The sequence below is a fragment of the Enhydra lutris genome, unplaced genomic scaffold (assembly GCF_002288905.1).
Source record: "Enhydra lutris kenyoni isolate GAN:26980312 unplaced genomic scaffold, ASM228890v2 scaffoldscaffold12, whole genome shotgun sequence".
NCBI classification, from domain to species: domain Eukaryota; kingdom Metazoa; phylum Chordata; class Mammalia; order Carnivora; family Mustelidae; genus Enhydra; species Enhydra lutris.
In genome coordinates, this window is record NW_019154096.1 from 38,055,172 (window position 1) to 38,196,882 (window position 141,711).

General features: G+C 49.2%; 3 protein-coding genes across 3 annotated transcripts in view; all 3 read left to right on the top strand.

The window, feature by feature from the left end:
• Positions 1-19,874: 19,874 nt before the first annotated feature.
• Positions 19,875-30,578, top strand: LOC111145410 (opsin 4). Its single transcript, XM_022500288.1, has 11 exons — positions 19,875-20,003; positions 20,481-20,495; positions 21,431-21,561; positions 23,024-23,157; positions 23,485-23,688; positions 24,312-24,483; positions 24,925-25,089; positions 26,059-26,166; positions 27,085-27,265; positions 28,425-28,568; positions 30,540-30,578. Exons 1-11 carry the CDS (start codon positions 19,875-19,877, stop codon positions 30,576-30,578), a joined length of 1,422 nt encoding a protein of 473 aa, XP_022355996.1.
• A 2,781-nt stretch (positions 30,579-33,359) lies between these two features.
• On the top strand, positions 33,360-90,585 carry LOC111144949 (LIM domain binding 3). Its single transcript, XM_022499569.1, has 14 exons — positions 33,360-33,433; positions 33,526-33,641; positions 42,350-42,501; positions 43,038-43,113; positions 44,413-44,777; positions 49,599-49,802; positions 54,492-54,661; positions 55,096-55,132; positions 70,353-70,495; positions 76,669-77,065; positions 78,212-78,392; positions 78,987-79,107; positions 84,321-84,436; positions 90,292-90,585. Exons 2-14 carry the CDS (start codon positions 33,549-33,551, stop codon positions 90,379-90,381), a joined length of 2,145 nt encoding a protein of 714 aa, XP_022355277.1. The 5' UTR covers positions 33,360-33,433; positions 33,526-33,548; the 3' UTR covers positions 90,382-90,585.
• Positions 90,586-109,198: 18,613 nt separating this feature from the next.
• The window catches only part of LOC111144836 (bone morphogenetic protein receptor type 1A), a 140,434-nt gene continuing 107,921 nt past the window's right edge, over positions 109,199-141,711 (top strand). Inside the window, exon 1 of the mRNA XM_022499358.1 lies at positions 109,199-109,263. The gene's annotated coding sequence lies outside the window, so the exon portion shown is untranslated. The remainder of the gene's footprint in view (positions 109,264-141,711) is intronic.

Genomic DNA, 141,711 nt, shown 5'->3' on the forward strand with positions numbered 1-141,711 from the left:
GATTTCACGACCCTGAGATCACAACCTGAGCTGAAACCAAGAGTCGGATGCTCAACTGACTGTCCCATCCAGGTACCTCCAAAAAGATACTCTTGCATAATTTTTTGGTTGGTTTGATTTTGCTATTTTGTTATGGTTAATTTTTTCAAGATTTTATTTTTAAGTAATCTCTACACTCCCAGCATGGGGCTTGTGAACCCACAACACTGAGATCAAGAGTCACAGGCTCCACTGACTGAGCCAGCCAGGTGCCCCATGGCCGATTTTTTTAAACCATTAAATCTTTCCTCTAAGATTTGCTCTGAGATTTTTTTGAAAGTGACATCTCTTTTTAAAATGGGTCAAAATCACCTACTTAGATGTTTAACATTATTTATTGAATAATCTATCCTCTTTCCAGAGTTTAAAAGTGTTGCCCTGTCACATCTATAGGACTAGATGTGTGGGGTCTATTTCTGGTCTCTGTTCTGGTTTCTGTTCCATTGATCTTTTTATCCCTGTGCTAGTCTCATAGTATTTTATTACAGTAATTTTCTGTATATATTTTATTTATATCTGACAAGACCAGGACTTTTCCTGTTTTTTTTTTCCCCCAAAATTTCTGTTTTGATGTATTTCTTCCTGCGGATGACATTTTACAGTCAATCCCTTGGGTTATAAAAACTACATTTGAGTTTGTTTCTGCTGAAGTGGTTTAGGTAGCAAAGCCTCTCCAGTGGGGCTGTTACTGTTCTAAGGCACCTGCTCACCTTGCTTACCTGCGGGGGGGGGGGGGGGGCAGGCTCCAAGGGCCTGGGGTCTCTGAGCTTGGACAAACACGTGGGTCTGGCTAGAGTGGGATCTTGGCAGTGCCTGAGGTTGCCATGAGGCCATTAGTGACCTTCCCTAAGGACTGCTCTCCAGCTGCAGCCAGGAGGGTCTGGAGATGGATGGGAGCGGGACTCCTGCATCCTTGTGCACACACAGGGTGTCCTCTCAATGCCCTGGCCACTGCTCCTCGTTAGCACTGCACCTGGGTGGTCACCTTCTGCTCCCGGGGGGCCGAAGTCTGGGTGGCAGTGGCACTGGGCACTGGTATCACCGTAAGTGTAGATACATGGAAGGATGAAACAATTAATTAGAGAACCCAGAAGTGCACTGCAGCACCTATGAGAATACAATATATAACTCAGATGGTAGTTCATTGTAGCGGGAACAGAAAGGTGTATTTAATAAGTAGGACTGGCGCAATGCCTAGCTATCTGAATGGAAATGAACAAGCGCCATCCACATTTGCTCCTGGAACAACTTTAGTTCCAGTTCCGTGGACTACATGGGAGGAATGGCTGAGCCAGCCAGGTGGGATACCACTGCTGTCCAGGTTGGCTTGCTCAGTGGCCTGCCAGGCCCTCTGCTTCTCACTGAGGTTGCAGCAGTGACTCGATAGGCATGACCCTCCCCCGGAGGGCCTCCCCTGTGTGGGCAGGGAGGGGCAGCACAATAAGGTAAGGTCTATAATGGAGGCTTGTGTAACATATATAGAGAGGGAGGGACAGAGTTGCCTGTCAAGGGATATGTGATCTGATTTTGTTTTCGTGGGTTTTTTTTGTTTGTTTATTAGAGATGGGAGAGGAGCAGAGGGAGAGAAGCAAACAGGCTCCATGCCAAGTGCAGAGCCTGATGCAGGGCTCAATCTCATGACCCTGAGATCATGACCTGAGTCAAAACCAAGAGTCAGAAGCTTAACTGACTGCTTCTGCTTAAGTCAGAAGCTTACCATTGCTGAGGCTGGGTAAGGGTGAGTCCATCTCAGGGGCTCCTGAGGCTGCTTCCCAGTGACTGTCTGACTGGCATCCAGCCCCAAAGCAGACCTATCAGAACCACCTGGGAGGGGCCTGGAGGGATCCTGGGGGGGATCCAAGGGAGGGCCTGGCCAGGCAGTGGGGGTCGGGGCAGAGCTGACTGCCCGCCCGGTTCTGCCTCTGTCACCTGCAGTTCCCTCATTAATGGGAGCCAGAAGGTCCAAGAGAGGGCACCCTGTCCTCCAGCCAGACTTGCCTACCCTGACTTGGTGCCTGACTTGGAGCTGGTTCTGTAACCTGCCCGGGGAGGGATCCATGTGTGTGGCCTGCTCGGATGAGGTGGGAAGAAGGCCATCCCGGGAGCTCCAGACTGGTCTGACCACGTGCTTGTTTTCATCAGTGGACAGAATTTCTATGTGCCTCTGTGTTCAATGATAGGAGCCGGCAGAGTTCACTTTAGCCCCACTTCCTCCAGGAAGGACATCCTGGTCTCTTCATGTGGGTCACCCTACTCTGTAGGTCTCTGGCTGGTATGGCCCACAGCTGTTTGGGGTGTATTAGCCTTATCTCCTCAGTTCAACTTTTGCTGTCAGCCCCGGAAGTGGGCTCAGTTGGTGGTCTGCAGGGGTGGACGGGAGTCAGGGACAGATTCTAGGCTGTTTCCATAGAATTTGGATATAGAGTATGGTGGGGAGTATGAGGAACACAGCTAGTGATCAGGACTAGGAAGCATGGGGAAAGGTGGGGGGCACACAGTAGCTGTCCCAGGAAACAGGTCTGTCTTTGTGTCAATGCACAGGGGCCAGTGGGGTGGGTGTCCCCAGGAGGAGCCAGGCACTGTCAGCTGAGTGGTTCCCAGAGAGCCCCAGTCTGACAAATACAACAGCTCTGGCCTCTGACCCTCCTAGTTTGGGTCACCAGAAACTGAGTCAGAAAGCCTGGTATTCCTGTCCTCTGGAAGAATGCTTTCCTATGTCAGGGTCTTATTACCCAGACCAGGTGCCCCACCGGTTTTCTCATCACAGCACACAGAAGATCTGCTGATCACTGGAGGACACACTGAGGTGAAAGTGATGAGACTTTGTAGGGAGCCCAAGGGGACAGCTGAGGGTCTCAGGCCATACCTCCTTCCAGAGGGCAGAGGAACTTGAGCTTCCCGTAGCCCACTTTGGGAATCTCAGGGCTAATGGTGCAGGCAGAGAGTCCCCTTCACTCCCACGACCCCCTCACCTGGCCTCCTGTTGGGCATGTGATACGTAGCTAGCTTTCTCTCTGTAGAGCATAGTCACACCCTCTCCATTTGCCAAGGAGACCCCAGGTCACCGGGAGGAGTGATGGGAGCTCCCCAAGACTTTAACCACACTACCACGGACAAGTCCAGGCTTATGTATGGTGGCGGAGGGGGAGCATTCATACAACTGGGTGGTGAAGTCCTATCTGTTTATTTTTCAGGTGCAATGTTATTTCTGTTACATTCTATTTGGTTCTTTGAGAACATCTCAATGTCTCTCCAGTATATTACCTTTGCCATATAATACACACAGCAGAGAGGTTCCTGACCAGTCCCCAGGTGGGGTAGGGCTTGTAGCAGAAAAAAACTAAAATGTCAAATTGTATTAAACATCCTCTACTTGTCGGTGGAGATGGTCATGATTTTCCTCCTTTGAACAATCAATATGTCTGTTCTATTAATCAATTTCTTAATATTGTATCTATCTATGTAGTTCAGAGAGAAACCACACTTTATCATGGTATATTAGTTTTTGATGTGCTGTTAGATTCAATTTGGTTTCTTGCTTTGCTATTTGTAAGTGCCACGAGGACTTAGTTTTCTTATATTTTGCTGAGTCTTGGCTTAGAAAGAATGCAGGAGGTCCTGGTGTTTATAGGGAATTATAAACCTAACTGGCTACTAAAATAAGGAAGGACAGACAAAACCACAGCCTCCACAGACCCCCTCTCTTAACAGTGGTAACCACTGTGCTTGACTTCCCCAGATTTGCCCTCCCAACTCCCCAAGGATTCATCTAAGCCAGTGCTGTCCAGCAGAACTTTCTTCGATGAAGCAAATGATCTATCTTATGTGTTTTCCCTTACATTAGCCACGAGCCACATGTGGCAACTGAACAAAATGTGACTGGTGCAACTGAAGGAATGAACTTTTCATTTAATTTCTATTTTAATTTCAGTAGCTCTATGTGGTCTTGAGGCTACCATAGTAGACAGTGCAGATCTAAGCCGATTATGGTCCTCACACCATTTTCCTCACTAGCAGTTGGCTTAGGAATGGGCAGTTTATCTTATCTTAAGGGAAGACTAGGTAGGACCACCCTAATATGAGAAAATTCCTTGGGGGTGTCATTTCTGAAAACGACCCTTGCATCCCTTAGGCTTGGATCACACACCAGTAAATGAGGCCATTTTAGTCTAAGCTGAAAATGATGCCCAACGCAGAAGAAGGCACAGTGAGGAAAACCACACAAAAGTGGAGCGAGGGTCCTGGTGGACAGGGCCTGTAGCTTCTGGTTCTGTTTGTCCTTCCCTGTGTAACAAACTACCGCAGAGCCTAGAAGTTTCAACCAACAACCACTTTCTTCTGTCTCACAGTTCTGTAGGTCAGGAATCAGGGCAGGGCTCTGCGGCAAGATGTTTGCGCCAGACACAAACTGAGGTCACTCAGGGTTACCTGGCTGGCAGATGGCAAGGTCCAAGGTTGTGTCCCTCATGTGCCTGGCACCTAGCCAGGATGGCCGGAAGTCCGAGCACTGCTGGGCTACGAACCGAAGCTGACTGATGCGGCTTTTCCAGTGAGGCAGCCCCAGGCATCAGGCTTCCTGTAAGGCAACTGGAGCTCCCCACACACAGTGTTCTAAGACACAGGAAGTGGAAGCTTCCAGCCTCTTAAGGCCTGGGCACAGTCTGGTGAGCAGGACGCCCTCCATATTCTACTGGTTAAAGCAGTCACAGAGCCTGCCCAGATTCAAGGGGCAGGGACACATCTCACCTCTCAAGGGGAGGAGTGTCAAAGAATTGGAGGCCATCTTGAATCCACCACACCAGCAATGCCTACTGTGGACACCCCTTTGAGTCAGGGCAGCCGGAACCATGTCAGTCACATTCTCAACCTGAATATATCTCTTCTCCAAAATGTCCATCTTGCCCTCTGGGCCATTGGGAGGATCTGGGTAGTGTGCTCCAACTCCTTAAGGCTGCCCACCTCAGCTACTCACCACTCCCCTTCTGCCTCCCCATCCCCCACTCTGTGGTTTCAGACCCTCCCCAGACACTTCCCAGAACCTCCCCATGTGAACCAGGGGTTACAGAACCTGAGTGGGGATGGGGCCAGACACCCAACTCTGATGGAGGGTTATCTTTTTCTCCCACAGCAGCTGAGAAAGTCTTACGTTAGACCCAGTCCGTGTATCTCCCTGGATTTACTTGATCGTTTTCTGCCTGATATTGCAGGTGAGTCTTCTGGAGGACCACCTGGTACCACCACATCCTTGAGGCACGGGGAAGGTCTGGATCTTCATCAGAGGGAGTGTGCTGAGCTGGGTGCAGCCTTGTAAAGCAGGCCATGTCTGCCTAGTGCCCTCCCTGACCTCCTGGCCCTGTGGCATCCCTGCCCCCACATTCTTGCTACTTGTCTCTTCCTCCTGTCCTGGAGCTTGTCCCTACTGGGACACAAGCAACTGCAGACCCGCTGGGCACCTGTGCGTGCATTTTGGCCTGCAGAACTGTGGGCCACAAGACAGCGATGGCATGGGCCGCTGGCTTCAGTCCCCTGGCTGGCCTGCCCACAGGCGGCAGCTCGTGCCAAAGCATGCCACCACAGCCCTGGAATTCAGTTCTTCTGGTTCCTACTGGGGCTGCGAGGGGCACCAGACCTAAGAGCAGGGCTAGAGAGGCCCCAGGTGCAGGCACCCAGTAAACTCAGCAACTAGGAGATGGGAGTGTGTTTCCCCCTTCTTTTCTCTGAGGCCGACTCCTTGACGTCATGGTGGTTCATGCAGCTTTCTTTAGACGTCTTTCGAGCTGAATAATCACTGTGCCTGTTACAGTGCTATGCTCGGTTCAGTCAGCCCTCCCTTAGGTTCCCTCTGCTTTACTTGCCTCACTCCTGCTTCGCTGGGATTCACTCCTCAAAAAGTGTTAGCATCTAAGCTTTTGCCTCAGATTCTGCTTCCCAGGGAATGCAGGCTAAAACAAGGCTCATTCTTCACGCTTGGTGTCACAAACATCCTGTGACATCAGTTCTGATCAACCAAAGTCACTTAGCACCTCCTCCTGTCTGCTGGGTACCAGGAGAGACCTTGGGGACATGGTGGCCAACACAGCAGGCGTAGTCCTGACATCTAGAGCCCCTGAGGTAGGGGGGCGCCAAGGGAGATGAGGGGGACAAATATCCCACTGTATAGTAGAAAAAGAGAGAGTAGGAAGGGCCAATTCTAGAAAACTTAGGTCTTAATGTCTATTGGTGCTCAATTCTAAAACCTGTAAGCAGGGGAAAGGGAGGTGTGGTTAGAGTCATTAAATATTCTGTCTGCCAGATAATCTCCTTCCTGAAAGCCTGCAAGAGTGGGTGGGCTGCAGGGCTGCCCAGGTGAGTACCAGGGTCCCAGCAGTCATCTGAGAAGATGCTGGCCAAGGCTCTTGTGTCACCTTGTGGCCAGCTTGACCACACAGGCTGGAGGACAGGATGTTCTGTATGACTGGTGAGAGAATGACAGATTTGGAAGGTTTAAACTTCAAGGGGAGAAGACCCTCCCTATCCCCTCAGAGGGTGGACTGGAAGTTGGGAATCCACGTGTAATGACCTCTGACTTTCCTTCCCACTCCGGGATTTGGTGACTCACCAATCTCTAGTCTTTGGGAGAATTTCATTCTAGTTACTTCTTCAATGCAGCCGGCATTTTTGGTGCTCTGCCCAGGACCTATGGCCACCATTCCCCAGTCCTGTGGACCCACCCACCCCCTTCTAAGTGCTGGCATCTGAGAGTTCTTCACCCTGGAGGGAACTGGAAATGCTAGGGTGTTTAGGTACTTGTGGGGTAGCCCATAGCAAAGAATTGCTAGCTCAAGCCCCCTGTCTTGAGGTTGGATTAAATCCCAAGGGTAGCTTACACCCCAGAGTTCCCAGCAGCATCAGGTAGAGACTAGGACTTTGCCTGACATGGCACCTTTGGCTGCCTTTCCCATTCCCTACTCTGCTCACATTACTTTCAGGTCTGGCTGAGCCCTTCCCACCCTGACATTTCACTGTTCTTGAGTTTGAAGTCCCAGGAATTCCATGTGCATGGGCCCTCAAGAGCTGGTCAAGAGTGCCCCTGCTCCTGGGACTCTCTGTAGGTGGATGGGGGCAGGATCTAGTGGCTGGCATGATGACGTGAGGGCCTAGGGTACAGCAGCCACAGTCCTTCCTCTTGTGCAGTTGCAAGGGTATAGGAAGGAGGTTGCAGGGTATCCTTCCCTGGGCCTCACCTGGGTAAGCCCTACCCAAACAGAACACTGTTGTGTGGTTTCATTCAGAGCACAGGGTGGCTGAGGCCAGGCCCGAGACCAGGGCAGAGGGGAAGAATAGGAATGTAGGGGTAGGTGGTTCCTTAATGGACCTCCCAGAGAGCTCTTGCTGCTGTGGCCCTCACTGAGGCAAGCAAGTGCTCAGGTAAGTACCTCCATCCTTTTTGGGGTGCCTGAGGCCCAGCTCTGAGGATAGGCTTCTTCACTTCTGAAACTAGTTTCCTCTTCAAAGCCTAGCCCTGCCCCAGCTCTTGCAGACTCTGTCTTTGTGTCCTCTGTAGATACTGGACCCAGGAGGCCCAGGGGAGAGCCTCGTCCCAATTGTCGGGCTCAGAAGTGCCTGAGAACCCAGGCCCCCTGGATCCTAGTCTCTTCCAGGAGCACTAACCAGAGGCAGGAACAGCAAAATCTGTAATGGAGAGAAGTTCAGACCGGCTATCTACCATGAGATTGAAAATGACATAGTTAGGGTTCTCCAGGCCTTGATTCTTTCTCATGGGGACACATCAGTTTTATGTGACAAGTCTAAAGATCAGAAACCTGAACCTAAGGGCACTCCAGCCCAGGGCTGGGCTGCTGGGGAGATGGATTTAAAGTCCTATTATGCCTGTCAATTAGACCTGAGGTTGGCATGGAGGAAGGGCATATCTTAAAAACTTTTAGGTTTTTAGGCTCAGGGTTCTGTAAAATCAAATACTGTTGTTCCTTCAAGTCCCCACATTAAGTCGATTTGTTCTCATTTGTGCTTTTCTGTTCAGTGCAGTCCAGGCTGGAGCTGCACACAGGGGTGGCCATGCTGGGCATTGCACGGGGGAGGGGAAGCGTGGGATGGTGGGGGAGGCCAACCCTCAGAACAGAGGTCCAGATCCTTGACCAGGCCTGTACCCCAGAATCCTGCTATAAGAACTTTGGGAGAATAAGCCTCCAGAAGGACCACCCTGATGTACAAAGATGCTTCTGGAGAGACTTCCAAGTCATGGGTGGCAATAGTCATTTAAAATGTCTTCATAGATATTTTCTTCCCCAGTAACTAATGAAGTGAGCTAGAAAATACATAATAAAACCCCAGCCTTTTGAATAATTCATCAACCATCTTTAGAAGACAGGGCAGAGTACAGATGTCCTAGCACAAATGGGCAGTGCCTCAGTCCGGGCCTCCTGTGCCTCTTGCCAATTCCTGCTTCCACTTGTGCCCTCACAACCTACAGAGAAGGGGAAGAACATAAAACACCCAGCCTCGAAGGGCACCTCGGAGCAGAAAGCAAACCGGGACTTCTGATCAAGATAGCGGATGGAACACTGTATCTGGGTTGGCTGTCTGTCCAAAACTTCCATGAAAGTCACAGTAAGTGGACATTTGAAAGACAGAAACCCCCAAAGATGGGGAGAACAGCAGAGGAAGCCACAACTATCTGGAACCTAGACACAGGAAGATGAGTGGAAACTGACTCAGTAGCCCCGAGAAAACCAGGTCTTAAACCGGCAATGGGAACCACCATGAACCACCCATAATCACGTGATTACATGGTGGGAGCCACCAAAGGCTTTGCAGTGGGCAGAACCAGGTACCTGGGAAGAGGTGGGGGGAGGAAAGAGGCCTGCAGGAGGAGTGTTAGGAAGCCCTAGATGGTGTTAGGAGCCCTTGGCAACTTCCCCACTCTGCACAGCTGTCTCCCCATCACAGTGGAAGACTGTAGGGTCTCCCCTGGAGTGGGTGAGTGGGGGGATCTCTGCACTGGGGGATGGGCATCAGGCAAAAGTAATGGGCTTGGAGGTACTGAACCAAAACAGGCAGCTAAGTGAGTACTGAGATACCTCTCTCCCCAACCAGCCCTCTTCTCTACTCGAGTCCTCTCTGGGAAAACTAGCCAGATCTACCTCTGAGAAGTAGGGGTGAGGAGACTCACCCAGCCTCCAGCTTCTTGGAAGGAAAAACACCAGCATACCTTCCTGCAACCATGGTGGCTCTCTGGGGAAGGGGTGCAGGGGACAGCTCGGGTTCTTCTGAGGTGGCTTGGAGGGCTGTCAAGCAGCTCTGTGACATTTTTTTTCTAGATTGTGGGGGCCATTAAGCCTCTTGACTTCTGCTTTGGGGCTTTAACCCACAACAGGAAAAGTCTCTTTCTACATCCTTCTAAACAAGATTCAGCAGCATAAGCCTTTTGTTTACAAATATGGAGATAGCTAGCAGAAGAAATATTAAGGGATTGAAAATGGTTGCTTCCAGGAGGTGGAACTAGGGAGTAGAAGGGTTGGGACAAGGGACTATTTTTCACATAAACCTTTTGGTATGATTTCATTTCATTTCATTTCATTTCATTTCATTTCATTTCATTTCATTTATTTATTTTTAGTAGGCTCCATGCCTAGTACAGAGCCCAACACGGGGCCCAAACTCATGACCCTGAGATCAAGACCTGAGCTGAGATCAAGAGTCTGATGCTTAACTAACGGAGCCACCCAGGCACCCCATGATTTCATTTTTAAAGGATGTGCTGGTATCAATTAGATTGCACAAATAAAAACTACAAAACAGTCCCAGGAATTCCCTGGCCCTGGCCTGTCCTCAGGGATTTGTGAGGCAGGGAGAGCCCTCACTCTTCAAATCTGTCACACGGTTACTCACACAGCCACTATTGCAGACACAGAGCCCCAAGTGGGGACAAGTGGGGAGAAGTGGGGAGAGGTGGCTGGAGGAGCTGCTGTGAAGTCATAGGCTTCCCAGTCCTTGGGGGGGAAGCTGTGAAGTTTTCGCTTTCAGAACCAGGATTCTGAGAAGCTTTTAGATTATGAGGGAAAGGTAGAGTCCCTGGTGGCGACCACTGCCTCTCTGAGTGAGAAGAGCAGAGGGGTGGGCCAGGCTGGAGGGTCCATGTGCTGGGGTGTGAGTGTGGGCCTCCAGCCCCTCTGTGTCCACAGGCAGCAAAGGGAGCAGCTCCAGGCTCTGCCAGTCAGTCCTGCACCAGGGTCCTACTTCTTACTCTCCATATCATCTCCCTGCTCTGTCTGGCCCTCTCCCTAAGGCCTAGTAGCTTCCTGGACCTGCAGTGAAGGCTGCTTCTGGCTCTCCGGTGAGGCACTGCCCTGAGCACAGAGCACTGAGTCCAAGTCTGTCTCGGGGGCAACTGCCACACACTGGGTCCCCTCTCCTCTGGGTGGCAGAGGCCTCCTGCACACTCTGTCCCCATGGGGTGTTGGTCAGCTCTGCCGTCTCCAAGGAATCGAAGTTTATCTGCAGAAAGAGGCAGGCAGGACTTACGACCGGGCGTCAGGGTTCAGGGATTGGGATGGATGGTGGGGCCTCGAGACCAGGCAGCTCTTGCCAGATGCCGGCTGCCTCTGGGGACCTCGGCAAAGCTAAACAACCAGACCTGAAGGATCCAGGGGCTTGTCGGTGTCTCCCGGTGTCTCCCGGTTCCTAAAGACCTCCAGGCCACCTTTGTGAGGTACCCAAGGGAGGCCACCGACAGCCCCCTACAATCGTGGCCACAGCTTGATCTCGGAACACCTGCCTCAACTTCTACTCCAAGAGTCTTGCGCAGCCTCTAGGGTCCTTTCCAGGAGCGTTGCATGAAATAAAATACGCAGGATTACAAAGGAAACCGATCCCAGTGAAATATGACCACTAATATAGTAAATAAATGAATTTGTGATGGGGTTACATGCATGGTTCTTCATTAACAAGTCAACAAGATCTGGTGGCAGGTGTATGCAGGGTCTGTAATTCTGAAGTGGTGAAGACGAAAACCAATATTGTGCCATTGCACAACAGTCCTACCACCATAGAAAAGCAGCAGTGATTTCCACTAGTGACAGAATCACAGGCCATGTTACTGTGGGGTTTTGTCCATGTTCATAATAAAGGAAAATGTTAAATTTCGGCTAGAGATTCGTGTAAACAGTATCATTTTTTTCTCACCCAAGTTCAAGGATGCCCTGAAGTCTCCCTGCAGACCCCCGGCTAAGAACCCTGCCTCTCCCGCCTGGCTTCTGGAATTCACTGCTCTGCTCGTCACAGCCCTCATCACTGGTTCCTCTCGTGTGCCCCTCTGCCCCTGGGCACCAAGCACTGGACCCCTCATCACCAGCCCTTTCCCCTACTTTAGAGGGGCTCAGGCAGGTCTGGTTCGAGCCTGAATTTGGACCTTGGCGGGGTGGAGAAGGTGGAGGAGTCCACTCCTGGCACAGGCTGCAAACAGGCTGCAAAACCATAGCCCCGTACAGAGCAGACAGAGCTGGAGCTGAGGGGACTGGAGCTAATGGCGGGTGGGAGCACAGGGCCAGCTCTGAGTCCAGGTCTGTGTCTGGAAGGCATTAGCATAAAGATGGAGGTTGGGCACCTAAGACTTTGTGTTAGGCAGTGTTTTTTAAAAATCCCAGTGCCGGGGCCCCTGGGTGACTCAGTCAATTAAGCGTCAGCCTTCAGCTCAGGTCACGCTCCCAGGGTCCTGGGACTGAGCGGGGAGTCTGCTTCTCCCTCTCCCTTTGTGCCTCCCCTCCCCCTCCTACTCTCTCTCTCTCCCTCTCTCTCATATAAATGAATAAAATCTCTAAAAAGATAAAATAAAATAAAAGTCCCAGAGCCTAGCTCATACCTGAGGCCAACTGAATCAGAGTCTCTGGGAGGTGGGCTCCAGGTGACATAACTTTTTAAGCTCCCTGATGATTCCAGAGTGCCTTGGGAGCTGGATGTGAAGGCAAGGGACAGAGTGGTGTACAGGAAGAGAGAGGAAAGAGGCCCCAGAGGCTCACAGAGGTTCATCTGTGAGCTGACTAGGAGCTCTGTCCAGAGCCCCAACTGGCCCAAGTGGGGAAGGAAGGATGGGAGGGAAGACTGAAGAGCCCCAACAGAGGAGGGTGCCAGCCACCGCTAGTCCCTGACTTTGGCTGCCTGAAACTACCAGCAGCTCCTGGAGTTAGCCAGCCTTCTAAGGAGAGAAAATGAGCACCTTCTGTCCCAACCCACCCGCCCTGCAAAGAGCCAACCCCCATATTCCCTGCGGGTGGAAAAGCTGGGGCCTTGGACAGTGGGGCTGGCTGTTCGTGGGCAGGGAGCTCACACTCATACCAGGGGCTCGCTTCCCCTCTTTGGGAAAAGGGATGTGGTCCCCACACCTGCCTTGCTGCCTTCTGCGCATCTGCTCCCTGACCTCGAGGGCTTCAGGAGGGGCCCCTTCTGCCACAAAGTGGGCTGTGATCCTGGCAAGACCTGCCATAGCCATCTCAATCCCTCTGCAATCAGCTAAAAGGATTAGGGGCTCACATTGCTGAAGCCTGCTGTGTTCCAGATGCATGAGTCATTTCTCTTGTCAAATTAAACCATTGCCTCTAATGAAGTATCCTGGTCTCCATTCCATAGACAAGGAAGGAGACTCAGAGGGCAAGATGGAGTCACCCAAGGTCACCCAGCTCCACAGGGGGGCACAGTTCTGGCTGACCCCAATGTCCTTGTGGGGTGGGGTGAGCATTTGTGCTGTGCAAACCTCACAGCCCCGGGGTGAAGCCAGGACTTGCCCTCTCCTGCTTTGGCAGCCCTGCAAAGCTACCAGGTCCACAGTCAACATCAAAAGACAAAGCCAATTCAAGTTCAGGGTTTGCATTCAGAAGTCTTCCAGGTCTACTCCTTCAGTGCTCAGAAATCTGAGGGTTTATGGGGTACTTTATTCACTGAGAATGAACCCAGACACATGTCCCATGCTAGAACTGCCCTCTTTATGAAGTGCATCTCTGTGGTTCGTGTAGGTTTTCCATCCTGCCCCAACGTGTCCTCTGTGAGCTGTCAAAAATCACTCTGGGCTGTTAGAAATCAAAGCGGATGCTTTCCTCCCTTCCTCTCCCCCTCAGACACATGCTCCACTTGGTAAGGAAGAGCTCAGGAAGTGAAAACACAGTGAGGAAGAAAACTGTTTTTCCTGCTACTCCAGCATGTTACCCAAAGGTCAAAAAACAGTATAGAGGGGGGAGGGGGGTTGGGAGAGGCGGGGTGAGTTTATGGACATTGGGGAGGGTATGTGCTATGGTGAGTGCTGTGAAGTGTGTAAACCTGGCGATTCACAGACCTGTACCCCTGGGGATAAAAATATATTATATGTTTATAAAAAATAATATTAAAAAAAATTTAAAAAAACAAAAACAAAACCAGTATAGAGTCCCCATGTGGTTCACGCGGCTCTCTGCGAGCATCAGCTGGAGTGCTGCATGTGTCCCCAGGAAATGTCAAAGGCTCTAAGGAATCAGTCTTGTGGTTGAAATCCAGTAGCAAGTTCTTTCTTTCCACGGGCTGGGCCTGTCCAAGGGACATGACTCTCTGGGGTGTGCAATCAGTTTTTGAGTTAAAAGTTCTTGAGGCACCTGTGTGGCTGAGTCGGCTGAGTGCCCAACTCTTGATTTCGGCTCGGGTCATGTTCTCCGGGTCATGGGATCGAGCCAGGCCTGTATCAGGCTCTGAGCTCGAAACGGAGTCTGCTTGGGATTCTCTCTCTCTCTCCCTCTGCGTCTCCCACTGCTTGTGCGAGTGCTGTGTAAATAAATACACAAATAAATAAATAAAATCTTTTTTTAAAGGGTTCGGTTTTTTTGGCCTTACTCATATTTCCCTTGACTTTCTGTTTCCCTGTTCCTCTCTTGCACCTGTTAACTGGCCCTGACTCCCCTAGACAGATGCTTCCAGCTAAGGGGAGGAAAAAGCTGGTTTCTGGGGTTGGCAGGCACTGTGTGTGTGTGTGTGTGTGTGAGAGAGAGAGAGAGAGAGAGAGAGACTGTGTCATTCCCCTCCTGATAACACAGCAAGTGTGCCCACGGCAGCCACTCTAGCTGATGCTAACCCAGGGCAGGGCACACTGTAGTCACTTAATAAATGCATGGTCCTTGGATGGTATGAAGTTGGAGCCCCCAGACTGACATGACACACGTGGATCAGGAAGGATGGGGCTAGGAGACACTGAAGGCCCTGGGTCTGGACCCCAAGCCAGGAATGTAGGCGTCAGTAGGTAGCAAACCCAGGAGCCACCATAGGTGCTCCTGTGAGGATAGGAAAGGGCCCCGCAGTGCTGTGGAAACTCTATCCCACGGCTGTACCCCGGCGAGTCCCTCTCTTGGCTATCATAGGGTGCACAGAAGGCACCCCCCCCATTCTGGGGGAGTAGGTGTGGGAGGAGTGACAAAAATGTGGGCCACAGGGACCTAAAGACCCTTGGATGCCTCTGGGGACATTAGCAGGGCCACTGGGCTACTCAGCTGGCTCCCAAGAGTCAGGCCTACTTTGGTGGTGGGGCAGCAGTGGGGGAGGGGCGCGTCTGGATGGCATTCAGAGCAGGTAGATGGACAGAGCTATATCTGCTGCTCTGCGACCGAAGACAGCAGAAGAGCAAGATTTTCCAAATTTCCGAGTTTATGTCCCCCACCCCCACCCCATGCTGTAGGACGGTGGGCCCTATCCTGACAGGGTTTGCATGGAACCCAACAGGTTCCAGGAGAGGAGGCGCTAGGTGAGCGGCTGGCTGGGTGCCTGCGGGAATATGCTCACTAAGACATTTAATATTCCCCTGGTGACAGCTTCTGGGAGTTTCCCAGGAGTCTCTGGGTAACCAGATAGCCCTGACCAGCCTCAGGACGTGGAAAGTGATCTGAAGCCATGGAGAGGCTGGGAAGGGCGTGGGAGTGTCAGTACAGTGCTGCCTGCTAGGCTAGGTCACAGGGACCTGGCTCCCTGGACACTGGTGCTGTGGCCAGAAAGACAGAAACGCAGGGGCCATGGGCCTGCCCTCCTGGCTTTTCTAGCAGCTTTTTTTTTTTTTTTTTTTAATTTGTCAGAGAGCAAGCACAAGCAGAGGGAACAGCAGGCAGAGGGAGAAGCAGACTCCCTGATGAGCAAGGAGCCCGCCACAGGACTCGATCCCAGGACCCTGGGATCATGACCCGAGCTGAAGGCAGACTCCTGCCGACTGAGCCACCCAGGCGCCCCTCTATCAGCTTTTCTTATAAGAGCTTTCAGGACTTCCTTACGCTGGACGGCAATTCTGGGACTCAGAAGTAAGTAAAGTTGGATTCAGGGCCCTGTGGAGAGTGTCCATGCCCTTGGCCGATTCTAGCCCCCCAACCAGTGTGGGTTGTGTTGGCTGATGACCCACCAGTGAGATGTGCATACCCGCTGCCCGCTCTAACAGAACACGCCCTACCCCTGCCTCCCCAGCCCCTCAGCTGTGCAGACACCCAGAGCGGCTCTCAGGCTTCCTGCTTCTTATGTCCCCAGAACTCCCCTGAGGATGAGGGGCCTAGAGAGCTTTCCCCACCTGCAGTCATGCCAGTGAGGTGCCAGGAGCAGGCAACACAGAGATTAGGCGAGGGTTCTGGGTGCAGAGTGCACACTCAGATCTCCTGGCACTGTGCATGTGCATGCAGAGGGGGCGTGAGCGTGATGACCCATAGACTCCTAGGCCAGGTGGGACAGCAGGGTGCCCAGGCTGGTCCAGGGGAACCCAGAGGCTGGCCAGGCAGACAGATGCTACCACTACCTACCCACGGTTCAGGCCATCCCTCCACAAGCAGCCTCTGGGGAGGGGGGTCACAAGAAATCAAGGAGCTAGAGACCTGCGGGTGAACTGGGAGGGCTAATCTGCTGGCCGGGAGGTTGGGGCGGCACCTATTGGCCACTATTGGCATCACCTATTGGCATCTATTGGCCACAGTGGCAGGTTGGGGGCGGGGTGGAGGATGATAACCTGTGTGCACCATCGCCCTTCCCTACTCTGTTCTCTGTGCCAGGGAGCCACGTTGCTCAGCCCCTCTTACCTCTGGCTTCCAGGCAGCTTTGGCCATTGGGAGGGAAGAGCAGAAGACAGGAGGCCAGAGAGGAGAGGGTGGGAGCGCAGGCTCACGCTCTGCCCACCATGGAGTCCCTGGCGGCCGCCATGTCCCCCCCGAGGCTTCTACTCCCACCTGTGAGCAGCCTCTCTCTGTAGCAGGCTGCTGGACATCTCTAGCCCCCGGTATCCCAGGACCCCCCTTCCTCCTCTGTCCTTCCAGCCTCAGACTTGGCAGAGTGTCCTGCTCTTGCTAATCCCTCGGTTGCCTCAGTGTCCCCCTCAGGGCCACTTCTACCACCGGTTGCTTGGACAGCACTTCAAGAAGCAAGGACCCAGGAGATTTTTATTTTCCTGAAAGGACGTGCAGCCACTCCGCTGGGCAGTGGGTCACAGAGATGAAGCACATAGATCTATTTGTGACCCAGGGAAGGGAGAGGACACAATCAGATGACAATCACTATAAATGACACTATTAGTGAGTCCTCCACAGGATGGACAGGAGGTTGTGAACAGCTGGGTCCTCAGGACGGCTTCGTTGACAACTTGATGAGGTGGTGTTTGAGCTGAGACCTTGAGAAGGGGTGGAGGACAGTTTCAAGAGCAATTCATGAGCGGAAGCCGGGCGACAGAGGGACTGGGCGTCTCCTGCGTGCCGAGGGGAGGCCAGCTTGGCTGAAGCACCGTGAGGACACCTTGGAGAGTGAGCCCAGAAGCTCAGGGACCAAGCTAGCTCCTCCTCCCCAGCAAGAGGGTCTGCACCTGAACTCAATTCCCCGTGTGATCAGCTCCCCTTTCCCCAATGGCCTGAATCCAGCTCCCAAGAGGGTCTTTAGGGTGCTGGCAGCTGGCCTTCTCAGAAGCTTCCGGGCTTAGCAGGCAGCCACACCCAGACTGCCTGGCACCTGAGCTCAACCACTCCTTCTTGAAAACAGGGCTGTTCTGGAACATGCATCCAAAAGGGGCAGTAGCAGGGTGTGATGGCCGCCTGGCCCGTATGCACGTACACTGAGGCGGTGGGTGAGAGCAGGCCTCTTCTTGCTGATGCTGAAGGGTTTAGCTTCCCCAACAAAATCCATGGGCATTGTGTTATTTTCCTTTACCTCCTCTCCAATCTGGGCCTTTGTCTATGTCTCAGGAGCAATGGAAGCCGCCAAAGGGTTAAGTATGGGGTTATCTGACTCCATGTTTCCAAATGACTTTAGGGCTGCAGTGCGAAGAATAAGCTGTAAGGCGGGGGCAAGAGAAAAGGGGAAGACATGAAGAGAGAAGCCATGTACGGGGATGGCAACTTGTTATCAGCTCGGGGGACCGGGGGACACAGAGGTACCCAGAGCCAGAGGCTGGCCTTGAACATCCGCCTGCCCTCGGCTGCTGGACAGAGAGAGGAAGAGATGCCATCGGAGGGAGTGGGCACTAGCCAGGATGGGACCTGGGAGGGGTTGGAGGCCCCCCTCTCTGTTTGTCCCTGTGCTGATTCCTGGGCGGAGTGGGGCACCAGAGACTGTTGACAGGAAGGCCAGGATGGGCCTGGAGAGGCTGGGCCCCACTCTGAGCCAGGCCTGGAGAGAGATCTGACGGGCAAGGCAGAGCAGGGAGCCCAAGTGGGGCTCAGAGGTGGGAATGCAGCTGCATACCTGAGAGGTCTGAGGAGAGTGATGGAAGGTCAAGGGCTCCCCCACTTCAGACCCGTGACTTATAACCAGGATAGCTTGGGCAGCGGTGTGCCCACAGGGGACAGTTAAACACTGTGTCCTCAGAGGCTGGGGCTGCCCATGTAGCTCTCCTGACTCAGCCTGGACTGCAGGCTCCAAGCAGAGCAGAAGTTGGGCACAGAGGTGTGGAGCATGACGGTCGTGGCTGGGGCCTCCCCTGAAGGGTTGCAACACAGGATGAGGGGATGGAACATCTCAGTGTCACTTCCAAGGGGGCTGTATGTCAGCCACGGAGAAGGGCAATATAAAAGGATTCAATTCCCTGGGCCTTTGGGAGTTGCTCCGAGGCCTGTGTTGCCCTGGGCATGGCCCCTTCTCTTCTGTCCACCCAACAAACCTTTCTGAGAGCTCCTGGTCCTAGCTACTTCACTGCATTCTCTCCTAGCTTTCAGGTTGGAGAGGGAGAGAGGACATTGAATGGGACTTCATGTCAGCTCAGAGCTGCTCCCAGCGGCGGTCAGTAGGGAAAGCCTTATATTCAAAAGCCAGCAGCTGGTAAGTCCACACTGGGCATTACAAGAAGAAGCAAAGCCAGGGTCCAGCCTCACCCAGCACCCTAGGTGAGCCTCTGTGAGCTAAGACCTGAAATGGAAGGTGTCAGGGGTAAGTGCGTCTGAGCCATGAGTTAACGCCTGTTGGGAAGTGCAGCTTCTCTCTCTGAGTGTGGGTGCTCCCACCTGCTGGCCCCAATCTGGGGCTCAAGGGGAACTGGTTGTAAAGACCGGGAGCTGTCCTGGAGCAAGAGATGGTATGTGTCTCCACTCCAGGGTTCCACAAACCTCTGCACTGTGTCTCAGGACACGCTCCAAGGTAGAATGTTCTGGAAGCCGAGGGGACACCTGTGAAGACTGCTCAGCTGCCATTCCCTCCAGCTCTGGGACTCTTCACTTTGTTCCCACTGCCTCTTGCAAGACTGGGTGGAGGTGCAGGCCTGGCGACGCCTCCCCCTCTGACGTTCACTCATCTCAGCCAGGCCTGAGTTCCCAGGTCTCTACCAGCTTTGCACTTGGTGGTTTTTAAACATCTTTATACTTCAGGCCACCTGGGTGGCTCAGTTGGTTAAGCGTCTGCCTTCGGCTCAGGTCATGATTCCAGGGTCCTGGGATGGAGTCCAACATCAGGCTCCCTGCTCAGCGGGGCCTGCTTCTCCCTCTCCTCCCCTCTTACTATCTCTGTCTTATATAAATAATATCTTAAAAAGAAATAAAATCTTTATACTTCAATAAAAATTTTATTATCAAAAAACAACAAACAAAAAATGCCTTATGCCCCTGGGGCTAACAATACATTATATGTTAATTTAAAAATAAATAAATAAAAATGCCTTATGGTCTGATCTCACCCTGCTTGTGTGATATCACGACACAACCTCTTAGCTTCTTCATCTGTGCAATGGGTTACAGCCTTGGCTCATGGGGGTGGCTGTGATGATGGGGTGGACTCTTGTGGGCAGAACTGAGGGCCAGGCGCTCCATGGAAGGGGTGAAGCTGCCCTCCTGGACAGCCATGGGGTTTACTGAGGGCAGCAGCGGCTGTTTCTGATGAGCTCAGGGGAGAAAGAGAGCCTTGTCAGACGGGAGGACAAAGCCTTCTGCCCAGAGTCTGGAAGCCCAAGGACAACAGTCTCCCTTGAAATACACACATTCACACTGACACACACTCTCACACTCGTGCACACACACACACACGCACACACACACACACACTTTCACACATGGACACCGCCATCATCACACCTTCTATGGACAGACACCCAGGGACCTGTATCTGGGGGAGCTCGCAGTACTGAGCAACTGGGCATGTGCACTCCCAGCTCTGCTACTTAAAGGTGGGGACAGAGCCCGTGGCTGTGAGTCGCCATAGCTGTGACACTTGTTCCTTTGTGCTTCACTGGACACAGCAGTCATCAGCTTCAAGAGTAGCTCTGGGCTGGGTCCACGCAGGACGCGGGAACAGGCGGCTGCAGACCAGGCAGGGGTACAGAGGACAGAGGAAGGTTGGGAGGCTGGGCACAACTAATATCCTGACGGCTTGAGAAAGGACTACCCTGCCTCAGGATGAACCCTCCTTCAGGGCCCAGAGCCCAGGAGCCCAGCTGCGTGGCCACCCCAGCCTCACCCAGCGGGTGGGACGGCTCCCGGAGCAGCACCTCCAGCCTGGGCCAACCTCTGGCCATCAGTGCCACGGTAAGCCGGGGGCCAGCATGTGCGCACACAGAGCCTTCCCTCCACCCACCCAGGCCTCCCTGCTGGGAACACCCAGGGGCTTTGACAGGGAGAGAGAAAAGACCTGAGCTCCTCTGTGGGATCTTGGGCATGTTACTGGACTCCTCTGGGACTGTCCTCCACAGAGACGCCAATAGAGGAGAGTATGGGCAAAGTCCGTCCCTGTGGAGAGAGCATCTGAGGAACAGAAAGGCCAACTGTAAGGGACAAGGGGCTGGAATGGCCCAGACCTGCCCTTGGTTGCATGCATTCTTTTCTGAGGGTGGTTGGACACCCCACAGAGCCTTCCAGAGAGGAAGGCACACCAGAGGCGTCTGGATTGTCCGCCCAGAGTGACGTGGTGGGTAACTTCCTGTGCCTCCGTCCTTCTGGCCAGGGCCCCAGGGTCATACCCCATCGAAACCACTGGTAACTGGGGAGGAAGGAGGGTACCCTGAGGACCCTGGGATGTGGGCCTACATCCTGGATTGGACGGGAAGGCTCTGTAGCTATAGGAGACAAGACAGAGACTAAATTGCCCTCCTTTCCAGGAAAGGAGCTGGGGCAGAGGGTTCTTTAAAACCCTCTGTGCTGGAGTCGGCAGTGACCCTGGGGGAACCTAAGCTTTCTTTATTCTTTTTTACATTTATTTATTTATTTAAGATTTATTTATTTATTGGGGGGGAGGGGCGGACAGAGAGGGAAAGAGAATCTCAAGCAGATTCCCCCAATGAGCGTGAGCCCGACTCGGGGCTCAACCTCACGAACCTGAGATCATGATCTGAGCCAAAATCAACAGTCAGACGCTTAACCGACCTGCCAGCCAGGTGCCCCCAAGCTTTCTTTAAAGGGGAGTTCTTTTCCTCTGTCTCAAGCCAGGTAATAAGGTCAGCACTCCCCAGTTTTACTGTGGGGGAATACAATCTCTTCATTGAGGTTGGTGAGGGGGTGGGGCTCCAGGGGAAAGGGGCTCCGCCACTGTAGAGTCTACAGGGCCTGGAAGACCCTTGCTAACCACTTCGAGTGCTTCGGTCAGGGCCCCTACAGGGGAGAGGAAGCACCGAGGGATGGTTCTGCCTTCTCTGTGGAAAGGTAGACTCACTCCAGCCATGTCCCTCCTTGACAGACATGTGTCACTCTGTCTGTCCAGCCTCCAACAGGTGATCCTAGAAGCCTCATGCCTCTGTGCCATGGTTCAGGAGCTCTGGCTTGACTTCAGAGAGACCGGAGATTCTTCTCCGGTTCAGCCACTTCCTAGCAGTGTGGGCAAGTGGTGGTGCCATTCTGAGCCTCAGTTTCCCTACCGGCCCTCCTGGGAACCTTAACCCTTCCTTCTCAGGGTTATTCCAGATGAAAGGATAATGTGATGCTCTTGTTTGTCTGTCTCTCCACAGGCAGCCGAGGCTCAGGGTGCTGCCTGGGTCCCCTTCCCAACGGTGGATGTTCCAGATCATGCCCACTACACCCTGGGCACAGTGATCCTGCTGGTGGGGCTCACAGGGATGCTGGGCAATCTGATGGTCATCTATACCTTCTGCAGGTGCCTGATTGGCGAGACCAGGGCAAGGGCACTGAGGGCAGCCAGCCATGCAGAGACGGGGCAGGAATGCTGTCGCCAGCTCTGCAGGGCTCTGTTAAGCCTGGGTGGGGACGCCGCAGCCAAGCCTTCTGTGGTCTCAGGACAGGCCTCCATCTTCTAGCTTAGGGAAGGGTCAAAAAAATAGTCCAGGACACACCTTCTGTGTAGGACAAGTGTCTCTATGACTCACATGCCTCTGCCCATTCTGCCATGCTCTCAGCTCACCTCCATGCCACCTGCTCCAGTGGGCATCCTCTGCCTCGATAAGCAGCCCCACTGGAAACAGGGTCACGAGTCCTCAAGACCTTCAGCAAGAGCCCCTGGCGAGCACCCCAGCTTCTTTCCCCACCTGCTCCATTCTTGGGCTGAATGGCCGAGACAGGCAATTCCCTACTACCTATTAGCTGAACTGACTTTGGGCAAATCACTTACTCTCTGTGGGTCCATTTTTCTCTCTCTTTTTAAAATTTATTTATTTAAGAAAGAGAGAGAGAGAAAGAGAGCATGAGCGGGGGTCAGGGGCTGAGGGAGAAGCAAGCTCTCCGTTGAGCAAGGAGCCCAAGGCAGAGCTTGATCCCAGGACTCTGGGATTGTGACTTGAGCTAAGGTAGATGCTTAACCGACTGAGCCACCCAGGCGTCCCTGTGGGTGCATTTTTCTTATCTGCAAAATGGACTTGTGATTGATTTCAGGGAGTCAGTGTAGGATTACGCAAGTTCAGACTGTGCAGTGCCCATCAAATAAGTGTTTGAATCCTGGCCATGCCACCTACTGAGTCTTGTTACCTGGAGCAACCCACCTTGCGGGTGGGAAGCTCAGTATTCTCATCTGGAAAAGAGGGAGGGGTAGATGCAAAGATGGATGAGTACGGGAGAGGAGTTTATGAAAGCTCCTGGCCTGTGGGGCACACTTGTCCGTCCCTCTGCCCTGCACCAACCCTGAATATGAAGACTGCAGGGATTCTGGCAGAAGGGGAACCAGGAGGGGTCGCTGGGGACGAAAGAGGTGGAAGGAGCTCTTGGGAAGGCACATCTGAGCATGCAGGAGGAGGCACTTGGGAGAACTGGCTGGGAGAGGTTCAGTGGAATGAGGGGTGTGACCAAGGAGAGAGAGCCGGTCATGCAGAGTGGTTCCAGAGGGTGAGAGGAGGGAACAGACGAGTCCTAAAGCCAGCTTCGGCTGCACAGAACTGTAGGGACTGTATCGCTCTCCATATGAGGCAAGAGTTGCTGCCTAGGGGGGATTCTTAGATCACGCCGTCAGGCCCTAGAGCTGTCTGGCTGGTGGTTGCTGGGCAGCAGGACAAGTCGTGGCCTGTGGCTCGTTCCCGTGTGTGTGTGTGTGCGTGTGTGCACGTGTGCGTGCATAGTTCGGGGAAGCTCCCCAGCAGAAGCACCTCCTGACAGCTTCCAACCCTTTGCAGGACCAGAGGCCTCAGGACACCCTCCAACATGTTCATTATCAACCTTGCGGTCAGCGACTTTTTCATGTCCTTCACCCAGGCCCCCGTCTTCTTCGTCAGCAGCCTCCATAAGCGGTGGCTCTTTGGGGAGGCAGGTAGACCTTCAGGGTTCCCTTCTGCTAGAGGGAGGAGGCAGGTTGTGGCAAGGGATGCCCGCAGTGGAGGCTGGCCTCGGATGAGGAGGTCATTGGCTCTTCCTGGGCAGAGAGTGGGTGGCCACCCTTGACCCCGTGAGTGAGCAAGAGGCAAGACTCAGCCCCTGGGCCAGATGTGGCAAGTAGCCAGGGTGTAGAGGGGCTCAGGGTGGCTTTTCTGGAGAGCTGAAGGCAGGAGCTGAATATGTGCCATCCCCAGACCCTCCCTCCGCTGGGGTACCTCATGGGCTCCCGCCATGGCCTGAGGTCAGGGAGCTGTGCCCACAGGCTGCGAGTTCTATGCTTTCTGTGGGGCTGTCTTCGGCATCACCTCCATGATTACCCTGATGGCCATCGCTCTGGACCGCTACCTGGTGATCACGCACCCACTGGCCGCCATTGGGGTGGTGTCCAAGAGGCGGGCAACACTTGTCCTGGTGGGCGTCTGGCTCTATGCCCTGGCCTGGAGTCTGCCACCCTTCTTTGGCTGGAGTAAGTAGACTGGGGGAATTGGGAGAGAGGAGGATAAGCTGGGTGGGGCAAGTTTAAGGGGCAGGTAGATAGACTTGCATTCGTCAGCTGGCAAGAGGGGCCAAGGGAGTGCTTAAGCCTTGAGGCAGGTGGATACTCATTCAGGGGGCATGACTAGCAGCAGGGGAAACTGAGGTAGCTCCATCAGCAATCCGAGCATGACCCGGGCTCCCACCCCCAAATACCAGGGGAGACCACTGGTTCCTGGCTGGTGGGAAGTGACAGGGGCTTCTGATGCTGAGGCAGGCCTTGGTGTGTGTGCTTGAGCAGGTGGGAGGGTTAGCAGCCAGGCACCCACCTTTCTGTGGCAGGACCACAAACCTGACCCAAATCTGGAAGAGTAAGACTGAGGGCTACGGTCGGGTCTCTGTTCCAGCCTGGTAAAAATGGGCAGCAGTGGGCTCTGCTGGCTAGAACTGGCTGGGAAAGCTCCCTCAACACGCTCCAGCTTCCTCATGGCAGTGGGCAGGGCTGGAGTGGGGAGCAGTGTTCCGGGAGCCTGGACCCCACATCCAAAGCTTCTGCTGGATGAGGAGCCTGAAGCAGGCTGCCCGGAAGGCTGAGCATCGACTCCTGACTCCCAGGCGCCTACGTACCTGAGGGGCTGCTGACCTCCTGCTCCTGGGACTACATGAGCTTCACGCCGTCAGTCCGAGCCTACACCATGCTGCTCTTCTGCTTCGTGTTCTTCCTCCCCCTGCTGGTCATCATCTACTCCTACATCTTCATCTTCAGGGCCATCAGGGAGACAGGCCGGTAAGAGCTGGGCTCGGAGGAGGGGCTAGATGGGAGGGTGGCCACGCCCCTCAGCCAGGACGACCCGACCCTGTCGCCAGCCTCACGCTGCGCCCTCCCCTCCCCAGGAGATTCCCAGCTCCAGATGGGCAAAGACAAGCTGAGCCCATGTGCTTAAAGGGTGAGGTGCCCAGAGACCAGCACACCTAGAAAGTCTCAAGAGACAGGGGCTTCTGAGGAGGGGCCTTTAGGCTTAATCGGGAGGTCTGCGGGTAGGGAAAACCCCACAGGCGGAACCACAGGGAAGTGCTTTGGCTGGATGTAATGGAGAACTTTCTGAGAGTCAGGGCTCCCTGTGTTGGAGAGAATGGCCAGGTCCAGGGAACCTTCCCACAGCATCCATGACCGCGGCCTTCACTGCCACCAGAGTGGGGTCAGACTTGGACTTTGCGCCTGTGCTAGGGCTCTCCAGACTTTCAGGGCCTGTGAGGGCGGTGTCAGGTCCCCCCGACAACGGCAGCGGCTGCAGAGAGAGTGGAAAATGGCCAAGATTGAGCTGCTGGTCATCCTTCTCTTTGTGCTTTCCTGGGCCCCCTACTCCACTGTGGCCCTGACGGCCTTTGCTGGGTGAGCAGTGCCCAAGGGGCTGGGACAGGGGCTGGAGGGGGTGGGAGAATGGTAAGGGGACCCTGGGGTGGCCTGTCCCTCCCCAGCCCAAGCCCAAGCCCAAGCCCAAGCCCAAGCCGGCCATTTCCACACCCAAAGTCCTGCCTTACAGGCATTCATTCATTCTCTCTGCGGTTGTGGTAGTGGCAGCGAGATTCCCCGAGGGAGATGGCCCCGCCATGTCCTGGAGGCACTGGGACATACGCTGGGGGAGCTCTCAGCCATGGTGGGTTTGATCTGAGGGCCCTCAGGGGCTCCCAGGTCCTACCAGATCCCACGGGAACACAAGACTCTCCCTGAGATTCTGGTTCCCTCTTCACCTGGGCTGTGGGCACACGGCCTGGGGTGCCGCTCACCTCCTGCCTGCTAGTCCTTCGTGGCTAGTCTGGGGACTTGATGTCTGCAGCAGCGAGGACATAGGCCAGACTTCAGAAGCACTTTGAGACAGTGAGAGTTGTTCATCCTGGGAAGTGTCTGGGTCCAAGACCTGCTTGTGCAGGAAGGGCCTGGTCCCCAGTAAGACTGTCATGTGAAGTCCCTCCAAGAGAGCTGGGGAGCAGTGGGTCTCAGGGTTATGCGGGGTGGGGGAGGAGCTGGCCAGAGGCCCAGAGGTCCTCGGGGTGGGGAGGGCTTCCTGCCTGCAGCACAGGCTCCGGGCTATCATGGGACTGGGCAGAACCCCCCAGCCTGCCTTATCTTCCTCTAGCAACCCTCCCTTATCGGCTCCCCAGGTTTCCGCTCACCTCAGGTCAGAATTCTCCCTGCATTTCAGTCCCTCTCATGAGGCTGGCTTGGCCGTGCTAGTTTGGGCCAGGCTGGGTGTAGCCCACAGGGCCTGGCCCAGGGGAAGCAGGTTCCTGAGAGGGCAGGTGGGCTGTGGAGTCTCTGGGAAGGCCAGCTAGCAGGGGAACCATGGCTTCTCTGTCCTAGGTACGCCCATGTCCTGACGCCCTACATGAATACAGTGCCTGCTGTCATCGCCAAGGCCTCTGCCATCCACAACCCCATCATCTATGCCATCACCCACCCCAAGTACAGGTGCAGCCCTCCTCCAGGACCCAGCCCCAGGTCCGCAGGCCATGGAGGGCCTGAAGCCATGAATGGGAGCAGAGACTGGCCATCTTTTCTGTCTCTCCTATATGCACTGGGTGGGGGCCTCTAGCATCTGGGAGCAGCCAGTGACACTGGATGGGGTCTGGAGCTGGTGTGACCCCCTCTGCTGCTCCAGTTTCCCAGGGGGATCAGCTTGGAGGGACATCAGAGCCCCTTGGACAGTGTCCAGTTCTGCCTATGGGATTTGGGGAGCCAAGGCCAAAAGGCAGCTGGGATGGCCGATCTGCAGTGATACCCCCTACAGAGAGAAGCCCCCAGACAGCAGTGTCCTGGAGAGACCACAGTAGGGAGAGGTTCAAGGGCCCTGGTGGATCCCAGGCGTGGTTCTGGCCCAGAGTGCTCTCTGCTGATGGGATTCCCAGCACAGCCGGCCTCTCCTGCGAGGGGCCCTTCAGTGCCTCCTTCTGCCTGATGGGGTCAGTAACTTGCCACCATGCTGAGGCCAGGGGCAGGCTCAGAGGCTCCTTGGGGATTGTCCCTGGTCCTCACTGGGAGAGATGCAGCCTGGACCAGCCCCTTGAGAGCTGAAACCAAGCACCGTGCCGAACCTGCTACCCTCCTTGCCCATGGCCCCTGTGTCTGTCTGTCCCTCCTCAAGGCTATGAGCCTGTCAGTCTCTTTCAACCCAGCATCTCTCTGGCCTTCCTCATCACCTCTTGTGACTGCCAGTGTCTTTTTGTCCGTTCCCATCACTCCAGCATTTGTCCTCATAACCCCAGTGTCTGAACCACCCATTTCCCACATTCTGTCCACTCCCATTAGCCCCACAGCAGTCTGTCCATCCACCCCCATCTCCTGGTGTCTGTGTGTTCATCCCCCTAACCAGATGTGCTGTTCCTGCAGAATGGCCATTGCCCAGCACCTGCCCTGCCTGGGGGTGCTGCTCGGTGTGTCGGGCCAGCGCACTGGCCCCTTCGCCAGCTACCGCTCCACCCACCGCTCCACATTGAGCAGCCAGGCCTCAGACCTCAGCTGGATCTCCGGACAGAGGCGCCATGCATCCCTGGGCTCAGAGAGCGAGGTGGTAAGGATGCAGTGGTCTCCCGAGGCTGGCACCTTGCCCTCCTCTCCTCAACCAGGCCAGCCTCAGGCCTCTGAGACCCAAGGACCCTCAGGAAGCTGGGACGCTGGCAGGAAGAGCCCTCCATGACTGTCCCAGGGCCTTCCCTTGCCCCATCCCCTGTGACAGGCAGGGGCCCTGGGGCCAGAGAGGCAATGGGTTGGCCCAAGGTCACCCAGTAGCAGGGCTGGACTGACACATCTTCCAATGCCAGGCCATCTCTCTTCCATGCTGGCAGTATTCCAGAAGCTGAGAGCCATGAAAAGACAGGCATTTCTAGCCGTAGATGGGCCTCCTGAGACCCAGGCAGGAGCTAGCTCAGGGTCCTCTGTTCTTAGCCTTAAGCCCCCTCCTCCTGGGAGCCTTGAGGAGCCCACAGGATACAACAGAAGGAGTTCTGGCCCAGGAGTCTGAGGACCTGGAATCACGCCTCAGTTCTACCGGAGCCTCACTGTGTGACCTCAGGCAGGTCACTCACCTGCTCTGAGCCTCTGTGTTCTTCTCTAAAAGGGAAAACAGTTGTGTCTACATCCAAGACTGGCTAGAGTGCCCACGGGTGGGTGCTGACCCCACAGCTGGTGTTAGCCCTGGGAACTACCAGCCTGCCAGCCCCTCTTTGGGGCCCAGGGCTGGGATGCCCCCTAATGTCCCTAGGAGAGCTCTCTGTGCTGTGACCTCCTGTCCTCAGCCACACCTGAGCTCCTCCATCATTGTACTACAGGGCCCATGGTTGGCTTCGCCCAGAATATCCACTGACCTCTTCCCACTTCTTCCATCCCTGGAGAGCCTCGGTTGAGGGGCAAAGGGGGGAGATGTCAGAGGTCCCTTCCTTGACCACACATAGTGAATGATATCAAAGGAGTGAATGCTATCTGTCAACAAAGGTCTGGACCCTCGTAAAGATGGACCATCCCACATGCTTAAGAAGGCCCACACTCACACATCTGCCAAAGACACTCACAAATGGCAGGGATTTTGTGACCAGCAAGCCTCCAGGGCTGTGGACCTTCCTGTAGTGAACACCTATGCAGAGGATGGAGATAGTCTTTGCTGGGGATGAGGGCAGGAGCAGGGCTTAGGGAAGGTCCCCCTCCCTTCAGTGTAACTGTCCCACCTTTCCCAGGGCTGGATGGACACAGAGGCAGCAGCCATGTGGGAGGCTGCCCAGCAAGTGAACGCTCGCTTCTCCGGCAGTCAGGGCCTGGAGGACATGGAAACCAAGGCCCCTCTCAGGCCCGGGGAGCAGGAAGTGGAGACTTCTGGGAAGGTGATTGGGCCGGGCCCCTGCCAATTCATACAGGGGTGGGGACAATGGGCAAGTGGCCAAAAAAGGGGAGCTATTTTTGTGGGCAGGTCCAGCACCCTCTGGGAATCACTCCTTCCCCACCCAGATGTCCCCTTTCCTGTTTGGGGTGCCTGGAGATCTCTGGAACTCCACGATGTTCTAAGCAGGCCTGAGTGAGTCTGGACTGCACCTGAGAGTGTCTGTGGGATGGTGGGACCCTGACTTTGTACATCCATGGCCGGCAGCAGGGGCCTTGCGGTGCTGTGGGAAACGTGCAGCATGTGTAAGTGTGTACAGCCGGACAGAATGTGTGTGTACGGTGAAGTGTAACTTGTGCCTGTGTGTGACCATGTGCCCTGCACATGTTCTCTGTCACTGTGACACGGCAGGGCACAGAACCAAGTGTCTCAACAGGTCTGCTCTAAGCTGCCTGTGACAAAGGGTGGCTGGTGTGTACCTCTCTGCATGATTGGAGGCTGGACTTACCTGGTGGGGGGTGCTGTGAGCTGTGTATGTGCTCACAGTGAATGCCCTGAGATTAGGATGTCACCCAGAATACTTGTGGCTATTAAAAGAAGGCCAGCTGTCATCCCAAGTGCCTATGGAACGGAATGTCGATGGTGATTAGAGAAGGCCATATTCTGGAACGCTGGAAATGCCATGTGCACAGGCCCCGAGGCTACCCTTCCCCCTCCCCTCTCAGCAGACCGCTCCCCACCCAACCCCTCATTCACACCCGTACAACAACCCCCAGCTCCTGGGCTCTCTTGGGCTTCCCCCACGAGCCCAAGACCATCTCCTGCCTTACTTCCCCAAGGCTGTTACCTCGGCATCCCAGACAGGGGGGGACCTGGGCTTCTCCTTCCAACCGTGGAGCCCCTGCCTCTCCTGGGGAACACTGGCTCTGGCCTCAGGAAGGACTCACTCCCCAATCCTGAGCCTGGGCACTGTGCACGGCCACAGAGGCCAGGACAGAGATGGGAAGTGCCCCTCGGACTTGGGGGCGGTGTGTGATGAAAGACAGTGTGCCGTCCTGGAGGGAATACTGGGCTGGGCTGTGGCACAGGGTGGAGAGGGACGGCACATCAGCAGTCACCTAACACGTGTGATAAGCACTGCCATAACACAGGGTGCTGAAAGAAGAGGCAAATCCCCGAGAGCTCCCCAGGGAAGGTGGAGGTGAAGCAAGGATTGCCAGGCAGCGAGGGGGTCATGCCGAGTTGTCCAGGCAGAGGGGACGCCCTGTGTGAATGCAGCAGGGGGGGTCTGGGGGGTGGAGCTTGGGGTGTCTGGGAACACAATGTTGCTCTGTGACCAGGGAACAGCCAAAGGGACTCTGGGAGCTGGTGGTGGGGACAGAAGAGAAGAAAAGAAGGGCAGGAGGTGGTCAGAACTGTGGGAGGCCCAATCAGGTGTCTAGCCCTGAGCCTGGGGAGCAGGGAGCCCTCAGAGGGAGAACTGAGCTGGGGCCCTGTGGTGGCTTGGTCAGCCTCGCGGGGTGGTAGGGCTTCTCTGCAGTGGCTGGGGAAGCAGAGGTTGAAAGGGATGAGGTGGCAGGGAAAAGCCCAGAGGAAGCTGATGCTGTAGGATGGGCAAGAAATGGGGCGTTGAAGGCAGCAGAGAGAAAGGGAATGCTGAGGCCCCAGGAGGAGTGGAGGAAGTGGGGGCGAGGGGAGCTGAGTCCTGCCCGACTGCAGGAGTCAGAGAGCTTGGGAGACATCCCAGGGGGACGTCCTATCAGTGGCCTTAGGCATGGCCCTCCATCCTCCAGGCCATATGGCCTGTGGTCTCGGGGAAGGACCATCCCCCAGTCAGGACACCACCTGGCCCCTCTAGGCAACCTCCCTTCACCGCTCTTCACTGCTTAGTGACCCTATACGTGGTGGCTCATTGGGAGACTGCTCCCAGGGGGACGCTCTGTGGGCTAAACAGATGTGTGCTGTTTGCTTTCAGACCAAGGGGCTGCTCCCCAGCCCGAACCCCAGGATGTAGGGCGCCCATTGGCTCCCCTTTTCTTCTGGGACACATCCAGCCCCTTCACCTCCCCTTCATACACACAGACCCAGGATTACTCCCAGGAGCCTGCAGGCTTTGAAGTGGCCCTGTCACCTGTGCCGTGCTGGATTCACGGCCCCAACACCACCAAACTCCTGCCCTGCCAAGTGCTCTCATCTCAACAGCCTGTACCCCGGGCTCAGCCTGAAGTGCGGGAGCCCAGGCCCTCCTGCTTCCCGCAGTCGTCCGCCTCTCCTCAAATGCTGTGTGCTATGATTGTCCAGGCAATGACAATGGCGACAGCTCCGTGGGACACGCTGGCTAACTGTGAGCTGCCTCTGCATCCAGGCTGGGCCTTTCACTGACACGGGCAGGCCAGCTCGGCATCCCTGCAGCCCGCCTTGGAAGCCAAGCGCAGACCTTCCTGCACAGGAAGCCATCATTTGCCTGTTCTGCCACGCACCTGCTTCCAGAGTGCTCTGTCTGCCATGGCCCACACTCTTCTATAGGGACATGTCTGCGTGCACCACACACAGGCGTGTGCACTCTGTACCTGTGGTTTGTCTAAGTCCATCCCGGGGCCCTATGGCTCTGACAGTGTATAGGAAAATAAAAAGCAGAGAAGTTCTCCTCAGATAAGCATGGTCTTTACCTATGAGTGTGGTGATGGAGGAGAGACCCAGGGCCTGACCTCTGATGCCCACAGTGGCCTCTCTTTCTCCCCTCCCTCTGTCCCCCACCTGGCCTCTCTCACTCCTGAAGCCTCTATCTCAAACTTCGAAGGGCAGGGTGGAGGAGGGACAGACACTGGGCTTGCCCCTGTCCCCACTCCCCAGTAGGCTACTGTTATCAGGAAACACTTCATGCCCATCCTCTGGGGGGCCAGCTGCTTTCTGGCTGGCTTCTGGTCTCCAAGGGGAGGCAGATGGAAGGAGGCTGGCCTTTCCCTTTAAGAGCATCCTACACCCGCCTCCCCCATCCGAGAGGCAGCATCAGGCAGTGTGGGTGCCAGAGTCCAGAGAGAGAGCCTGCAGCTCCAGGTACTGCCTAGCCCGGGGCTTCCCCTCCCTCTGCGGGATCTGCTCCTCTCTCTCCTCACATTGACCATATTTGCTGTTGGGCCCTCTCCAGCTTGGCAGGACAGACCTTTCCCAGGAAAGGGGGTAAAACCGGAGGTTGGGAGGGATGGGATGGGGTGTAGGGGTGGGGCTGGGGCTAGTATAGAGGAGGGTGGGGTGCTGGCCATGAGTGGCCGGCTTTCTGGGCCAGGCCCGGGCAGCGGGGACAGACTGGGCTGTGTGATACACAGGAGAAGAGGCGGTAGAGTGGGTGAAAGTATACAGGTCCCTCCTTGACTTCTTTCTCTGGATTTCTGTGTGAACTTAGGCAAGTTACCAAACGCTCCTGTGATGGAGGGTTCCTACCGTGCATGCTGCATGGGCCAGACCCACGGTATTAGGTGGGGGTCCTGGCAGCTGGGAAATTACTCACACCCAGGCCTGCACTGAGTCCTCAGGGCCCAGCTTAGGCTAGAGCCTTCCCAGAGGACCAAAGAGCAGCTTCCGTGAGCCTCAGTTTCCCCAGACAGAGTCAGGATGGCCTGGAAGTATCTCCAGGCCGCATAGGGCCTGCAGTCTCTTCTGAGGAAGGACTTCTGGAGGTATCTCGCCCTAAGACCACACTGGCTGGAGTCCTGAGGGGCCTAGGCTCCCAGGCCCCCACCCAGAACACCCTGTCTCTGTGTTACAAGCTGAACACACCGCACGCACAACCCGTCCTTCTGCCTTCTGGCCCCATATCCCAGCAGCTGAGCAAATGGCATCTCCTCCCCTCCTCCCTGCCCCCTGCCATTCCAGTGCAAAGGGCATGGGGATCTGGCATGCAACATTGGCAGCTGGAGCTTTCCATGCTGCTGTCAAGTTTTCCAGGGCACAAATGAGCCAGGAGAGCCAGGAATAACCTCGAGGCCCCTAGAGGGTCTGGAGGGTGTGGGCCTGCCTCAGACCTCCTCTCAGACCCTAGGCCAGGACCCTGTGCCCTTCACTCCCATGCCTGGTCTGGGTATTGCGAGGTGTCTCAGCCACTGGGAACCCATTATCTGGCACGAGTCTAATAGGAATGAGCACCATTCAGGTGCTCCAGCGTAGCCTGGGTTCATTCCTGTGTGACCTTGGAGAAGTCACTTAACCTCTCTGAGCCCTGGTTGCAGCAGGCTGAGGTGGCAGCCTCTCAGGATCTGATGGGATAATGGCTTGAGGGACCTGATGCTGAGCTCGGGCATGCCCAGAGCTCCTGTTGTTATTAGGATTATTTTTACAGTTGGACAACCCTGGGCCAATTGCTAGTCTCCTGAGCAGAAGCTCTGTCAAGACCAGCAGGAGGCTCAGCTCCATCCCAGGCTTCCTTCTGAGTAAGCTACAATCTCAGGTCCTCACCAGGGAGCCCAGAGCAAGAAGACAGCAAATTGCAAAGCCCCTGCCCAGAGGAGCTCAGCCACAGTCTTCTGGGTGAAGGAGTGTGGGCTGAGCTGGGCAGAGAGAACACACATCTGGGCCCGAAAGGGCAGAGGGAGCAAGGAGAGGAGAGCAAGGAGGAGAGAGCATTATCGCTAATCTGGCCGGTCCCCCATCCTGTGCCCTGGGGGGTGCTGGGTGCTGGACAGCCCTCCCCGGGGGCAATATTAGCCGTGTGAGTCACAGTGGGAGGCTGCGGGCGGGCGGAGTGTAGGGTTACAGTCCATTTATGGGAGCAGCCGAGGGCAGATATCAGTGTCGATGGCATTCGTTCCCAGCTATTCTTAGGAGCCTCTCAGGAGCTCCACCAGCCTGGCCAGACAGCAAGGGACAGAGCAGGCAAGGCTGGGGGTTGGGGGTAGGGGTCCAGGTATAGGCCAGGGAGGTGGGTGCGTGAGGGCCCTCTCACCCCTCTCTTCTCTTGTTCACAGAGACTGCCGCTGTCAGCACCAGCATGTCTTACAGCGTGACCCTGACCGGGCCCGGGCCCTGGGGCTTCCGTCTCCAGGGAGGCAAGGACTTCAACATGCCTCTCACTATCTCCCGGGTGAGTGTGTGCTGCCCACACAGCCTGGTGCCCGCAGGGGCAGAACGCGCCCACAGGCAGGTGTGTGCATCCCTCCATCCCTGCGCTGTCCTGTCTGAGGCTCTTGGAAAGCAGAGCATGCCCCGTCCCCAGTCTGGGGGCTGGGACTGGCTCCAACTGGATGCTGCCAGCCACAGACCCCTGGTTTCAGCCACAGCTGTTGTCCGCCTGAGTTCACCGACCTGTTGTGAGTGTGAAACGTGGGCAAGTAGTGGGTGTCTTGAGCCAAGAAGGAAATGCCAAGTTTGCTGGGTAGGCAGGCTGGTGGACGGAGTATAGTTAATGCCTTCTTAAGCCCTTCCCCGGGGAGGGGGAACCCAGGGTGCCCCTAAGCCTGGAGCATCTCCATGGAAGTGGGCTGCTGCTTTGAGAAGAGGGCACTCCTAGCATGGAGAGTGCAGGTGACAGGCCGGCAGCTGGATAGATGGACAGACCGAGGACTTCAGCGGTCCTGCTGTTGGGGCTCAAGGCTGGGCTGGGCTGGTGACTGGGCTCCAGTATCCACTCCATCCCAGGTGCAAGGTAACAGCCTCGCCTCCATACCCCCTCCCCTTTCCTGGGCCTGCTGGGGATCTCCTGACAGCTTCCTCCCTCCCCTCACAGGGGCCCTACCCATTCGGCCATGGCCACAGCTGCTCTGACTGTCTGACATCTTCTTCCCCATGCTCACCTGGGGAAATGGCCCATATGTTCTGCAGGGTCTGTGATCAGGGAACGGCCTGCTGGCGATGTCCCAGATCCCTGGAGATTGTCTGAGTAACTCTACTGCCCAGCCAGACACACTCAAGTCCAGAGAGGCGATAAGCTAGATGCACTTGAGAGGAAGCTTTGTCTTAGCCACCACTGGGTCCCCCCCCACCCCTCCCCATGTCTAGAACATGGTAGGCACTCAGGTAACACTTGTCAAGGGACTCCCCAGCAAGTCTGGCAGAGCTAGGGTGAAGACCTCAGGGCTCAGGGCGGACTGTGAGGTGTGGGAGGAGCAAGATAAGCCGAGCCTGGTTTAGGGGGTCAGGCTGAGGCTGAGCTCCCCACACCGCTGGTGTGGGCACGAGGGGGCAGCCTGGGGCTCCAGGCAGTCACTGGTTGGGGGTTTGGGGGGATGGATGGCCCAGGGAGTCTGGACCCTGCCCACCTGGGGACAGGGAGGCAGTTTCTTCCTCAGGGCCGAAGAGATTTGCCATGGGCCTTGGGGGTAGGGGGCAGGAACATGGGGGTGGGCAAGGGGGCCCTCAGGTGGGTACAGGGAAGGCCTGGAGGTGCTTGGCAGAGAGGACAGGGAGCCAATGCCCCCATGGAGGGGCAGTTCCGGTCCTTGGGGGGAAACTGAGAAGGAGAAGCCCCCCTCAGGAGTGCCAGAGGAGTCTCATAACAGCTGTAGAGGACATGACCCCCCGGGGGGGGCGGGCACTGGCCTGGCTCGAGTCCAGGGAGAGGACCACGTTGATCTCACTGGAGGTCTGGCTCATCTAACCTGAGTCTCCACCCCTCCAGACTCACTGTCCCAGAGGCCCCGGTGTTAATGCTAGGAGGACACCCAGAGCCTTGCACGCCCTGCCTGATGACATGCTGCCATGTGGGCTCAAATGCGTGGACGTGGCCCCCTCCCTCCAGGACCCTACACAGCTCCCCACCTGCATGGTCGCAGGGCTATCCACCTTTACCGTCTTGGGTCCACAGGCCTCCCATGCCTGGGACTGAGCCCACATCTCCCCCCGTCCTTACAGTCCTCAAGGCCTCATGCTGGTGCTCCCTGCCCCAGTGGGTGGAAATTAGCCTCCTGGCTCAGGGGCACCCAGGATAGCCAATGACCTCACCCCGGATCTATGCACCACCTGGCCTTGGACAGCCCAGGGCTTATATTGCAGCACAGAGGCCTTAAGCTAGACAGCAGGAAGAATGTCCCCACCGCATGGAAAGGGTATATTGGGAGGTAATGGAACCAATGACTACGGGGGACCTTTATAAATAGAACCCCCAACTCCAGCAGGGCATCGGGGGCCAGGGATAATGGCCTCTTGGCTTCCTTCAGAGGCGTGCCCAAATCATCAAGGCAATGGAACGAGCTGGGTTGGGCGCTCGGTCCTCCCCAGGGTTCAGAACCTCTCCACAAACTCCTCTGCGGGGCCACTGATGCCCTGGGCTGGGGCATCCCCGGCTCGGGCCCAGGACACTCCCATGGGGGGCTGTGGTGTTTCCTGCTGGGGCTCTCAAGGCCCTTCTGCAGCAGGAACTTCTCCCTCCATGGGATGCTCTGGCATCCTGGCCTGAGCCTTTGGAACAGGCCAGTGGCGGCAAAAGGTGGTGGGGTGGGGGGTGGGGGTAATGAAGGCAGGGCCTGCTCACTCTCAGCAGGGCCGACACCCCTGGGCACCTGAGAGAGGTGGGGGGGGCGGCTCTGGGATTACCCTCTCACCTCAGTGTCAGCCAAGCTGAGGCTCAGATTTGCTCGGGAGCTCCGGTGACCTCAGTAACCCCTAACTCCCTGGCTTGCCCTCCACCCTTGGGCTGGGGATTAGCAGAAGAAGACTGAATGGAGCCTGTCCCTTGTCAGCTGGAGATGCAGGCTGCCATTCCTCCTGTAAGAAGGCTGCCCCCTCAGGCAGTGGTAGCTCCAGTCTCCACCCTACTCTGCCCCTGCCCCGCCCACCTGCCAGAATCAACCCTGGGCAGATAACAGCCACCCACGGCCTCCTTTCAGTGGGTCTCCGCGAGGACCCACAGAGAAGTGGGCTCAGGAGGGAAAGTGGGAGGGTGGAGGGGAAATGCCTTTATTTATCCGGGACAGGTGCGGCTGGGCCTGCAACATGAGCTCCCCTCCCACCGCCCCCCTCCCAGCCCTAGCCAATTCTCCAGGAAGTGGGGGAGGGATGGGAGCAGCCACGGCTCCAAAGGCAGGGCCTGCCCCTGTCCAAGCTAGGTCAAGAGGCTGGGGCCATGGTCTGGGGCCTTGTCCTTGGTGCATGCTGCAGCCCTTGACTTTATGGAAGAAGTGTGTGCTTTTGTCTGGCTCTGTTGCTCACAGTTGTGTTGCCTTTGGAGCCAAGTTGTCGGTTCTCCTGCTCAACCTGGTTGTCTCATCTGTGAAATGGGAGTGTGCATGGCTGAGTGCTTTCTAACAAGCACTGGGAAAGTGCTGTGGACCTGTTGTTCTGCTGAGGTGGTGGTGAGGATGGGGGAGCAGTGGGGCCTGAGCCCGGCCCCCGAGGTGGGGTGGGCTGGGCATGCGGGATGCCCCTCTCTCTGCTCCAAGGCCTCTGTCCCTTAAGGCCTTATTCGTCTGGCCTTGTAGGCTCTCCTGGAGCACCAGCCCAGAAGCTTTTGCTTCTTTGCTGGTTTTGGGTTTTTTTTGTTGTTCTAGTATTTGTCAGATCTCCTAGTTACGGTGGGGACGTAGAGGACAGAGGGTCCCCTGGGAGGGGGAGGGGGACAGGCCGAGACTATTCTGGGTTAACTGTGCCGGCCATTCCTGGAATTTTGAGGCCTTAGTGCTGTTTCTTGGGCAACGCCTAGCAGTGCTGACAGGCTGAGCTGTTTATAGCCACACTGAAGGTCAGGCAAGCCTCCGGAGGACTGCTGTGAGGCTGGCCGGGGCCTTCCCAGATGAGCGAATGGGGAAGATAACCGGACAGAGGCCCCCAGCTGGGGAATGCATTCTTGGAGGTTCCCAGGCCAGACATTAGCCCTGTCTGCTTCCCTCCCAGGTGCTCAGAGCTGTCCCTGACTCCATAGTTTACATCTGGGTTGACTCTCAGTGTTGTTCAATCTGCGGGTTTGGGCCAACATAGAATAACTTAGATCCACAATATCACATCATAGAAAATATTTTCACTGCCCTAAAAATCCTCTGGGCAAGGAGAGGCTCTTTGTGTATAGCCAAGACTCTGGCTTGTATATTAGCCAGGGTGGAACTGGGGAGTGGGGCCATGGGGAGACAGAAGTTTCCAGTGAAAGGATGAGGGATGGAGCAATGCCCCAGGGGAGGCCAGATGGGCAGGGAGGAGAGCATGGCGTGATGGTAATTTAATCACATCATGTTAAATGCACTTAGGGCTCCATGGGAAGTCTGCTGGGGTGGACAGTCTAGGTGGTTTGGGAGGAGATGCTGGAAGTTGCATAGTTCACCACATCTACCACCTACCCTTGCCCCCCAAGCCCCTGCCACACCTACGCTGGCAGCTCTAGAAGGGAAGGAAGGCAGGGACCTGTCTGGTTTGGAGCACCGAGAGTGAGGGCTGGGAGCCTTTGCAGAGCCCAACCACCCCCCTGCAACCAGGGAGCTGGGGAAATAGGATCCTATGTGCACCTGAGCCCTGACCAGTGCCTTGCTTCCATGGGACCCTGGTCAGGACTTCTGTCTCTTCCAGCTGATGCTTAGGCCCCTCTAGGGACCGACGCTGGCTTAGGACCGGTCAGTTGAGGCTGGCCCCTCACACCCTGCTTCCTTCCAGCCCCAGATCTTGTTTCCCAGTGGAGCCAGGGTACAGCTGCCCAGTCTCCTCCCCTATGGAGCCCTCCGGGGGCAGGGCTGGGGGCCAGCCCCTGTCTCTCCTCCACTGGGAACTTCCCTGAGGCTTTCTCAGCTCTGCATCTCCTTATGGGATAAACTATTTAAACATGTAATCCTCCCAGTGATCGTGTGCGAAAGGCATTGCTGCTAACTTTCCCAGAGAGTGTGGAGGCTGCCCTGTATCCTCAGGTCTGGCTTGGACCAAGTCTGTGCTCTTTGCTTTATTGCCTCCCTACAAGTCATCCAATATTATTGCCTCCCTACAAGTCACAGAGACCACGGCTGCTCCCTGGCACCTGCTGGCCTGGTGTCTCTTCTCACGGATCCAAAACCACAGCCCAACAAGGAGGAAGGGCTCTCATGAGCCTGGTGGCAGTTTTGGCCCCCAGGGACCTCAGGAGCTTTTGAGACCAGACCATGCTCCTGGAGCTCTGCCCACATCTGGGCTCTGAGTTGAGAGATGGCTGGTGGTCGGAGAAGAATGAAAAGTGAAGTGGGAATGAACTGTTGTTATGAAGAGGTTTTCAAATGCTCAAAAGAGGATATAAAGACTTCAAAGAAAAAAATCCTCCAAGTATTTAGTGGCTTTGGGTCCTCTGTGGGACAAGGAACACAGAGAGAGAAGCAGAGAGTCAGGCAAGAGACACATGGGTATACCACAACTGCACTGCACTCTTCCCGAGTCCTGGGCTTTGGGCAGGGGTCACCGGGTGGCCTCACCCTCCTGCAGGGCAGGCTGCTTCTGAGAAGAGGGTGGGGATCTGATGGCCCTTGGACCGAGCAGTGGGCAACCTCCTTAGGGTCCTTGGCTCCTCTTAGGAGACTTGGACAGAGCCAAAGAGCACCCTTCCAGAAGAGAATTACAGTAACCTCCACCCACCTCCACCCACCCCCAGTCTCAGAGGTCATGGGCCCTGCTCAGGGCAGCTAAAAGCCAGGCCAGCTGAGCCCTGATGAGCAGACACAGGTGTGGGGAGAGAGGCGCCAGGCAGGCAGGAGCTAGCTTGGCACTCTCCTGGGGGAGCTCGGTTGCTAACCAGGCCCTGGGGAGGCTGGGCACTTCCCAGGGAACCAGGATCACCCAATCTATACTGAGAATGAGGTAGAGCCAGGCAAGGGGGAGGCAGGAGACCCCATGGAAAGATACGGTGTTAGCCCACGCTTGAGAGAGACAGATGTCCCCAGGGCAGCTCCAAAGAGAGGGCATTCCCAATAGTCCTATACCTTGCCCTAGCTGATCTGGCCCCAGCAGCTCTTGGATGTCATTCTGGCATCCTTGCTCACACTGACATCCATGATCTTCTGGACACAGCTCCAGTCCTGGCTGGCAGGCCTCACCTCTGCAGGCAGAAGGCCTGCCCTTCTATCTGGGGTCTGTGGTTGCCATACCTGGGAGCTCATTATGCGGTCTGTAGATGGTGAGAAGCATCTGGGAGAGTCCTGGTATGGGGAAGCCCTGGTGTGGGGTGTTCTACTGTATGGGAGCCCTTGTGTGGGGGTGTCCTACTGTGGGGGAGCCCTGTGGGTGGTTCACGAGGACCGCAGAGGCATTGCACAATTCACCCTGAATGGAAGCATATTGGTATCCGCTATTTTCTCTGAAAAGCTTCCAAACTAAGACGGATTACCATACGGAGAGGCTAGACATGTGACACAGAAAGCTGAACCATGTGAAGGTAGAAGCTCAGTGGTGGGTGTGGGGATGCTCCCTGTAGAATTCTGTCTGCTTTCTCTATTTGAAGATATATATCAGAAAATGCTGGGGATAGCATAGGCCTGAATGTGAAACCAGAAGGAGTAGGGAAAGCCGGTTTTCTGCAGACAGGCCCAGCTCACAGCTCAGCTTGCCCTCAGGAGTTCCCTCTTGGCCCAGAAAGTGCTTTGTTTTTCTCTGGGTTTTTTGTTTTGTTGTTGTTGTTTTTTTTTACCCTTTTTTCAACCCTTAAAATAAAAGGAAACAACACTCCTGTCATTAGTAGAGGCTCCCTGAGGCCATGAATTTGGGGATAAGGGATGTGCATTTTGAGAAGGCCCAAGTAATTTTTTTTTTTAAGATTTTATTTATTTATTAGAGAGAGAGTGTGTGTGCTCATGAGCAGGAGGAGGGGAAGAAGGAGAGTGGGGAGCCCAACATGGGGCTTGATCCCAGAACCCTAAGATCATGACCTGAGCCGAAGGCAGATGCTCAACCAACTGAGCTACCCAGGCACCCCAGCCCAAGTAATTCTAAGATACCCCTGTTGGAGCCAGGAAAGTGGGCTGGACTTCGGTCTCCTGGCAATCTATCGGGTGGTTTCTCTACTGTCCCTGCCAGGTCTCTGTGGATTCATGGGTGAGGGGAAGCTACTCGGTGTTGGCAAAGCTAGCGCAGTCCCCAGGGCTAACAGGGCACTTCCTCCTCGAGGACTCGTCTCCTCTTGCTGCTGTCCCTGGGTTTGCACAGGCGGTTTGCGGCCTGGCCTGTAGAGCCCACCAGGGACTAGAGCCTGGTGACCACAGGTGGCCCTGGTTTGGTGGAAGATTCCTCATGAAGGGTGTGGTAGGAGGCTTCCATCCATGTCTGGGAGCCTAGGGCCTGGCAACCAGGATAGGGGACTTTCCCTAGGTCCTCTTTGGACTCCTTCTAGGATGGTCCCCCAGGCCAAGGCCAGAAAACAGCTTCTGCCAGCATTAGAAGCCAGCCTTGTCCCTGGGTTGTAGACAGGAAGGTGACTGAGATGTGCCCAGAGAAGCCAGGAAAGCTGGCTGGTGGGCATGTTGGGGAACAAAAGCCAAGGGACATCCTCTAGTTACAGCTTGGTGGGGGCTGGCTCCCAGAGCCTCCTCTTTCCTGTGATGTCACTGGGGCGAGCCCTGTACATCATTCTACATGATGTCACAAGGGGCCTTCCACATGTCATGGGGGTCAAGTCATTCTTTGTGTTATCTGTAGGGGGTAGAGTATGGTATTTCGTGTTGTGACATGGGGGTGTAAAGCCAGTCTCGGTGACATTCCATGAGGCATCTTTGGAACTGGAGCTTCCTCACATTCCATGTGATGTCCCGAGGGGCCAGCCATCAAGTTATTATAGGTGATATCATCTAGGTCCTCCAGAATTTTGCGTTTCAAGTGACATCTCTGGGCTGGTGGGGGGCATGCTATTACAGAGGGCCAGGCCTGTGGAATTTGGCATTGTGCATGATGTTTACTGAGAGTGGGTCTGAGCCATCCTGACATTGCATGTAATGTCCCTGGGCGTGTGGCCTTGACATGACAGGAGATATTCTTGACGTGTGGTATCTATAGCATTCTGTGTGATCACCCCGGGGATAGGGGGCCCCAGACTCTAACATTCTGTGATGTCATTAGTGTGCAGGATTTGGGATCTGGTCCCCACACCTGCATCTCCTCTTCTGGAAGTCTGAAGCCAGCCACATAGTGCTGAGCCTTGCCCCATGCCCCAGCGGACCTTGCTTCCACAGCTCTCTGCCTCCCTGCCATGATAGTCCTAGGTACTTGCCCTGGGGTGCTCCCCTGAGGGCTCATCTGTTCTGGCTACTAGCCTGGCAGAGTCTCTGTGGTGGTGCTGAGTCTTAACTTGTGCATATACCCTCCCTCCTGGAGCCCAGAAAGTGCCCCATGGGTTTTGGGGGTGCAGCCATTATAGTAGGCTAATTGGTGTAACAGACAGCCCCCAAGTCTCAATGGCCTAGCACAGCAGAAGCTTACTTCTCCCTCGTGCAACATCAGATGCAGTACTTCTTAATCCTCTCTCCTCCAAGCAGTGGGTCGAGGATTCAGGTCCTTCCGTTGGTGGCTCAGCTGTCCTCTTCTGGGTCCTCTGCATCCAGTCAGCTAAGAAGCAGAGAGAGTGCAGGATGGCAAGGATGGTGGCTAGGGGTAGGCCTGGAAGTGGCAGGTATTGCTTCCATCCACATTCCCCTAGCCAGGGCTGGGCTCTGGGTCACATTCAGATACAGAACGCTAGGCAGAGGGGCGATGGTGTGCCAGGAGAAGGCATCGGGCTTGGGGAGCAGCGGGTGCTGCTCATAGTGAATGAAAGAGGAAATGGCAGGCCTCTACTGGATAATCCCAGGTGACTCTTCCTCAGGAACGGCCCAACCTCAGGTCCACCCTTTGTATGCTCACTGCCGCCCCCCCCATCTGTCATTCTCTCAGATCACACCGGGGAGCAAGGCCGCCCAGTCCCAGCTCAGCCAGGGTGACCTCGTGGTGGCCATCGATGGAGTCAACACAGACACCATGACCCACCTGGAAGCTCAGAACAAGATCAAGTCTGCTAGCTACAACCTGAGTCTCACGCTGCAGAAGTAGGTGGGAGCTCTCCAGAGCAGGGGGTAGAGGGATGTGGGCATCAAGGGCCCAAGAGAAGGGGTCCGGCAGCAGTCATGTGGGCCCAGCCCGTGCCACAGGATCACACAGGAAAGTAAGAAGGGCCTCTGGACCAGGAGGAGGACAGGGCCAAGCCATCAAACACCTGACACATCTGTGCCTCACTTTATGGATAAGCCTTGGGGGGTCGGGGAGGTCACAGTGCTGCCAGTCAGTGCGAGGGGAGTTGGGCTGAAAGCCAGGGTCTTCCCTGCCTCCTCTTTGCCCCAGATAGCCTCCCAAGGACCTAACAGAGGCCCATGGGAGCAAAGTGTCCAAGGGCCATGACTTCCTCATCCTGGTCAGGCCCAGTGCCTTCCTGGAGTCACCCAGTCCATGGGGAGGACAGTGGACCTGAAGCTGTCACCCAATGACCCAGGTCTCTGATGCTCTCTATCTCCAGCCCTGCCCTGGCAGGACCTCCTGGTCTTAGTGGCAATTGTCTTCACTTGGACCCCTTTCTGGTTTCTTCCAGGTCAAAACGCCCCATCCCCATCTCCACAACAGCACCCCCGGTCCAGTCCCCTCTGCCGGTGATCCCCCACCAGAAGGTAGGTGCTGACTCCACTCTCAGCGGTGGTTCCTATGGGGTGGCCCCTGGTCTGCCTGCCTGGCCCTTGGTTGGCCCAAACCGGACAGAGTAGTAGGATTAGCCATCTCCTTGCCCCAGCTATGGCTGAGCGTGAGGGAGTGGGGGCAGGCCCCCAAGAAGAGGCGTTCCAGCCCCCATGCAGTACCAAGTGTGGGGTGTCTGCCTGGGTGCTGGTCCTGGGACCTCATGACTGGGCTGCTGGGAAACCAGCCTAGGCCGTGGTGTTTTTAGGAGAGGGATCTTCCTCCCAGCTAGGTGGGGACAAGGAGCCTGAGGGTACTGGGAGGGGGTCACTGGGGCATGAAAGCCAGAGACCCTGTTTGAGCAGCCAGCCCAGGCATGGAGGGAGGGGGCCTGCTGGTCCTCAGAGTTTATCCCTGACATAGGGTCTCTCCCTCCGTTTTCCACTGCCCCTCCCGACTGGATGTCCCAACAGCCCCCTCAGAGGTACTGATGGTAGTCAGGCAGCAAGCCCAAGGCAGGCATACCTCACCACCTTGCCTGCCACCCCCTCAGTGCTCCCTTGAAGCAGGTCAACCCTGTGTGCCAAAAGGACTTGACCTGAAGCATGGAAGGCCCACCCCACCCCTCCTGCAGGGCCCACTCCCTGCCTCCTGCATGACCTCATTCTGAAAGGAAGAGGCTGACAGGGGCTTGGGGTGGGTGACAGATGGGGGAAGGGAGCAGAGGGCTGCTTAGGAGAAGCTGCACAGGCAGACTGTGGGAACAAGCTGTCAGCCCCGCAGTGTCCCAGTTTTCCCTCTTGCATTTCTACTTTGCCTGACCACTGCCAGCTCAGGGTGGGGGGCCTCTGGCTGGCCATGTGGAGGCATCTCAGTATGGGGTTGGTAGAGCAGGAGGCCAGGCTGTGCCAACTAGGGGCTTCCACTCAGGGCAATGGGAAGCAGAGAGAGGATGGAGGGGGCTCTCCCCAACTCCCTGAGGCCCACGTCCCCTTTCCCGCAGCCCTGCAGGTGGGCTGGCTTGGCTTGGCTTTTTGTGTGGGGCTGGCACTTTGGTCAGGAGGATGTGGGCCTCAGGGACAGGGATGGGCACCTCCCTCCCTCTCCTCGACAAAACCTTTCTCTTGCAGGTGTCCGTTGTGTCCCCTCCCGAGCTCTGCGTGGTCGCAGCAGGGGGCAGGCTGCTGGGCGCTCACACTAACACCTGTGTTTCAGGTCCTTGCGGAAGCGCTGGGACCCGTATAGCCTCTAACCGCTCTCTTCTCTCTCCCCTGCATGGCGCTGCTCTGGGCCAGGACCCCGCTCGGGACACGAACGGCAGCCCAGCGGCACTCAGCCCCAACCCTGAGGCGAGGGCAAGTCTGGGCACCCTGGGCACCCCGGAGCTCAGGCACACGTTTAGCTCCTTCTCCCAGACCTCCGTCTTCTCCTCACACACGGAGGCCTCTGAGCCCGGCCCTCCGCGGGGCAGCCCAGGGGCCAAGACCAGCCTGGAGGGAGCCCTGGACTCACTCAGCCCGAAAGCCCCGCAGGGCTCAAGCCAGCCAAGGCAGTATAACAACCCCATTGGCCTGTACTCAGCAGAGACCCTGAGGGAGATGGCTCAGATGTATCAGATGAGCCTCCGAGGGAAGGCCTCAGGTGCTGGACTCCCAGGAGGGTAGGTAACAGGTGCGCCGCTCTCTGCTGGTGGTCTGGGGCCACCGGGGTCCTCAGTGCTCATGGAGGCTCGGCCAGGCAGTCAGAGCAAGGAGCTGGCCTCAGTCGGCCCACGCGGTGGCACAAGCCTGGAGCCATACAAGTAATGACCTGGCCGGTATTTTTGTAAGGAGCCAGACGCGTCATTATTTTCCACAAGCTGGGGTGACGCATTGGATCCTGCAGAGGGGGAAACTGAGGCTCAGAGGTTTAGTCAAGGTCCAGCCGTCCCGCTGCTAAGTGGCTAAGTGAGGTCTGAATGCAAGAGATACTGACTCCCAAAACATCCACACCAGCAACACCTTGCCACATCCACCACCCCACAAGATGAAGCCTGCTGCCTCAAGGAACCCTGGGACAAAGGTCCCTCCCCTGGAGGAGCCCTGAGGTAGAAGCAGGGAAGAAATAGAAAGGTAGGAGGGTAAGTTCTCTGGGGGCTGGGAGTGATCTGGGAAGACTGCCTGTAGGTGGGAGCGACTGAGCTGGGTGCAGAAAGATTCAGGAATGGGGTGAGTGTCATGGGCTTGTAGAACTGAGCCTAGATAGAATGAGGCAAGGAAGAACGGAGGACAAAGAGGGTGTGTAGGAGAACGGTAGCCTGCCCCCCCACAACCCGCTGAGCGCCAGCTGGTGGGACTCTGTGAGCACAGGAGCTAAAAGAACCTGCAACCAGGGTGCGCATCGTGGAGGGGCTGAGGGGAGGGAGCCCCCAAGCAGAGCACGTGCTAGCTTCTAAGCCCTTCCTGCTTGTATCTTATTCTAACTTCTCAGCTACAATCGGTATAATTATCTTCATGTGCTCTAGAGGTGGAGCAGGCTGAGTCAAGGCCATTATGGCCCAGTGGTTAGGGGTTCAGGGCTCTTCCTCTGTACCTGGGTGTGAGACTGTCCATATCTCAGGATTGCTGGCAGGATGGAAAGAGGACACACGTTGCACAGCCCTGAACTCCGTGCCAGCACACTTGCCTTGTGCTACCTGAAGTCACACAGTAGATGCTCCCAGGAGTTAGAATCAGAACCTGGGTCATTCTGGCCCCGCCCATGCCCTTCCCTTGCCCTTGCCACAGAAGGTACCTGTGCCCCACTGGTTCACTGCTCCCTTGCCGATCCCCAGCTTCCCCATATCCCTCAGCTCTTTCTGGGATCCTGGCTGAAGCTGGCCTTGAGCACTCCACAGCCTGAGCACCTGGACCCCAGCCTCCTCAGACCAAGGCATCAGAACCATAAACCCTGGGCTTTTTCCAGCAAGGAGCTTCTGCCAAAAAACTCAAGGAATGACAGAGCAGAAATGGCCTCCTTCCACCTTGGATGGGCTGGTAGCTCTTTCTGGTGCTCTCTGGAACTGGCCCCTGGCAGGGAAATCAGTCTCTGAGAGACAGGGACCTCCATGAAGCCCACCTACAGTGACAGTAATATGTCCCCTTGTGAGCCCTCAGTCTAGACTTGGGGCCAACTCACAGTCCATGTGCTTTATTTAACTTCAGTTCTCAGCAACTTCAGAGGTGAGCATCATCTCCCCCATTTCCTAGCTGAGAAGTAGAAGCTCAGAGTGAGTGATTTGCTCAAGGTCACACACAGCTAATAAGCACAGTGGCACACTGGGCTGGTACCTGGGTCAGCCTGACTCCTTCCTACATGGTGATAGGGACCTCACAACCTGGCCAGCAAAGTCAAGGGCCAGCCCCATCCCAGCTTCCCATGACTCCAGGGGTGCCTTCCCTCTGGTGCAGGGGCTTCTCAGAAGCCAACAAGTATTAATTTATTACTTGACACTCAGAGCAGCAGGGTCCAACAGCTTCTCTAAGGATAGACAGGCTAGTGGAAGGAGTACATCTCTCTGTTCATCCACAGTAAAGGCTGTGTTGTGGTCCCCAGGCGATGCTGGAAGCAGGGAGCCTCTGACCTGGGCTAGCCCAGGCAGCTTCTGATGGGCTGAGGCTACCAGCTTTGCTAAGTGCCTATGTGCTGGAAGGTGACAGGGCTGGTAACTGCTAATCCCCACATCCCATCCATTGCACACGTAAGTCATGACAAGGACTTTACACTCAGGATTCTGTTTAGTGTGCACAGCCTGTCTGCGCAGTGGCCGCCACCATCTCGATTTTGTGAATGAGGGACTGAGGCTGAGACTGGTGGGGAACTGCCCAGAGTCACAGCGCTAGGAAGATTCAGGGTAAGGATTTAAACTCTGTCCCACCTGGCTCCAAAAGGAAGTTCCTTCTCCTCCTCTCCAGGCAGCTTGCAATGTGAGTCTTTGGCAGCTTGTATCCTCTGGGGAGGACTGGCGAGAACAAACAGGGTGCGAGGTCCGCAGGCCAGAGCATGGCAGCAGTCCCTCTCCATCTGCTGCAAGCTGGCAGGGCAGGGCAGTACCCCTCAGGGCACTTGGTGCAGGGGCCTCTGGGTGGATCTTGACTGATTCTCCCTGAGACCTGGTGCTGGCTCCTCTCTGAGCTGTCTGCTGAGGGCCACTCAGCCTCCAAGTCTTCAGGTGGGAGCTAGGCATGGAGCAGGAGTCAATGCCAAAGACGGTGCCGGCTGCCCGGTGCTGGGACAGGGAAGGGCAGAGGCGGCACTCCCCCTCCCCACCCCACTGTCCTCTGTAGGGGACATTGGGCTGGTCAGGGCAAGAGCTGACCCTGCAGCTGTTTGCACTGGCCAGAAATGGAGAAGGGATGGAAGATCTTTCCTAATATAGCTCCACTTGGAGCTATTTGAGCCTAGAGGACAGAGGGAATTTTATCAGCTCCAAGACTGTAAGGCGTGCAGCTAGAGGGCCCCCTAGCTTTGGCCTGGTCAAGGGATGACCAGGGTCAGGCTAGTTGGGGCCCAGGATCTCTCAGCCAGAGCCCCGAGTGGTCCAGTCTGCGACGGGGGCAGGGATGCCACCTGTGCTCTTTTCCCTCAGGTTTCTGGCAAGGCCATTGGTGTTGCCCCGGTCTGCCCTGCAAGGGATTTGCATTTAAGGAAACCTAATGCAGGCAATGCCTCCCCCAAAGAGATGATGCTCCAGGAAGCTCGCTCTAGACAAAAGCGAGGGCAGGGTCCCTCTTGGGTCTGAGTTGGGTTGCCTTGGCTGGGCTCTTTCCTGCAATACCCCTTGGACCTTCTCCTGAGCCTCCGCCTTCCTCCATCCTGCTTCACTGACCGTCCACAGGGCCTTTAGGGACAGTCACAGGGGACTGCACCCCTGTGCCCCAGAGTAGAGTACATCTGGGAGACTGTGGGTAACCCGTCTGCACCCCCCAGCACCACTGCCAATTACACAAGGATAAGTCCAGGATGGCTGACTAGCTAGGAGGCTCCTACAGCCTGGGCTTGGCCCATAGCAGCTGCAGCTGGTCCTGTCTCCCTCTCCATCTTCCTGTCTTGGGGTCTCCAGCCAGGCAGTATGTGGCACCCATGAAGATGGACTAGAAAACCCTTATTCCTGGCAAAGCTTCAAGCACTGTGGACCTACTGAGAGGGAAACACCACTGTCAGCACCTTTGACCCAAACTCAGAGGCCGTGACCCTGATTTGGAGCCCTGCCCCTCTCCTCGGGACTCCTCCCCCAGCGCCTGTCAGAGCTGGAGCAGCCTCCATGAGGGCCAATCTGAGGATGGTCCCAGCGCTCAGAGCCCCTGGCAGGACCACACTCTGATAGCCCTGTCTTCTTTGCTCTTTCTCTCCTCCCCAGGTGGTAGCCAACTCTCCAGCCAAGTTAGTATCAAAGGAAAGCATGTGTGTGCGCTCGTGTGCACATCCCAGCATGCGTCCGAGTGTCTGTGGGTCTGGACAGCGTGCGCCTGCGTCAGCACGTGTACATGCGTGTGCATGTGTGAGTGGGCGTGCATTCATGTCCCGGAGCGAGCCTGCATGTGAGTGGAGCTGCAAGTATGGAGGAAAGGCACTGGGGAGGGGTGCCAGGGCTCTGTCTGATGTGCCCTTTCCCTTCGCCCTTTCCTGTGGTGGCTGCTTCAGACCAGCAGGCTGGCTCTGGGGGGAGGGGGGGACGGTGGTGGAGTGTGTGCCGCGCTCCTGCTGGGTTCCACATGAGCCTGAAGACATTTCTGTCCCTGCGGCGGTGTCGGGACCGCTCCAAAGGGCTGCGCTTGACCTTCTGGGCCCGAGGAGTGCACTCATCTGTTGGAGGGGAGCGCCCCGATGGGCAGAGACTGGTGGCCGCACAGCCAGCTGGACTTGAGGGGGACTGAGCAGCCCGGAGTCCTGCTCCGAGGAAGAAACACGTGCCCTGGATCATCTGGAGGAGCAGAGTCCTGGGCCACGGAGGGCATGGCCAGCAGGATGAGCCCCGTCGTGGAGGAACTTTGCTCAGAACCCCTATGTGTGCCCGGCGGGGCTGCTTTTTGCCTTTCGGTCATTCTGGACCCTGCTTGGGCTGCACTGCTTCTCACGTGTGGCCCAGCTCCTGTCCCCGACCCCCAACCCTCTTTGTCTCTGCTTCCTTGCTGGTGAGCTGAGAGAGCTTTCAATGCCTGGCGCCCCCTGCTGACCCTGAGATGTAGCTCAGGCTGAGCAGAGGCTTCCCAGGGTCTGGCATTGCCAGAGTGGGCAAGAGAAACCGGCCACGAAAGGCTCTGGGGAGGGTTCTAGGGTTTTCTCTACCAGATGCCGCTGTCCATAGTTCAGGGGACTTGGGGGACCTATCTGGGATCAGGCCTTGGGAGGTCTCTCCACCACCAGCCCTCGCCTTGACCCCCTGTGTAACACCACCTGTTGCCTTTTCTCCTTCCGCCTCCCTTCCTCTTCCTCCTCTGCTCTCCCTGCTGCCCTCCCCCAGCGCGGACTACCAGGAACGGTTCAACCCCAGCGCCCTGAAGGACTCTGCCCTGTCCACCCACAAGCCCATTGAGGTGAAGGGGCTGGGCGGCAAGGCCACCATCATCCATGCGCAGTACAACACACCCATCAGCATGTACTCCCAGGATGCCATTATGGACGCCATTGCTGGGCAGGCCCAGGCCCAGGGCAGTGACTTCAGTGGGTAAGCGCCTCCCCTCCTCCGCCGTTGCTCATCGGTCATCGCCTCCACCACTGGCTGGGCCTCCTCACCAGTAGAGGCCAACAGCACCAGGCTGCTTGGTGCCATCAGAGACTTTGGGCATCGAGACCAGCTTTCCTCCCTCACCTTGAGCGTCTAGGGCCATGGCTGTTGGAGGGGAACTTTTGCCAGGCCTTTCAGAATACCATATTCTCTCTTCAGAATCAGTCTCAGCTTTAGGAGAAGGGTGGAGAATCGACGAATATGGTGCTTGCTCCAAGCGCTTCTCACAGCTTCTGCATTTTCCCCCAGGCTCCGCAAGGGGATCAGTTTAGAAAGAAACATCCGGAATCCTGGGTCACATCTGGATAAACCAGTCTTCTCATAGACTAAGCCATTCTTTGGGGGAAGTTGTTGATTTCTTTAAATGATGAGAGCAATTCAAACGGATGATCAGGTTTCTTGTTTGGGAAGGGGCCTCTGGACAAATCATCCGAGGTATTGGTTGTAGTCAGCCCACGGCAGAGCCTAGGAAGCACCCAGGACTCAGGGAAGCCCAGTCTCAGGGCAATGAGATTTAAGGCATCCTTGGTTCTTAGAATTTGCCTGTTAGCAATGGTTGAGGAACTCGAGTGTTAAATAGGGAAAGAGTTGGCTGGGAATCATTTGTGGGAAAAAATGCTAATAGTGCAAACGGTAATAGGGACCTCATTCCCTCTTGCTTTCTCTGTCTCCCGTAGTCTCTCTGTATCTCTCTCTCCCTGTATGTGTCTCTCCGTCTCTGTCTCTATCTATCTTTCTGTCCTTCTCTCTCTCACACAAACACTCGTATTGTTTTCTACTTGAGAATATCATTGTTAACTTTCAGAATTGACTGGTTATCTCTTTGGGCAACATCTTATCCCCAAGTCAGGACCTTAAGCAACTCAAGGCAAGAAATCTTAAAACAATGGTTGTATTTTTTTTTTCCCCGAAGCTAGGAAAAACAGATGTTTGTAAGAGAGATAAAAGGGTTAAAAAGTCCCAGATAACCCTGATAGTGTTTGGCCTTTGCAGAACTCAGCCCTGGTGGCCCTGACGTTACCTGTAGTTACAAGGGGGAGGCTCCAGGGGACAAAGGATGGAAAGGTGTGCGGACTTCCCCTCTCCTCTTCCGCTCACAGTGCTTCCTTGGGCCACCAGGGGGCAGAGTTTGCTTGCCCTGGAGCCCTGAGTCTCAAACCCACCAGGTTCTGAGCTGTAGCTCTTTGCAGAACTCTGGAGAGTTTTATTTCTTTAATCCCACCATTCAAAGCAGAAAATATGACCACGTAAGTTTCAAAACACAACCATTTGCTCATGTGTACCCAGAAAAACAAGGCTGCCTGACTAAGCCAAAAAGCTAACAGGGATTTCCTGTTAACATTTGCCTGTGCGTCCTTGGTGTGCCCTTAAGAGCGGTAAGGTTACCAGAGGGAAGTTCAGTGGAAAATAATGGAAGAACTGCTCTTCACTAACTTTATATATTCTTTGTCTTTGGAAAAAGACTACTATCATTTGGTTTCACCACTATTTCTTTCTTTTTTTTTTTTTAACATGACACACCATTGACCTAACCTAGGCTTCTCAGAGTACCTCTCCCACCTTCCTGCTGTCTCCTCCCCTCCCCTCCCCTCCCCCTCCCTTCCCTGTGTGCCTGGGAAGCAACCTGCTTTCCCCTTCCTTCTAACTTCGCCCTGCTGGGCTGATGCTACCGTGGTACCAGGGGTAGGAGCCGCCCTGTGCCGTAAGGTGCTCCGTTTCTGCTGTTAATGTCCATGATTCCTTCCTCACTGACAGTTTTCTTTTTGTCTCTTTCTCTTCCTCCTTTATCCACCCCACTCCCCTAACTCATTTCTGACCCTAACCCCGCTCCCTTGTGTGTGCGCAACCCCTCTGCCTTCCGCTGATGGACACGCACTCACTGCTGGGCTTTCTTCTGCTTGGCAGGGCGTCGCCGCTGGCGTAAGTAGACTCCACACTGTCTGTTCCACGTCGTGGTCGTCTGTCTGGTTGAGGGATGGTGTGTGGGTTTGGTGGGATATGTCTGAGGACAGCGGTTCTGTCCATGTTCCTCCTCACACCCACCTCACAGCCAAACGACATGCTCAGGAGACTATACAGGCAAGTGCTTTTGGGCTTTGCCTCCAATAACGTGACTATGAACATGGAAATCAGAGCAGTGACATCACACTGCCTCCCCTGCACCCAAGGCTGGGAGTGGATCTCTGGGCTATGCTTTGCGGCAGCTCCTGTCTGCTCTGGGACAGCAGAGACCTGAATGTCAGAATCCATGCGGGGCCATTATTCAGGGAAGGGGTGATGAGGGGGCCTCTTGGAGGCCATTCCCTAGGATCCTCATGGATCTGAAGGAGCCAGCACCTGCCAGTATCATCCATGAGAGGCCAAAGATGAGTCAGATTTGAGGGCAGTGGACAGTGGGTAAGTGTCTAGAGGTGACCTTGATGTTGTGGTAACTGTGGCATGTATTTGGTGGCAAGAAGACCATTACTGGGAGTGGCTCCAGAGTCGCCTCAGACCCAGGGTCCCAGGACTATAGGGCCTGTTCCATCCTTTCTCTGTACATATTCTCCTGGAGTCCTGGAGTCTCAAAAGGAACAGGAATTCCTTCATCTGACTCCCAGGGGCTGTCGCGGCAACAACACAAATCCCTGGTCTTTGCACAGCACTGTGGAAAGTGGAGCTAGCAATGTGAATCCCAAGGGACTCACCCCTGGGAAATTTCTGAGCCCCTGGAACTGTGGAAGGAACAGGGGAGTGTCTCAAGGGCACATTCCAGGGAAATGGTAGCAAACACCTTCCATCCACTTTCTGGACCGAACAGCTATGTGTAGGCAGATTCAAGGGCAGGGCCTGGCCTTGGGTCTACACCTTCCCTCTTCCTTGGCGCAATCCACACTTCCTCCTTCCCTTCGAGCAGATCAGGGAGTCCTGCTTCTTCTTTCCTACGGTACCTCTCACTCAAAGGCAGCAGACCTGCCAATGCTCCTCCCTATGCCAGAAATGGCCTCTTGCATGAGACCCCGCTCTCTCCTCTGCTTTCTGGGAAGCCCCAGCCTCCCTGCTGCTGGACCCCGGAGGGATCTGCTGGTCTTCCCCATCTGATCTGAGGTGGACAGTAGCTGGAGCTCCCGGGGGACAGGGCAGACCCTTCAGGGAAGTAGGGGCAGCTCCATGCAGTCTTGGTCACCTTTTGTCACCTTTCTCTACCTCTGCTCTTAGAACCCACTCTGAGCCAGACACTGAGGACCAATCTTGAGGGACTCCCAGTCTTGGGAAAGTAGGCCAGTGCTTCCTTCCAGCTCCTTGCAGAGAGGCTAGAAGATGTGGGCACTGGGGAGGTCCCTCTCCCAGCCATCTGGCCCTTTGGAGGGCAGGTAGAGGTGGCCATAGCAGCAGGCAAGGGGAGACTTCACGGAGTGCCTGGGCTGGGCCATGTCTCCAGGTGTGGAGCATCTGGGGTGAGCAAGGCCCCAGTGGGCAGAAGCTGCCTCTCTCAGCCATTTTTGCTGAGGATAATTTGATGGAAAGGACTGTGGAGTGGGACCCAGGAAGCTTGGGCTCTGACCCAACAGGGCCCCTACATGCTGTCACCTGGAGCTAGCCTCTCTGGACCTCAGTTTCAGCATCTATAAGAAGAGAGGCCTGGGCCACTGGTCCATAGGCTGGGGAGTCAGGCCGTCACTGCTGTGAACTTGACTCAAGTCCACCCTAACTCCTTAGAGTGTGGGTTGGACAGTCAGGATCCTCCAGCTCTCACTAGCCAGGGTAAGTGGGCACCTGTAAGATGCCCTGCAGTCTGATTCAGGTTGGGAGGTCCTGGACGCAAGAGATTCTGGGGTCCCTTCTGGCTCTGACCTGGGATTCATTCATTTAAGTAAGTTTTGAGCACCTGCCATGTGCCTAAGGGAGTCTAAGGGAAGGTCACCAGTTCCTCCTCCGAAGGCCATGCTGCTCTGGAGCAGAGGACTAATGACCTTCCCTGCAGCTTTTCTCCCAGCTCCCCCAGGCCAGAACCCCCCTCCCCATCTACAGGCAACGCCAGCCCATCAGACTTGTTGCCCTGTTTCTCACGCCTCCTCCCCACCACGCCTGCCCGTGTTTGCTGAACGGGAGGCCCCCACTCTTATTCTGGGTCAGGCCTGGCACCGGTGGCTCCCTGTTTGGATCCAACCGTATACAGGGGCAAAGGACTGACCCTGAAGACGCCTCTGAGTCCCCCAAAAGGCCCGTTGTCACCCAGCCCCAAACTCAGGAATTGTTCAGAGAGGTTGAAATTATTTCAAGAGACCTATTCTGTTTCTTCTTCCCTTAAAAGAGATCCAGCCCTCCCCACTGGGGTACGGGGCAGCAGCTATGGGAGTGGGTTTTCAGGTCTGTGTGTGGAGTCAGCCCAGGCTGGGGTGTGGGCATGACTGGAGGGATCCGTGAGGAATTGCTGTGGCCTCTCTGAGCACTGAGGACCCAGGCCAAGCCCTTGTCGCAGGCTTTCGGATGGCAGTGGGTGGAGGGTACAGCGGGTTGAGAAAAGCAGGGACCACCAGCTGGTGTGTAGGGTGTAAGGGTGCGAGTGGATGGGCTGCAGGGCGAGTGCAGGAGGACAGGAGCAGGCCTCCAGCCTTGCCCTCACTCACGCTTCTCTCTGACCTGCAGGAGCCTTCCTATTAAAGACCTTGCCGTGGACAGCGCCTCCCCCGTGTACCAGGCCGTGATTAAGAACCAGAACAAGCCGGAAGACGAGGCTGAGGAGTGGGCCCGACGCTCCTCCAACCTGCAGTCTCGCTCTTTCCGCATCTTGGCCCAGATGACCGGGACAGAATACAGTAAGTGGGGCTGGGGGTGGGGGAGGGGGCGCTGGCAGGGGAGATGCAGAGGGGCCCATGGCAGCCAGGCTGTCAAACCCCTGCCCTTGAAGATGAGCTGGTCTTGTCAGATAACTAGTGGCCTGCTGACCGCTCTGGGCCCCTTGGGGCAGGCTGCTGAATGACATGGGTCCTCTGCCCAGGTCTCTAACTGCAGTGGGGGCAGCCACATGCCATGTGATGACCCAGAGCTGGGATAAGAGGACCTCAAAAGCCACACCTTGGACTACTCCCTCCCAATGGCACCATTTCCTCTGGTCTCCCCCTGCCCTCTGCCCAGCACACAGTCTTCCCCTGCCAAGGTTTACAGGCTGGGGGCAATCACTGTTCAGTCTTTGGTGGGGACTCCTATGTTTCCTGCGATTCCTCCTAATCCAACAATTTTCTACCCACAGTGCAAGACCCTGATGAAGAAGCTTTACGACGGTCAAGGTAAGTGCCCAGACTCAGGTTCTGTGGCCTTGTCCCTCCTAACTCAACCCCTCCCCAGGCAGCTCCCAGGTCACATGACTCATGGAAGGAACCTCTCAAGTTTATGTATTTGGAAGCTCCTGGCCCCTGCAGGGCTCCAGCAGACGCTGGCTTGGGGCCTTCGTCCCAGGTCACTGAGCTGGGTGCCTGGAGCGGAGTCTCAATCCCCTGGGCCCAGGCTGCAGGAATAAGGATTCTGGGCTCTCCTGGCTCTGTCCCTGGGCAGGGGGCAGGGCTGCTTTGGCCTTTGCTGGGCTGTTGAGAATGAGGGCATCTCTCCCTGTGAGGGCACTGGGCCAGCGGCCTTGCCTGTGCGCTCAGCTCAGGGTCCGTCCCCTGTGAGTCTGGAGGCTGGGCACAGGGAAGCAGGCATGTGGAGGGCTGTGCTGGGCACGGGTACCTCACCTTAGGATTCACCTGTCCATACCTACACTGAGGTATTAGTTCCATTGATTGCTCAAAGCACAGGGGCTGCTGCTAGGCTGAGTGTCTCAGGGTATGTTCCCCTGACTGTGGCAGGCCTGGGGCCATAGCCACTAACCTACCACCTGCATCCAGGTGCTCACGGGCCCGGGTATGAGGGGGGCACACTGCCCTGAAACCCACTGGAACCTGCTAGGATCTTCCGTGGTGAGGCCTGGGGGCCCGTATGATTGTGTTTACTTCCGGTGGCAAATGTGCGTGCTCTTCCTGGGAGAGTCTGCCTCGGGGCGCGTTCTGTGGCGGCCTCCCTGTAAGGCGCTGGGGCTCAGAGGGGCTCTGGTACATGGGTCCAGGCTTTCTGTACTCGGCTAACTGGCATGTAGTGATCCCAGGATTGCGTGGACAGTGGGGCTCTGGGGTCAGCTCTGAGTTGACGGGGCTTTTATTTTCCAACCTCTATTTATGCCAGTCCAAACTGCTCCCACTTTTTGGCTGGGGCATCCAAGGGAAAACGTGGTCCTCCCAGGCCTGCTTAAGATGGCCTGTAGTTCTAGTCACCGTTGTTAACCCTTTAGTGCCCACACGGTGTCTACATAAAGCCCCAATGGGAAGAAATGAGATTTCGCTCAGTAGAGAGTACCTAGCTACTTGAAGTGTGACCGAGCTGTCAGCCGTCCCCACTCCCAGGCTCCATGGCACTCTGTTGTTTTTTTCCACCTCCTCTTTGAAGTCACCCATATGGATGCTTTGATGAGGAGTGTAGTTCCCCAACAGAGGGGCTTACTGCCCACCAACAGCACCCCCCCCACCCCCAGCAAATAGCCTTCCGTCAGGAAGCCTGCAGCGTGTTTTCTCTCCCTCGTGTGAGACAGAGCCCTGCCCCCGGAGTGAGTACTTCTGAGGACGTTTCGTTCTCCTGGCCGGGCACTCTGAGCTTGCACCTCATTAATCAGACACGGTCTAGAAGGCAGAACCTCCGTCTCTCCTATTTCCCCGGGAATATGCAGGCTCTTGCAAAGTTCTTGAGTGAGAACACCAAAGCTCGAAAGAAGGGGTGTGTCCGGGCCTCACTGGTCATTCCCTCCTTTCAGAAGCATCTTCCGGGGCCTGTTCTGCCTAGGCCTAGAGATATGTGGGCAGATCAGTCCTTCCCCCTGGGGACTAATCCCACAGGAGCCTGGCTCAGCCCCCAGAAGAAGGCTGCTGCACGTCTTAGAGCCTCTTTCCAGCTATTGCAGGGTTTTCTGTAGGGAAATCTGGAAAGAGAGCCCAAATAGAGGCTCCATCCTGCTTCCCCCTCAGTTCTGGGCAAACACACACACACACACACACACACACACACACACACACCCCGGAGAAAAAATAGCTTCCCCCACAGAGACCCACTGGGGTCTCTGGCCGGGCTGTGAAGCCTCAGGGACAGCCACTAAACCTTCTACCCAGGACTGGAGGGGCAAAAGCCTCCTGCTCCACTCCCTTTTCCTGACTTTAATCTCTGGGAAGTGGTCCTCAGAGCCTTCCACAAAATGTGCATTCTCCCCATGGTCTGTGGAGGTGGGTGTGCGATCTCATCTCACTGAATCATAAGCAACCAGAGGCCCCGGGAGTAAGGCTCGTGCTGGGTGCGTGCTCCCGTCCTGTTTGTGATTAAGGTCTGCCACCACTTCCAAGTAGCGGACTCCAGCCGAGCCTGAGTTTGCCAACCCTGGGGCCTGGGCAACAGCCTGTACAGGCTTGTACATGTGCAGAGGGGCTTTCTTCTTCTTACTGCTGGGGCTGGGTGGGGGGCGGCAGGTACAGGCAGGAAGGAATGCTGTGAGCGGAGGCTCTGTATCAGGTGCGGTGGCTCTGCTGGCCTCAACAGCAGGGGGCAGTCTGCCTGTCACAGGACCCGGCATCCTCTCCCCTCACAGAGTGTCTCTGCTCCACTTCCCAGGCCTTCCCTGCTTCCCACCCCAACCCTGCAATAGTCCTATAGTAGTGCATAGCTCTGCCGTCCTCCTCTGCTCTCCTCTCCTCAGGGTCCTGGCTCTTGACACTGAAGGTGTCCCCTACAGCTGGTAGGAGCAGGTGGCTTCCGTCAGAGGTTCCCGTGCCCACTGCTGGCCAGCCCAAGGCAGAGCCTAATCTCCAGGGACCCTCTCCTTCCAGGAGAGGCAGGGTGGGCCCCTAAATAACCCAGGCGTCTGCTGTGGACTTGGCCCCCTCCTAGGAACAACCCTAGCACCTTAGCAAACTCTCCAGGCAGACTGAAATAGCAGCTCTTGCCAGCTCCTACGGGGGTGCAGGGAGTACTGGCGCTCCTGGCCTCCGTCTGAAGTAGCAGAGCACAAACCGGGCCTCCCTCCAAGAGCTGAGCCTCTAATCTCAGAGAGGTCACCACAGCTTCTGTCGGACTTGGGGCAAGCGCTCCGGGGGTCTGATGGCTCAGGTCAGGTCCACGTGGGGCTGCGCTGATGAGGGTGGACATGGAGGCGAGCCTAGTTTGTCCGAGGCAGGGTTCGAATCTTCGAGGCATCAGGTTCCCACTGCTTGGGCGTGACCATCCCAGAGGACCCCAGTGTGTAACCCAGACATCCTCTGCCCCCCACCTTGTAGCTCAACCGTCTCATAAGTGCGATTTCTGCCTTTACACAATGCTCACCTGTGTGAAGAACTCAGCCCCTCTCTTAGACCCCAAGGGTTAAGGAAGAAAGTTGATTTGAGTGACAAGTTCACAGAGGAGTCGGAGGGGAGGGGGGCCCTTGCACCCTCCTCCACAAACAGCATAAAAACTCTTCTAAGTCCCTACTCCACAGTGCCCCCCACCCAAGGTTCTTTTTCCTTTCCCTCCCATACTTCCAGCGGAGCTCAGGCACCCACCAGTTCCTCCCTCCTCCCCACTGTGGCCTCCCTGGGCAAGCACCCCAGGGTCCTCTTCCCTCCCTCCCTGTGCACAGTCAGCTCTGTCCCAGCTCCTGTGGCTGACTCCCCTGGGGCCAGCCCAGCTCAGAGCCCTCCCCGCCAAAGGGAACCTTCACACAGATGGCAAAAGTCATCTGCACTTTGTGGATTTTTTATTCTTGGTGGTCTGCCAGCCTAGCAAGTCTGAAAACCCCACACTGGAGAAACCAGCACCCTCCCTGGGTATCCCTGAGAAACCCCCATGGCTGTCCTAGGACTTCTCGTCCTTTCTCTCCTTCCGGCTCTCCCCTCTCTCTGCCCCCTCTCTTCTTTCCTCTTCTGGATCCTCTCTCGGGCAGGCTGTGAATTTACCAACAACTGCAAGCAGAGTAGGCTTGCTAGAGTCACCGACTCTTGGGGACTATCTCCGAGCCTGTCACTGAGCACTGATGACAGTGGCCGTGAACCTGGCCGGACAGACTGGCCCTGTCTCTGTCCTGGGTGGTATTGTTGCCGCACATCCTGCTGCCAGCAGGGCCCCTGCTTCTGCTGTCTTCCTTCTTTCTCCCCAACCTCGGAGAGGTCCTAGTTAGCTCACAGCTCTGCTGCTGACTTTCCGCGTGGTTTTAGGCCATTCACGCGATGTCTCTGGGCCTTCGCTTCCTGTTGGTATCAGGAAAGTTTGGTCTGGAACAGTGGTTTTCCAGTACGTTGGCAGTCGAACAGAATCTTCAGCAGAGACACAGCATGCAGGACTCCACGTGTAGAGGGGGAGTCTGTAATGCAGACGTGGGTGGTAAAAAAATGTGTATGTGGGGATGCGGGATGGCTAGAGAAATGTAAGACCAGCACTGCCCCATCTCTGATTTTCAGAGACCTAACGCTGATCTTCCTGACCTTTGTACGCTGGCAATTCATTTATTAAACTACTTATTTTGAGATCATTGCAGATTGGCATGCAGTTGTAAGAAATAATATGGAGAGGTCCTCTACACCCTTTATCCCCCATGGTAACACCTTGCAAAACTACAGTACAAAATCACAACAAGCCTGTGGGCACTGGGATAGCCAAATACAGAGTATTTCCATCACCCCAAGGCTTCTCCCCCTGTTGCCCGTGTATCACTACACCCACCTCCCTACCGCGCACACCGTCTCCCTGACCTGTGGCAACCACCGATCTGTTAACTGTTCTCCACTTCTTTAGTTTTATCATTTCAAGTCTGTTGTGTATATGGAATCATACAGTCCATGACCTTGTGGGATTGGCTTTTCTCTGTCAGCCTGATTCCCTGGGGATTTAGCCAAGCTAGAGAGTGTACCAATGGTTCGTTCATCTCTCTTTATTAATGAATAGTATTCCATGGTCTGGATGTAGCAATTAATTTTTAAAAGGAGTTTTAAACACTGTCCAGGTTAAACATACCATGTTTGTGGCTGGATGTGGGCCTCTGGGCCACCAATGTGCACCTCTGGTCTGGAGGCCATTAGCGGTCCCTCCAGCCTAGAAGGTCTAGGGTTCTGGCATCTGTGGCACTTGCGTTTCCCCAGGCACACCCTCTCCTCTGTGTTTGCGTTTCTGGCTGTGCCTTGCCTGTTTTGTGCTGCGCCCTTGGATGAGCAGGCTGTGGGGGGGCTATGGGGGGGCTGTGGGGGGAGCCGCGGAGGCTCCGTGGGTGGCAAGTTGTGGGAAGTCCTGGTCCTCTGTAGGTGTGCCCATGGTCTCATGAGGACGTGCTGCATGTGTGTACCTGGCTGTGTTCAGGCCTGGGTGGGTGCAGGCAGTTGGTGGTACGTGAAGGTTTCTGTCTGGGAACAGAGAAGGCTTGGCAGAGGCCAGGGAAGCATAGGGAGGTGACAGGTCTGCTCACCAAATCTCATCATGGGAACAGGCCTTCCTCTTTCTTGATGCCCAGCCTGGGGACAGAGACCATGCTAGGCCCACCTGCCTATGTGGTTCAGTCCCGAGAGCCAAAGCAGCCCTGCCCAGCCCTCACCACATGGGCCAGGGAGAACCCAGAGGCCCACCCCCTTGCCCAGCCGGCCCTTAGGCCCACTAGCCAGGTCCTTTCTCTGTGGCTTCCTTCTTATTCCGCTCAGGGACTCTAGTCCCTCAATCCTGGTCCTTAGGACTCTAGTCTTGTCCCAAACCTGGAAAGTACTCCGCGGGTGGCCAAGCCTCTCCAAACCAGACTCCCTCCTCCCATGCCCCCTGCCCGAGCTGTCAGACAGGAGAATGGGACACATCCCCTAACCCCTTTCTTTCTTCCTCTCTTCTCTCTGTCTCTGTTTCTGTCTCTCTCTCTCTCTCTCTGTGCCACAGGGAAAGGTTTGAAACGGAACGTAACAGTCCACGTTTTGCCAAATTGCGCAACTGGCATCATGGCCTTTCGGCCCAAATCCTTAATGTTAAAAGCTAAAAGGCTATCTGGAATGCCCCCACTCCTCTCAGGCTGGACTCCCCCAACCCCCCCCACAGTTCTGGCATGTGAGCCCCACGGTGATGCTTGAGAATGTACCACTGTGCTGGGGGGCACCTTTGATAGAAACCTTCAGCAGTTCTGTTCTCTGCCCTTCCCAGAGCTGACAGCCGAGGCCAGCGCCACACAGCTCCGCGCCCACTCCTGCCCCCCCCACTGCCACCCTCACCACCCCCCACCCCCACGGCCCACGCCTCTGCTCCCCTGCCCAGGGCCTCAGCCATAGATCAGATAGGACATGGCAGGGTTGGCTGGCATAGTACCACAGACCCAAGGGAAACAGAACGTGCCCCTGGGCCATTTCCCACCCCCCTCAGCTACTAAGAGAGGCAGTCTGGCCTAGTGCCGTCCTAGAATAAGCTGCCTCTAGGTCAGGGTCCCAGGAAGAGGCCAACCCGCCCTGACCGCACCCCCCCCCCACCCTGGCCCCACTCGCTCTCTCCCTGCCCTTTGGAGCCCGGGCAGCCCAGAACTAGGCTCTCTGTGGAGGAAGTGGAAGCCCCAGGGTAGACAAGGTAGAGGCCCCTCCAGGCTGTGGTGAGATTGGGGTGTGTGCTCTCCTCTCTGTGCTGTGTGTGATGGCTCCCTAGTACTCTCTTCTGTATATATACGCATGCTTGTTCTGAAATAAAGAGGATTTAAAATGAACCAAACCAGCCCCAGTCATGCTGTGCCTGTGTGCGTACCACTCAAGAGGGGTGTTCTGAGATGGGGAGAGGACAGGCACCCCTGAAAAGGGGCTCAGCCGTGCCCACTGGGGCTGGAACCCAGTGCAGCTCTGCCTGCTGCTGACTTCCTGACTCGGGGGCCCCCCTGGGCTGGTGGAGCTCAGGGGACGGTGAATGGTGGCTGGGAGTCTGTGCTGCGGGCTCACAGGGCAGTGGGGATGGGGAGGGGGGTAAGGTTCTGGAATGTCTCCTACCTCCCCTCCCATACCCAGCCACACCAGCAGGCCTACAGATCAGAAATCATCCCCATCCCCGGGTTGCTGCCGGCCCCTGGCCCAGGAAGATGCTGTCATGCTCAGTCCTGGTTCAGGAAGCGAGGAAAGGGCTTGCCCAGACTGAAGAGCCACTCACGGGGGATCTGCTGGGGGACCTCAGTGGGCTGAGTCCATGACTGAGAGGAGAGGAGGGGGGATCCTTGGGCTTGCTGAAGCTTTGCTCAGGCGGCAGGCAGGTGTGGAAGACCTTGCGTCTAGCCCCAGCCACCTGCAGCCTTGTCCCAGTCCTGAGCATTTAGGAAGGTCCAGGCTGGCCGGCTCATGTCTTCCCTACATACCTGCCTACCCATCAGCCTGTCCCTTGATTGAGGGAACCATAGGGAACCAAAAACAAAGGCAGATGTGAAGGTCCATCTCCCAGGGCTCCCCAACTGTCCCTCCCTGTGGCTGGACTGGCCGGAGAAGGCTCTCCCACTCCCACTGCCTGGGCAAGGGCTTTCTTTCTGCCTCTAGGGACTTGGCAATCCCTCCTGGAAGGGATGGCCAAGGGGGAGAGGTCTATGCTGCCCACCGCACTGGGATGCTCCCTGAAGCACCCTACCAGCCTACTCCACCTTGGACTCCCAAACCCTTCCTGCCTCTAGCAGTCTGAGTCCAGGGCCAAGGCCAGGGCCAGGCAGGGCAGGTGGCTGGGGGACCAACAGGGAAGGGGGAGGGTCCTGCTTGCATCAGGGCGCCCTGGTGCGCCCCATATTTAGCTACTTTTATTGACATCCAAGGCCCAGGGGTAGTTGTGGGGCCATACGCTGCCGGACAGAGAGAAGTCCCAGGCAGTGGGTGTCTGAGGCTGGCCGAGGACCACTAGTCAGAGCTGGTGACCTTGCAGCTCCTGTCTTCAGCCTCTGCCTGCTGGATCCCTCTTGAAGCCCTGGAAGGCCCTCATTTGCTTTCTAGCCTTCCCAGTGTCCTCCCAATAACCCCCGGACCCTGCACGAGCGAGCTGGCAGCCCCAGGCCAGGGGACTGTATAAAGCCCTCTGGGGGATGCTGAGAAGAGATTTCCTCATCCAGCATTCATTGTCTGTGGGCTTTAGTCAAGGTACCAAGTCTGCCAGGTGTGGGAGCCAAAGGAATCAGAAAGGACCACAGTGGACGGTGGCTGACCATGATGCAAGGTTGGTCATGTGAGAGCCAGAGGCAGGGAGCACCCCTCCAAGCGGAGGTCTGAGAAAGCTTTCTGGAAGAAGGCGTCTGCGTGTTTGATCTTCATGACTAGGTAGGACTGGGACAAGTGCAGTTAGGGAAGGCTGGACAGGTGTTCTTAGCAGAGGGAACAGAGGTGCTGAGGAGAAGAAGTGTGTCCTAGAATCCTGAGTTAATCAGTTTGGCTGGAATGGATATTATGGGTAGTGGTCCAGAGCTGGGATGCCAGGCTAGGGTGCTCTGTGTTCTGAAGGCCGTGTAGGACTAGCAAAGTTTGCAGGGCTTCATTCACGCTATAGCCTATGGAGATTGCCAGACACTGTTCTTGGGGGGTGTTATTAGCCTAGACTATAATGACCCCGGGGCCCTTGGAGTTGTGTGTTGCAGCAGCCCAGCTGCAAAGGGATGAGGGCAGGGCTGCCCTGAGCCATAGCTATCAGGCTGCAAGATGGAATGCCAACTCGGTCAGTGGCAGCGTGAATAATTTCAAGACCAACCCCCTGACTGATATTCTGCTATCATGCAATCAACCAAGATGTTCATTTCCCATTCTCTTAACTAAGACAAACAGCGTCCTCACCTGAATACTGTCAATCCCCACCCCCCACCGCACGATCAATCATAACGCCTCCATCATCACCCACAGTTCCAACCTGAGCCCAATGACCACAAAACCCAAGACCTAGCACCATCACCAATACCATCTGCATCCTTCCCATACATGTCGTCGTCATCAATAAGAACATCAACCAAGCCCCGCCATTCCCCCCATCAAGGGCCATCACCACTGAGCAGGGCACAGGGCTGGCACGCTCCCCTTGCTGCCAACCAGGTTGAGGGAAGAGATGGGCTGAAAGGGGGACTAGCCAGGCTGTAAGTTTCCTCTGGCCGTGCCCTCCCCACACAGCTGTGATCATTTGAGTGTAAGTGGCTTGGTGGTCTAGTCTGGTTTTTGCTTTGATATTTAAAGTGGATTATGACCAAGTCAAGAGACAACTGTTGAATTCCAGACCAGGCTGGGGTGATCTCATGGGTACGATCTTCAGGACTGTAGCCAGGGCCTAATAAGTCCCCTACAGTGCTTGCTCTCTTGTACCTTCTCCTTGGGGTTTCTGGGGGCCTGTGGAACTTCAGGCCAGAGTTGACCCGAACAAGAACCCAAAATCCTACAGGACACCCTCAGCGCCATCCCTACTTCTTCTAGGCCCTGGCTGCTTGGTGTCTGCCAACAGTGGGCCTAAACACGATGGTAGGTCATGAATTTTCCTAGGGCCCCCATCCAGCTCCACCTTTGCCCCCCAGAATTCAGGTTTGTTTGGAGATATGCCTGGGGAGAGCCACCAGGTAAGCTGGTCTGACAGAGAACTGGAGCAAAAGGGATAGGCAGAGCTAACTTCCTGTTTGTCCTACAGAATACGGTCTCTAACCCAGACATCTTCATCACTCTTGTCCTGAGTGGTGTCCTCAGTTCTCAGAAGCCCACCAGAAGCATGCAACAGGGTCAGGGAGAACAAATAAAGGGGACCAGGTGTCCTCTGTCAGCCTGAGTCATCCCAGCCTGCACCTGCTCACACCATGAGGAGGGTCTGAGTGGCGAGTGCCCATGCTATGACTCAGCCCTTTTCTGAGGCAGATGCTTCACAGGCATGGCTTCTAGAAACCAGTTTCTTTAGTGGAGGGTGGGTGAGTGGCCTCAAGGCATTGATACAGCAGGCCTGAGAGCGGGGCTGCCTGAGGCTTTCTGTCAGAACCACTAAGCTGGGAAAGGGCTAGACAGGACATGGCCACTGCCTTTGTCCACCCTGAATGCTTTCCACATGGTCATGGAAGAATGGTGCCTCCTCCCACAGGAAAGTCAAGCTACAACCTTGTCAAGTCCCTGGTTCTTTTCTTCCCCAACCCTCTCTCGCTATTTCATGCCTTTCGCTACCGTGCACCTCGCTGGATGGAGGAGATCACTTCAGCAATGCTTTGGTGAACAGCGCATGGCCCAGTTGCGTTGCTACCTGGGAGAGACCTCCCCAGCACAGCGCTACTCAAAGTGTGGTCCGCGGACCAGCAGCAGCGGCACTCCCCCCGGGAGCCTGTTAGAAATGTAGACTCTCAGCCCCCAGACCCACTGAACTAGAAGCTGCATTCTACCAAGATTCCCAGGCGATTCATCTTCCTATGAAAGACTGAGAAGCTGTGTAGTGATTAGGGTTCATACCCTTCACTGACCCCTTGGCGGCTGCCCGGCGTTCAGCAGAGATTCAATCTCTCTGGACCTCAGGTGCTTCGTCTGTAAAACGAGGATCATGATACCAATCACTCAGGGAGGTTGAGAGGATCCAATGGACTGAGGTTTGTACAGTAGTTCAGCCCAAGACCCAGCATATGGTCTCCCAGCATATACTCCCAGAGGGAAGATTAGTCCTCTGTTTTCAAATACGAAGAGTATGTTTTGTCACGGAAAGATTCTACTTGGCTAATCACAAGAAGTTTCTCTATTCCTCCATGAGGGGCCACTTGAGGTCCTGGGTAAGGCTTCCTTCAAATCCAAGGGCACGTCACTCAGATCCTGCTGTCTCTGCCAGGAGGCGCTGGGAGGCTGGGTGACTGAATTCTCCCGGCCTCCATTCCCTAAGCTATTGAATGGAGCCGATCATCAGAGGACTGGAGTGAGAAATTAAAGACATGTGCCTGGCAGGTGGTACGAGTTCAGCGAATGAATTGCAGAACATGGGGGAGGTCATTTCCATGGGCAGGAGCTGCATATCTTGCTGCCGTTGTTTTGAGTGCAAATCTTCATCCAAAGACCCCAAGGAGCAAAGAATGTGCATGTCTTTGCTTTCCTATAATTTGATTTTTATTCTCTGCCCTGCTTCACAGAGATGGCAGAAATCAAATCCCATCACCCCAGGCTCTGATGCTTTTCTTTTGTCTGGATGGGCTGGGGGAAAAGGCGCTTACAGAGTGGGGTGGGGCACGTGGGTACTTGGTCCTTGGTGGTGGTCTGCCTGGGCTGACATCTGCTGGGATATTCCCAGCCCATGTGGTCTCGTGCTGGTGACACCGCAGAGCAGCCACTCTCTCGTTCCCAGTTACAAGGCCTCTCAGATGTGCGGGCACTCAGGACCATGTCCATGACTCTCAGGGGGTGTGGGGGAAACCCTCTATGGGTGCTCGGTCACATGCTGGCCTGGGGATCTTTGGGCTGTTTTGGGTCTGCCTGCCTCTTCACCATGGGGTCCTGCTATGTCCCCAGGGTTTATCCAGAACAGGAACATGGCTCCCTCTCTCCTTGAATCCCCTTTGCCGCATTGTCCCCTTTCTTGTTCTGATGCCCTGGACTTGCCTGACATGGTAGCTTTCGTCCATCTTCCAAATGCATTCAGGGGCCTGAGTCATCTGCAGCCTGATGTCCAGGCTCTCACAACTCCACAGTCGAAGCCCTGGGCCTACACACGTCTTACCTCTGCTTTGTGCCTTGTCCCATCCCTTCTCAGGCACAATGCATGCCTCTGACTAAATGGGGAAGGGCAAAATGGGAAGGAAAACAGGATGGGTGAAGAAACTTGGTAATTCAATCTACTTTCCCACCACACTGTGTTTTTGTTGTATATACGGAGAAAGACAAGATAGGAAGTACACAGAAATTGGGAGCAAGGGGTTGTGTGGAAACTAGCCAGACTTGAGAATACTTTTGATGTGACTGTGGACCTTCAAGTACTCTGAGCCCTTCCCTCTTGGGTCCTGGGAGGCTCCTTCCCTGAGCCTGGAAACACACCTTCTGGTAGATTCTAGCCTGTTTGCAGTATGGATGGTGCCTTCCGCCCAGCCTGCCTCTGCTGCAAGCACCATCCCCATACAGCAGGACCCCCCTGACCTGTTGTCTTTCTCGGTCCTGCCTCATCAGCATGCCTATTGCGCATGCTCCAGTGTATACGGGACCCCCTTGACCTGTTGTCTTTCTTGGTCCCGCCTCGTCAGCACCCCTATTGCGCATGCTCCAGTGTGTACCAGCCAGGCCGCCACCCCGCTGCTGCCCGCTTCCGCCCAGCCGCCTGCTGCTGCCCCTCCCGGGGCCGCCTCGCCACCCCTGAGTGCAGCCACTGCCCATGCTGCCACCGCCTCTGCCACAGCCCCTGCCTCAAGCCCTGCGGACAGTCCAAGGTAACTGGCCCCCCAGGTGCCGGCCGTGACCTCAGGCGAGGGAGTCAGGAAAGGCTCAACCTGGGTCTACCTGTTGACAATGTGTCCAGCCCTTGGAAAGGCTCGTCCAAGGTGGTTAGGACTCTGGGTCCTTGGGAAGCCAAACCTAGCACTGCCTGGTGCTGAGCGTGAAGGGCAGACCCTGGGTCCCTGCAGGAGAGCACACTATGCAGGTCAGGACAGAGACAGGGACTTGCTGCCTTGACCGCCAGCATGTGTTCTGAGACAGCGATAAAATCTCTCTCTCTTTCTCTCTCTCTCACACAAACACACACACACACGCAGGTAAAAGAGGCCTGGAACTGGGGTAAGGGGGAGAATGGAAATTGTCCCTGTGGTCTGGGGAAGTCAAGGAAGGCTCTCTGGAGCAGAGGCAGTGTTGACCTGGGCATGTCAGGTCTGGGCAAATATTTAGCAACTAACTTGCCCTCTTTCTTTACCTCTTGATAGAAAGCATGCTAACTCCAGAGGCAGCCCATGTCATGGGACTTAAGTCTCTGCTCCACCACTGCAGAAAGTGACTTCATTTCTCTGCAGCTTAGTTCCTCACCTGCTAAGATACTTAATACAATGTCTTTTTTGAGGGTTGGGACAGAGAAAAGTGTGCATAAGTCACCCAGCACATAAAATGCTCTCAAGTATTTCAATCTGACCTCCTGGATACCCGACAAAGGTTGGGGTGGGGATGGGGCAATGGGGGTTGCAGTTTGTAAAGGGTAAAGGGGGTTGCAGGGAGGTGGAGGGGGTAGGCCAGATGAGTCATTCTAGCATGGCCAGGCTGTGTAACGGCTGGACAGGCCCAACTCTTCCTGGGGCAGAGGAAGCTGTCAAGTTGGTGTCTGGGGTCAGAGCCAGCTTTCCCAGCTTTCCATGTTCCCCTCCCAGGGTTTTGCTGGAAAGGTCATGCCTCTCTGTGTCAGGATTCATAGGTCCCTGGCTTGAGGCAGGATGAAGGGTGGGCGGAGTGGCTTGCAGACCTGTGTGCTGCCCCCCTGTCCCAGGCTTCACAAGGACCTAGGTGGTGCCAGGCCAGCTCAAGTCTCAAGGGTGAGCCCACTCTGGGCCTCCAGGGGTTGTTTTATTCCAGCTTCCTGGGGTCACTTAGCAAATTGCTTCCCCTCTGCACACAGAATTTCTTCAGGTAAGGACACAAAGAAGACACTTTGAAGAGGGTAAGAAATGTCTCTGTTGTTAAGTGGGGAGATGCCTCCCTGGCTGGATGGAGGAGCTCCAGACGCTGGGGCCCTGGTTAAGGGTGAGCTCCAGCACTGAGCTTCAGACCTCCGTGTCATCTGTGTCCTGGGGCCCTCAGGGCTCCCTCCACAGGACAAACCCTTCCTTCCTTTGCCTTGCAAAGGGAGATGAGGCCTAGGTAGAGGTCAGAGAGACAACTGAAGGGCTCCCAGCATCAGGCCAGAGCAGAAAGGACTAAGGAACCACACTCTGGGCCCAAACACCTCCCCTTCTTGCCCAAAGGTAGATGGAGCTAGAGGGAGCCAGTGGGAGGCGAATGGACACCCCAACCTTCCTTGGCATGGCCTTAGAATCCTTGCTGGATGGTTTAAGACTCTGCTTCCTCCCCTAGTACCAATCCCTGACACAGGACCTTTAGCTCTGGGATGCTGGGAAAGCTTCCTCCACTGCTGGGAGAGCCTGGCTAAGCCCCACTGACCCTAGGCCTTCCACTGCAGTAGAAGCTGGGCACCCCTGGGACACTGCCTCTTCCTCTTCCTTTGAGGCCCCTACTCCACTGTGGCATATCAGAGCAGGGCAGGCAGGCCCCAGGAGGGAAGACAATGGCCTCACCCAGTCAGCACCATGGTAACTTGGCACGGTAAGTCTGCACACCCCCCACATCTGGGACACTGGCTGTCTGAGGCTCATTCTACCTCCATACACTCTGGGAAGCAACATACATGCTTCTGGATCCACTCAGGAGCTCAGGGGTGGGTGCTTAGCTCAGAGCCCTGGAGAAGATACTTTCTTATCCTTTGACTCTGCCCAGCACCTGGGCCCATTGGGAGCATTGGAAGGAAGGCAGGAAACCAGGGGCTGGGGGGCAGGGACATATTAGCAGGGGTTCACTTCTCTAGCATCCCCATCAATGGCCCATTTGCCCTGGGGACCCGTGGTCCCCAGTGGTATCTGAAAGATGTAGGGAGAGAAGGATGTGTTCAGTAAGGTATTCTTGAGTTAAAAAAAAAAAAAAAAAAAGGGGGGGGCAGGTTGTTCACTGACAAATGAAACTGGGAAACACTGGATGAGACAAAGTTGAACATGCTGCTTAACTCCAGTTGTTGGAACTTTTAGCTCTTCAAGGGGAGAAGCCAAGGACAGCATTTCCTGAGGGCAACGAACTGGGGCACTTTCCCTCCTTCACTGAGGTCCCATGGTTCCTGGGTCACAAGTGGGAAAAGGCTGCTCTAGGCCCCTTGGCAGCTAACTCAGTGGGAAGAAGGCAACAGGAATTCTGTAAAGAGATGCCTGTGTGCGTGTGTTTTTTTGGGAGATGTTGTGTCTCCTGGCTTCCCTTGAGCCCTCCCTGGAGCACCCAGAAACCTGAGACTTGGCAGCTCCTTCCAGCAATGCGGGAAGGGGAATGGGGAGGAGGCCAGTGGTTTGTGCCCCAGAAGGTCAGAAGGTTGAGGGAGAGGGGTAGCTCTGACCACCTCATCTGTCTCCTCTCTCCTGCTACTGCCCCCTCCAGCCCTGGCCCCACCCTGGAAGTCTCTCCCCAGGGAGTGAAGGTTTTCTGTGTGTCTCTCTGGCAAGCTGGTGATTTTCCTCCCTCTCTCCTAAGGTGATAGCACTAGCAATGGGCTGTATTGCTCTCACCAGGCTCACAAACACTCAGCCCCCATGGAGCCGCTTCTTCCTTGCAAAGACTGCCATGGTCTTTCCTTTACAGCCTCTGGCAACTCCGGGACAACTTCTGTCAGGTTTCCTCCTCACAGAAGCTCCTGAAGATGGGGGAGACAGCCTGCCAGGACTGCAGGCTCCAGGGCCTGGGTAGGACTGTGCTTCTGGCTGCTAACTCCTCCCCCCCTTGGTTCCAGGCCCCAGGCCTCTGCCTACAGTCCCGCCAAGGCGACCTCTCCAGCACCTGCCACTCATACATACAATGAGGCCTCAGCTGCCCCTACGCCCAAGCCCCGGGTTGTCACCACCGCCAGCATCCGGCCTTCTGTCTACCAGCCAGGTGAGAGGCAGAATGGAGGGGAGGCTGTCAGGCTGGATGTGGCTTCTAGGCCACATCCCCAAAAGGTTGGTGGCCAGTGAGGCCCTGCCAAGGAGGCTCAGCCCTCCTTCCTCCAAATGTGGGTCAGAATCCTATGGAGCCTGCCTCCGGCCCTGGGCAGACAGGTATGCGGTGCCAGCCAGGGATGGAGCAGCCCAGCTCTCAGGAAGATCCTGGTCCTGGCTGGGGATTTCCAGGCTCAAGGTGAAAGAAGAGAGCTTGTTTCTCCAGGAGTGTGAGTCTGGTTCAATCTGGAAGACAGGCAGGTATAATGAAAATGCTGTGGGCTCTGGACAGACCTACTGAATCATGCTGTGACCCGGGGCGAGCTGCTCATCCTGTCTGGTCTTTGGTTTCCTCAGCTGAGGCAGGATAGTGGAGGCCCAGAGAGCACCCGTGATCAGCAACAGAATGGCTGGCACAGGGTCAGCGGGCCACAGAGCTCACTCAGCTATCTGTTCCATCGCTCTGGTCCCCGCCCTTTCACAATGATGAGGACTCAGCACGATGTCTCCTCTTCCCTTGGTAAAGTTTGTCCTGCTCCCCAGAGCCTGCAGGCAATTCTCAGTTTTGCACCTCACCGCCCGCCCCCTGCCTTACCTGCCCCCTGCCTGCCCCCCTGCTCAGTGAAGCTGAGGGCTCTTTAGCCGCCATCTCCCCGGGCTGGGGGAAGGTCCTGTGTGCCCTGGTCTAGTGGATATGTCCACAGAAGGGCTTTGGGCATCTACAGCCGTCCAGGGCTAACATCACCATCCCCTCCTTCCCTCTGGATTCTGACTCTGAACTCCAGGAGGGCAGGGCTGTGGAGATTTTCTTCACTGTCTCCCCAGCGCCTGACTCAGGCCTGGTACAGAGGAGGAGCTCAGCGAAGGTAGTAGATGAAGGAATAAATAAATGAATGAATGCTGGTAAGGACTTCAAGCCAGGGGTAAGGAATGGCATGGAGAGAGGTGGTGAACTGTGCACTCTGGTGACTGAACACAGGGGTCATGGGTCACAATGGTTCCCATGGGGGGCCCATGCCAGTTCCATGGATGGCTGAGATAGGATTTGAGGTGGGTACACACTTTTCATTTAAAGCATTATACTTTCAACATTTTCTCTTCACAGCCATCGTGACCATAAAAATTCTAGCAATAATGACATTTTCCACTTGTAATAATAACCAAACTGTTCCCCTCCCCCTCCCAAGTTATTACACCCACACCTTTTTCACACATGGGAACCGTGATGGGGTGACGAAGTTAAGGACATGTTTGGGAAAGAATCGGGTAGCTAACTCTAAGGGGATAGGAGGGGGCTTCTCTATATCACCCAAGAGAGGCAGAGTTGGTCAAGAAGTCATGAGGTCGAGTCCCTACTGGGGAGCAAATCCTGTTAAGGAAAAGGAGAGACGCAGAGAGGATCCTGCATGGGCGGTTAGGGGAGGTCAGACAGGGACTGAGCAGAAAGGGCCTGGCTGTGTGGAGCTAGGCTTGAGGTGCAGCGCCGAGGAGCCGTCATCAGCCCTCCTCCTATGAAGCTCGCTCTGCCGGCGGGGTTGAGTGTGGACGGTAGAAGCCGCTTCAGCATCCGGCAGGCCCCGGTGCGGGGGTCGCTCTGCCTCCTCCAAGGCACAGCCCTTCGTCTCCGCAGCCTTAGTTCCCCGCTCTGAAAAATGGGCACACAGCTGTGTAGACCTCGTATTCTGGGGACGAAATGAAGCACCCAGCCGAGTATTTGGCACACAGAAGAGCCCTTCCCTGTCCTTTCAGACGCAGGGACACAAAGTTCTGAGGTTAGAATCCACAGGATTAGGGAGCAATTCGGAGCTGGCTGCCATGGCGAAACTCTCCGGGGGAGCTGGAGGACGCGGCTGCCCTGCGCAGACCGGGACCACGGCGGGCAGGGTGGAAAAGAGTTTGGGGGAGCCGCAGCCGGCTGAGGCAAGGCTCTGTCCGCGCGCCAGGAGCGCATTTCCGTCCCGGTCCGGGCTCCCTTCCCAGGCGGGTCCTCCCCGGCACCTTCCGGGGCGGACCCGGGCTTCGGCGCCCCCGCTCCGGGCGCCGGCTCTCCTCCGCAGGTCCGCCAGGGGGCGGCACGGCTCCGGGGGCGCCCGCCGCCTGGCCCCCAGCCCGGCGCCCCTCTGCTCCATCCCGGGCTGGGGCCCAGGCGGGCGAGACGTGCCGGAGCCCCGGGCGGCGGCCTCCCTGCGCGGCGTTCCCAGGCGGTGCAGACGTTAACTCATGCCTGCCCGCGGGGAAGGAGGCGACCGGCCTCCGCCCCTCTCCCGGGGAGGCCGGGCGGCTGGCAGGCGGCCCGGGGAGAAGCAGGGAACGCGGGCCCGAGCCGCTCCCGTCCTCCGCGGACCCAGGCCGGGCAGCAGCTCCCCCGCGGGACTCCTCTGGGCCGAGGGTGACGTTCGCAGCCCGCTGCCATCGGTGGCGCCGGGGCTGGGCGGCCGCTCCCCAGAGCACCTGGGGCCCGGGAGGCGGCCGGGGAGGCCTCGCCGTGGGCGGAGGGGCCTGGAGCGGGCTGGGGGAGGCCACGTCGGCCCGCGGGCCGGGCGGGGGCCTGCGCTCGCGGGGAGCCGGGCCCGACCTGGAATGAGTCAGAAATCACCTTGTTTAATTACACATTCCCGAGGCCGCCAAGTGCGATAGGGGCCTTTTGAACTTGCCAATTAGAGATGAAATATCACCTTCTAATTTAGACGGGCTTAATTCCGTCAAGCAGAAATAGCAACAGCCCCGGGCTTGGAGATGGGATATCAGGTCTCCCTCCTGGCACGTCTGGGGTGGCGCGGCCAGAGCCAGGAGGAAGGGCGCAGAGGGAAGGGGACAGGGAAGCCGCCGCTCCTCGCGCTCCCACTCTCACCCCGCTAGAGTTGGAGGACGCGGTTTGGAAGTGGGGAGCTGCCGGCCTGCGCCTCGGGAAACGGAAGGTCCTTAGGGCAGCCCCCTGGGGTCCAGATTCTGGCAGGCCTCTGACCTGCTGAGACTTTCCCGAGGGCTTAGAAGACGGGGCTGGATCAGGGAGTCTGGAAGGCCTTCCGGAGGAGGGAAGAGAACATCTGCCAGGCAGAGGGAATGGGGTTTGTGTTGCTGGAGGGAAGCACGAAAAGTGGGCAAGGGCCCGATTTGGAAGGGATGTGCTAAAGCCTGTTTGGCTGCCTAGGGAGTGGTTAAGCAGGGGATCTGGAGTTGAGTCCGGCTGCCCGAGCTCCCTAACTTTCCAGTAATCACTTAGACTCACCAAGCTTCAGTTCTCCACCTGTAAAATGGGCTAGAAAATATCTCTGCCTCTCTGGCTTGCGGTGAGATTTACATGCAGTAATACACGTAAAGAGCCGGCCTGGGAAAGCCATCAGTACCAGGTAGCCACTGTGCTGATGAGGGCAGCACCGTTCAATAAAAATAAATTTTCTAGTTAGTCACATTTTTAAAGGAAAAGGAAGCAGGTGAAAATAATATTACCACATTTTATTTATCAGTATATTCAAAACATCATTTCAATTTATATTCAATATAAAATAATGATTAATGAGATATTTATATTCTCTTCTTGTGCTAAGCCCTGAAATCTGGTGTGTATTTTCCATTTATAGCACTTCTCAGTTTGGATTAGCCACATTTCAAGTGCTTACTGCCTCCTAGGGCTGTGCACTGGCACAGGATTAGGGCTTCGTTCTTAATCCCTTTCAGTAGAGATTCCCCCACTTTAGAAAAAAAAAAGCAGGGGGCAAAATCTTGCTTAGAACCCCATTATATATAACAGAGAGGGATGAAGCTGCTCTGAAGATCTGCTAGATGACCTCTCCCCACACCCTTCCCTGGTGGCGTTCCCCTCATCACCCCTGCCCCAGCACTTTGAGATGCTCTGCTCTGGGCACTTGGCTGCTATGCAAGGTTGTTAGGAAGGGGGGCAACACGCAGAATCTGGGCTTCACAGATTTGCACAGTGCATGCATCATGTCTCCCCAGGAGGTCCCCACCACTCCTTTGGAGGCAGACAGGGGCATCATACTTTCTACCACTGGTGATAGACTCACTCAGTCCCAGGTTATCTGATTTCAGGGCATCACATCTCCCTTCCCCACCCCCAACATCCCACAGTTTCCCTGGACGGGTTCCCTCAGGTGACCATCAGGCAGTAAGCTGAGCTGACAGTTCACCCAGACCCTGAGACCCAGAAGTCACCACCCTCACTAACGTGAAATGATGCATGCACTGTGCCAGGCACTAGGCTGAACACTTTATTTTTCTTGTCCCCTTGAAACCTCATAACCATCCTGTGAGGCACTAAGAATTATTAATGCCGTTTTTAAAAAAGGACATTCAGGCCCAGAGACGGTAAGGACCTTGTCCAAGGACACACAGCCAGGATGTAGGGCTGGGACTTGAACCTAGGGCTCTCGATGGCTATGCTACATGCCAGAGCATGGGACCTCCTCCAAGTTGATTGTTACTCCTCAATGACGTGGTGCACCAAGATTTTCTGGAATTAGACTTGTATTCTTTATAGAGGCAGCTTGGGGTAATAGAATGGTTTTGGACACTCACTCTGCCACTTACTGGCTCTGTCTGAGCCTCAGTGACCTCAACCGTAAAGAGGACTAAACCAGATGACTTGTTATGTGCCAAGCCTGCTCCCTTAATAAGTGAGAAGAAGATTGATTCCTTCTGGAGAGGGTTTTACTTTTAGGAGCCAGCATCACTCCCAACATGGCTCCAAGGCAGGGCTGTGGAGGATTTTACCCCTTCCCCTTTCAATAACACAGGCCTGCCCCCTCCCTCCCAGCACTGGGGTTCCTGTGTTACCCAGCACTGAGGGGCCAATCATCTGGGAGTAGAACAATAGAATTGGAACAGCATGCCACAGACCACCCAAGGTGGGCCCGGAGAACCAGGTGGGAGAGACCAAAGGCCAGGTGGGGAACTTTAGCCCTGAGGAAGACCTTCCTTTCTTGGCTGGAAGATGAGGGGGGCTGTGTCAGCACCCCTCAACATAGTCCATCCACCTAAGCAGGCTCAGGAATGGAGGCAGGCTGCCCCAACTTGCTTCCCAGGATGGGAGGAATGAAGCCTCTTTTCAGAGGCACAGACTGTGAGCTGAGGTGAGGCTTCTGGAGCCTCCCTGGCTAGAAGAGGAAGCCGGCTGGAATGTGTGTGCAGGATCCCCAGCGGGAGGGCCACAGAACTTGGAGACCTAGGTTTTGAGAGTCCATGCCTCAGAAGGCTTTGGGTGAGCAGCTGCCGTGCCCCTTTGTGTTGTCTCCGAAAAAGGGTTTTAGCTCTGGGAGAGCTGGAGGAAGGGGTTCTGGAATTGAGGCAGTGTATTCTCCTGCATTCTTTCATGGTAATTTCACATGCTCTCAGACATACTGTGTTTCCCCCAAAGTGGTGTAGGGGAGCATGGGCCTTCCAGAGTCAGCCACAGACTGAGGGAGCAGTGAGACCTGGGCCTTGTCTACCCAATATCTCTGCCCAGGTTCCCTCTGAATGGCTCTCTCAAGACCCCCACCCCAATCAAACCAAGGGGAAATTTCCCCCAGCAAATGAAGCTACAGTGTTTCTCAAGAAAATGATTGGAGCTAAATGTGAAACCTGAACCCAAAAACCCAATTGCCCCATCATCTACTTTGTCCCCAAGCCTGGACTAGGGCCACGTTCAGCAAACACATGTGAGAGAGGCATTGTGGATGTCAAATCCCTGGTCAGAGTGCAGCTGAAAGCATCTTCCAGTCAAGGCCAAGTCTGACCCCCTCCCACCCCCTTCCCGGCCCAGGGGACCCAGATATGAGACTTGCCTGGCACGCCTGCCACCCCCATTCCCTGTCTTTTGCAGGCTTCTGGAAGCCCAGGCCTGGCTGGGCCCCACCCCACACAGCTGCAGATATTTATAGTTCTGTCCCTTTCCCAGCCCTGTCCAGGCTCCCGAGGGCTCTGCTCTGGTTGCTCTTTATCTCCCTTGGCTCCTTGCTGCAAACTCAAATCTGGGGCATCAAGAAGTTCAGGAACATGTCTTCCATCAAAATTGGAACTGTACTGCTCTAATATTAAAGTCACCTTTTACAGTTTTCTGGCTGGGCATGGGGGAAATTGGGGGAAATGAATCCCTGATACATTTTTCTTTGGCTGTTTTTGGCTTTGCAGTGCCGGTGTCCACGTACAGCCCATCCCCAGGGGCCAATTATAGTCCAGCTCCCTACACCCCCTCGCCTGCCCCCACCTACTCCCCTTCCCCGGCTCCAAGCTACACCCCCTCACCAGCCCCAAGCTATAACCCTGCCCCCTCAGCGGCCTACAGCGGGGGCCCTGTGGAGTCTGCCAGCCGTCCCCCATGGGTGTCAGATGACAGCTTCTCTCAGAAGTTTGCCCCGAGCAAGAGTACCACCTCCATCAGCAAGCAAACCCTGCCCCGAGGGACCCCTGCCTACACCCCTGCGGGGCCCCAAGTGTCTCCCCTGGCCAGGGGCATCGTTCAGCGGGCTGAGCGTTTCCCAGCCAGCAGCCGGACTCCGCTCTGTGGCCACTGTAATAACGTCATCAGGTATGGTCCCGCTGCGCCATGGAGCTGGCGCTCTGGGAGCCTGGGCGGGGGCGGGGGGTGCTTGTGCACCATCTGAACCCTGCGGTGGGGCAGGGGGTGAGAGGGAGGGCAGGGATAGGGAGAAGGCTTTCTACTGGGCAGCCTCAGGCTCCTCTGGCTTGCCACCTAGTCTGACCCTCTTTGAGCTTTGGCTTCCATACCTATGAGACAGCCACTTCCCTCAGGAGTCAGGAGAATTCCATGAGGTAAGTGGATGAAGCTCCCAGCACGGTGCCTGGTGCCAGGACCTCCCCCTTGGGCTAAGGCCGGGTTCTGGGAATCACAGGTCTTGTTGTTGGGTTTATTGGGCGTGTTGCAAGCTGGCTGACAGGGCTAGTTTTGACCCAGCTTTCGTTTAGGGTTCCTTCTGGGTCTTCCACACACAGGCCAGTGCTGCTCAGGGCTTTGGTGAGCATCTGCCACCCTAAAAGGGAAACAAGTCATTTCATGGATGTAGGTGACACTCGTTTGGACATAGTATGTTTACAGGATATGTGTGTTGGGGAGGAGGGCGTATACATGCAATAAATATACTTTTACTTAAAAACAAAGTAACACATGCTCATTAGAGAATAATTAGAGAGTTCAGAAAAGTAAAAATTAAGATGTACAACATTTCCTCATAGTCCCACTGCTCTGACTGCCAACCTGGATCTGCGCTACCCTAGCTATACTAGCACTATGGCCTTGAACCACTTACCTCTCTGTGCCTCAGTTTCCTAATCTGAAAGTGGGCACCATAATCCTACTTCTTAGGATTGTTGTAAGCACCAAACAAGCTAATACATGCATTTCTTCTTAAATAGTGCCAGGCACAGAGTAAACACTCAGTAAATGGCAGCCATTGGCATGGTCGTCTTGGCTCTTCTTGTTACAACTGACCGGATAGCCTATAATACACTTTCCTCGTCCCCTGCTGGTAGATATTTGAGTTGCTTCCCTGTTTCTCTTTAGTGTTATTGATGCAACAATGAATATCTTTTTGTGTAGAGTTTAGCTGAATTTCACATTAGTTCATTAGAAGGGTTACAAAAGTGTTGGGGGTTCTGAAACACTGGGCCTTGAGCTTTTGGGCCTGCCTTAAGATGCCATTCTCTGCTTCTCCAGGGGCCCCTTTCTGGTAGCCATGGGCCGTTCCTGGCACCCAGAAGAGTTCAACTGTGCCTATTGCAAGACCTCCCTGGCGGACATGTGCTTCGTAGAGGAACAGAACAATGTGTACTGTGAGCGCTGTTACGAGCAGTTCTTTGCCCCAATCTGTGCCAAGTGCAACACCAAAATCATGGGGGTAAGTCCTCTGACTCTTATCTCTTCCCCAACCAATCTCTCTCCCTCTCCAAGATTGTGGGGCCCCATTAAGAAGCCAAGAAGTGGCTGCTAACAGAGAAAGAACAACTATCTATCCTATAAGGGACTTGGTTTGCCACCAGTGAACCAGGGAGCAAATGAACTTGGAGAGAGAGATGATGACTTGTCTGGACCACACAGCTTGAAGTGTTGGTGGAGCTTCTGCAAAGCAAGTTATCACTTCATAGACTGACCTTGCCATGCACCCACATGTGGCCTTGACCCCTGCATGCTCCTAGTAAAGCGACGTAATCAGCAGCTTTGATGGGAGGGTTCAGAATCACAGATAATGTAACCACCTCTCTGATGATTTTGACACAGAACATGGCACCCAGCAGGTGCTACCTGAGGGCGAACTCCTCTGCCTCCCTCCCTGGGCCTTTCCTCAGTACGTCCAAGGCCCACCTCCTGAGCTCTTCTGCCCTGCTCCCTGTTGGGGTGCTCCAGCAGTAGCCAGGGCCCAGTGAGGAAGAGGGGGCCCAACTTCCTCTTTGTCCTGAACCTTTGTGACCTGAGTGGAGGCTCTTTCCCCTAGGAAGTGATGCATGCGCTGAAACAGACATGGCATACCACCTGTTTCGTCTGCGCAGCTTGCAAAAAACCCTTCGGGAACAGCCTCTTCCACATGGAAGATGGGGAGCCCTACTGTGAGAAAGGTAGGACCACTATGCTATGGAGGGGGCCCCACGGTCTGGGAGAAAGGGGCAGGTACAGGAAAGTCCTGCCTGTGTCCATTCACATGGAACCATCAGGAGTCTCCAAATGACAGAGTCATACTTTCCTGGGTGGGGGCTGGGTCGATAGCCTTTTTAAAAGTTTTTTATACGTTCGATCTCTGTTCCCTTCCCTGCACCAAATATGTGGATCACAGGCTGGCATCTTGTAACCACTTGGGAAACCTTTCAGATGAGTTTGATCTGGAGTCTGAAAAGGCTTTGGCTTTGGACTTTGTCTTCGGTTCTATTCCAGGCTCCACCTTGGGCTGGCTTTGTAACCCTGAGCGAATGTTTAAACTTGTCTGAGCTCACTTCCCTCATGTGTACAAAGGGACATATGAACACTGGCCTCACGAGCAGGTGTTTAACCAGAGAAAATGTGTAAAGAATCAAACATGTGAAAGTCCCTTTCCCTGCTCCTCTGATGTTCCTTCAGAATCCTGTGACCCCCGCCCCGTCTGAATTCAGAGTTTCTCTGTTCCTCAAAATGCTACATTTTACCTTGGAACTTGGAGTAAATTATAAATTTTGAAGACAAAGCACTCTATTAGAGAATCAGGTGTCCTAGCTAATTAGCCACTTCCTCACTCATTTATTCATAGACTACTTCTCTTTTTCTTTAAAGATTTATTTATTTATTTTAGAGAGAGAGAATACATGCACGAGTAGGGGGAGGAGTAGAGGAGGAGGGGGAGGAGTGGAGGAGGAGGGGGAGAGAGAGAGGAACAAGCAGACTCCTTGGGGGATCCAGACGTGGGGCTCGATCTCATGATTCTGAGATCATGACCTGAGCCAAAATCAAGAGTCAGGGGTGCCTGGGTGGCTCAGATGGTTAAGTGTCTGCTTTTGGCTCAGGTCATGATCCCAGGGTCCTGGGATGGAGCCCAACATCGGCTTCCTGCTCAGCAGGGAGCCTGCTTCTCTACTGCTCCCCCTGCTTGTGCTCTCTCACTCTCTGTCAAATAAATAAATAAAATCTTAAAAAAAAAATTGAGAGTCAGATGCTCAACTGACTGAGCCACCCAGGGGCTCCCATAGACTGCCTTTTTCAGAAAAGGATTTGAGGCATTGTCCAACAAAGTTACCATAGATAGGAAGGTTAAGGTCATAGAACTAGCACCAAATAGAAGAAGGAAAAGCAAGCATGTTGATTATGAAGAATAACAGAGCAACAGTGAATGGGCAGCAAGTCTGAGGGCAAAAAGAGAAACACAGTAAGTTAGTGTACTTTAAAATTGGAAAGGAGAAAACATTCCAGTTCCTCCAGGGGAAAAGCAAAGCTAACTAAACTATTCTCCCCTGACAACAGATTATGAAAGAAAAATTTCTTGAGTTCTTATATATGGATGAGATCTCTTCCCAGCTCTTATTAATTGAATGATTTAGTTACTTGGTCACTCCGTGCCTCAGTTTCCATATCTGTAAAAGGGAGAAGATAAGCATCTCTATTCCTTTCTTGTGAGTGTATAGTGATAATTGTTAGATAATTAGCAGATAATTAGCAGATAATTGATAGATGTGTGTTCGTGCCAATACAAATTGTTATTACTGGGGCACCTGGGTGGCTCAGTCAATTAAGCATCTGACTGTTGGTTTCAGCTCAGTTCATGATCACAGGGTCATGAGATGGAGCCCCATGTCAGGCTGATCACCTGGGGATCACCTGGGAAACTTTAAAGATATAGAAGATCAGTTCCCAGATGTTCAGATGCAGAATTTCATCACCCTACCCCCACCCGTATGATTCTATATTCAGTTAAGTTTGAGAATTGAGGCATGATCCTAAGACCAGCAATATCAGGATCACAGAAACACAGATCTTTGGGCCCCACCCCAGATGCGCCAAATCAGAAACTCTGAGGGGGTGGGGCCCAGCAGTCTGTGTTTTAGGGAACCCTCAAGATGATTCTAATGTTTGAAGATCCACTGCTCTCCGAAAGCACTAAGCCCTTTTTCAACAGAAAGTAACTGTGATTTGATGGATAGAAACCCTTTTACAACAGCAATAAAATCCATTAAATACAGGGTACAAATTCAACTTGGGGCATAAGAGAGTTAGTCAAAGAAAATTATAAAGACCTAATAGAAGAAATAAAGTAAGAAATAAATACATGAGGAACTAGGTTATATTCATGGTGGGAAAGGCCCATGCACAAACTTAATTGCAATTATATTCTCATTTTTTTTGATAAATGATGAAATATGTGAACTTTTAAAAAAATGTATTAGGGGGGCGCCTGGGTGGCTCAGTGGGTTGAGCCTCTGCCTTCGGCTCAGGTCATGGTCTCAGCGTCCTGGGATTGAGCCCCACATTGGGCTCTCTGCTCTGCGGGGAGTCTGCTTACCCCCCTCTCTCTGCGTGTCTCTCTGCCTACTTGTGATATCTCTCTCTTTCTCTCTGTTAAATAAATAAATAAAATCTTTAAAAAAAAATGTATTAGGGTCAAGACCAGTGCTACCAAATTTTAAAACAAGGTGGCAGTTCCCCAGATCATACAGAATCAAGTATAAAACAGAAAAAACAATCAGCAGGCAAGACTAGACATTCTAGGGGTGCCTGGGTGGCTCAGTTGTTAAGTGTCTGCCTTCAGCTCAAGTCATGATCCCAGGGTCCTAGGATTGAACCCTGCATCAGGTTCCCTGCTCTGCAGGGAAGCCTGTTCCTTTTCCACTCCCCCTGCTGTGTTCCTTCTCTCACTGTGTCTCTCTCTGTCAAAAAAATAAATAAAATCTTAAAAAAAAAAAAAGACTAGACATTCTATTGTAAGAGTTTAATGTTAGGCTGCACAGCAAAAGAAGGAATCAGTATTTAGTAAGGTTTTCTTAACCATTTCTTTGTTTTTCCATTTATCATTCATCCATCAAATCTGTGCCAATTCCTCTGAAAGACACTGAGCATTAGAAGTGGGTCTCTGCCCTCAAAAACCTCAGGCAGACACATCATCCTGGGATATGCCAACACATAAATGGATAGTTAAGAGATATTGACTAAATGAATGAATGAATGGAGTGAGAAGGCAGGGAAGCCCAAGAGAAGCTCTCAGGAAGGCCATCTCTTGGTTAGGGTGGAGGATGAGGATTTCCCAGAAGGAAGTCCTGGCCCACTGGATCACAGGTAGACAAAGTGGGGAGGGTTTTCCAAGCCCAGGACCTGGTTCATACACAGGCATGAGGTAGATGAGAGAGTCCAGGGCAGGAGGAAACTATAACATATAAGGAGAGAGAAGTCAGAAGTGGGATTCAAGGCTTGCCCTCCCACGGAGATGGGGTAGCCTATGGCCCTGTTTCTCACCCACACAAGTTCCTACAGAGCACTGAGTGAACCATAAACCTGCTCTAAACTTGTAGAGGAACCAGAATGATGTTTTTAGTTCTGGTGAGAAATTAAGGGTTCTGTCAGAGATGGGCTTCACAGACCATGACACAGAGAACAGCATTTGCATGACAAACCATAATTAAACACAAAAGGGGAAACCGTACATTGGAAAATATATCCAAGAGATATAACTTATCAAAGCTCAATGGCAAAGAGATAACAAGACCACGTGAAGTCGTGGAAAGAGGATGAACTTTGGAATCCATGAGGCGGGCTCCTTCCTGCCAGGTGACAGAAACTCAACAGCCAGTTTCCTCATCTTTAAAGTGGGAATAATATTTCTTCACAAAGCTGCTGTGAAGATTACACAGGAAACTTAGAAAAGCACTAGTATTGGACTGGTGCCAAGTAGGCGCTGGACTCACGTTTCCTTCTCTCCTTCCGTCATTTATAAAGACATGCAAATAAGAGCCAAGATTTTTGAGTTTTTGTGCCAAGTACATTCACATACGTTATCTTACTGAATCACTACAACAACCCCACGACTTAGGTCCTGTAGTTACTTCCTTTCTATAGAGGAGAAAATGGAGACACTGAGAAGTTAGGTGACTTGCCCCAAGTAGGAACAATTCACAAACAGAGCTTGAACTTGAGCTCAGTGCTTTTGTTCTTCAGAACCCAAGTACATAACCCCCCCATGGCACACTGCCTCTCAGCATGTGGTCTAAGACGGGGAGCAGGCATGCTGTCCACAAGCAGAAACATGGAAGTTGCAAGGAGAAGCCAACTGTGGTAGAGCTGTGGAGAGACAAGTACACTTGTAGGGGAATGAAGGCTTCGTAAGAGACATCAAACATCTCTCAAAGAATCTGGAAGAGTTCTCCACTGAGGACAGTAGACCTGCTTACCCCTGGGGCCCAGATGAGACAGTTGGAGCTGGGACCCAGCCTGCTCAGCTGTGTGTCTCAGCTGTATGACTCTGGCGAGCCTCAGTTTTCTTATCCACAAAATAAAACACACATAAAACAGAAAAATAATTACAGTTCAATCTTGGAGGGGTTTTTTGAAGATTGAGTTCATTCATTGATTTGTTGATTCACTGGTTCATCTATTCCCTCATTCATCCCACATGTATGTGTTGGGTACTAACTCGTGTGCCAGGCACTGTGTTGAGGGTGGCAAGAAAACTAGTACATACAAATCCACAGACCATGACATTGAGATTCTAGTAAAGAATACCATCTATGCGAGAATGCTTGGTGAACTGTAAAGCATTATACAAGCAATACATGGTATTATTATCTCTTTGGTGAGGGAGGGAGGGGGACACGTCTTAACATAGTAGCTCAGATATTGTTTCCAGTAGTAAAAATTTGTTATCAACACAAATGCCCAATGAGAGAAGAATTGCCAAGCAAAGAACATACTATATAACTCCTAAAAATGTTAAGAGCTCTCCTTTCAAGCTATCTGGAAATATTATTTTTTTCTTCTTTTTGGGATTGGTCTGTTTGGGCTGTAAAAGCAGAGGAGAAAATCACCCTGTAGAAAGTTAATGACAGATGTGGAGAGTGTTTGCAAATCAAACCAGCACAGAGTGATAACTAAGCCTGAATCCATAGACCACCCGTGCAAATTATTGAAAAGAAAAAAAACCACAATCATATAGCTGAGCATTTTGTCTGCAAGACAACAAGTAAACCAGTTAGATCATATCCACTGCCCCTGCTCAGTGATTTGTGGTGTGATGTCATTGTTATGGCATCAGGTTGGTGTGTCCAGGATGCTTCTCCCAGCCTGCCTGGATGCCTGGTCCTCATTCTGCCTTTCATTTCAGACTACGTCAATCTGTTCAGCACCAAGTGTCATGGCTGTGATTTCCCCGTGGAGGCCGGTGACAAGTTTATTGAAGCCCTGGGACACACCTGGCATGACACCTGCTTCATCTGCGCAGTATGTGATTAGCTGGGGCTGGGGGTTCTGACTTTCTGAGAAGGGGCGAGAGGGACCCAGTGGGGCCAGGTGATCAACTGTCTACATCCCTTTCAACTCTGGTGCTCTGATATTCTGATCATTTTTAAAAGCTGGCGAGTACCATAGTGTCTGGATATGTCACAGTCAAGCCAAGTTTATTACTAATAATTACTTCTAAACCAGTGTGGATTTTGTTACTCTCCATTTCACTAAGGAAAAGAGTACTCTCCCAGGATCTGTCATACCAGCAGCTTGCCTCACTAGCAATGCTCTCCATCATTGGAAGCAGTGAATAATAAAGCAGGGGGGTTTCCTCTGATTATAAGTTGCTTTAAATGTGATGAAGTGTTTCAAGGATTTTCCCCAAAATTTGCACCAAGAAACACTAGTTTGGAGATTTTTGACTCATTCTATGAAAGGCTGAGATAGGGCTTCTTTTGATAGACTCTTTAGGAATCTGGGCTATCATTTTATTTTCTAAATGGTCTTGTTCTTGATACATAGTTGCCAGAGATAAGCCCTACATAACTGTTAACCATGTGCCATCTATTTCTTCCAAACAGCCAAGTCGTTTTTCCCATGAAATTGGCATTTTCCTTATGAGGGCTTCGGGTTGGGGAGGGGACACAGCAATGAGTTCACTGACATTAAGACTCTGCCTTACATCTAGGAAATATTCATCCCTGAGAAAGGCCTGTGATGTGAGTCTGCAATTGACTGAATTTATTTGGGAAAATTAATGTGCTGCTACCACTTTTGTTTTGTTTTGTTTTGTTTTGTGTTTTGTTTTGTTTTGTTTTACAAGTGCTGCTCAAGGTAAAGTGTGGCCATGTGTCAAATATCCATGCAGTTTCCACTTGAACCATTTTGATAGGCTTATAATAGAGGAAACACACATCGTAAAGTTTACAGCAATACACATCAGTGTCTACACTACTCCCACACTCCACGGTGCGTAGAGTGCACTGTGTTGACTCTGAGTGTGAGTTTGCCAGGTCTGCTGTAACAATGGACCAAAACCCGGTGGCTTCAACAACTGAAATGGACTGTCTCATAGCTTTGGAGGCTAGAAGTCCACAGCGGGGCCATGCGTTCTCCCTGAGCTTTGGGTGGTTCCCAGCAATCAAGAAATCCGATGTTTCTTGAATTGTAGTGGCAGAACTTCAGTCTCGGGCTCCGTGGTCCCCTGGCAGCCTGTCCTATGTGTGTCTGTGTTTCTGCATGGCACCATCTTCTGTGTGTGTCTGTCTCTATGTGCTTCTCCTTTTCTTTTTCTTTTTTTTTTTTTAAGGTTTTTATTTATTTATTGGAGAGAGTGAGACAGGGATAGTGAGAGAGGGCAGGAGCAGGGAAGAGAGGGAGAAACAGGTTACCCGCTGAGTGGGGAGGCCCGGTGCGGGACTCAAGCCCAAGACTCCGGGATCATGACCTGAGCTGAAGGCATTCGCTTAACCAACTGAGGCACCCAGGCACCCAGCTTCTCCTTTTCTTATAAGAACACTGGTCCTATTGGATTAATGACCTCATCTTAACTTACACCTTAATTATATCTGCAAAGATCCTGCTTCCAAAGAAGGTCATTGGTGTGTCCCTGTGCCAAGTAGATTGAAGGTACAGGGAGTATCTTCCAGCATATGAATTTGGGGGAGGAAACAACACAATTCAATCTAAACACTCCAATTTTCTAGCTTTTGGAATAGATTTTCTAATTGCCTCTTAGGGTCCTTTGAGTACATCAGGTCCTTCCCTCTGAAAAGGGACAGCAATGTGAATATACTGGCTTTCCGGTTGTCTCCCACAGAGCCATGGCTCAGCAAGGCACATAGGGCCCTCTGACCCCTGCATTCAAGCCGTGGCTTGTCTAATCCTAAGACACTGCCTGCAAGTCTGGTTGCCCGACTTCTAGAAGGACCCAAGATACTTGGAAAAGGTCCAGGGCAGACTGTGGCACAGAAGGCCTGTTCTCTAAGGGCGGGCTGATGAGAGGTGTGTGTCACATGGAGAGGGTACCATGGAAAAGGTGAGCATGGGTCTGCTCCCTTGAGCTCACTGAGTTTGGCTGAGAGTCACAGTGGCACAAATCCCAGAGAGAGAGAACAGAAGAAGCAATAAAGCATAGGCCAAGATTATAAATAAGTTCTGGCAAGGTGTGAGAGACCCATAGCACTGCGAAAGGGTCTATGCAGAGAAACCAGGCAAGTCCTGTCCTTTGGAGAATCGGCATGGTGAATCATCATGTCTTCCTCCAAAGTGGCCCTGTGTGGCACTCACTGCCCTGTTAAGATACAGTGAAGTGGAACATGGTTTTGGTTTTAATTTTTGGAAAGCAATCTTTTGATTGGAAAACTGATGGTTGGGGGGGAGGGGAGTCCTTTTCCATCACTTTTTATTTCTTTTTTTTTTTTTAAGATTATATTTATTTGTCAGAGAAACAGCATAGTAGGGAGAGCAGCAGGTAGAGGGAGAAACAGACTCCTGCTGAACAAGGAGTCAGATGCGGGACTCGATCCTAGGACCCTGGGATGCTTAACTGGCTGAGCCACCAGGCGTCCCATCATCACTTTATATTTCTAAATCATCTTTGATGCGTATATTTTCTTATAATTAAAAAAAAAAAAAGTAAGAAAGGAAAATCAGAACTAGCTCTCCCAGCTGATGAGCTGTTTTCCCGTCAGTTAGATCTCAGGAGAACACATAACTTTAGGCGAATTCAGTTTACCAAATATTGCTTGAGTTTGGAGGACATAAGAGTATCCCACGGGGCACCTGGGTGGCTCAGTGGGTTAAGCCTCTGCCTTCGGCTCGGGTCATGATCTCAGGGTCCTGGGAGCGAGCCCTACATAGGGCTCTCTGCTCAGTGGGGACCCTGCTTCCCCTTCTCTCTGCCTGCCTCTCTGCCTACTTGTGATCTCTCTCTGTCAGATAAATAAATAAAAAATCTAAAAAAAAAAAAGAAAAAAAAGTATCCCAGAACAAATCTCTACCTTCAAGGAGTTTGGAATCTTGAAAGGAAACAAAGTTGATATTTATAAGCGATTAAAGAATAGAACAAGATAGCCTCTCTAAAGTCCCAAGCACATGAATTGATGGCTGAGATGGAGCCCCGAGGTGGCTCAGTCAGTTAAGTGTCCAACTCTTGATTTCAGCTTGGGTCATCTCAGGGTCTTGAGATGGAGCCCCGTATCGGGGTCTGTGGTGAGCATGGAGTCTGCTTAAGATTACCTTTTCCTCCTCCTCTGCCCCTCGCTACTTGTTCTCTCTTTCTAAAAAAATAAAAATAAAAATAAAAAATAATAATAAAATGATGGTTGAGAAGGGCTGTGTGGGTTGGGGTGAGGGGTTAAGCTCCTATCTGGCTTTGGCACTTGAGTTCCAATGGAAAAGATGTGGGGCCTATCTTTAGTGGGTAGTGGATAAAGTGGCCCCTCTTTTCCTTTAAGTCTTGTTGGGTCTCCAACCCTTCCCCACTGGTGTGGGTATCAGGAGGGGAAGGCAGCAGTCCTAGTGGCTCCTTCAGCTGGCCGATGTCCTTGTCTCCCAGCACCATCCATGACTCCTTCCCACCCAGGCCCTGATGACACTTGACCACGGAGCCTGGGGCTTGAACTATCCCTGTTGTGCCTGAGTAGTCTGGAGGCCTCTACCAGGAAGCCACCATGTATCCCACATAGAGTCTCTTAGCCCAGGACACTGAACACAACCTTTCTGTGATGTTTTCTGCCCTCAGCTCCATCTTATCAATGAGCCACCATCTTATCAATGAGCCACCCCTGAGGATCTGGCCCTTGCTGACTTCTGGGCCTTTAGTCTCCCAATATACTCTCCAACTTATCCCACAGTTCTTACAAGTAACCAGCACTGTCCCAGACTAGGCAGAGCCCCAGATGTTGACAGGCAGCTCCTTGACAACTCACTCCAGAGCTGCCTTTCTATCTCCATGAAACCCATCCTCACTGTTGGATCTTGGGCTTGTCTCCACATCTTCACCAGCAGCTTGAGGCCACCCCAAGAGCCTGGTTACACTCAACATCACTGCCTCCACCTGGGATGTTTCTGGTCACTTTTTTACACCATTGTTTCCCAGGGCCCGTTATCAACCCTGGGTAATCCCGAGTATTACATTCTCAACTGGCCCACGAGGGACCACTGTGATGCCACTTTTCTTTCCAGCTGTCTTCGAGTGGTCACATGCTCACAGAGCTAAGCTCATCTCAAGAGGATGATTTCTTTATCTTCATGCCTTCTGTATATGGGAACTCTACCTGCTGCCCTTCTCCTCCTCCTTCTTCTCTTTTAATGGGGGGACAGGCAGAGAGAGAGAGAGAGAGAAAGAGAGAGGGAGGGAGAATCTTAAGGAGGCTCCACACCCAGTGTGGAGTTCAACATGGGGCTTGATCTCACGACCCTGAGATCATGACATGACATGAAATCAAGAGTTGGATGCTTCACTGACTGAGCCATCCAGGTGCCCCTACTTGCATGTCTTCTGATGTCCATGTCCTGGGTGTGAGGCCTACTTCTTCTGTTCAGTGCTGTCTATGACCCTGGGGCCCATCCCAGCCAAACTGACTTCCCAGCTAACTCTGACACCTTGGCCTATTGCCCACCCAGGGCCAGCCTATGTACTGGTAGTCCAATAAACTTGGAGGATACCTCAATACAAGTCCTGTAAGCCCAGAACAATTTTAAGTAAGCATAGCCCCTCTCTGCAGTGTGGTGAGTGGAAGATGAGCTAGAGCTGGAGTCTTGCAGACCTGGACACCAAGTCCCAGCTCTACAACTTTCTAGGTCTCTGACTTAAGCGACACACTCAGCTCTGTGAACTGCAGTTTTCCCTTATGAAATGGGGACAAGTCATACCTTCCTATAACTTTTTGTGGGGATTAAATGAGATCACGTGTATAGAGTGTCTGGCCTCCCGCTTCACCCACAGTAGCCTCAACATACGTGACTGAGCTTTCTTCTCTCTGTGATGTCTCCATCTTCAAACTGCACTCACATGTTGTCATCATGGGGACATATCAATTTGCCTCTTTTTTCTTTCATATAATGTCTCCCTGCAACGCTTTTCCATATTGGATTGATTGTTTTCATGGTGGCATTCCATTGGAGAATGTACTGTAGGAATCTACTTAGTCATCTCCCTGTAGAGAGGCATTTTGGTGATTTTCAGTTTTGGCTTGAGCACACATTGTTCCTTGCAATAGTTTCTGCAGGATGAACCCCTCCCAGGTGGTACTGGGCAGGCACATCTTTACAGTTCCTCTCTGGTATTGTCACACCCCCTACACAAGGCTGAGCTGATTCACCAAGCTGTGTCCTTAGCAGTGCATGAGTAGGCATTGTTGAGTGTTGATTGGTACTTTTTTTTTTGTCTTTTTGCTTTTTAGCTAGTCTTCTAAGGTTAAAGGTAACATGTGATTGAAGGTTTTTTTTGTTTGTTTGTTTTATTTATTTTGTTAGACTAATAGATACCTAGGGGTCTCTCATGGAGGCTTTAATTTATTTTTCCTTTGAATATTAGTGAGGATAATCTTTTCTGATATGTTTTGTTAGTTTCCTAATGGTATTTTCTTGGATGTTAATCACCCCCGTGGATATTGACTCATGGTTTTGTACTGGTTTCTTGTAAACTTTGGATAGCATTGATCGATCATCTTCATCTTATGTATTTTTTTGTGTGTTCCATCTCATTTCATTTGAGTTTAGTTCTGTGTTCCTCTTTGGGAGTCTTAAATGTTATGTAGTTCGACTGTCTACTCTGCTTACATCATTAAGCATTTGTGGTGGTGAGAGCTAGGCCCCGCCTCATGCCTGTCTGTCCTCTGTCCCAGGTCTGCCACGTGAATCTGGAGGGGCAGCCTTTCTACTCCAAGAAGGACAGACCCCTGTGCAAGAAGCACGCACACGCCATCAACGTGTAGGGAGCCCGGAGCGTCTGATGCGGACAGGCCGGGAGCCGCTCCTGCCGCTGGCAACAAAGGATTCAAGGAGGCTGATGTTTCTTTTGGGGGAAAGGGGGAAGACAGGAAGCTACTGAGCCCTTTTGAAGTATAATTTTAGTCCTTCCTTCTGCACACAGATCGTGTATTTGCATAGTTCAGACTAGAAGCCAAATGAAGATTCCTCAACCAAGCTAGTAATTAATCCAAGGCTGGAGTGGTAATTCAAATGTTCAGAACAGAATTCTAAGAACTCCAAAGTGAAAAACAAAAAAAGTCATGTTCTCGAAGTGACACCCTTCCCTGAGGTCACCAGAGCAGTGACAGAGCTCAGGGTGCTGTTGGAGACTCTGGAGCGTGCTGTGGAGTTCTCTAGAGCTTGTCTGGCAAGCAGACCCAAGTGTCAAACAGTACTCGCTGTGGGGTATTTTTAGAGCCATAGCTGAGGGCTTGTTAGCTGAGACCAATTGGGCTTTCCTCGCCAAAAAAGGAAGTGTTATTCCGTTACTAGCGTCACGGAGCCACCTCTGCGCATCAGACTTCAGACCTGGAACAGAGTTGAGCGTTCGGAGGGAGTCCAGGCGTCTAGGAGGTGCCTTCTGGGAGCTGCGGGGCGGTTGACAGGGCTTTAGGAAGGGCTCTGGCTCACGTCTAAGACATCCTATGTCCCCAGAAGGTTGAGCTCCTTTTTGAATTGTGATGGGAAAGTGGAATTGGGTTTTTCCAGTTTTGCTTTGCTGTGTGTGAGAGGAGATTTTAAAGCGACTCTGGGTTGCGTCTAGCCTTTGTTTTGCTTTATGAAGTTCTTGAGCATGAATGTCCAGGCTTATGCATGTTTTTCTCTCCCAATCCTGGGACGGCTCACTTATGAAGTCTTCCTCAGCACCCCTTCCCCCAACAGGCGTGATGATCTGTGGACAAGAAGAGAGAGACAGTGTCTGAAACAGGATGGCAGACTAGGCTGGGAATATGCCCGAACTCTGCATGGGGAGAGGAGCCTTACTTTCTGCCAGCCTCAGTAAGAATGCCAGTGTTGGCAGCACCTCCCACCTCAGACCTGCACCACGCTTCTCAAGGGTTCCTTTCAGTGCAGTGCAGTGATTACGTGCCGGGGTGTCAACTGTTGGGAGGAGAAGAGGGACTGATACGGTACTCATTTGCCATTCAGGCCCTGGCAATGGATGAGCTGAGTTGATCTAGAACTTGTTTAAGCACTTATTGAAATAGTCTTGGGTCTTCAAACTTCTTTGAACATTAGTGATAGTTTGAGTTAAGTAAGCATTTTCAAGCTGTTAGGTGACAAAGAGAAAAGCTTAGTTTCTGAGCCTGGAAATGGTACATTCTCTTTCCCTTCAGGAAGCACTGTTATTATGCTCATGGAACAAGGCATGGAAGCAGGCAGTCTGAGGGGGAGTTTTTCACTTGAACACAATAGTTAGGCACTCTTCCAACTCACTGCTACTCTCTCCTCACTCCTGTTTTGGATTTTTCTCTTTGCATGTTTTACGAGAATACATTAGAACATTTTTTTTCTTCTGAGAACTGAGGCTTCCAGGGGACTGTCTTTCTCCCTGAGTGTGTTCCTTCTCCTTGAGGGAGAAAGAAGCAGCAGGATGCGGCCCTAGCAGGAGGCCCGTGTTTTTTTTCCAAGGGTGAAGCTGTGTCTCGTACATAATTGTACTCTTGCCACCGGGCCCTTCTTTACCTGTGGTGCAGTAAGAAAGTGAATCTAAAGTACCAGACAGTAGAATCTGCTGGGAGTGACTGGAGATTTTTCAGGAGTTGCAAACAAGTACCTTGGAGCATTCTGTTATTTTTGGAAAGTTCAAATATATAGGGATAAGGAGGTTGTTGGTTGTACAGAAAAGCTCTAGACAGGTTTTCTCTTAAAGCAAAAATGAAAACAAAAACACGTTTTCAGGGACTGGTCTAGAGGAAAGGAAAAACAGTTCCCAAGGGTTAAGTTTCCAAAAATATCTTTTAAAGGGGGTTAGGCGCAAATGGACGCACACATGCCTGTGCGATCATTAAAAAAGTACATGATCATTAAAAAGAAAAGTGAAGCATCTCGAAGAAGGACTTCATCATGGTCATTTACTGAATCGGTTTTTCTACATCTCAGAGAGAGTGAGTGTCGATTCTGAGGGACTCTTTAATTTACCGAAACACACACACAAAAACCATTTTAAAGGTAGTAGGAGAAGAGGATAGTTTTGAATATGGGGTTCCCTCGGTGTTTGCAAGTTTGGCGTAGCTTTGAGGATAAGGTTGTATCTATTTCAAGTTAACATCAGGACTGTCCTAGGACACCAAACAATTTCTAATAGTTCCTGGTGGGGAGTACACTTTGGATCTATAGTTCTGGTGTCCTCATTTTTGACGTTTATTTAACACTTATAAACACTTATAAACTTTTTGCAATGGAGTGATTTATGTCTGCAGTGTTTGTGTTAGGAATCTAGCTTTTATAATGTTAGCTTTTCAACTCAGGTACTTTTGCTTTGGGATTTTTTTTTTTCAAGATTTCAAAAGTGGAAAGTAGTGTGATAGAGGTGTGCACAAAAATATTTTGCATGTTTGTTTGGTTTGGGTTTTTTGTTTGTTTTTTTTTTTGCCTGTGTGAATTCTACTTTTTAGCCCAATAAAACCTAAAAAAGGATGAGCAAATACAGATTTTTCTGTGTAAAGTTTTTTCACATGACACCAAAACTAGATTATTTCCATACAGATGAAAAAAAAGTTTAAGGCAAAACAAAATGTCCTACGGAGAAGAAGCACAAATAACTCACTTGCTCTGTTTGGGTGTGTGGTTCAACAGCAGTTTAATTGCTTTGTTTAAACAGACAAGGATATGTGAATAATACAAATGTTTTGCATACAAAGGGAATTTACCAGGTAAATAATAAAGTGAAGACCAGGCTTTGCCTTTTCTTTTTGGAAAAGTTTATTTATTTAGCTACTAGGTGATTAAATATTTTGGATTTATTTATTTTTATTCTGTTCTAAATGGCTTCATTTCCAGAAAAGTTGGTATATTTTCTTCCATGCCTTTGTTTTGAAATAAGCTCAGAGAAAAACCCTCTAATGGCACTTTTTTTCTTTTTTAGTAAGGAAGGCCCTTCTGAGGATACTATGCTTAACGAAACCAATTCCCTCTTTGTTAAGGTATTCTGTTTCCAGGCATTATTTGAAAAGAAAGAGAAAATGTTTATAATTTATTTTATTTTTTTAGTACCTCAAACAGATTTTGAAAGAGCTGTGCGATTGCAAGAAGGAATAAGATATTATTTTAGCACTTTTCAAAGCTGTAGCAATTTAGATGGAGAAAAAGAAAAAAAAAAGGAGTCTCATAGAGTCATAGAAGTAAAGTTGGAAGGAATCTAAGAAATCCCCTGGGCACTTTCCAGATGTGGAAACCGAGAAAGGGGAAATAGCTTACCAGTACATTCGGTTGTCTGGGAAAGCAGCTGGGGGCCATGCACTGAACATGGACTTTGACATGTTAAGACCAGGGCTTAGATCAAGGTGATCTAATATCATCAGGGTGATACTGGCAGACCAACTCTCATCCCTCCTGAGAGTGAAGGTACTGATACCTGCCTCACAGGTGTTTTGAGAGCTAAATGCAATAGCTTTTGTTAGAAATTACAACACAAATGTTAGTGACTATTATCACCAATGGAGTAGGTGAGAACTGAGCCCAAGGTCCTCACTCTTCCTTGATTTTCTTTTCTTTTCTTTTTTTTTAAATTTCTTTTCAGCGTAATAATATTCATTATTTTTGCACCACATTCCTTGATTTTCTTAACTCCTTCAATGTGTCCATTCAGAAAAAAATGCTTTGGGAAAACTTGAAGCAAGAATAAATATTACACAAGGAGCTGGGAAATATGAACCACCTGGATGAGAATTTGGTAGAATTACCTTGTGCTAGAATTTCTGCCCTTTTCACAGAAGAAAAATTGTTTATTCACTTGTTCATTCATTCATTCTTTTAACCGATATTTATTGAGCACCTGCTCTATTCAGGCACTGGTCTGGACACTGGGAAAATAATAGTAAATAAAGCAAACAAAAACCGCTCTTCTCATGGAACTTAGATTCTAGGGGTTTGGAATCTGCAAAACAAGATAATAACTAACTTATGTTGGACTAGTTCTGAAGCGAAACAGCTGACTATTGGGAGCCGCTCTACAGGCTAACCACTGGCATTCATCCGGACTCAGGCTCCTTCATGACAAAGATGTGGCACGAAGAACAGGTTCTGGATCAAATCATAGGTAAGGGCTGCATACACTGTTCATTCTAGAGAGTCACGGTATACATACGTGAGCTGTATGAGTGCCCAGTCCCCAGTAAAGAAACTTGCTTCATTTAATTTAGCACGGAATGTGGAATTCCAATTTTGAAAACACCTCTTAAAGTTTGGGTTTAGGCTTTCCAGGTTCTAGCTTTCCCAGGACAATCCTGACCACGTTAAGAATTTTTCTCCATGTTCCACTCACACACTTCAATCATCTCAACAACTTGGGCAATGTATGTTTCTGTTGTTTTTTAACAGATTTAATTTTCAGAGCAGTTTTAGGTTCACAGCAAAATTGAGCAGAAGGTACACAGGTGGCCCAGATTCTCCTTGCTCCAACTCACACATAGCCTCCCCCATTATCAGCAACCCCCACCAGAGTGGGACGTTCATTACAATTGCTGAACCCCTACTGAGGTGTCATTATCACCCAGAGTCCATGGGTTACGTTAGGGTTCACTCTTAGTGGGTTTGACACACTCACATGGCTCGGGTTTGAGCAAATGTATGACGACATCCCGACGTCATACAGAGTTGCAGTAAAAGCCCTCTCTGTGTTGGGGTACCTGGGTGGCTCAGTGGGTTAAGCCTCTGCCTTCGGCTCAGGTCATGATCTCAGGGTCCTGGGATCAAGCCCCACATCAGGCTCTCTTCTCAGCAGGGAGCTTGCTTCCCCCACCTCTCTCTCTGCCTCTCTGCCTACTTGTGATCTCTCTCTGTCAAATAAATAAATAAAATCTTAAAAAAAAAAAAAAAAAAGAGCCTTCTGTGCTGTACCTACTCACCTCTTCCTCTCCCCTAGCCCCTGACAACCACTGATCTGTTTACTGTCTCCATAGTTTTGCCTTTTCCGGAATGTCATAGAGTTGGAATCACACAGTATGTAGCCTTTGTAGGCTGTTGGCTTCGTTCACTTAGTAATATGCATTTAAGTTTCCTCTAGGTCTTTTTATGGCTTGACACCTCATTCCTTTATAGCACTGAATAATATTCCAGCAATATATCTTTTCATTCCACAAACATTCAGTGAGTGGTTGGGCTCTGGTGTAGGGATGGAGGGTGTACAATCCAGACAAGGTTCCTGCTTTCACTTTCAGGGACAAGACAAGCAATAAGCTATTATACATCATCAGTATAATTTGAGGCAGTGAGTGCTACAGGAAAATAAAACAAGAGCATGGTGTTGGGGGCCACAGTAAGCTACTTTTGGCTGGGTAGTCAGGGAAGACCTTCTTGGAGATAATATTCGGGCTGAAGTCTGAATGATGAGAAGAAACCAACCATACCAAAGTCTGAGATAGAGTGTTTCAGAAGGAGGGAAAAATACATGTGGAGACTTTCAGGGAAGGATTTTGGCACAGGGAAGGCCCAGGCTTGAAAGTACAACTAAGGAGAGGGCAGTAGGAGAGGAGACGAGGAGCACAGAGGACATTGTAGGTATCAGTAAGACATGCCACATAATGCTTTCAAATGCCTGCCAGTTGAAAGGAGATAAATATTTGAATCCAAGAACTCCACTTTTTTTAAAAAAAAGATTTTATTTATTTATTTGAGAGAGAGAGAGAGAGAGCAAGCACAAGCAGCGGGGAGGGGCAGAGGGAGAAGCGGGCTCCCTGCTGAGCAAGGAGTCTGATGTGGCACTCAATCCAAGGACCCTGGAATCATGACCTGAGCCGAAGGCAGAGGCTTAGCTGACTGAGCCACGCAGGATCCCAAGAATTTCCATTTTTTTTAATAAAGATTTTTATTTATTTATTTGACAGACAGAAATCACAAGTAGGCAGAGAGAGAGATTGGAGGAAGCAGGCTCCCCGCCGAGCAGAGAGCCCGATGCAGGGCTCAATCCCAGGACCCCGGGATCATGACCTGAGCTGAAGGCAGAGGCTTTAACCCACTGAGCCACCCAGGCGCCCCAAGAATTTCCATTTTTGATAGAAGAATAAATTTTACTTTCCCTGGGGTGCCTAGATGGCTCAGTTAAGTGGCTGACTCTTGATTTCGGCTCAGGGTTATGAGATCAAGCCCCGTTTTGGGATCCATGCTGGGTGTGGAGCCTGCTCAAGATTTTCTGTCTCCTCTTTCTCTGCCCCTGCCCTCCTCCCCCTGCTCAAGTGTGCTCTCTCACCTGAAAAAAAAAAATTGAAACTGTTCATCAAGCAGTTTTGGATGAATATGGCAAAACTGGTTCCATACAGTTGTCTAAAGTCTGGGAAACAGATCTGTGTAGCTATAGCTCACATTGTTTTCTGAAATCTGGGAAACAGACCCATGCTTGTATACGCACCCACACAAACTGCACACACGCATTATGTTTTACTTAATTGGAATCATACTATATATACTGTTCTAAGATTTTCTTTCTTTTAAAAACAATTTATGTTTTAACTATGAACTTTATTGTTTGATCCTATAGGGGCACCTGGCTGGTTCAGTTGGAAGAGCATGTGACTCTTGATCTCGGGGTCATGGGTTAGAGCCCCAAAATGGGTATAGAGATTATTTTTTAAAAATAGATTAACTTAAATAAATAAAGCTCTACAAAGTACATAGTAAGGGTGATCTAAGTAATAATGATCCCGAGTTAATGTGTTTATTGAGCTTGTGGCATAAATTCTGCCATGAATTTTGTTAAGGTTGTCAACTACTTTGCTGAATCATTCGACATCTATGTCTTCCATGTACAGCTCTCCTGAGATCCTGAGGCTCACATATCCAGATTTTCTTTACTGTCTCTCCTGGATATCCTACAGCCATCTCCAAGTCAGCCTGTTTCATAGGCTGGAGGAATGGCCATGGCTGGGTTCTTCCCATCTTTTCTCTTGGTACCCTTGAGGTGCAGTGATTGGTTCAGGAAGTGGGTTTGTAACCAAACCAGAACAGTCAGAACCTTTCCCTGAGATTTTGTTAAACCTGGAGCTTGGAAAGGGATAGGTTTTTCTCTTACTGGTGGCCAAGCCGGAAGAATGTTAGTCCAAAGGCCCTGTGTTTCCTCCTGTGCAGAGAAAGTCTGTCTGCCATAGGAGAGAGAGAAGCCAACAGATACCGAGAAGCAAAGATTAGAAATGAGGAAGAGGAAGTGTTCTGCCAACATGAAGTCTCCTGGATCTAGTCATTCCTGAGGCGCCACACCTATCTCTTTCTTGATGTAATAAATTTCCCTTTGATCCTTGAGCTTGCTTCCATTGGGTTTCTGTCTCTTGCAACCAAAAGAATCTCAACCAATACAATGCCCATGCTGGATTCAGGATGGTGGGAGGAACTGAAGCCCCCACCATTTGCCACTCGTCTTTCCCATGCCACCCCATCCGAACAGACAGAGTGCTGATTTTTTTTTTTAAGATTTTATTTATTTATTTGACAGAGAGAGATCACAAGCAGACAGAGAGGCAGGCAGAGAGAGGGAGGGAAGCAGGCTCCCTGCCGAGCAGAGAGCCCGACACAGGACTCGATCCCAGGACCCTGAGATCATGACCTGAGCCGAAGGCAGCGGCTTAACCCACTGAGCCTCCCAGGCACCCCCAGAGTGCTGATTTTTGTTAACATAGTTTCGGCACCAGTCCTACAGTCCTGCTGCCTTGCACCTCTTCTGTGTAGGAATTCTGGACCTGGTGCTGACTGAGTTTACTGCTCTACCCCCAACCTGCTTCTCCTCTCGTATCGTTTCATTCAGGGCATGGCAGGTCCCACCCGGTCATTGAAACTGGAAATCTGGGAGTCATCCTATGTGTCTGTCTTCTCCTACCACTGCTCCTTCTGACAAGGGTTACCACAGGCCGCCATATTTATTTCCTGATCTGTCTGGGAACTGTTCCTTCCTCTCCTCCTCAGGACCCTTCCTGCCTCCAAACATCTCTTTTCTAGGTATCTCCCCAGCTTCCTGACCTTGTCTCCTTTTGGCCACCCATCTACCACTAACTCACCACCCACACAGCAGGTAGTGATATCTCTTCAAAAATAAATCTGGCCAGTTAATGGTCTTGCTTAACATTTGTAAATGGCTTCCCATGACCACTCAGTAGCCCCCACACTAACTGCATACAGGACCCCACGCACTAGCACTGTGGATTTCTATAGCTTCTTAACCTGTCATGGACTTACCTTCTCTTCTTGGCCATCCTGGGAGCCAGCATTCCGTCCTTGGTCCTTCCACAAGGAAGGATTTCCTTGTGGAAGGAATTTCCCCACTATCGCATTTCCCCACTACTTAATAATTGACTGCTTATGGAAGTCTTTCTCACCTGTTTACACAAGAAACAGCTATAAACAATGGCTATTTGGAGTGCATTTATGGGTTAGTCAAACTGTGAAAACTCTGAACATTTTTCCACAGCAGCACATGCCTTGGATTATCATTTTTCCCCCATCTGTAGCTAGGCAGGATACTGTGAAATTTAGAACCGAAATGGCAAAAGGATGCCATGTTGATGCAGCTTAGCTGGGAGCTGAGTTCCTTTTCTCACATACAAATCTTATTTAAAAAACCAAAACATTTCGCTAAGTAAATTCTTAGGGCTGCATTTCCATTTGCAAATCAGCTGTCCCCTTCTCTAAGCCTAACTCAAGGTCTCATTGATGCATAAAAGTAGGTATAAATAGACTATTTCAAAATAATTTTCAGATTCAAGGGAGAACCCATGAACAAAGTTCTTATCTTTTATTTCTGATGAAGCACTTTGAATGACAGCGGCTCCTTGCAGTTGCAGAATGGGTGCAAGGCATCCAGGGTGTGCCTGCGGTCCAAGACAGAAGGCCAGTAGTGAGGGCAATTCCGTCCTGCCTGTGGTCATCGCCATGGAGACCCCTACAGAGTCTCCTTCCATACTTGTGACTTTTCAGTGACGGTAGGTTCAGGAGGCCCTGAAGAAAAGTAGGCATCGATTAGATGAGAAACTGATCGAGTTTGGGATACAGGTTTTCAGAAATAAGCTTGAGGTGCCACGGGACTAATCAGGAGGGACACTAACTCAGCCTGGAAATGAGCAGCAAAGGGTTTCTAGAGAAGGAAATTCCTGAGCTAAGGCTGGAACGAAGAACTGGAGCCCAGCCCAAGCTGAACCAGAACTTACATACTAATTACTGAATGGCACTAGGCTGTATTTGAAGTAAGGCTCATTAGGAGTTTTACAGTTTGTTTTCTTTCCCCCTCAACATAAACACTGATGGACCAATCACTTTCTAGAAGGAAAAGGAAAGGTAACGAAAATTAATTGAGCGTCAACTCTATGCCAACTGTTTTCCATATATTTTCATTTAATTTTCACATCTGTCTCATTAGATTTGATTTATTTATTTATCCCCATTTTATAGATGAAGAGATTGGGATTTAGAGAGGTTGACAAAGTCCACACAAGGTCAAAAATTAGGAAGTTCAGCCAGAATTCTGACTCCAAAGTTGATGTTCTTCCCACCGCATCGTATTGTTTAGCCTGTTCTGAAGTGTCTGTCTACCAGGTGGGTGCAGAGGCAGTCAAGAAAACAGTGGATTGACTTCAAGTTTTAAGGACAAAAGGAAAGAAAAAGATGTTTTCCATAAGCAATTTGGCCATCTCCTTTGGTCATGGAAAGTTCTGGAAGAGGACTTCTGGGCTACTCCTCTGGCTGGCATTGCAGCACCCTACCTCGCCAAGCCAGATCTGCTGAATCCGGACTTGGGGAAGGAAGGGTTCATGGAACATCCTTGGGCGTGTCCACTGAGGTCTGCTTTACACAGTTTATAATTTGTTGTAAACAGCTGGCTGTTCCTAATTAAACCTGTATGGTCATGCCTGAACTTTTAGGAAACGAGGACTTCTTTTTATGCTTCTCTTCTCGGTGGTTAAACCAGAGCCTTCTCCAGCCTCACGAGAGCCTCCTGAACCTGTGAGGTCTTGATCCCCAGTCTCTGCACCGGCGTCTACAAATGCAAAGCAGTCAACAAATCGGGGAGGGGAGTGCTAGTGATGTAGAGCCATCTCCTCCAGAGAGACGTCCAGTGATTCTATTTAACAGGGCTCTAGGGCTCTCCATACGCAGGTTCTCTGCTTTTCAGGCTAGGATCGAAGGGAATACGGATCTATCCATGAACTAAATGCTGGTGGCTGAGAACTATTTAAAGAAACAGTTGCTCAGAATGACTACTTCTCTCTTAGACACATAGACTGGATAAAATTACCTTAGTCTGAAATTGGTGATAAAAGAAATGAATGGGTTTATGTACCTTAAATGTTATTTTTTTTAACTAAGAAAGCAATATGTATTTAATAAAACCCAAAAAACACATATAAATAGGAAGAAGAAAAAAGTAATCCTAGTCCTGCTACCTGGAGACAATCACAATTAGTATTTTGGCCTATTTTCTACATTTTATTTTATACTATTTAAAAATTTTTAAGTTTATTTATTGTAATGTGGCAAGAATCCCTCTTATATAACCGTAATTTTATCCCTATTGAACAGCGGTTCTCTATTTCTGGTGCTTCGCACATTCACAAAAACTTCCCTAGTAGCAAACCATAGAAATGATCCCGGGGGGCACGTGGGTGGCTCGTTGGTTGGGAGACTGCCTTCTGCACAGTTCATGATCCTGGAGTCCCCAGATCGAGTCCCACATCGGGCTCCCTGCTTGGCGGGGAGTCCGCTACTCCCTCTGACTCTCTCCCCTCTCAGGCTCTCTCTCTTTCTCAAGTAAATAAATCAGATCTTTAAAAAAAAAAAAAACAAAAACAAAACAGAGTAAGACATGATCCCTGAAAGTAGTCTTTCTACCATTTGTTTTGAATGGTGAGAACAGAAACGGGGAAAGAATCCATTTAGGAGATGGGCTCAGATACTGTTACAAGGCCTGAGCTGAGCAGGTCATGGTCTCTACCATCACTGTCCAACAGAACTTTCTGTGATGATGGAAATGTTCTATATCCACACTCTTCCGAGATGCGGCTATTGAGCACTAGTGTGCCTAGATTGAGAAATTGAATTTTATTTACTTTTATTTTTTTAAAGATTTTATTTATTTATTTGACAGAGAGAGAGATCTGAAGTGGGCAGAGAGGCAGGCAGAGAGAGAGGAAGGGAAGCAGGCTCCCTGCCAAGCAGAGAGCCCAATGTGGGGCTCGATCCCAGGACCCTGGGATCATGACCTGAGCCGAAGGCAGAGGCTTAACCCACTGAGCCACCCAGGCGCCCCTTCTTTACTTTTAACTAATTTAAAATTTACATAGTCACACCAGCAAGTGACTATTTATGGGGCGGTTCAGGTCCACACAGATGATTTATAAAGGGGTTACTTGCTGGTCTCAGAGCATACAGTGGGCAGGGATTGAAACTTGGCTTTAGGGTGCTGTATCTGCCATTTCAAACAATGACGTAGCTCCGAATACCTTCTCAGCAATGAGAAAGGCCACTCCAAGAAAAAAATATGGAGACGGGCTCACAATTAGTCTCTGAAAAGGAAGTCGGTCATTAGCTACCTTCTGACATCCTAGCAATTAACCAGTCTTGGGAGAAGAGCAGGTATCTCCAGAGAGGTGCCAAATAAATAGGAGATAAGAGACTATAAAAATGAAGAGCCTTTCGGTCTTTCATCACAGGATAATCCAATGCATGTGAATTAATGGCAAAAGGCTCGCTAATAGCCTTTGTGAGGAAATAGGAGCAGTGTAGCAGGATATCCTTTTTCCGCACTAAAGCACCCAATTCTTTCAATTTTATATACAGCGGAAGCAATTAATTGTACTAGAAAGAAATCCACAGCTGGCTTTTCCTGATGGCCCCATAAGCAACAAGCACTATTGTTCAGCTTCCGGGATAGATGTAAAGTCATTCTACTGCGCGGCTGAGGTTTTTCTGATTGTTTAGTTTGACTTCTTCCAAAGACAAAAACCTGGGTAAAAACCACGTTGCAATTCTTCTGGTCATGGCATGTTTTCAGTATAAGCAGCTGTCAAAAAGTTAATTTTTTATCTGTAATATGATCCACGCATGTGACTTCATGCTAGTGTTTCTTCTAAACTTTGTGACTGAATCCTAAGTTATTCACTTTTGTTTGTTTTCCATGTTTATATACAGTTGAACTGTACTGTTTCTGCTTTTGTGGTTAACATTCATAGTGTGGCTATTCGAGGATTGTGCATAACAAACAAATATGATTAGATGTCAAAAACCTAGAAACTCAACATTTCAAACTACTGGCCTGGGTTGTGTTGTTTTGCCTTTTAGAAGCATTAAAATACATTGTATTTCATCAGTTCTTAAAAGCACATCATTGGACGTTTTATCGTCTTTGAATTTTGAAAGTATAACAATGAAAGACTTTTGTTATTCAGAAGAATATCTACCTTGATCAAATAAATAAAAATTTTGATTAATTATACATCTTACATGGAATTCTAACTGACTTAATTCTGACAAATATTCATCCTGCTGCTTTCATTTCCCCCAAATGCCTGAAAGGTATAAGGTACATAATGTTATACAATAAAATGTTACACATATATGTTACATATATATGTTACAGTAACATCATATGAAATATATGTTATAATGAACATTATATGAAATATATAATGTTAAACAATAAAAAAGTGGATTCTTATTTATTTATTCAACAGAGAGAAACAACAAGAGAGGGAACACAAGCAGGGGGCTGCTGGAGAGAGAGACACTGGGATCATGACCTGAGTTGAAGGCAGATGGTTAACGACTGAGCCACCCAGGCACCCTAAAAAGCAGATTCTTGAAGCAAGCCAGGGATAAGGCTCCCAGCCTGCAGTTTTAGTCGTACTTTTCTGTTATTCAATAGGGCCAGGTGGAGGGTGCCTGGGTGCCTGTGTGGCTCAGTCAGTCAAGCATCTGCCTTTGGCCCAGGTCATGGTCTCAGGGTTTTGGGATTAAGTCCTGGGTCAGCCTCCCTGCTCGATGGGGAGCCTGCTTCTCCCTCTCCCTCTGCTCTTCTCCTCCTGTTTGTGCACACACGCACATTCTCTCTCTCAAATAAACAAATAAAATATTTTTTAAAAATGTAAAAAAAGAGAAATCTGGAAAAACTGAGCAAGATCAGTTAAAGAGGGAATGACCATTAGGAGGATACTTAGTAACTAATTCTGGTAGACAGTGAGGAAGACAGGTGTTAAGGTGGGTAGCAAACTAAATGTAAAATAATCTACATTTTTATAGAAACACTGACAGGTATTGGTTCCTGGTTGACTATCTATATGATTCTGCTTCTCCATGAAAGAAGTGTGGAAGTTGTTTTAAAGAGCATATAGAACTCTAGAACTCAAGTTTTATTTATTGAAAAAAAAACAGTTGTTAGAATTTAAAGTCAAGGATATAACCCTGTCTTTGTTGATCAAAATAAACGACTGAGGGCAAACTATCCATAGAGAACAAACTAAAATATCAACTCTTTTAAGGGCAATAAACCCTGACTCAGAAGCAAATATCAAATGAAGGAATTATCCGCATGCCTTATTATTTTTTTACTAGATTTTAAGTTTGAGAGGAGTCCAAGAAAATGCCTAGTTCATCCATCCATTCCTTCATTCATTCAAGGACAGGAGTCCAATAAAATGCCTAGTTGGTTCGTTCATTCATTCATTCATTCATTCATTCAATAAGTATTAACTAACCACCTACTGGTGTGCCAGGCAGTATGCTAAATCCTAGGGATATAGTGGAGTGAAAATAGATAGTTTCTGTCCCCCAGGGCATGGATAGGCACCAACATGTATGGTGTATAAACTAGTATGCCTGGTCACATTGGTGGCACCACACCACACCTGGGAAAGACATCTGGATTACTGCTTAGACCACATCCAGTAGGTACAGTATGACTCAGCATTCCTGATTCAGGACTGTACTTCCCCAGTTATCTTAGTCTGAATCCTCATTCCCGACACCTCGTCTTCCTTTGTCTAGTCATTCACAAGGTAATCATACTCTGCTCCAGATGCAGGCATTTCTGGGCCACTCGTCCCAAAGGAATTCTTGAGTAGAACCAACGTTGAGGAGTAGTAAGAAGAATCAGGTATGGGTTTTTACATGTATGAAGATACACACACACACATCTGTTATACTTTGATTATTCATTAACTTGATAAAAGCAATACATACACACACATATATATGCACACATAAAAAATATTTAGTTGTTTTGTTTTTATCCGGTTAACAAATAAAGTATACTAAGCCATAAACCCATTGCCCTCAGGAAAGGAAAAGGCAGGGTGGGGGACTGCTAAGAATGGAAAAGGAAAAGGTTTACTGGGGGCTGGGGTGGGGAGGCCCCAGCTCCAGGTGTTCAGTGGGAGGAATTCTAGCCCTCTAGGCAGTACCTGATAGTCACAGAGCTGTGAGTAAACAACAGGTGGTAGTCCAGGAGAGCAGCAGGCATCAGGATGCCCAACTTGAGGTTATGGGGAAAGGAGGCTTGACAGATGGATAGAATAAGGGCAGAGAATCTAGAAACGAAGAGCTGGAGGTCAATAAGTGTTGCCATAAGTAAGAGTGCACAGCAGAGTGTACTGCAGGGCTGGGGCTGACTCTAGAGAGCAGAGTCCAGAGAACAGGCAGGGAAAAATCAGGTTCCACACAGGTTAATAGGCTAGGGCTTCAAGCATAAGAAAGAGGCTGTGAGTCAGTTCAAAGAAAGGAGCCAAGGTTGGGGCTCCCCACGTTAAGTAGCAAACGTAGCAGGAGGCTGGGTTCTGGCTTGGGACAGGAGCTCTGAGACTCTTCCTGCCACAAGGCCAAGAAAGGATTAGGTTCTGTTGAAAGGGGTATACAGATAGCAGGGAGAGGACTACAGTGACTGTGGGCTAGGGAGGACCACGCAGTGGCTACTTCGCAGCAAGAGCTTCGGTAAACCATCTTTGAATCATAGTAAACAAGTGCTCTGAAGCAAAGAGAAATGGAAATGGGAAAAGGAGCAAGTAACTGAGAAGTAAAAACAGAAGGAAAAATAAAAAGGAAAGAAATCCATTACAAAGAAAAGAACAAATGCAGATTTTTTGAACTTTATGCACTGATTTTAGATAACCACTTTTTTCTTAAACACAATTTCTGTTTTGGTTTGTTCCTTCTAAACCATAACAGGGTATTACTAACCAGTAGAGTAATGTATTAGTGGCCATGCTGAGAAATGTAGCTGTTTCCTCTACCTTTTACAATGCTTTTGTCCATTTAACACTGGGTTTTAAGCTAACCTAAATTATCACCCTGCCAAGGGCATTCCTTCACTAGTTACTCCTTACTGGGCTCTAACTTACCTCCACATCCGGAGCCTGAGGGCTGCCTTTGTTTCACAAAATCTTTACAACAAGAAATGACTTTGGACGGATTAACTTGAATCAATCAAAACTATTGCCTTCCCTGAAAATGGTAGAACCCAGTTACCCTCATCCACCCTTATTGTTTCCAACATAGTCCATGCCACCCTCAAAAACTAGGTCTTGATGACAAGGTTCAGAAATGCTTAGAGGAAATTCTATTCTTATCTCACTCATGTGTTTAACAGATATGAGCACTTGCTGTGTTCCAGGAGCTAGGCTCTGAGGAGAGAGCTGAGAATAAGAGGGACAAGGTCTTTGCTCTCATGGAGTTTACATTCGGGGGGTGGAGGGCAGAGAAACTCAGACCATAAACCAATAACTAAACAAACAAGGTAATTTCAATTAGTAAAAAGTGGTATAAAGAGAACAAAATTGGCTGTGGGTGCGAATTTAAGACCCGCAATCAGGGAAGGTGTCTGAGGATCTGCAAACTGTAGAAGGGTAATTTTACATTCCTAACTAAGGCTATGTGATTTGAGTATGCAACTGCTGCTCTTGGGGCCTACACCTCAAACTGTGCAGAGGAAGAAAAGGTGGCTTCCAGCCATTCTATTAACCTTCTTAAAGGAAAGCCATCACATTAGAGAATGTTAAAACTGGACCTTGAGGGGAACCTGGGTGGCTCAGTGAGTTAAAGCTTCTGCCTTCAGCTCAGGTCATGATCTCAGGGTCCTGGGATCGAGCCCCGCATCAGGTTCTCACTCAGCAGGGATCCTGCTTCCTCCCCCCTCTCTCTCTGCCTGCCTCTGCTTACTTGTGATCTCTGTCAAATGAATAAAATCTTAAAAAAAAAAAAAAAAATTGGACCTTGAGGTTTTGCTGGAGTTTGGGGGCCAGACAATACGTGTCCAGATGTCTCCTTGGGCTTCCTGGCTGCTCTGTTCATTTAGTGGGCAAACTGGAGAAACAAGCTGGCATGCATACACATGCCAGGAACCAGAGAGAACACCATGCTCTACTCAGTGGTAGGTAGGTAGGGTGCCTGCTGTGAAAATGGGAAGGTTTTAAGCTTGGTCACTAGTGTGCTTTATCTAAAGAGAACAAAAGAATGTCAAGTAACCCAAAGACTTGAAAAGAAGATCCTTCCATAGAGATGCAAAGATATCATGACAGGATGCCTCTATTTTGTTATCATTTCTACAGTGGTATATAACAAAACCCAGGCAACACTGATTTGCTAGTTTCAGAAATTTGATGTACTAAATTTTAAACTGAAATTCTTGTCTATTTCATGGACTGACTCATATGCCTAAAAATCGAAGCAGGCTTCAGAGGGTATTTTAACACACTTGTCATGATTTTATCTGCCATGACACATTGCTCAGCATACATCACTGAGTTCTTTGGCCAATGAGTCTGAATCTCCTTCAGTAAAAGGTTCACCCTTTCCCCTAAACATAAAGCAGAAATGTAGAAAACTTGAAAAAGTGACAAGTTTTAGTTGATGAAAGGAAATTCATGGTTGATGCAAGAAAACTCATATTATCATACATTTTCGCTGCACAGCAAGATGCTACAACTCGTGACTCTCAAACCTGAGACAGCTCTAGAGTTCATTAAAAAAATGAGAATTGCCGGAGTTGAAAAAACAACAACAACAAAACCTTGGAATTACAGAAGGTATCTGAGGCATCAAGGGCAAACGTGGTTTGTAAAAGGAAAAAGGAAAAAAAAAAATCTTTAAACAAGAATGTAAAAGAATTTAGACATTTAAACATGATTAAAAGGGAATACTCTGGAATCTAAACATCTCTTTAGGGAGAATGCGTATAAAAACAAATTCCAGTACTTGGCACATTCTTTTTCTTCCCTTTTTCTTCTTACCTAGCTGAAAAAGTGATTTTATAAAAGGACTTAAAAAGAGTTATCTTTTGTAGAGACTTAATTTAACACGATACATAACTGTTGCAACACTGAGCAAAGAGATTAAGGTTACATTTGGTTGTTAAAAGGGGGCCTATATTCTTTCTTCGGATACAGGATACTGAATACGTTTAACAGCATTTTACCCGAAGAATGAGGAGAAATGCTAGAAGAGAAGTAGTGACAATTAATTTCATTTTCCAAAGGGAGGGAATGAGACTCCGGAGGGCATAAGAGGTCCTAAGAGTGAGCCAAGGTAGAGGCGGGAGCAATATTTATAGTCCGCTGACTTCAGCTGGCCCGGGTTAACGCCGCCGCTCTTCTGCCTTAGGAGTTCACGGGCTCGCAGGTCACAGGGCCCTGGGCGGCCGGGCCTCCCAGCTGCGGGGGAGGGTGGGGGGAAGTGGAGATGCCTTGTCTCCCCGCAGCTGCCTCGGCGCCCGCCCACCTGCGCCGGCCTACCTAGGCTTCTGCACACTGGCAGAGAGCCCAGCCCAGGAACCGGGGCGCGGTGGGTGGATAATGGATGTAGTGTGGCCACACTCTCCTTTCTTTGTCGCCACGACCACTACCACGACCTGGCAAGTCCTCGCCACGGTGTGTGAGTGCTGAGGCTCACGTGGAGCATTAGAGTGTGTCAGAGAAGTGGCCCACGCTAAGGGATCCGGGAGGCCGGCCCGTCCCAGAGGTCCCGGCCCGAGCGCAGCCCGCGTCGGCGGTGTCCGCGCCCCTCCACGGCGCTCCGTCGTGTGCGTCTTGCGCGCGGCGTCTGTAGGACGCGGCTCCCGGAGACGAGCCGACCCCGCCGCGGCGGCGGTAGGGCTGCTCGGTGGGGAGGGGCTGGTGGGGAAGCGCGGAGGAGAAAACCCCCCCAACGGCAGCCCGGCGCCCCGCTGCCGGGGACAAGGGCCCGCAGCCGGCAAGGGGGCGCCGGGCCTCGCGGACCCTTCGGGCGCTTCCGCCGCGCGCTCGGCTCCTTTCGCGTCCGGGGCGGGGCGGGTGCCTTCCCAGTGCGCGCGCGCGGCTCCGACTCCGGCGGAGGCCCGTCCCTCCCCCCCGGCCCCCGCGCCCGCGCCGGCCCCCCCACCCTCCACCCCGTGCGAGTGTCGGCGGCGGCGGCGGCGGCGGCGGCGGCTGCCGAGATTGGAATCCGCCTGCTGGCGCTCGACGAAGGAGGAGGGAGGAGGGCGGGGAGAGCGAGCAGGAAGGCTCGGACTTCGGTGCGTCCGTCCGCGCGAGACGAGGATCGCACGGCCGCGCGAGGGGCGACCGGGCCGGGGCCGCTGCACGCCGAGGGCGGAGGCCGAGCCGGGCCCCCGCCGCGCCCCGGCGGCTCGCCGCGTCCACCCCGCTCCGCGCCGAGGGCTGGACGATGAGTTCCCCGGGGGCCGGGTGAGTTGGCTAGTCTGTGAGTGCGTGTGCGCGCCGGGAGAGGCCGGCGGCGGTGGCGAAGGCGGGGAGGCCGGCGCGGGCGCGGGGCGAAGTTTCGGGGGCAGCCGGGCGCGCGCGGGAGGCCCGAGCGGGGTGCAGCCCGGCGGGACCGCCTCGCGGGGTCCGCGCCGTCCCGGCTGGGTCAGGCCGCGGCCCGCTGGGCCCCACCGCCGGGCACCCCCATTTCGGGCCCCGGCCCCCCGGACGCCCGAAGTCTGCTCCTCGCAGCCCCCCGCGGCGGCCCCGCCACCCGGCCCCTCTTTTGTTCCCCACCCACGGGTTTCAGGCAGAGTTTGGGGAGGTGGTGTGGGCGAAAGCCGCCTCCGAGGACGCTTCTTGAATCCTTAAATGGGAAAGGCGCTCACCTCTCTCGCCCAGGAGCTGCGAGGCTGATGGTCGTTATTTGTCTCTCTCCGCTGCGGCGGAGGAGGGGGGAAAAAGTGTTCCGTGGGGTGGTAGAGCCAGGGGGAGCTGCGAGCCCCCCCTCAAAACTTGCCCGCGGGAATGTGCCAGGTTTCTCCGAGGTTCACCTGTTGCCTGCGCGGCCTCCGCTGCCATGTCTGTTGTGATTCTGCACTTCAGTATCTGAAAACTTTCTGCCGGATTGAGTGTAACCTACCCCCCGCCAATACCCCCCCCCCCTACCCGGGTCTTTCCAGACTCCTAGTGGAAAGATTTGGCAGGAAAAAAAATAGCTTGCGTCAGGAAAGAAAAATAATGTGCGATGTGTTAAGGGTCTGGTGTTTTGTGACTTGTATACTCGTCCATGCTCTCGGATGTTTTACTTGGTCAGGGGGCTGCAGTTTTTCTCTTTCAAATAAATGGTTACCAAACTCTTTTGAGTACACAGTGCGAACTTGGCGCATTCACCTGTGTGACGTCATTTAATCCTTGTGATAACCCTAGTTATTGTGTTCATTTTTTAGACGAGGAAACCGAGACACAAAGAGGTTCAGTAGCTTGTCTGGGTGAGCTGGGATTTGAACCCAGGGTTTTCTCTGCTATTCAGGAACTGTCAGAGCGAGATTTAGGATGAGTTTGAAAGCAACAACAAAACCTCTTTCTGCAAACAGTTTTACGTTTAGGGCACTTTGCAGTTACTTGTACTTGATCGCTGTTTTGTTGCTTGAGTTGAAAACAACTCTTTTATTGTATTTACTTACAAGAGTTCAACTCTGAATTGCGGTAGAAAGTAACTTAATGCTTATCACTGTTTTCAGTTGAAATAAAAAGTCTGTGAACGAGTATTATTTAAATATTTGAACTTAAAGCAAAAATATGGGCAGTTCTGAGCTAGAAAGGGGTTGAGTTTACAAAAGAGTGATGGAAATTCAGAATACCCTTTCATAGAACCAGTATTCCACTCGTGGTTTTGGGTGTTCCCCCTCTGCACAGTGTTCGTGGAACTCACTTAAAACTTTTTGTCACTTCTCCACCCCCTTTACTGAAAAGCTTGAGGCATTCAGTGGGATCTCCTTCCAGAATGTATTGGGTTACTTCTGTCATCTTTTCTTTCCATCTCCGTGAATGTTTTTTGTCCTTTCTTAGTTAACACCTTGTTTCATTTTTCTGCTCTCTCCTACTTAACGGAGTAGGGGTTACTCTCTTCTAGGGTTCTTGAGAGTATAAATGTGCTTAAGATTTTTTTCAGTTTACAAAAACCTTTCCTTGAGCATTGCTACTCCCTCAAGCTGTCATGTTGCTGCTCTTCCTTTTAAAATCATATTAACATTAAAAAAAGTCTCCTTGTAAATGTAATAGATGTTCATTAAAGAAAAATTGTAAAATATTGCAAAATTGAAGCAAAATTAAAAATCAGTCCTCCATAATCTCATCTCTGAAGATTGCCAAGAGCAGTTTACTTTTTCTGCATTTACTTCCTGGCCATCCATTCGCTTCTATTTTATTTTAATTTAATTTAATTTTTCACTTCTTAACCCCTTGTTATCTGCAGTTCACCTTCACAAGGGCTACCTATAACCTAAATAACACATTTAAGCCCCTTTTCTAAATAATCTCCTTGAGCTTTATGTGATATTTAACATCATCTTCTCATTCTTGAAATGCCTTTCCTTGGCTTTTTTTTTTTTTCATATATCCATTTTATTCAACACTTAATCATATTCTGACCCACCCTGCAAGGCAGTTGGATGCAACAGCAGACATTGTCCTTGCTCTCGTGGAGCTTAAGGTCTAGTGGAGGAGACAGAGATTGAAGGAGTTCTGTAGTTAACTGTAACTGATTATAATTAAAGTGCACAGTATTAGAAGAGCTTCAAATGGGGACCCGACCTGGTGCTGGTGGTGCTGGGACAATCGGGAAGGCCTTAAAACATCACTTTGGAACCATTCTGAAGGTTGAGTAGGAGTAGGACAAAGGGCTTCTGTGATATACTGACTTTGTTCCCCCCTTTGCCCTTTTCCATTCTTCCTGCTTAATATGTGTTCTCCAGGTTTCACTTTTCAGATCACTTTTCTATATGTCACTAGTCCCTTGGCATTTTTATTGTTCAGGCCCTTCTGTCTGAATCATTCTCAGATCTCATTCTCTATTTCTCTGCCCACAGATCCTTGTTTTTCCCGGTTGCTTTATACATACCTCTACCTGGTTGTTCTGGTTCAGACTGAACTCTTCCTTACCAAACTTGTTTCCCTGGTGTTCCTTATTTCTGTTGATGTCATACCAAACCCAGACCTTTCTCCATTCCGTCACATCTTACCTGCAGTCTACATCTATTGCTTCTACTGTCACCGTATTGTTCCACTTTATTCCTGGTGATGTGGGTACAAGTCCTGATACATGTCGGTATGAAGGTTATAGACTCATAAAATGAATTGGGCAGCTTTCCTTTTTCTCATTTCAAGAGCATTTTATGTATTTTTATGTATTTTTTAAAGATACTTATTTCAGAGAGAGAGAAAGGGCACTGAAGTGTGGGGGGACGGTCAGGGAGAGGGGGATAATCTCAAGCTCACTCCATGCTGAGCAGACATAGGGCTTGATCCCACAACCCGGAGATCATGACCTGAGCTGAAACCAAGTATCAGGTGCTGAACTGACAGGCACCCCTTAGAAGCATTTTATAAAGACTGGAATTATCTTGAGAGTTAGGCAAATCTCACCTATAACACCATTCAGGCTTTGTTTGTTTGTTTCTTCTCTGTAGAAGACTTTGAATACCATTTCAGTTATTTAAGAACTGTTGGTCTGCCTAGGTTTTCTATTTCTTGGTGAGTTTTAGTGTTTAATATTTTTTCCAGAGATTTATTTATTGAGTTTTCAAATTTGCTGTTACTTTGTTTCTACACAGTTCTTTTTCTTTAAAATTCTTTGATTTGATATAAATTTATATGCAACAGTATATATTGTGTATGTATTTATATATTTGATGATTGATTGATTCATTGACTTTTTTTTTTTTTTTTTTTTTTTTTGCTAACTGAATCAGGTTCTCATTGCACCTGGGCCAGTGTTACAATCTTTTCGCCTTCACTTTCAGGTTTATCTGGTTTATTTTATGCCATTCTGCTTAAGTTAATATTGAAGCCCAGTTTGTCACTTCTCTACTTAGAAGTTTCCAGTGTCTTTTATTAAATGAAGTTCTTTCCAGGGAATTTATCTCAGATTTCCTTTATTCTTGTTTCCCACTATTTTTGCTTTCTGCACATGTGCTTTTCCCCCTTTCTGAAGTCGTTCCCATTTTCTTCTGAATGAAATCCCTTTTGAAGGAATTCCTTTGGAAGGAAGGGTTTTTTGGTTAAGGACAATTTTTATCTAGTATTTTCTTACTGCACTTACTAATTTGTCTTTTGAAAAAAATCAGCTTTATTGTGGTGCCTGGCTGGCTCAATTGGTGGAGCATGGGACTCTTGATCTCTGGGTCGTGAGTTCGAGCCCATCTTGGTTGTAGTGATTACTTAAAAATAAAATCTTCAAAAAAATCAACTTTATTGAAGTATCATATATATATATAGTGATATGCACATGTTGATAATGCAGTTCTGTGAATTATTTGGTCTTTTATAGCGATTAGTATACAAATATTAGTTCTACTACTAACCTGCCACCTGGGTCTGTAACTGACTTTGTTGCATTTTAAAATGAATAAATGGAGAAAGGCTTGTGTCTAGCCTAGTAGTGGCTGGACATCAGTTATAGTAGTACTGATCCAGTTTTCAGATTTGGGGAGCAGAGAGCCATAAAGAGAAAGGAAAATGGGTTTCCCCTCAGGCTATATTTTGAACTAGGAAGTCCTTCCCTCTCCCACTTTTTATTAGTGTTTGTTTTTAGAATGCCTTTAAATATTTCAAGGTCCATACTGACCAGGTCAGTCTAACTTTTTAACACTTATAAGATTAAATGCTGAGTTGTATTGAAGTTACAAGATGCACCATACTTTTATGGGCCACTCATAAAGAAAATCTGCTTCTAGGTAATTTCAAGAAGCCATCAATTGTAAGATGGACCCTATTTTCAGAGATGCTAAAATATGAAAAATATGTGTGCCTTAGGACTGACAAAAAGGGTTTTTCTCAGTTAAGCAAAGCTTCCATTCCTTTAGTATAGATGTAGGGAAGAATTTAAACTACACTTATGTGGGAGTGACTTGTAGTTCTGTTGTTACTATGAAAAGTTTTTGTTTTTGTTTTTTTAAAGAGGATGCTTGTTAAACTTTTTTTTTTTAACAAGTAAAGCATTTTAGGCAGTATAGAGAAATATTTATTTTTGGATGGGGTCTTCTACTACAACTAGTTATGCCAGTCTGATTGTGAGGCAATCTCAGCTTTCTGAGAGCTTAATTTTCACAAATTCGTGCAGATAATGTAAAGGCGGAATTGTGGGAGAGTTGTGATAGCCAATTTTTTGACTGTTTTAAAGAGAATACCCAGTACTTACGTGTCATCATTAACAATCATCATATACTTAGTTTTTTAAAAAGTAAATACAAAAATCATTATAAATGTTTGGATATTTTTCTAAATCATAGTTGTATATCGGTTTTTGTAGCTAATATTTTAAAGGCTATCAGTTCTTTAAAAATAGAAACAAAATGATGTGCCTAGAGATCCCCAGTACTGGTTTTGGAAGATAGCACTAGATTAGAGCAGGGCTTTAGTAGATCAGAGTGTCGAGGGCCCAGTGGGTCCCCAAACCAAGTTCATATAGACATCAACTAGGTAAGGAAATTATTTTTTAGTATCTTTTATTAAAAACAGGTGAATTTGAGCTACTCTGGTGTCATTCCATTTTTATACTTTTATGGTTCTGATTAACTTTTTTTTTTTTTTTTTAAGATTTATTTATTAGAGAGAGCATGAGAGAACACAGTGGAGAAGGGGCAGAGGGAGAGAGAAACTCAGACACTCTGCCAAGCACAGAGCCTGACACCGGTCATTAGCATAGCCCTGAGACCAGGACCTGAGCCCAAATCAAGAGTTGTTCGTGGGGTGCCTGGGTGGCTCAATGGGTTAAGCCTCTGCCTTCAGCTCAGGTCATGATCTCAGGGTCCTGGGATGGAGCCCCACATCAGGCTCTCTGCTGAGCAGGGAGCCTGCTTCCCTTCCTCTCTCTCTGCCTGCCTCTCTGCCTACTTGTGATCTTTGCCTGTCAAATAAATAAATAAAAATCTTAAAAAAAAAAAAAAAAAAGAGTTGCTCAACCGACTGTATCAACCAGGCGCCCGGATGAATTTTGTTTTCTTTAGGGTGTATATATTTGTTTGTACTACTAATTAGGTGTGAAACAGTGGAGCTTGGCTATTCCTCTAGTTGTATACAATTGGCTACTGATTTAAGAAAGAGGATGGGGTATATCAAGTATAGGGATAAAATAATCAGATGTGCAGTTTAAAGAGATTAGGTATATAGTGGAGAATCATTTTGAAGAGAGGAAAACTGAGGACACTGAAACTTGTAGGGACACTGAAACCTGTTCCATCTTGGCCCAGATTAGGAAGGTGGCAGATAATTAGGGTCTAGAATGGACGGAACTTGGTAATTAGCTATGGGTGAGAGAAGGAATGGGATTGGCAAGAATGACTTGCAGATTTCTAGTTTGGAAACGTGATAGGGTAGAGATGAAAAATGAGAGCTGGTTTGTGAAGGAAAATAGCTTAGTTTTGATAATACGGGTTTTTTTTTTTTTTTAAGATTTTATTTATTTATTTGACAGAGAGAGATCATAAGCAGGCAGAGAGGCAGGCAGAGAGAGAGGAGGAAGCAGGCTCCCTGCTGAGCAGAGAGCCTGATGCGGGGCTCGATCCCAGGATCCTGAGATCATGACCCGAGCCGAAGGCAGAGGCTTAACCCACTGAGCCACCCAGGCGCCCCGATGATATGGGGTTTTAACAACCAAGTAGAGATTTCCACTTGGCAGTTACACGTATGGGGCTGGAGTGTGAGAGAGGTTTGAACTGTGGGTAGATATTTGGGAGCAATTGCCATGTAGGTTGTATATTCTATTAAAGAGAATTGGGTGGCTTTCTCAAGTGATTTTTGCTTCCAAATGACAGACTCAACACAAATTAGCTTAAAGGGGAAAAAGGCTTGTCACCTCCCCCTGTACTTCAAGTTTTTAAAAAGACTAGAAATTCGGATCTCAGCGTTCAGATGATGTAATTAAGGGGTCTGTTTTATCTACTCTCCACTCTCTGGGTTTGATTTTCAGGCAGGACTTTCATCTGGCAGAGGATAGCCACTGGCAACTCCAGGCTTATATGGCTCTTACTGCTGCGGAGTCAAGATGTAGAAAGGGTATCTCTTTCCCAGGTGCATATATTCTGTCTCATGGAGAGATTCTTATTGGGACTACGTGGAGTCTGGGGTGCCATCATTGGCCAGGGCTAGCTTACTGTCCCAGAGCAGTCAGAGAGCCAGTTAAACACCAGCACTGAATGCCTTCCTAGAACCATGAGAGATGGGAAAAGTGGTTGTTTCCCCCAAAGAAAGGATGGCTCTAGGCAGGTGAACAGCGTAAATCCACTATCTTTTGGCTCTTCACCTTTTTGTAAAGTCATTTTTTGAGTTATCTAAAGAAAAATACACACATAATAGCAATTCTTTATATAATTACATGGTTATATTATCCTGCTGTACACAGCAAAGAGCCTAGAACAGCCCTGAGAAATACCAGTGTAAGACCTAGGTAGAGAAGATAGTTATTAAATAATTTCACAAATAATTGTCTAATTGTAGTTATATTAAGACTCATGGGGCGCCTGGGTGGCTCAGTCAGTTAAGCGGCTGCCTTAGGCTCAGGTCATGATCCCAGGGTCCTGGGATTGAGCCCCGCATCGGGCTCCCTGCTCAGTGGAGAGCCTGCATCCCCCTCTCCTTCTGCCTGCCGCTCTGCCTACTTGTGCTCTCTCTCTGTCAAATAAATAAATAAAATCTTTAAAAAAATATATCCATACAGGGAGCTTATGAGAGTGTGTAATAAAGAAACTTGTCTGTTTAGAGTATAGGTGCTTTGGGAGGTTTTCCTGAGAAAGTAGCCTTCAGAGTAAGACTGTAAACCAGGAAGCAGAAGGAGAATGTTTCTGAAAATATTCAGTAGTTTTTAAAGCAAATGTTTTTTTGACTTTTAAAAATTATAAAAGACATGCATTGGAGTGCCTAGGGGTGGCTAAGTCGGTTAAGCGGCTGCCTTCGGCTCATGTCATGATCTCAGGGTCCTGGGGATCAAGCTCTGCATCCAGCTCCCTGCTCAGCAGGGTGTCTTTCTCTCTCTCCCTTTGCTACTCCCCCCTGCTCGGGCTCTCTCTCGCTCTCTCTCAAATAATGAAATAAAATAAAATAAAATAAAATCTTAAAAAAAAAAGAAATGCAGCTAATGTGGATAATCTGGGAAATATGAAAAATTATATATATATGTATATATATATATATATGAAAAAATATATATATATTAAGTGTTCACTTAAGTTTTGGCTTCTGAGTTTTTATAAATTAACATCTAGTACTGGTTCTACCACTAAGTTAGCTGTGCAGTTTTGGATACTATGCTAAACTTATCTGGATCTCCTTTTCCTTATCTTAAAAAGTGAAGGGTACTTGGTGAACCTTAAGATCATTTTCTACTTAAAAAGAAAAGAAAGAAAGAAAGAAAGAAAGAAAATTCCCCAGCTTTAATGCAGAGCAGTTTCTTGCTGAAATTGCAGGTCGTGTAATGCTTTTGGTTGTGGTGACATCACTGGGTTTCTGACTCTTGGCTGTAGAGTCCCTCTTCCGGCCTTGGCAGTCATAGTCAGTAACGAAGGGAACGGCTCGTGGCCGGTGGCGTTCTCTCGTGCCCTGATTTCTTATCTCATTTCTTGAGCATTTTTTTTTCCCTTTGGCCTTTGGGTAAATTATCCAAAATGTTAGAAGCTCTCAATTTTGAAGTTAAGAAATCTGGAGACTTTCATGGTTGTGATACCATTTTATGTATGTTAAAATTTGTAGGTAGTTTTCCTATTAGCAGTTAATGTTTTTTGTATTGTAGGCCAGTAGTTTAAGATCTTAAATGTCTTAAATTTGCACTTAATTAAGAATATTTCAGATTTCTGGCTAAAAGAAGCTCTTGATAGGGAGTGTTAAAGGCTGTTAAACTTTGGTAAAGTTCTTAAAACATTTTTCAAAAAATTGTTTAAAAGTGTCATGAAATGAAAATATTTCAACAGTAAATACTCAGAAGTATCTTAAATCAACAAAATGTAGTTGCTTGATGACAGATAATTCTTTTTATTTTTGTTTCAGTAATCTTTCATGTAATAAAAATGTTGGGAAGAAAATTGCATGTTGAATTTATGCATATAATCTGAGTAGAGAAAAAGAAGTTAATCTTCCTGAAATAGTGCTTTAGTCATCATTCCTACTTGTTAAATATTTTCCTTTGGTTTCTTATTTGCTTACAATATGAAATTCAGATTATCTCAGACTGGCGTTTTGCTCTGGTGCAGTCTGCCTTCTTGTTCACTTCAAACTACTATTTTATTAGCCTGTATCACCGAAGTATTCAGTTCTGGGTTCCCTTTCAGAATCGTTAGACCTCTGCCATCCCCTATAGTAGGCAATACTGCATGTGGCTGTTGAACATTTGAAATGTGGCTGGTCTGAATTATGTACCACATTTTGAAGATAGTATAAAAAAGGTGTGTAAAATATCCCATTATGCTTTTTAAATGGTGATTATTTATTGAAATGATGCTGTTTTGAATATGTTGGATTAGGTAGGAGTAAAATTAATTTCACCTGATTCTTTTTGCTTTTTTAGTATGGCTAGTAAAAAAACTTAAAATTATGTATTATAATGGACTATACCTGGACTCTCCTTCCCCCTCTTCCCTGCTTATCAAAATGCTTCAAAATCCTATCTCCACTGTGAAGCTTTCCTCAGTGGTTCATACCTAAAAGTTAGCTCTTTCGCATCATTATTTAAAGGCAGTCTTTTGGTGTTTCTTGTACCATTTATTAATATATCAGATTTCTTTATTACAAGCCTTCTCAGCTTTTAGTCTGGTAACACCCCAATATAGTTTCCCTAACTGTATTATCATAGAGCCTTCTTTAGTTTCTTCTCTTTCTCTCTATTTTAAAGATTTTATTTATTAGAGAGAGAGAGCACAAATAGGGGGAGCGGCAGGGAGAGGGGCAAGGAACCCAATCTGGGGCTTGATCCCAGGACCCCAGGATCATGACCTCAGCCAAAGGTAGACGCTTAACCAACTGAGCCACCCCCCCTTAGTTTCTTCCTTTTACAGAAGTTACACGTATTTGGTTGAAACTTCAGGCATAAAGTAGATAGTGAAAGTCTTCTGTAATCCTGCCTCCACTACCCCACGGATTAAAAGTGTTAAAAATACAGAGTTAAATGCAGTCTTTCTTTTTTTTTTCCCCTTAGATTTATTTATTTATTTTAGAGAGAGCACTCCCACACACGGAAGGGTAGAGGGAGAGAGGGAATCTCCAGCAGGCTTCATGCTGAGCTCGGAGCCCAGTATGGGGCTGGATCTCAGAACCCTGAGATCACAACCTGAGCCGAAACCAAGAGTGGGACACTCAGCCCACTGAGCCACCCAGGCACCCCCTTTAAAAAAAAAAAAAAGTTTTATTTATTTAAGTAATCTCTGTATCATGGGGCTCGAATTCCTGACCCTGAAGTCAGGAGTCAAATGCTCTTTGGACTGAGTCAGCCACTTGCCCGGATAAATGTAATCTTTCTTTTCCACTGTCTTTATTTCTTTTTCTTTTCCTCTCCCCATTTCCAAAAAATGAGGTGATACTATGCACCATTTTTTCTATAACTTTGTTTTCACTGAATAAATAGGAGGACTCTTTGTCATTAAATATCAACGTACTCATTCTTTTTAGTAGCCAAGTAATATTCCCTTTTATAAATATACCTTCATTTTATTTACCAATACCCTAATGATGACTATTTAGTCAGTTTGATGTGGGTTTTTTGTTTTGTTTTGTTTTGCATGGTAAACAGTGCTGTGGTGCTTGTACATTTCCTGTGAGGCTATTTTTATTTTATAGGATGAATTCTTAGAAATGTGTTTACTGTAAGAGAAGCCATGCATTTCTGCTATAGTGCCAAACTGCTCTGCAAAATCTTTGTAACGATTTACATTCCAACCAACAGTGTTTGAGTGTATTTCCCCCACCCCCTCACCAACACATAATAACATCGGTTTGTTTCAATCTTTGCCAGTCTGCCAGCTGAAAAAACAGTATTATAGTTTTAATTTGTATTTCTTTGATTGAGTAAGGTTGAGCAGAGTTTTATATGTTTGTTGGTTCTTTGCATTTCTTTCTCATTTGTTTATTTTTCTAATCTTTTTTCTTACTCATGTTGCAGAAATTCTTTTTTGGGGTATGGATATTAACTCTTTCCTTGGCATTTTGCGTTTTTTGTTTTGTTTTGTTTTTGTTTCTTGTTTTTTTTTGGTCATTTGTTTTTCATTTTTTGTTCAGGATATATAAAAATTCCTTTGCTGTTATAAGAGTGTTTAGAAACAAAAGAGAAAATAAAAGGTTTAGGTTAACTGATACTCTTCATTTATTTTATAAGCTCCTTGGTGACTGCATTTTGTCTTAAAATATTTTGTTTTGCCCTTGGTACTAATTCAATGCTTTGTATACAGTAAGTGTTCAGATACTTATATGTGTTGATGGTGAATGGGTCCAGAATACATCACTGTGGCATAAAAAATATTTTCAACTGAAGGTATTTGAGAATAGGCTTTTTTTCCTGAACTTCCTTATCTGCCTAAAAGCATAGCCTCGCAGAAGAACTTGTCATAGAGCTGCTCCTTAAGCCAAAACCAGGGATGATTGATTCTTATCACTAGAGAGGAGAAGAAAGAAAAAGTGGCTCCACACCTAAACTGACATTGCCATATATATCATATCCCCTCTCCTAAGGGCCCGTTTATCTTTCCTAAAAGTCATTTGTTTTCCCATAAATGCCTTCCTCCCCTCTTTTTTCCCTAATAACATATGAGCCTCAAATTCTAATTGCCTCTTTTAGTCACATCTTTCTGTAAACACTGTTAAGTGAATGACAGTATGTCTTTTCTCTTCCTAATCTATCTTTTGTCCATTTAATTTGCAGTCCCCCAAATATAGAATTTAAGAGGGTAGAAGAAAATTTTTTCCTTCTTGGCAGTGGCCAGGTTGATTGTTTCTGGCTGCTAGGGCAAAAGGGATAATAAGCAAATGAAGTTTCTCTGTTTAAAAACAAAGCGAGGTATTTTAACTATAAAGAACCTAAGCCAAATTTCTTTAAACTACAGTTTTCAAAATGTATTCTTCAAAACTAAAACTTAGTGAAATGAAGTGGTATGTATTATTAAAGAGACATCCCTGTCTTCCTGGATATAGTCCTACAGTAATGCTGTCTCTTAATCAAGTGCCATCATTATTCTAATTGTGTTGACTGAGACTTTGTTCTTTTTAAATTTATTCACTGTTTCCTAGTCTTTCTTAGCAACTTACCAGTTTGTGTAGAAGATGGTTTGTAACAGGTTCTACTGGTCACATCATTCAGAAAAAACAACAAAAAGTCATATAGTTAAGGTTAAATAGTGAAATTTTTATACAAAGAAGCTGTTAATTGCCTAAGAAGATAAAGGGATCTTGATACGATTACAGTGACTTCTGGATTCCAAATAACTTAAAACGTTCATTAAACCTTGAATTATTTCTATGTTTAGTTGCCTATCTCTGTATTTAGTGTTCCATCCCTTACTACTCTCTGTTTACTGGGTTTGTGACTGTGCGCCAAAGTAGTTAATCTCTCTAAGCTTTATTTCCTTGTATGTGAAATGAGGCTAATAATAGTTTTTTCACAGTTTCTGTGAAGACTGAATGAGCACAATTAAGCACTGAACACTATTTTACCACATAGTAATGCCTGATAAATGTTTGTGTGAGAGAGTATTTGTGTGGGAGAAGATGAGGTCAGGTTTATCTTCAAAAGTAGTTTGAATGGCTGCTATATAGGGTCCTTGAAGATTACATCTAATCCTGATACCTTCTGGAAGTGCGTGTTATGTTTATTCACATTATTAACGTTTGAATTTGTAAAGTACTTTTGTATACCAGGAGTACTGGCAAATTGATAATGGGAGGTTTTGTTGCTTTTTTGGTTTTATATGTTAAGAATTGGAGGCTAATAATAAAGGTTAATTGTCTCACCAAGGTCAAACAAATAAGAGTAAGAAGTGGCAGGGGCGCCTGGATGGCTCAGTCGGTTGGGCGGCTGGCTCTTGGTTACCGCTCAGGCACTGATCTCAGGGTGGGGAGACCGAGCCTCGCATCCGCATAGGTCAGCAGGCAGTGTGCTGGAGATTCTCTCCCTCTGCCCTTCAGCCCTGCGTGTTCTCTCTCTCTCTCAAAATAAGTAATTCTTTTAAAAAAATAAATAAATAAAAGAAGTAAATAGCACCGGACTTTCCTAGTTAGCTCAGAATGGGGACTAGGACCTCAGAGTTAAGTGTAAGTCAAGGATTCCACATTCTAAAGAAAGCCCAAGCACTTAGTGGTCTGAATCATTTCCAGGGCTTATTAGGGTGTGCCAGAAAGCTTTCAGAGAATGGAGGAGAGGGGCATTGTCCACGGCTCGTTTGCCTTGGTGAGGATCATTGTACTTTTTGCTCCCTTCTTGTTCCCTTGAGGTGGCCTTGCCTAAGGAGTTTGTTGTGGGAAGGTCTAAGAGAAACAGTCCTGAGGTTGGGAACATGAGGGAAAAGTGGAGCAGAACCAGAATCCTCATTACCGAGACAGTAGTTGTTACACAACTAATTGGTTTATCTGTGCCTGCTTGAGTAAGGGATAAAGAAAAGTGGACAGAAACCTCAGTGTGGACAGAGAGGGTAGCAGTGGAACAGCCTGTACTTGTCTTGAATTTCTGTTCAAGTGGGCAGTGTGGAAGGTAGCCAGGCTTTAGCCACCTTGACAGGGCTGGCTCTGTTGGAGAGGGGAGCAAAAGTAGAAGAGGTTGAGCTGAAGTAGATCTCTGGGTAGGGAAATGGGCAGTTGGATTAGAGCCTCTCGCCCCTCAGTCACCAAAGAGCTCTGGCCTGTCCCCAGAAGAAAAACCATCATTTGGCTGCCTGTGTCATAGTCTGTGTTAGCCAGGGTGGTGGTAGCCTCCACAGAGGACTGCAGAAGTGGTCGCATGTTGAGACAGTTGATTCCCTCATTGCCCTCTCCTCCCCAAACAGATCAGACTACACCACTTCCCTGGTTGAACTTTCTTGGACCATGTGCCAAATCTGAATTTGGAGGGAAAGAGATGACTGTAAGATTGAAGATTAAAGTTTTAAATAGCAATAAACTAGACTGGACTTTTTTTTAATAACTGAAAACTACTGGGAAAGCTGTAGGAATTCTTCCAGACATCATTAAAGGGTAGGATAGGGAAATTGGAGCAACCATAATTGGAGGTAGAAGTTGGAGAAAAAGAAAACGTTTTGTTATGTTTGTGCCAATTTCAGACCCTTATTGAAGTCACATAAGTATTGGGGCACCTGGGTGGCTCAGTCAGTTAAACATTTGCCTTTGGATTAGGTCATGATCCCAGGACAAGTTCTGCAGGGCTTCTTGCTCAGCGGGGAGCCTGCTTCTCCCTCTGCCTCCCCTTCACCCTGCCTTGTGTGTACTCTCTCTCTAACAAATAAATGAATCTTTAAACAAAAAGTAAAATCATGTATGTATCAGTTTAAGTTCCCACTAAAGCCCCTCTGACACCAGCCCGCATTCTTTCTTCTGTGTAAAGCAATTAGAGTATTATACATGACCCTTTGATATTCTTAATAGTTCTCTTTCCAAATACATTCCAATTCTGCACAATATAATTTTTTAACATTAAGGATATTTTAATTCTGACTAGTGTACTTCAAATTATAAACTGTATATCATGACCTTTTTAATTGAAACAATAAGTAAAATATGTTATTCCTTCGTTTTATGGAGTTGGAGTTTATCGGACCTTGGAAACATTAAATAAAATGTAGTCAGTAAAAAGCCTTAGTTTATTTTAAAAATTTCTTTACATTTTTAAAAAAGATTTTACTTATTTGAGAGAGAGCGAAAGTGAGAGAGATTACAGAGGGAGAGAGAGAAGCAGACTTGCCGCTGAGCAGAGAGCTGGTCTCGGGACTCGATCCCAGGACCCCGAGATCATGACCTGAGCCCAAGGCAGACGCTGAACCCACTGAGTCACCCAGGCACCCCTAAAAAGCCTTAGTTTAATATCTTTTACTCAGCATAGGAGATTTTGAATTTGTGATGTTTTAAATTAACTTTCAGTATTGTCCACATAGAAAAGGTGAGTGAGTTTTAGTTTAAATACTGTAGAGCAATAAAAATTAAAGATCTGGAGGTACTGGATAATACCTAACATATTGTCCTGACTGTTCCACTGGCCCTATTTTAAATGCTTTACACATATTAACTCATTTAATCCTTACAAGTAGTCTATGACGTGATGTGGTTGTTAGTTCCTTTTTACACAAGAGGAGAATGAGACCACAGAGGTGACCTAATTTGCCCAGGGTTGTGCACCTAGTAGTCAGTGGCAGAGCTAAGGAATCACATGTAGGTAGTCTGACTCCAGGGACCATGTTCTCAACCACAGAATTATATTTGTTCTCAAAGAGAGTAGGATCATTTTAAGATGAGGATGTGTGCTGTACACACACACTCACACACACATTTTACATTTTACTTTATTTTTGCCTTGTTGCCTGTTAATGTACGGATGGATTTGCCTGTGTTTGTTGGTGTATTAATGGAGGTACCTGGTAAAACATCCTCTCTCCTCATGGTCTAAATATACGTATTTGGTGGGTTAAATTTGATTGACTTTTGACAGTTGATTCCTTCTCTTTTTAATACTTAAGTCTGTGGTAATGGTAACTTTTTGGTAACTTTTGGTTGGTATTTTTTTACTTACAAACTTTACTTGTTTGTTTTGCATCGTAGAGAAAACTGTATTCAAAGGCCACTGGAGTGCAATTGCTTTCTAAGCATCTATCCAGAATGCTTCCCATAAGTATTGTTAAAAAATTAGGGTTGTATTATAAATCTCATTTCTGAGGTATCCACAAGTTTAATTGTTGATGATCACACGGACGGGCCTTTTTTCACAGCTTTATCTTGGCTGTTACTGCCAAGTAGCTGAGACTGGGCAGATCTTTGCTTACCATAATTATGTGATTTGTATCACAATTCTTAGAATACATTTAAAATCTACCCTGTGGAAGAAGAGGAAAAAAAAAAGAAAAGAAATACTGCCACATCAATTGAAAATGAAAGTGAATAAGCCCATCTATGGGGCAGTTTTGGGAGTCAGGAGGGTTGAGAAATGAAACCTGATTTTTTACCCATTAATGATACCAAGACTGTCCCCTGGAATATTATTAAATTGCTTGCATTGTTTCACAGAAGTTATTTAAACATAATTGATTATGGCATGTAGACATTTAAAAATAACCCCTTTCCTTACAGGTTTTTCTTAAAAGAAAAGCCTTATTTGCCTCTTGATTACAAAAGTAATGCTCACTGAACAAGTATAAAGCAGAGAGAAGTTCCGAGAAAAATAAGTAAAAATCCTTCATACTCATATTATGCAAAGATAACCCCTGTAAACATTTTCATATGTGCAATTTAAGTTAAAAAAAAAAAAAAAACAAAACAAAAAACAAAAAACCTTAACCTTTCCTTCTTTCTTCCCCGCCAAATGTTTCTACCATAACTTAAGAGTTTGAGGAAAGGTGAGCAAAACTGGAATTCTCTTCCATTAAGTGTGAATGTCTAAACTGAAATAGAAGAAACTTGGAATTAAGGTGGGGCTTAATTCCAGGGACGGGGTGCTATCTAACTAGGAAATTTGGGAAATTTGGCTGTCTTGTTCTACTTACCTGATTATCTTTTTTTCTGTATATTCTCCCTTTCTTGTTCAGCTTTGCAACTTTTAAGCTTTGAAAAGAAAGTTGAGATGTTTCAAATTTGATGTGTTTTTCTGTAATGACTAAAATAGAATAAGATGTGGGGAGGTAGAACCTAAACTAAGGGAGGTCAAAAACCATATGGAAATAGAAAATCCAAAACCTCTAGCAGAATGAAGCTAGAAAGAATGGAATCTAAACACTGAAATTATACATCTGTGAGGCAGCTGTGCATTCTTTATTTATGGATTCTGTGCAGATATAGGGAAAGAAACTTTGAAAGGAAATCATATCCTTAAAAGAATGAGCGTACAGTCTTATCACTAATTATGATGTATACTTTTTTAGTTATATAATGTATATTTAATTCATCTTTAAATGAATTATTCCTCTATTTGGGGGGTTATAAAAATTCTTGTCTGGAAATAACATCACTTTTTTGGGTTAAATGTAGATTTCCTATTTATATCTTCAGCCCTGAATCAACATTTTATTAAATACAGATCGGGCTGTTTTCAATGATACTGAGAGAGATTGATGCTTTTGTAAAATTTGTCGTTGCTTTCCTTTTTGTCAGTGCTCAAGGATATGTGGCACTTTAATATTCTGCCCTTCAAAACCAAGTCTTCTGAATTTGTTTAAACAAAATATGTTTTCAAAAAGTTAGGCACTTTAAAGCAGCTGAAATTTAAAAGGGGAAAGGCATGAAAAAGCTTCTATTTAGTCCTGGGATGCTTTGTAATTATTAACATTTGTATATTTTATGGTTTACAAAACACTTTTATGTCCATTATCTCCTGTGATTTTCAGTGTCTTATTACCATTACTCTTAACTTGAGAGTTAAGACAGGACACTGTCGATTCGGTTAGGGCTTGTAGTAAGCTTTTGTGTTCCTCCCTCTAAAGGTGATTCTTAGTCAGGATTAAGAAATCATGGGAAAGTAGAACAAAAAGGATAAAGTCCCCAACATCTCATAATAACCATTGGTCATATTTAGTATAATTCTTCTCTGTTTTCTTTTTCTGTTCTTTTTTTTTTTTTTGCATGGTTGGCTGATACTGAGGATGCAGTATTTGTGTCCTTTCAAATTCACATGTTAAACACTTCTGATAAAAAAATTGCTCTTAATTATTTTTTTGGGTGCTCTTTCAGTAAAATTTTTCCCTACTTGAGGGAAAACATTTTATCCTAGGATCACTATTTCTATGTATATCTATAACATATCTATAACATATATATGTAAATATTTATATATCCATGCTCTTTTTTAAAAAAAACATTTGAGAGAGAGCACAAGCTGGGGGGAAGGGCAGAGGGAGAGGAAGTAGACTGTCTGCTGAACAGGGAGCCCCACGCAGGACTGGATCCCAGGACTCTGAGATTGTGACCTGAGCCGAAGGCAGATGTTTAACTAATTGAACCACCCATGCACCCCTCTATCTTAACCACTATATATGAAGGTGTGTATTAAAGTCCATGATATATATATATATGCTGGTATACATATTATTTAGTGATTTTTTAAAAAAGATTTTATTTATTTATTTGAGAGAGAGGGAGAAAGAGTGTACATACAGAGGGAGAGAGAGAAGCAGACTTCCTGCTGAGCAGAGAGCCCAATGCAGGGCTCGATCCCAGGACCCTGAGACCAAAACCTGAGCCAAAGGCAGATGCTTACCTGACTGAGCCACCCAGGAGTCCCTATAAAATTTAATGTTATTTATATAGTGGTTTAGGGCACAGACTCCTCTTGGGTTTAAATTAAACCAACTCTTCCTGGTTTAAATCCCAGATATGCTTCTTCCTAGCTGTGCAAATAGCAATTTTGGCAAACTGATTTGACAAACATCTCTATTTCCTCCTCTATAAGATAGGAATAATGCTCCTTAACTCATGGAGTGGTTTTAAGATTTATATATATATATATATATATGTTTTATGTTTTATATTTTAGAACCGTATCTGACCCATAATAAGCAGTGTGTAAGTTTATAATTTTAGATCAGGGACCATAAGCAGTCATTAACTACTGATTTAACTAGCAGACAAAAAAATTAGTAAGGCTGTAGAGAACCAAACAACACAAAGAAAAAGTTAATATAGAGCACCACACCCAGTGAGGATAGAATGTGACCATTTTTTGGTCATAAAGCAAGCCTCAACAGGTATCAAAGGATTGAAATCATTCACAGTGTCCTCTGACCATAGTAGAATTAAATTAGAAATCAGTTACAGGACGCCTGGGTGGCTCAGTGGGTTAAGCCTCTGCCTTCGGCTTAGGTCATGATCTCAGGGTCCCGGGATTGAGTCCTGCATTGGGCTCTCTGCTCAGTAGGGAGCCTGCTTCCCCCCACGCCCACCCCCCGCCTGCCTCTCTGCCTACTTATGATCTCTCTCTGTCAAATAAATAAATAAAATCTTAAAAAAAAAAAAAGGAAAAGAAATCAGTTACAAAGAAAAATATTTGAAATTAAGCAATGTACTTCTAATTCTAAATCCATGGATTAAATAAAAAGTTATGGAGGAATTAGAAATTAATAGGTTCAATAATAGTGAAAATACATGTCATAGCAAAATTTGGGACAGTTAATTTTATACTTAGGGGAAATGTTAAAGCTTTAAAAATATGTAACAGAAAACTAGAAAGGCTAAAGATCAGTGATTCAAATGTCCATCTCAAGAAATTGAAATGATTGGAATTCCTCTTAATTTTCATTGGATAGAGTGGGAAAATTTTAGTTTTATATTTTGCATCAAATTCCTTTTTTAATAAGGGGAAAGGTATGATAGAAATAGGTTTACTTTGTTTTCCTATTAGTATTATTTTTAATATGTATGTATGTATGTAAGCTCTGCACCCAGCATGGGGTTTGAATCCATGATCCCAAGATCAAGAGTTGCAAGCTCTACCAGCTGAGCCAGTCAGGCACCCTTCCTGTTAGTATGTTTGAATTTCCTCTGCCCCATAGCTTCATTCCTAATTTTCTTGGTTTCTAGGAGGATTTATCTCAGTAACCTTTCTGAAAACCTTCCATTTTCTTGGCCCTTCCACAGAACCCCTAACTTTTCTAAGGAGAACGGACTTCAGAGAAAAGAACTTTGAGGTGATTAGTTTTCATCTTGGTAATTATTTCTAAGTCTTTAAGACTTGGAAAGTTTAATTCAGCTTGCTAAGTATGTAATGAGTACCTGTTATAGACTCATACTATCCAGACTTGGTTACTTAATTACTTAATGGTGGATAATATTGTCCTGAGTTCTTCTTTCGTGGATCCAGCTTATGCTCTAGTGGGGAAACCAGCATCAAAAAAAATCACAAACCCACCCAGGTATATGATTACTATGTGATATTGGTGCTAGGAAAGAGAAGGTTAGAGGGCTAAGGGTGGATAATAGGAGACCTAAGCTTATTTATGTTGAGAATGTAGTGAGATAATGTACAAAACTGATTAGGATAAAGTGGGGGATATAGACCCATGAAGAGTCACAGAAAGTATATTTTAAAAGAAGAAGGAATAAATCTTAAAATGTGTTATCTTGACTGACTTAAATTCAGCAGTCCAGAGGCCTGAGTAATTACCTTAGTCCAATATGACTGGTTGGGTAGTCTTATTCAGGACACTCTTCAGGTCTCAGTTCTCTGTTCTACAGAATGAAAGATCAGGACTAGACTAGGTGATGGCTAAGTTTCCAGTTCCAAAGTGCTAAGTCCATTGAAACTTTTATTAATATTTTAAAGGGTTTTTTCCTTCTGATTATGAAAACCACATTTGTTATTTTTAGAAAAATTTGGAGGCTGTAGAAGAGAAAGACCCTTTCCCCCAAATTTCATTTGTACTAGAAATGTCAATTTTATTATAAAAAGGGAATATATCAGAGAATGGGACTTCCCCACAGCTCTGGGAGCTAATGGTCAGCAGGACAGTATTAACCAGGTTTGGCTAAATAATGCCTCATTAATGAACAAAATCCTAGAATTTCATTGGCTAGACAGAGCAAAAAGTTCATTTCTAATCCCATGTACAGCTTGAATGAAGTAGGCAGTTGAGATGAAGCCTATCATAGGTTCTGTCCTCTTGTAGCTGGCCCTCTGGAACACATGGCTTTCTTGGTTGCAGAGGAAGGGAAGAAACATTGGAGGGTCTTGTAACTAGTAATCATGAAACTTCAGTCAGAGCTAGTCATTTGGCTTACCTAACTGCAAAGGATAGAGGAATGTAGTTCTCCCTTACTCCTGGAAGTAGAGAAGGCCTGGCTGTGGGTAAACTTTAAAAAGCCCTTCAACAATGACCTTGGTTTCCCTGGCTGTAGTTGAGTAGAGTGATGATGGAACCCTGATCCAAGTGGGGCTGTTTGGCTTGTTTGGCCTAGGAATTTGCTTAGGGTCACTGGAGACTGCTTGGACTTAGTACTAGAGTGCTTAGGTCATTAGACACAGATTCAGGGGTGGAATTCAAGTAGCTGAGTGATCAGAAGTGAATATATAGAGAGAACATTGAATCAGATGCATTGCTGAAATAAGGAATTGTGTAGCTATGGGGAGGAGAAATAGCTACTGGTATTCATTGGCTTTACATTTCTATATTCTGGATCATTAATGAAGACTGGTTGTTGTTCCTGCAGAGATTTCTTAAGAATATGTATGCTTTCCCAGCACATGGGATAGTCACAAAAAATGAGCATGTTTGTGCCACAAATCAGTAGATTTTCAGAAAGCAAAAATAAAATAGGTTAATTTATATTTTCTGACCATAGTGCAGTAGAAATGAGCAGAAATAGGATGCCCCCTCCAAAACAGAACCATACAGACCAAAAAGAACATAAATCCAAAACAGAAACATCTACTTCTTTCAGAGCAAGGGAAGAGACATATCTTTTAAATAACTTAAAGAGATGATCATAACTGAAGTCACACAATTTAGCAGTTAATTACAGTGAGAGCACTACATATCAATGTCACCAATGTGAAACTTTATGGAAAATTCATAGCAGTTAAATATTAGTAAACAGGAAAGATTAGAGCTGAATGAACAAGATATTCAGTTTAAACTGATTAAAAACAAAATACACCCAAATAAAGTAGAATGAAGGAATTAATAAATATAAAATTACAAGTTAATGAAAAATAGAACTTTTTTTTTGTTTTGTTTTAAAGATTTGATTTTTATACCTAACTTGGGGCTTGGGATCGCAACTCCCAAGATCAAGAGTCGTATGCTCCACTAACTGAGCCAGCCATGTGCCCCCAAAATAAAACAGCTCTTGACAGTAAAATCAAAGCTGGCAGACTCTGGGCAGGCCTGGTTAAGAAGAAAACAAGCTGGAGGCACACATTACAAACGAGCCAGGGACACCTCCGTAAGTGCTGAGATGGGAGCCTCAGAAGAGGATATTATACATAACTTCATGCCATACATCCTAGAAATTAATGAAGCATTATTTCCTGGGAAAATGTAAATTACTAAAATTTTCAGAAGGAATAGAAGAGCTCAATAATCCAGTAGCTGATGAAGAAATAGAAAAAATTGTTGAAGATATACCCTTCAAAAGGGCCAGATATTTTTATAAGACATTAAAGTAATTGATGATCCCTGTGTTACACAGATTTCCAGAGGAAAGAAAAAAAATGTAAAAGAGAAGGTGCCTTTTGAAGCAATCATAATTCTGTTAGCAAAAACATAGCACAGGAAAAGAAAACAATAGGCTATTTTCCTTTATCACCTATTTATAAGATCTAAAATAAGATAGTAGGAAACTGAATCCAACAGTATGTCAAAACTGTGTAGGGAAAAACTCACCCTGGGATTCAAGGATGATTTGATCTTAGCAAACCTTTCAGTGTCATTTATACTATATTGGTAAATCAAAGAAGGAAAATAGTATGATCATTTCAATTGATAACAAAAGATACCGGATAAAATTCAGTAACCACTTCTGATAGACTAGGAAAAGAAGGAAACTTCCTCAGCTTGATAAGGGGTAAAAACTACCTAGAGCATGTAGTAAACCCGACTGGTAAAATACTTTCTGTGAAAACTTTCTGAGAACAACACTAAGCTCATTTAAAAAAAAAAAAGATTTATTTATTCATTTTAGAGGGAGAGAGAGTGAGCTAGTGAGCCGGGGGAAGGGCAGAGTGGGAGAATCCTCAAGCCAACTACCCACTGAATGGAGAGCTAGGCAGGGGGCTCCATCTCATGATCCATGAGATCATGACCTGAGCTGAAATCGAAAGTCAGACACTCAACCAGCTGAGCCACCCAGGTGCCCCCACTAAGCTCATTTTTAATGCTTCTGTTAAGCATTTAACTGGAGGCTCCAGCCAATGGAATACGAGGCTGAAGGAAAAAAGGCATAAATATTTAAAAGGGAAAGTCAAAACTTGTACTCTTTGCATGTGCTCTTTGCAGAGCATGTAATCTACCTAGAAAAACCAGGAGAATCAATTGATAAACTTGGGACACTGATAAACAAGTTCAGTACAATGGCACATACACGGCAAAGCAAAAAATCGGTAGGTTCCTTATACACCAGCAGTAGTCCATTCAGCTTGAGAGAAGTATTACCATGTTTGCTACTTTCGGTAAGTGCCCAATAACCATGGCCTGCTTTGCAGTTTCCTGTCCCAGGTGTGTTTTGAAGCATGAAGAGAGAGCTCCAGGAAATGAAGCTTCCAGTTTCTTGCTTGCCTTAACACAGAAGTCAGATATTTGAGGGCCTACCAAGGCTGATTGCTCATGACAGCCCCACATAGCTAAAAGCATTCCCTACGATAGCCATCCTGCCCTGCTAGAAAAGTTTTTTTTTTGTTTTTAGACAGCATTTTCTGAAAGAATACATCACTTAGCTCTCTGGAGAGCCCAGAAGCCCAGCCCTTAGTGTCCTGCAAGAATACAGGAGAATATATTAAGGAAAAGAGAAAAAGGATTCCCCTAAAAAGAAGTAGGTTTTTTTTTTTTTTAATGTAATACACACTTGCAGCAAACTGTTTGAACAATGTTGAAAAGTAAGCTTTCCCCTTTCTTCCTTTCTTGCTCCTCCCTCCTCGGTTTACTTCTCATTCTAAACCACAGTTGACCACTTTGTGTCCTTCTAAAATTTTCTCTCCCTTTACAAAAGTATATTTCCATTTTTTTGTGTGTTTTATACAGATGGCATCATGCATTCTGTGTTGCAACTTTCCTTTTCCACTTAACATTTTCTGTGTCTCCCTTATTCTGTTTAAACTCTCATTGAACCTACGGGGACCTAAGGCTGTGTTTAATCTCTTCAGCAGACCCTTTTCTTCCACTGCCCTTCAACACCTGGAGCCTTTCTATCGTGCCTCATTTTCTGACCATTCAATTCCTCTTCTTGCTCTCAAGCATTCTGAAGTTTTTTGGGCAGTTTTTCAGACCAGTGTTTTTAAATGTATAAAATAAAACACAATTGGGTTTCTAAGGAAACCAAGTATATTGAAATAAAGATATTAAAATAATTAAACTTTTTTAGCTATAGTAATATGTATGTTCTTTTATTAACTCATTAACCCAGTGGTGTTTTGTTTTGTATTTTTTTAAAGGTTTTATTTATTTGGCAGAGAGAGACGCAGTGTGAGAGGGAACACAAGCAGGGAGAGTTGGAGAGGCAGAAGCAGGCTTCCTGCTGAGCAGGGAGCCCATGAGGGGCACTGTCCCAGGACCCTGGGATCATGACCTGAGCCAAAGGCAAGATGCTTAACGACTGAGCCACCCAGGTGTCCCAGTTTATTTTAATTCTTGATGATCCATCTCAACATCCAGTTGGCCGATTCTTCCACTACCTTCCTAGTCTCTTGTTTCCTTGACCTCTGCCAGTGTTTTTCTCTCTAACTCAGCCACCATGACCTCAGGTCTATTATACAATAGTAATGTGATCATAATCATAAATCCATAGTTTCAATTTCAAGTACCCTACTCTGATCATCACTTCTGATCTTTCCAGCTCATGCCTTCTAGTATAAGCAATCCCTTTACCTCACTGGGACTTACAAACCACTGACCCTATTACTTTTTTACTGTTCTTCACCACACTCCCCCCTTATGTTCTCACTCTGCTTCTTACTCAGTTTGAATTCTGTGGTCAGTCATAATGGTTTAGCTGCAAATATTCCCAACACCCTTGCCCTCACTTGCTTTGTTGCTTAGTTGAGAAGCTCCAATGTTGGGTAAATCCAGTTGTGCTTACCCTGCACTTTGCATGTGTGTGTGTGTGTGTGTGTGTGTGTGTGTGTGTAGTAAAAAATTCGTAACATAAATTTACACTCTTGATGACTTACGTGTACACTACAGTATTGTTAATTATGTGCACATTGTTATACAACAGATCTCTAGAACTTTTTTCAGCTTGCCTGACTGAAACAATACTCATTGAAGAGCAGCTTCCCATTTCTCCCTCCCCTAAGCCCCTGGCAACTGGCCACACTTCAACTTTCTGTTTCTGTGGGTTTAATTACTTCAGGTACCGCATGTAAGTGAAATCAGGCTTTATGTGTCTTTTTGTGATTGGCTTTTTTCGCTTAGCATAATGTCCTCAAGATTCATCCATGTTTGTAGCATAGGACAAGATTTCCTTGATTTCTAAGGTTGAATAATACTGGATCCCATGTGTAGACCACATTTTCTATGAATCTGTTGATGGACATTTAAGTTTTTTCCCTTTCTTGGTTTGTGAATAATGCCGCAATGAACAAAGGTGTACATGCCTCTCTTTGAGATCTTGTTTTCAATTCTTTTGAATACATACCCAGAAGTGCCATTGCTGGATCATATGATAATTTTGTTTTTAATTTTTGAAGAGGAACCATACTGCTTTTCCTTAGTGGCTCCACTATTTTACATTACCACCACCAACAGTACACAAGGGTTCTAATTTCTCCACATCCTTGCAACACTTTGTCATTTTCTGTTTTTTAGTAAGGGCCATGCTAATGGGTGTGAGGTGGTATATCATTGTGGTTTCATTGGATTTCACTGATGAATGTCACTATTAGTGTTGTTAAGCATCTTTGAGATGCCCATTGGCCATTTGTATGTCTTCTTTGGAGAAATGTCTATTCAAGTCCTTTGCCCATTTTTTAGTTTCCTATTTTTTGTTACAAGTAGGAATTCTTTGTATATTCTGGTTATTAATACCCTATCCAGTATATGATTTGCAAGTATTTCTCCCACTCGGTAGGTTGCCTTTTTATTACCCTGTTAATTGCTTCCTTTGCTGTGAAAGTTTTTAAGTTTTGACATAGTCCCATTTGTCCATTTTTGTATTTATTGTCGTTACCTATACTTTTGGTGTCATTTTCAAGATATCATTGTTTTTTGTTTTTTTGTTTTGTTTTGTTTTGTTTTTTAGATTTTATTTATTTATTTGACAGAGACAGCGAGAGAGAGGGAATACAAGCAAGCGGAGCAGGAGAGGGAGAACAGGCTTCCCGCAAAGGAGGGATCCTGATGTGGGACTCCATCCCAGGACCCTGGGATCATGACCTGAGACAAAGGCAGATACTTTAGGACTCAGCCACCCAGGCACCCCTAAGAAATCATTGTTCATCCCAATGTCATGAAGCTTTTCCCCTGTAATTTCTTCTAGGAGTTTTATAGTTTCAGATCTTAGGCTGAAGTCTTTAAACCATTTTTAAAAAAGATTTTATTTATTTACTTGAGAGAGAGAAAAAAAGCACAAGCAGGAATGAGGGAAGAGGCAAAGGGGGAGAAAGAGGGAGAGAAAGAATCCCAAGCAGACTCCCTGATGAGTGCAGAGCCCAACACAGGGCTTGATCACACAACCCTGAGATTATGACCTGAGCTGAAATCAAGAGTCAGATGCTCAACCAACTGAGCCACCCAGGCGCCTCTTTTTAACCCATTTGGAATTAAATTTTGTAGATGGTGTAAAGTAAGGGTCTATCTTCTTCTTCTTCTTCTTCTTTTTAATGTGGTTATCCAGTTTCCGCAGCATCATTTGTTGGAGAGACTAGCCTTTCCCCATTGTGGGGGCTTGTATTATTGAAGGTAATTTGACCATATTTGTGAGGGCTTACTTCTGGGGTCTTTATTCTGTTCTGCTGGTTTATATGTCTGTCTTCATGCTTGTAACATACTTTTTGATTAGAACTTCATGATGTGTTTTGAAGTCATAAAGTGTGAGGCCTCTGGCTTTGTTCTTTCTCAAGATTGTTTTGGTTATTCAGGGTCCTTTGAGATAACATACAAATTTTAAGACAGTTTTTTCTATTTATGCAAAATATGCTCTTAGGATTTTCATTAGGATTGCATTGAATCTGTAGATGGCTTTGGGCAGTATGGACATTGTCTTTCTGTTTGCGTCGTCTTTAAGCTTTTTCAGCAGTGTTTTGTAGTTTTTAGTGCACAAGTCTTTCACCTCCTTGGTTAACGTTATTCCAAAGTATTTTCTATCTTTTTCTTTTTTTTTTTTTTTAAAGATTTTATTTATTTGACAGAGATCACAAGTAGAGAGAGAGAGAGAGAGAGAGAGAGGAGGAAGCAGGCTCACTGCCTAGCAGAGAGCCCGATGTGGGACTCGATCCCAGGACTCTGAGATCATGACCTGAGCTGAAGGCAGAGGCTTAACCCACTGAGCCACCCAGGCAGCCCCTTTCCCTTTTTTTTTTTTTTAATAGGCCATTATTTTTAATATAATCTGTTTCATGTCAATTTATTATTACAAAGCATTGAAGTGATCCTAAACTGAAAACATTCTCTATATTGGTGAACCTATAAATATACATCTTTCAGAATAAAAAAAATCATTTCAGCATTTTTCTTTTTGTCTTCCAGTTTATTTTTTAATATTTTTATTGAACTTTAGTTGACACACAAAGTTACATTAGTTTCAGGTATACAACATAATGATTGGACAAATTTATACATTATTCTGTGCTCACAAGTGTAGCTACCATCTGTCGCAGTACAGTGCTAATATGAGACCATTGACTATATTCCCTAAGCTGTGCCTTTTATTCTTGTGATTTACTTATTCCATAACTGAAAGCCTGTATATCCCACTCCCCTTCACTTATTTTGCCCATCCCCCCACTCCCTATTATAAATGAGGTTGTTTTCTTTTTTTAATGGGTTTGTTTTCTTAATTTCCCTTTATGGATTATTTATTGTTAGTGTACAGAAACACAGCTCTAGTTTTTGAATATAGATTATATATCCTGTACCTTTGCTGAATTCACTTATTCAACAGGTTTTTTCCCCCTGTGTGGAATCTTTGTGGATTTCTATGTATAATATCATGTCGTCTGTGAACAGAGATAATTTTACTTCTTCCTTTCTGTTTTGAATGCCTTCTTTTTTTCTTTCCTTGCCTAACTGCTCTGTCTGGGGCTTTCAGTAGTATGTTGAATAGAAGTGGTGAGAGTAGTCACCCTTGTCTTGTTCCTGATCTTAGAGAACAAGCTTTCAGTTTCATCATTGAGTATGATTCTTCATATATGACCCTATTATGTTGAAGTAAATTACTTTCTATTTCTAGTTTGTTGAGTGTTTTTATATATGGAAGGTTGTTGAATTCTGTCAAATGATTTTTCTGTACCAGTTGAGACAATCATATGATTTTTGTGCTTCCTTGTGTTAATGTGGCATATTACATTTATTGATTTTCTTACACTGAACAATCCTTGCATCTCAAGAATAAATCCCACTTGGTCATGGTGTGTAATACTTAAAGTGTTCAGTTGAACTCAGTTTGCTAGTATTTTGTTGAAGAATTTTGTATCTATATTTATCAGGAATATTGGTCTGAAGTTTTCATTTTTAATAGTATCTTTTTCTGGCTCTGGTATCAGAGGTCATAAAATGAGTTTGGAAGTGTTCCTCTTGAATTTTTTGGAAGACTTTGAGAAGGATTGGCATTAATTCTTTAAATGTGTGAAACTCTCCATTGAAACCATTTGATCTTGGGCTTTTCTTTTTTGGAAGATTTTTGATGAGTGATTCAATCTCTGTACTAGTTACAGGTCTGTTTAGGTTTTCTTTTTCTCATGATTCATGGTAGGTTGTATGTTTCTAGGAATTTATTCATTTCTTCCAGGCAATCCAAATTGTTGATGTATAATTATTCATCATAATCTCTTAAATCTTTTGTATTTCTGTGACATCAGTTGTAGTGTCTCCTTTTTCATTTCTGATTTTAGTTATTTGAGCCTTCTCTCAGTCCTTCTTAGGTCCGTCAATTATGTTGATCTTTTCAGAAAATAAACTTTTTTATTAATTTTTTCTATTGTTCTTCTGTCCTTTATTTTATCACTGCTGTAATTGTTTTTGGTTTCTTCCTTACAACTTTTTAGTTTTTAGTTTTTCTTTTTCTGGTTCTATGAGGTGTAAAGTTAGATTGTTGACTTGAGACACTCTCTTTATGAATTTTAGCCATTTACTGCCATAAACTTCCCCCACAGAACTGCCTTTGCTGCATCCTATAGGTTTTGGTATGTTGTGTTTTGTTTTTATTTGTCTCAAGATATTTTCTAATTTCCTTTGGTTCTTCTTTGACCCATTAGTTGTTGAAGAGTGTGTTGTTTAATTTTCACATATTTGTGAATTTTTCTACTTGATTTCTATTTTCATTCCTTTGTGGTTGGAAAAGATACTTGGTATGATTTCAGTATTCTTAACTTTGTCAAGACTTGTTTTGTGGCCTAACATGTGATCAGTCGTGGAGAATGTTCCATGTGTGCTTAAGAATGTGTGTTTGGCTACTGTTCGGTGGAGTGTTCTGTGTGTCTGTCAGGGCCATTTCGTCCAAAGTGGTGTTCAAATCCTGTTGTCTTATTGATGTTCTGTCTGCTTCTGTCTGTTACTGAAGGTGGGTATTGAAACTGCTGTGTTACTGTTTATTTCTCCCTTCAATTCTGTCAGTGTTTGCTTTTTCATTTGGGTGCTTTGATTGTACACTTGCACTTTTGCTGCTGCAGGTGGCTGGAGAATTACCTTTGCTGATTGGCCTTACTTCCAGTTAGCGACTGTTAAGTCAGATGAGCCCTTCCTGCTGCTCAACAACAGTCCATTTACTTTCCTAGTCTGACCTAGCTGGTCATTTCAACCTCTTCCTCCTCAGACCTCTGACATTACCTTCGGCATTCTTTACTCTCAGTACACAACTTTACTTTTCATCTCACTGAGAGAGTAGCTGCCTTAAGAAGATATGCCATGTGTTCTGCCTTCCTCTAAATGGAATGAGCTGACCATCCTGGTAGCAAGGGCCCCGCCCCGCACTGTGCTGCATCTAATTCCATCTCTTGTCTCATCCTAAACACAAACTCTCTTTACTCCATTTTCCCTTCTATTGCTTTATGCCCCCCCCCACCCTTTTTTCCAAAGATGTTTCTATACTTTGTTTCCAGTTTTTGCCTCCTCTTATCTTTTGAGTCTCCCCCCTTTAATCTGGCTCTCCTCCCAGCACCCTGCCTAACCTGCTCTTGCAAAGGTTACTCATGACTCTTCCTTTCTTGCTCTTAAATTATTTGACCTGTTAACAGTACTTGACACAGGTGGTCCCTTATTCTCTCCCCACAGAAACACTTCCTTCACTTGGCTTTCAGGGCTGGTCCTCTTCTTTGTTTCCCTCTTAGTCTTTTGTTTCTCATGGAGCACCTCAAGGACCCAGTCCTTAACACCTTGCCACATTCATTCCCTTGATCTGATCCGACCTCCAGGCTTTGAAACAGTCTGTGTTTTGATGATGCCCAACTTTTAATCGCCAGCCTGAACCCCTCCTGAGCAATATGGTTTTATACTTTGCTTGGAAGTCTAATAGGCAACTGAAGTGTTACTTTTCCTAAAAGGAACTTACCATTTTTTCCCTCAGTAACTTTGTCATGCTTATGATAGCCTCCCCTTGTCCAAGAATAATTAAAAATTGGGAACAGAACTATTTTCTTCTACTTTAAATGTCTTATTTATCAACAATTTATTTTTGGTTTAAGGAGTGAGATAAAGCTCTTTTTATTGTCTTTGAAGCCAGCCAACCAGCCAGCCAGTTTTTCAACACTATTGAATAATCAGTGTTTAGCTGGTTGACATATCATCTCTATCAGTCTGTGAATGATATCAGCGTTAAAAGTTACACATAACAATACCACTTAATGTTCGCATTATAGTTTTCACACTCTTTTAAAATGTATGTTATCTCAATTTAGATCACACCACCTGTAGTAGAATCACTGATAGTAAGTTTAAAAAATGGAATAATTAAATTGTGTAAGAGTACAGAAGCAGCCCCATTTTAAATTTAGCACCAGGACAACATGCCAGTGGAGAAAAGGGCCACTAATTAATCCTTGGATACTTGAAAAATAATTAACTTTTACATAATAAAAATCATAAAATTTAAAATGGAAGACAACACTGGGGTGTATAAAATACACGATCAACAGATGGAAGCTTTTAATCTAAAGTAAAATATTCAGATTTATTGGATTAGTACTTAGATTAGGATTCAGAGGTGGTGAACAGTTAACATGGGCAGAAATATTTAGTAAATCATCATACGTGTAAAAAATGTCCTGTGCTTAATTCCAATTAAAGTCAAGTCATTGGAAATGAAATCTCCCCAGAGTTACACTACAAACCTATGAAACTGTCAGTTATATGATAAGAGGAAATAGATAGCATATCTGTTTTGCCAGTATCATAATTTGGACCAATCTCAGGGGACAGGAATTTGACTAAACATACATTTTAGGGGAAAAGGAAGTGGTGTACCATGAAACTGAGGGTTTGACCATAGCATTTCTGTTCAGCGATGCCATACTGTATCCCTAGCCTTGCAGGATTTGTTTCAAGGGAGCCTAGGCATAAAGTGAGTAAACTAGTAGACTCAAGGTAGGATTTCTTAATGCTTTTTTGTTATTACTCTTAATAACAAACTAATAAAATAAGGTTAAGAAAAATACCATTCCATTAATTCATGCTTTGAACCAAATATGTTTCATGTAAAATGGAATAGATATGAATTTTTCTTTTCTTTTTGGGGGGTGGGCAAAGGAAGAGGGAGAGAGATAGAATCTTAAGCAGGCTCCATGCCCAGCATGGAGCCCAAGGCTCAATCTTACAACCCTGAGTTGGACACTTAATTAACTGAGCCATCCAAGTGCCCCAGAAGTGGATTTTTCTATTTGGCTAAGTGGTATATGGTGAAAAGCCCCATCTTATTTCATTATTTATACAACTGAAATATTAAAAAATTGTTCACAAGTGATAACTCCCCCCCCCCCCCCCCCCGGAATTGAGGCAGTAGTGTAGCACAGTATCAAACATTGGTCTTGGACCTAGAGTGGAGACACAGACTTCTGGAGGTACACAAGTGCATGGATAGTTTTAGTGAATTAGCATGTGCTCTTTCTTAAACTTGATCTTCCTGTGAACCAGTCTTTCAGGCAATTACTTCTTTCCCACATTTCTCTCCACTGTTGTCCTTCATTTTACAAAAGAATGGCATAATGCTTCCTCTGTCCCTGCTCTTACCATGATGCATTTGCCCTGTGGTGGAAGTACTTCAGGGGAGAAAAGGATCTCAAGATGATCCTAAGACGGTAAGACAGTGGTGCTGGACAACTGGATATTCAATTGCAAAAGAAAGGAGTTGGATCCCTACCTTATACCATATGCAAAAGCTAACTCAAAGTAAATCAAAGATCTAATTGTAAGAGCTAAACTATGAAACTCTCAGAAGAATACTTAGGTGTAAATCTTTGTGACCTTGGATTAGGCAGTGGTTTCTGAGATAGGACATCAGAAACATAAACAGTCAATAGAAAAATGTGGATAGATAGGAGTTCATCAAAATTAAACACCTGCCTACATCAAAGGACACTGTCAAAAGAGTGAGAAGACAACCCACAGCATAGGTGAAAATATTTGCAAATCATGTCTGATAAGTGACTTGTGTCTGGAATATGAAAAGAACACTTATAACTAACAAAAAATTACCCTG

Excerpts from the sequence above, each read along its gene's own strand:
- LOC111144949 (XM_022499569.1), top strand. The coding sequence starts at position 33,549 with ATGTCTTACAGCGTGACCCTGACCGGGCCCGGGCCCTGGGGCTTCCGT. Across the intron at positions 55,133-70,352 it reads GAAGCTTTACGACGGTCAAG|GCCCCAGGCCTCTGCCTACA; the intron begins GTAAGTGCCCAG and ends CCTTGGTTCCAG. Across the intron at positions 78,393-78,986 it reads GCAACACCAAAATCATGGGG|GAAGTGATGCATGCGCTGAA; the intron begins GTAAGTCCTCTG and ends TCTTTCCCCTAG.
- LOC111145410 (XM_022500288.1), top strand. The coding sequence starts at position 19,875 with ATGAACCCTCCTTCAGGGCCCAGAGCCCAGGAGCCCAGCTGCGTGGCC. Across the intron at positions 25,090-26,058 it reads GCCCTGACGGCCTTTGCTGG|GTACGCCCATGTCCTGACGC; the intron begins GTGAGCAGTGCC and ends TCTCTGTCCTAG. Across the intron at positions 26,167-27,084 it reads ATCACCCACCCCAAGTACAG|AATGGCCATTGCCCAGCACC; the intron begins GTGCAGCCCTCC and ends CTGTTCCTGCAG.